The sequence below is a fragment of the Nuphar pumila genome, chromosome 1 (assembly GCF_984573655.1).
Source record: "Nuphar pumila chromosome 1, dmNupPumi1.hap1.1, whole genome shotgun sequence".
Lineage (NCBI taxonomy): Eukaryota > Viridiplantae > Streptophyta > Magnoliopsida > Nymphaeales > Nymphaeaceae > Nuphar > Nuphar pumila.
The window spans coordinates 119,401,578-119,533,002 of NC_143249.1; the positions used below are offsets into that span (position 1 = coordinate 119,401,578).

General features: G+C 36.7%; 1 pseudogene across 1 annotated transcript; it reads left to right on the forward strand.

Annotated features, from left to right (window-relative positions):
- The first annotated feature begins 54,986 nt into the window (after positions 1 to 54,986).
- LOC149849125 (villin-4-like) lies at positions 54,987 to 117,606 on the forward strand (annotated as a pseudogene). Its single transcript, XR_016430715.1, has 23 exons — positions 54,987 to 55,065; positions 70,444 to 70,786; positions 72,174 to 72,295; positions 74,536 to 74,635; positions 75,918 to 75,986; positions 76,085 to 76,321; positions 76,421 to 76,598; positions 76,691 to 76,826; positions 77,008 to 77,170; positions 77,256 to 77,403; positions 77,511 to 77,611; positions 77,761 to 77,916; positions 79,904 to 79,972; positions 80,076 to 80,144; positions 80,267 to 80,404; positions 105,600 to 105,728; positions 115,253 to 115,447; positions 115,703 to 115,843; positions 115,983 to 116,108; positions 116,261 to 116,326; positions 116,595 to 116,919; positions 117,022 to 117,188; positions 117,263 to 117,606. The product of XR_016430715.1 is annotated as a villin-4-like (transcript).
- Positions 117,607 to 131,425: the final 13,819 nt, after the last annotated feature.

A 131,425-nucleotide genomic window follows, 5' to 3' on the forward strand; every position in this document is an offset into this window, starting at 1 on the left:
TTCAAGAACAATGACAAGCCTCTTTCGAATGGTTCCCAACAAAAAGGGGTTCTTCAGAAAAAAAACCCAAGCACATCAATTGGAGTAGGGATCGTAAATTTACTCCTTTGGATCAACCTCTGGAGAAAGTCCCAGAATACCTATTGTCCCAAAGAATAGTTAAGCTTCCCAAAATCGCAGATCCTCCAGTGATCATGGAAAGGTTCAAAAAACAATTCTGCAAATTCCACAGGACAACAAGGCATGATACAGAGTATTGCTTCGTCCTCAATCATTTGATACAAAACTGCATGGATAAGAATATGCTCATAGAAGATGAGGAGAAAGGAAAAATGGAAATCCTGTCAGCTCCATTTCTGAATCATTCTGCAACAACCATCTCATAATGCTCCTTTTTACCACAAAACCATATATGCCCATGCTCCAGTGAGGACATCAGTCTCCAGCATCATGTCATGATTCTGCATCGAGACCAGCCTACACCCAGAAAAATGAACATCATCTCCATCCTAAGTCAGATGAACTCGTCAGCTGAGAACAAAAGGGTTCCTGGTTTCCCCAAGAAGTTTATTAAAAAGCAAATCCCTACAGAAGAAGCGGAAACCTCTAAAGCAGCTGAAGAGCGATCCAATCTGTTGCAGAAGCCGGTCACAGCGCTCTCCAATGTTTCAATCTTAGAGATGACTCATGATTCCCCAAAGCATCAAGAGATGCTAGATGATTTGTTGAGAAAAATCAAAGTAAAGCCAGGCACCACCCCGGAGGATATGGCATAGATTGTAAATCAGGCGATGACCAATGCGCCTATCATCTTTTCTGATAAGGACTTGCCAAAACCTTATTCTTTTTATAACAATGCATTGTATATTGTGGTGAGGACCAGGGGCATGACTATCCTGCATGTGCTCGTTGATGAAGGCACCAGCCTCAATATCTGCCCAGAAATGACAGCAAAAGCCTTGGGATTGAAAGAAGAAAAATACGTGCGTGATCTGATCACAATCTACGGCTTCGATAACCACGGGCAGACTGCCAAAGGGAAAATCTTTTTAGAAATCTTCATCAACTACTTGGTCCACACGGTCCTGTTTTATGTTGTTAATGTGCCGCCAACCTACAATCTTCTGTTGGGACGAACATGGATCCATAATGCCAATGTTGTTCCATCGACCCTCCACCAATGCATTAAATGGTCCAAGGGAGGGATGATCACCATAATTCTAGGAGAAGATCCTGAAGAGAGGTTGCTGCAGCCTATGATCCCCCATCCGACATTTACAGCGGACATCCCCAGCATTCGAGAAAGTGATGAAATCAACCTCAACGAAAGTTTAGAGTGTTGAGAAACTCTGTTTTGATGTCACATAATATGATACACTGTCTTATTTGATTTCATATGATATGATAATATGTCTTCTTGAAATATGTTATATTATGACTGGATATGTTTTGCCATATATCTAACGAGTATTTGATGCAAGGATATCTCACTCAAAAAGGATGGAGACCTCCTGTTCAGGTACAACTATGGTGCAATCATACTCCTTGAAGAAAAAGCTTGATGAGCCATGCATTTCTAAAGACCATCTAAAGAGATCGGCTACCTCAAGTTGAAGATTTGTTTCTTCTTTAGAGTCATATGTAACAAAACCTTCAGAAGCATGCATATTGCATATTACATACTCATTCATAAAAGCTATTTCATAAAAGTATACGATAGTTTCAAAAAGCTCCTTTTTTTGAAAACCAATAATTGTACCTTCTTACAAACCTTTATGGAAAAGGTATTTTGACATGATATAATTCATGATTTCAAAAAGCAATAATTGTACCTTCTATCATATACAAGACAACTTGAAAAGTAATAATTTCAAAAGTAGGAAAAAGACAAAACATGGAAATCGGCTACACAAAGAAAAACAAATATAATACTTGTTGAAAAGACTTTAGTTACCTTTTTAAAGAAATGATTTCAAATGTGTAGGAAAAAGATAAAACATGGAAATCGACTACACAAAGAAAAACAAATATAATACTTGGTGAAAAGACTCTAGTTACCTTTTTACAAACCCATAGAATGTCGACTTACTTAAAGTCATCATTCTCTTTGTATAGCATTAAATACCTCCTGTAAGAAATCCTTGTTAATATCCTTCTCAAGAATGTCGACTTGTTTAAAGTCTCCATTCTCTCTGTAGACATTGAAAAACACATCATAAAGAAAACTCTTGATATGACTATCTACAAATAAATATCTCAACGCATTTATTGTACTTACACTCATTTAAAGTAAAGAAGTACTTATGTACCACAAATCATTAATTAGGATAAAGACAAAACTACATGACAGCCTACAATCCAACGTTCAATGTACTATTGTAAGAAATAGACTTTTTACATAAAATATATATTACCTAAAATATTACAACGACTATTGTACCCTATATTTTACTTTTATGGAAAGAAGACTTTTTCGAAAACCCATAAAATTGGTTTTTGAAATGACATGACATTTCACATCTCAAAAAGAATACGATTTCAAATAAGTAACGACTACTTTTTTAAAGCTATATAAACACACTCAATTAAACTATTCCAATAAGAAATGGATATGTGAGCTTACAACGAAAAAAATTCCTATTCAATATTTGAAAGAGAGCCTAGAAAAAGAAAGAGAAAAGAAAGAGAAAAGTCAAGAATAGCTCTTTGACAAAGAGTATCTTCTGAGTAAAAAGAACAGAACATTCTGAGAATCCTTTATTCGTGCATTCATATCATTCTGAAGGTTCTATAGGAAGTATTGTAACTTTCTGTTATTCACTGTATTCCTTCTTTGTTGAAAGAAGTAGACCTCTGAGAAAGCGGGTGTTGCCCTTCTCTGTTGAGAGAAGAAGACCTCTGTGAAAGAGGGTGTTGTCCTTCTCTGTTGAGAGAAGAAGACCTCTGTGGAAGAGGGTGTGCCCATTCTCTGTTGAGAGAAGAAGACCTCTGAGGAAGAGGGTGTTGTACTATTTATCTGGTGACTCGGATGTTATAGTGGAAAGCTCAAGTGGTTTGCTTGGGAACTGGATGTAAGTCAGGGTCTTGACCGAACCAGTATAAATTCTGTGTTTATGTGTTGTGCCTTTATTGCATTATATTTTTAATATATCGATCTATATACTATTTCACTATTCACCCCTCCTCTAGTGGAATTTGATAGAGATGTTGAAGCTGAAGGATGTTCAGGAAGAAGAAAATGTTGCAGACATGGTCCAATGGCGAGGACCTCATTTCTTTAAGCTAGGAGGACGTATCAATTGTGCTTCCTTCAAAGATCATCCCTTGTACCCTCAATTTTTCAAAGCCAAAAAGGGATTTGATCTTCTGATGAAGCATGGGTACCAGCCATTCCGAGGCATGGGAAAAAATAAAGACGGCATAGTAGAGCCGATAAATCCTGCTCGACATTCAGCAAGTTCAGGGTTGGGGTTTACCAGCAAAGCCTCCAGCGAGGAAGCCGTACTTGTCAAAGGAACCAAATGAGGAGGATAATGCCTTAGTTTTCCTGCTTTTTGTTCTTGTTTTTTCAGTCAGTCTTGTAGGGACAACACAGTCCCAGTCTCTTGTGTCCTTTGTCAAGTCTTGTAAATATTTGGTTGTTGTTCTCGACTTTATTTCAATGAAAGCTTGATCTTCTCTTCACATTTGAGTGTTTATCATTCTTGCTTATATTTCGTCTATGCCATTATTCCTTACTTTTGTACAAAAGTTTGTTTTGGGCTTGTACTTTCCCTTAAAAAAAACCTTCTTGGCATTTTCAGAACCATCAAAACATGGCTCCTGAATCAATAAAAAGGTTTATTATCAATCCCAAATTCTCCCAAAATAATTCAAAGCTGGCAAAAATTCATAAGATAAAGGCAAGAGCAGGGGTCAGCAAGGCAACAGAACAGACCAAAGAGCTAGCAGAGTTTGATTCAACTATTCAAGAATTGCCAGAATTTACAAATATCCAAAAGCAAGATGAACCATCGTCCTTGGTTCAAGATCCAACTGAAGATATCAACATTGGCTTGGAAGATGATCTGAAAATCCTCAAAATCGGTTCGGGTCTAAATGCATATGAGAAAGCAAGACTCACCCAATTTCTTAAACAGCATCAAGAAGTATTTGCCTGGACTTATGAAGATATGCCTGGATTGGATCCCTAGCTGGTTGAGCATCGACTCAAGTTGAAACCATATTTCAGACCAATCAAGCAGAAACTGAGGAAGTTAGACCCTCGGATTGAGCAACAAGTTAAGGAAGGACTTGAAGATTTGTTAAAAGTAGGCTTCATCCGAGCTATTGATTATCCAGATTGGTTGGCAAATATCATGCTAGTTCCTAAAAAGAACGGCAAAGTTCATATTTGTATTGACTTCAGAGATCTCAATAAGGCTACCCCGAAGGATGATTATCCACTCAACAATATTGATCGTCTGATCGATAGCACGGCGGGCCATGCCACGCTTTCCTTTATGGATGGATATTCAGGCTACAATCAAATCAAGCTGGTCGCTTGTGATCAGTCAAAAACTTCCTTTACCACACCATAGGGGACCTTCTGCTATACAGTCATGTCGTTTGGGCTTAAAAATATCGGGGCAACCTATCAGAGGGCAATGTCTGTTATATTTCATGACCAAATGCACAAGAATATGGATGCATATGTGGATGACATCCTGGTCAAGTCTAAAGAAGAGGAAGATCACTTCGATGCTCTCGGTCAAGTCTTTGAGAGACTCATCCTCTACAAGTTGAGACTTAATCCTCAGAAATGTGCTTTCGAAGTAGAGTCCGGCAAATTGCTCGATTTCATAATCAGCAAAAGAGGAATAGAGGTGGATCCTGCCAAAGCAAAAGCAATCATTGATATGCCACCCCCAACCAATCTCAAAGAGCTGCGAAGCCTCCAAGGGTGTATTCAGTCTATTCGCAGGTTCATCTCTAATTTGGCCATGAGATGTGAATCTTTCAATCATTTCCTAAGAAAATGAGTAAAATTTGAATGGGGATCGAAGTGTCAACTCTCGTTTGAGCGCATCAAGCAGTATCTCCTTAACCCACCAGTTCTAAAGCCACCAAAATTGAGGAAGCCTCTCTTATTATATATCTCCATCAATCAGAATGCATGTGGTGGATTCCTTGCACAGTATGAACAGGGCAGTTTGATAGAGCACGCCATCTACTATGTGAGCAAAACTTTCATTGATTATGAAAAGAAGTATTCTCAAATGGAAAAGACTTGTCTAGCTCTGGTTTGGATGTGCCAGAAATTAAGACATTACTTGTTGGCATCTGAAGTCAAGTTCTTATCAAAGCTTAATCATCTCAAATACATTCTTGAGCAACCATTTCTTAACGGACGGACTGCGAAATGGCAGGTCCTTCTAATGCAATTTGACTTAGAATATGTTTCTCAAAAGTCGATTAAAAGCCAAGCCATCGTAGATCAGTTGGCAGACTTTCCTCTGACAGGATGATTTTTCTGATGAGCACGTCTACAATGTCCAAAAACCTCTAGTTTAGAACCTATTCTTTGATGACTCTAAAAACATGTCTGGCATAGGGATTGGAATCTTGTTGATTACTCCAGAAAAAGAAATGATCCCTTATTCTCTCAAGCTTGGTTTCTAGTGTACTCATAACATGGCCGAGTATGAAGCCCTAATACAAGGCCTTAAAGCTCTGCAAAGTTTCAATGTCAAGAGAGTGCATGCCTTTGACGATTCATTACTTGTCGTCAGTCAAGTTAACATTGAGTGGCAAGTGAAATATTCAAAATTAATCCCCTATCAGAAGATCGTCCTAGCTCTGGTGGACAGCTTCGAAGAATTTTAACTCAATCATATCAGGAGAGAGCATAATCAAATAGCTTATGGTTTAGCCAGCCTGGGCTCCATTTTATCCTTTAAAGGCAGTGAATCATGTCGTTCTTTTGAAGTTGGTAGGCATGAGCAACCTGCCTTCATTTCAACCATGCAAGTAAACCAGGTCAATCAGAAAGAGAAGCCTTGGTATCAAGATATCAAAAATTTCATTGAAACTAGTGAATTTTCACCAGAAATGCCAAAAAGGGAGCAACGTGCGATCCAACGCATGTCAGCCCGCTATTTCATTCTTGCCAATACTCTCTACCGTTGTGGGTTCAGTTCTGAGTACGCCAGATGCTTAGATAAGGATGAAGCTACGGAAATTATCCAAGAGGCACATAAAGGGATTTGTGGTGGCCATGTTGGCTATCAAACTCTCGTCAAACAGATCATCCAGGCAGGGTATTACTGAAAAACCATGCAACAGGACTGCCATTGATTCATGAAGAAGTGTGTCAAGTGCCAAATACACGCACTTTCCATTCATGCGTCGGTCAGATACCTACAATCAGTTGTTTCTCCTTGGACATTTTCTATGTGGGCTTTCGACGTCGTAGGCCCAATTACTCCTTCCGCTTCCAATGGCCACAAGTATTTTCTGACTGCTACAGAGTATTTCACCAAATGGGTTTTCTTTCATTCACAAGAACATTCTTTGCCGCTTCGGCATACCGCATGACATTGTTTCAGACAATGGAAGCCATTTCAAAAATGAGAGGATGAAAACCTTTTATTCCAAATTCAAAATTTGTCATCATTTCTCAGCTCCCTACTATCCTCAAGGGAATGGTCAGGCAGAGGCCACCAATAAGATTTTGAACCGCATTTTGGAAAGGACTGTGAAAACAGGTTGTGATTGGCATGAGAAAATTCATGATGCACTTTGGGCATACCGAACTACCATTCAGACTCCAACCAATGCCACTCCTTCAAAACTTGTTTACGAAACCGAGGTAGTTTTACCTCTCCATGTCCAGAAGTCTGCTCTCAAATTTGCCTCACTTATAGAATTGTCACTTGATCAATATCAGCAGCAGAGATTGGTGCAGCTTGATCTACTAGATGAAAGGAGGCTCAAGGCAGCCGAGCATGCCCAATCCTATCAACAGAGAATCGTCCGGCAATATGCTAAGTCAGTCATTGAGAGAAGATTTCGAGTTAATGATTTGGTACTCAGATCAACAGCTCACATCAAGCATCGCCCGCAGGGCAAGTGGACACCTAATTGGGAAGGTCCCTACATAGTCAAGGAAGTGCTTCCTCGCAATGCATATCGTTTGATCAATGCAGATAAGGTGGAATTGTCAGATCCTATCAATGCTCTACACTTGAAGAAATTCTACACCTAAAAAGTGTCCATGTTACCATTTGTATTCTTCCATAAACTCTTTCAATAAAAATGCTCTTCTATTATCCTGACATTCTTCGCCATCATACTAGGACATTTTTTTTTTATAATTTCATCTTACTTTCATATGCAGGCAAAACCAAATCATTTTCTCTATAATCAATTCTCTTTAAATTTCTTTTTTTACCCATTCAGGATAAGGGAATAATCCTGAAAGTGACCCACATACAGTAAACTATGAGGGTCTAATGAATCCAGAATTTTTCATCAAAAATCTTTATTTTCTAAATTCAGTTTAAAAATCAAGCTCATTTGCAAAACCCAGTCCTCGCATTGGGTATTCTGTAGAATTTTCAATCATATACCAAGCTCATTTGCAAAACCCAGTCCTCACACTGAGAAGTTTCAAAAAATTCAATCTTCTGATTAAAGTTTGTTTCTTCTAAAAAATTCTAGTTCTGACTTGAACTCCCAAATTTGACTTATTTCAAAAGATCCAAACACTCTTTGGTCATATATTCCAAAAGATTCAGCCCTCGCTGGTCATGCATTTCAAAGGTTTCAGCTCTCGCTAGTCATGTATTTTAAAAGGATCCAGCTCTCGCTGGTCATGTATTTCAAAGGTTCCAGCTCTCGTTGGTCGAACTTCTAAATCAATTTACTTCATAATCAATCCTTTAAATTTCAATTTCTCAATTCTATCATTTTTTTAACCTTCGGGTTGCAATATTCTCAAAATTTTATCTTCTCAACCTTCGGGTCGCAATTTTTTGTTTCAAATCATTTTCTTGACCATCGGGTTGTATTCTTGTCAAATCATGATCTTTTCAACATTCTGCCTTAAAACCATTTTCAACTCTGTCCAATTCTTGCATTAGTCAGGATTTCAAAATCTAGTTTCTTATAACTGGTCGGGATTTCAAAATCCAGCGTTTTCACTGGTCGGGATTATCAAAATCTAGTGTTTTCACTGGTCGGGATTTCAAAATCCAGTTTCTTATAACTGGTCGGGATTTCAAAATCCAGTTTCTTATAACTAGTTGGGATTTCAAGATCCAGTGTTTTCACTGGTCGGGATTTCAAAATCTTGTTTCTTATAACTGGTCAGGATTTCAAAATTCAGTATTTTTCACTGGTCGAGATTTCAAATCTAGTTTCTTATAACAGGTCGGGATTTCAAATCCAGTGTTTTCACTGGTCGGGATTTCAAAATCAAATTTCTTATAACTGATCGACATTTCAAAATATAGTTTCTTATAACTGGTCAGGATTTCAAAATCCAGTGTTTTCACTGGTCGGGATTATCAAAATTCAATTTTTTATAACTGGTCGGGATTTCAAAATCCAGTATTTTTCACTCGTCGAGATTTTAAATCCAGTTTCTCATAAATGGTCGGGATTTCCAATGATTTCCACTGGTCGGGATGTCAAAAATCCAATTTCTAATAACTGGTCGGGATTTCCAAAATCTAATTTTCCCCTAAAGCTAAATCAAAGATTCCAGCCCCGCTAGTCGGTCTATCAAAATCCAGTTTCTTATAACTGGTCGGGATTTCAAATCCAGTGATTTCCACTGGTCGGGATAACAAAAATTCAGTTTCTTATAACTGGTCTGGATTTCCAAATCTAGTGTCTTTCACCAGTCAAGATTTTCAAAGTCTGATTTTTATACCATTCCTCTAAATTTCAGCTAAAGGTCTCATCAAAATCTATATTGAGTAGTTGTTTCACAAAGGATTCTCGAACATTGTGCCAATTTGCTAAAAACATCTGTTAATTCTAATATTTTACCGCACAGAAGAATCATCTCATATTACCTCTAGTATTCTTTCCAAAAAGGTGAAGCTTTTTGCGAAAAAGGGTAAAATTCATATCTTTTCTCTGTTAATCAACCAAAAGGATGTAAGAAATATCCTTGGTATGATTAGCGAAAGAAATATTCAATGATGTTGAAAGGCTAGAAGAGAATCGACATTGATCATAGCTATGGCGCATATTTAAAGATGATTTTTTGGCAATCAGGCAGTGGAAATATCCTGAGCGATAAAAAGAATTCACTCAGTCCATATCTCCTCATTCATTTAAGTTGTAATCAAATATCCGCAAAAGGGATCTCTCAATTGTCGTCAAGTTGAAGATGAATATGCGAGGTAGACCCCCGAGGCCAAAGAAGATTCGGATCATCTCCGAGATGAAGAAGTTTTTGACGAATCCTTCCAGGGAATGTTTAGATCACCGTCAAGATGAAGGCGATTGCGCTGACCCTTCCAACAAACCCTAAAAGATATTTGATTTATGCTATCATCAAGAGATTTTTTACCAATGATCCAATATCACTAGTATAATTCCTGAGAGAAAGAAGGATCGGAGCATCTCCAAGATGAAAGAGTTTGTGACGTACCCTTCCCCGAAAAAAAGAAAAGTCAGGACATCTCCAAAATGAAGGATGATGTAATAAACCTCTTCCCAAAAACCCAAAAAAGCTCAATGTCTCAAAAAGATTGCCAGAAAGATCATTATGGGAAAAGCCTCAGGATATCAAACCGCAAAAATTGCCAGAAATCATCTTTTCTTAATGCAAAATTCTTTCATTAATACCTTTTCACTGCTTGTTTTTATGAAATTAAGAATATTCTTCTTTATTCATATCAAGGAAATGGATAACTTCCTTGAAGAAACTCAACAGCATAAAAATTTGAATTCGACTCTGAAAATCGGGGAGTTAACTTCATTTGGAAGGAATACTCTAGGTAAAAAGAGGTAATATCTTTTGCACACATGTGTATGTTCTCAAGCATTTGAATCAACTACGAGTTATCTTATTGGCAAAACTTTCTAGTTATCCAAGAATAAAATAAATATTCAATATCTATTTTTGATGCAACCTAGCGTTGTTTACATTTTTTCAAAAGAGTTGTCTCATTCAAACGAGGTATCTCTTCTAGTCCCATCACGGTTTCTTCATTCGAGGATTCCGTACGATCCCACCCGCTCCGGCTAAGGGTTAAAACCTGAACTTTCTGTGAAAGGTCATCCATTTCAAAAGCTATTTCGGTCTCAACAATGAGACGCTCAAGATCATCCCTTTTCTAAGCTTTAGGGAATCCCATTTTTCATCCTTTCGCAAACCCCTTTCGGATTTGTTTGTCCAAACTCCGAAGGTTCCATCATGGTTTCTTCGTTTGAGGATTCCATATGGTCGTCCCTTTTCAGGCTAAAGGTTAAGTCTGAACCTCGCTCCACGGGGTATTCTCCGTTCAGGTTGGGGTTAAAACCTGAATCTCATTTCAACGAGGTGTTATCCCAGTCCCATCATGGTTTTCCTCATCAAGAAATTAATGCTTTGTATATTCATTCTGTAAAGGATCGTACTTGAGCTTCATATCACAGGGCATCTTTCTCAAAAATGTCCCATCAGGTCCTCATGTATTCCTTTCCCATTCAGGTAAGGGTAGAACATGAAATTCATCTTGCTCTATCTTCGTCCCATCCAAGTTAAGGGCTAAACCTGAATCATTCCAAAAAGCCTATCTTGTCTCACTCATGCAACATGATCAAAATTCCTATTTTCCACCATTTTGGGACCTTCACCCAAAATTCCATCACGATTTTTTCATTTTTGTTATTTAGTCATATCATTTTCGAGGATATCATCTCTCCAGAACCATTCAGGATAAGGTGTTAAGTTTGAGAAATCATGTCTTTCCAAATAAATTCTTCCACATCCAGTTCAGATTTGCTGACTGTGGCATTTTTCAAAATTTGGAGTGTATTCTTTTCCACTAAGCTCGGCTTTCAACCGGCTTAATAGCAAACAGGGGCATCTGTGAATACCCCAAATTTTTTAAAATTTTATAAAAATTCTCTTTTTGCCCCTGGCCCCCATTTTCTGAGTAGATTGAGTCATATTCAATCTAAATTCCAGTTATTTCTTGAATTTTACTGGAATCAAATCCATTTTATATATCTGACTCAATTTTGGATCTGGATCCAGTGTCAAAACCCAAATCTGAGCCTCGTTGTCAAAATTTCAAATTAAATTTACAAAAATACCAAAATAATTTTTGAAAAGCTTAGACAGTCCATCCGATATTCAATTGGATCCATGGCTTTGTATTTCTCGATTCGAGGTTAAAAACTTGGATATTTCCTCAAAACCAGGATCCAAACCTGTTTTCTGAAGAAATTTCCAAAATTCAAACCCAAATTCTCAGAACACCCTCCTTTTGTAAATATTTTCAAAATCTTGCAAAAATAGTTTAAAATCCTTCATTTTCTCATAGTTTTAGAAGTTTTATTTCAAAAACAAAAAAAATAGAAAATATAAAGAAAAAAAGAATAAAAAATTCAAAATACAAAAAGAAAATACAAAAAAACGGTTTTAGAAACCCCTTTTTAAAAGTTTCTTTTTTAAAACCATCTTTTCAGAAAATCCTTAAAAAGGAACCACTTTTTAAAAAGTTTATAAAATACTTTTGCATCTCCCTTGTAAAAAGCATAACGGCCTCCTGTTATAAAACAGGAGGTGTAGGGGGTCTTCCATCCATCCACACCTGCCCTCTCCTCTTGCATCGCGTTTCCTCCAGCACCCATTTTTCTCTCGATCAAGTCTCCTCCCCTCTTCTTCTCCTTCTTCATTGGAAAAGGAATTTTAAGAAGAAGGCAGAAGGGAAGCTCCCTCGTCCCCTCCAAAAGCGAAGTAATCCGTATCAGTTGTGATCCATCTGTTCTGATCTCTACTCCTGATATCCTCCCGCTTCCTCTTCAATTGGCCGAGGGAAGTGGAGCAGTTTAGAAACCAGCAATAACGCGTTTGATTCACGGTTAGTAATCACCCTTTTGTTTTCTTCTTTATCTCATTTTCTCTGGCTTTTTCCTGATTCTTTCTTCTTCTTACCTTCTCAGTTATTCCCATTAACGCACCCTTGAGGTAGTTGGTTTGCTTTTAGCAACAACAACCCCTCTCCTGTGCAATATTAAACGGAATTTTTTAATTCCAACACCTCTTCTGTATTGTTGCCATTATTTCCTTTGTTTGCTTTACAATTTATTTTTGCTCACATTATCAGATTCGATGAATCTCTATGGTTCATCTGAACCCCCAATCTGACCCCCTTACTAATTCCCAGTTTTACTCCTTGTTTATATCATGATCTATGTTCTCAATTTTCCTTTTATTGATCATTTTAATTCGATTCTTGTTGGCATTACGGTTCATGGCACTTGGATATCTGCTTTTATTTGAATCAACATCATCGTTAAAAGGCGGATCTGCAAGCTTTATAGCTTCAGATCTGCGCTAATGTTATGTTCCAAGGCACTGGTATCCTTGAATTCCCTGCACCTTCATTTTGATGATGATTCTGCATATTAATCATAGGTGTCTGAGTGTTGTATTACATTTTCTGCATTTCATCCACCCGATTGTTCTCGATTTCAGCATTTGCGGAATCTGCTCCTTCTGTTAAGATATGTTGAAGGTCGGATTCACCGTGAATCAGACTTGAGATTGATCTCACGGTGAAACGTTGGCTCACTATGAAGCCCTTCACATCAGTCCACCTTAGTATATATTGTTTATATTCCAGTATTCCCTCTTGTGTATATTATCATTCATATAGATTTTAACATTTCTCTTTGTCTTCCCTGGTTGTATTTAATCAATCTGATTTTCTGCATCGGATGGTAAGAGGTCATGGATCATCCATCGCATTTGCTTGGATTTCAGTATCAGCACCATCCCTTGCATTTGATTTGTTTCTTGTATTATTATAACATTTCCTCTGCACAACTTGCCACAGCCAAGGGATCTGAGGATGGTGGCGATGTAATATCAAGATTATGTCAGAACTCCCTTAACCACTCAGAGTCTGCCTGAGTGATGATGTCGTTAAATACAGGAAATCCGTATGTCTTGGAGAGATGCCCAAAAGATTACCTAGCTGATACTATCAGAATCTAACCCATCCAAGCAGCCTCCATCTTTTGCAGAGCATAGGGTTGAGATCCTTTTTCTGGCAACACGATCCTTTTGGGTCAGATGATTGTGTATATCGTGAAGCCTAAATATCTGTATATTTCCACTCTCGTGATGATACCTAACATGGAGATGTTTTGGTTTTCAGATGCAACAGAAGTTGAGATGAACAGGGTTAGAAAATTGAATATAACATCAACATAGCATAATGAATGTTAACAAAAAAAAAATTGTTGTCAGTCCGGGTGATGAAAATGCAGATCATCTTTTCATGGGCAGCAGGCCATCCTCTTGAACTCTCTGATTTCCGATTTCTGTCATAGCATGCTTTCATGATGTCTAAACAGTTGCATATCATTGTTACTTAGGTACATACTTTGTTGTGTAAAAACTCAGATTTTTATATATGTGCTTCATCAATTGATATATGTCATAAATTCAACACGTGGCAATTGTGTGTGATCAACCAGTAGGTATCACAAAGTTTGATCTATAATCTCAACAGCTTTGCATTGTAATCACTTCCGTTCATCCCAGCATAGCAGCGCACCATTCCATATGTTCACTTGCATCTCTTTCATCACCGAACACACTTCTAGTTCACTGTAAGCACCATATCACTCATCTATCACACACCTACGTCATAGTTGGTTCACTCTTTCTATGTTCAGCATTTTGCATGCGCGTGTTCACCATTGATCTTACACATTTGCCTTTACCTGAAATGGAAATATTGGATGTCTCTATTGATCTTGTCAACCAAGGTCAAGATCTGGATATTTGGTTGAGTTTTCCAGATGATGGCATATAAGACCATGAGCAGGATTACGTGGGCTTTCCAGTGCCTGTAGCTGATTTATCGACGATTCTTTTGACTCTTGGATATACATTATCTTACAGTGCTTTTAGGTTCAAAAAAAAAAGAGATATATTTAATGTTGATATTGTGATTTAACCATCTGGTCAGCCCTCACCTTCACTACACTTTTATAGCACTAGTCCCTCACATCTTGTACACAGTTGAAACACATCATCTACACCTCCACCTCTTTATTCTAGGCAATCCTCCATCTGTCATCACGAAATCCTTGCTACAACCTCCATCTAGACATTCTTTTGCACCTACTGCAAAAGGCACTATTCACACTCCATACACCTTCCTACTAACAACACGCAGCATCTTGTACTTTATAGGATATTTTGTTCTTCAACACAACAGTTGCACCTCATCTTCACTTGAACCCCATAGTGATTCAAATGTTCCTTGTTGTAACTTACAGCACACCAATATCATTTTTCACAGTCATTACAAGACCTTACCTGCTACAACATATGCCACAGTATATCTGCCCACTACCTCTAGGCACCACAGCACAGCATATCATATGGCACTTGTAAATTATGCTTCATCCTCTCTACACTATTCATTGCATTGAGTATTTGCCATTGTCTCCTTTTTTCTCTCTCTGTGTGTATATCATTCATAGGATCTGCATTCCATTAATCTCCCTTAGAAACCTGGAAATTCTTATTTGAGGAAAAGGATAGTGAGTGGTGTTTTCTTGAGGGCTCTAGCTCGATCATTCCATTTTGGGCAAGGTAAATATTATTGAGTCTAAGTTGGCTAGTGGTAGTTCAGCAATATCTACTTGCTGTGACATGTTGCATCATCTTAGCATCCTTTGTTGAAATCCCCACTCACCTATGCCCATTCTCTCACCTTGCTTCACCTACACACTTTCATTCACCACCCACAGTCACCTTATGCAGCAGCCACCTGCACTTCCCAGCACTATTCTCCCTACTCCTTCACTCAAATACATTATACACAACACCCTCTTCCCTGTCCACCCTCCCACTTGGTGTGTTCATTACACCCCAAGAGGAGCCTCACTGCATCTTGCCCATACTTATCACATATCACTTTGACATACCTACATTATGACAGTTGATATGTTTCCAGCGACCCATTTGTTGCTTCTTACTTGTACATGTTTTGCCACATTACTGTTATGCTTCCAGCATGTCATCCGTCATGTATATCTTCACAAAACCCTTAAAAGTATGGAATGTGCCTTCTCATATGTATATTTCCATTAGCTCAAGATGATATGTATATATAGATTGTCCTATTAACATAAGACATGAATATGTGCACTTCATTATCAATACAAGTATGTCAATTTTATACAGGTATTCATCATTAGAATAAAATGATCATATCCGTTCCCATTTCCACTTCCAAGATAATATTTTCATCTCTCCCTAGATATGGCATCTGGCTAACTCTGTTTTGCAGGAAAATTTAAGGAATGTTAATTTCCTTCTTAGAATTAGAAAGTTTGACATTTTAATTTAATTCAAAGTTGTAATAATTAGGTATTAATGAGAATTTTACATTTCCTATATTAGATTAGAATGTATGAGCATGTAAATATCATGAATTGCCTGTTTCATATTATTTTCTTTCATTTTCAAAAATTCACAAATGGTGAGACACGAATGGCACGTGCACCATTCTAATAAGAAGTAATCAATCCTAAGTAAATGATCCACATTTATGGCGATAGTCAAAATGTGGACAATACTTAGGTTTTTTATCTTTTATGGGATAACATTGGATCCACACTGGATCTCCTTCCAAAATCATCATTTTTTTTCTTTTATCAGAGTTTAATTTAAAATTTAACTCAAGATATATATCAATGGCCATAGTCAGGATACATTGAGGGATAATTTCATCATGAACTCTATAAAGGCACCAGAATGTGTTTTATTCTTCACTTGAATTTAGATATGATTATTATATAATACATTTTATGACCATAGTCAGAAATGTATTATATCTTCAATCATATTTTAATTCACTTAAAGAGTGAAATATGCTTTTCAAATCCAATTTCAAATTCTTTGATTCATTTCATCATTTAGGATAGAATTACATCATATCTTCAAAATTCTTTTTTTTCAAAATCCACGTGATTTTTGAAATATGTTTTCAAATATCTTCTTCACTTCTCAAATCAACCTTCAAATTCAAAATTCATCCTTCTATTCTCAAAATTCTATCTCATTTCAAAATTCAAAGATTCAATTTAAAAGTCCAATTTGATTTTGAAATTTCGTACTCACCTCTATATTCCAAATTCAATTTCCAATTCAAAATCCAAATTCAATTCAACTTTGAGATTCCAGATTCATCTTCTAAAATCAAGTTTATTCTTTATTCCTCAAAATCTTCAAAGTTCTATCTAAAGATTGAGTCTTGATTCTCAATTCGAAATTAAGGTTTTAAGATTGATTCTGAATCTCAAAATTCGATTTTCTCTAAGTTTAAAGCCTGCTTTTAAAATCAAAATCTGGATTTCCAAAATCCAGATCCATCTTCAAAGCCCCATTCACATTTTCAAAAAACCAATCTCATCTTAGATTTCAGATTGCAAAATCCAATCCATATCGAATTTTAGATTTAAATCCAATTCTGTTTAGGATTCTAGATTTCAGATTCAGACCCATCTTGGACTCCAGATTTCAGATCAAATTCTATTTCGGATTTAAAATCCAGTTCCATTTTAAATTCTCATTTCTAAAGCCAATTTCAAAATTCATTTCTCAAGTCTAAATTCAAATTCAATTCCTGTTTTAGATTCTGAATTCGAAATTTCCTTTTTCAAAAATCGATTCTTGAAAATCGATCATGATTCAAAATCCATTCTGACTTTGAAAATTCATTCTTGTTTCGAAATTCCAACTCTAAAATTCATTTTCTCTTCATTTAAAGGTTTATTTTTCCAAAATTTGATCACTCCAAGACTTGAAATTTCTAGTCTCTTCTTCTAGATCTATTTCAAATTTTGAGATAGATTCAAAATCTAACTTTTTCAAACCAATTTCAAACCTTAAGATCATTTCTTCACTCCCTTATCAAATTCATTTCAGAATCACTTGGAAAATCCCAAAAATTTTAAATTATCTTCTCAAAAGCATACATCTTTGCATTCGCACAAGCATAATTCTTTGTGAATTTTAGACTTAGAATAAATTCTTAGACAATATTTTAGCAAAGCAAAATGCATAAATTTGATCATTGGTTTGATTACCCCAGGTAAAGGCACCAGGAACGGTCAAACCTCGTACCAATGTGTGAATCTCGTCTCTTCCTTTTTCCCGCAAATATTTCAAAATGGAGGCGAATAATTTTCAAAATCTTTTTTAAATTAAGTTCAAGTGAGACCTTCGCAAAAGCGTTCATCTCTCCTTTTTCTTTCTTTTCTCTTCTCTCTTCCTTTTCTATCTTTATTTTCCCCTTCAAAAAAGGAAAATAGAGGCTAGAAAAGGAAAAGAGAAAGGAAAAGAAAGAAGGATACAAAGAGAAAAAAAATTGCGATGATCACACTGACTAAGGATCCCGAAGACCCACCCATAGAGCAGTCGACTTTCTTTTTTATCAAGCCCAAGGAAAGTGGCCAAGGCCCATGGCCTGATCCCCTTATATACATACCAACAGCCTCATTTCTTGAGGCCTTGAACAAACCAAGGGTTTTCAATAAGCAGGAAGCCCAAATGCAGAGAATGCTTGAGACTTTCGAGCATACTCATTCTCACTTTCCCCTGCTTGATGCCATTCAGCTTGGTCATCATCCATAATTAGAAGATGGCATCACAAAATCCTTTGTTTGTAGCTCTAGCATTCATTCACTGGATTTTTAAAAAAATAAGCAATGTTAGCAAAGAAAGAAAAGAAAGAGCATACAAATAGTATTTTCACATCTAACTGTAGTGCATTTAAAAGCAAAGTTCAAGCACAAGTTGAAGTGCTTGCACTAATGTGATTGAATTCCTAATCATTGGGGCTAGACACGAGTTGAAGTATTTGTACTCAAGTGAATGGGGCGGCTAGAATATCAAAACTCGGTTCAATTATCATATGAGGCCTTTTGGATTTGAGTAAGTAAGCCTGAGGGGTGTTCTACACTTGGTGCCCTAAAACCATCTGGTTTGAGAGTCATCGGCCCAAAGCTCGCTACAAGTATCCATTAGAAAGCCTAGCTAGTAGAGAGGTTGCTTAAGCAGAGAGAAAAACTATATATAACTATGAAAATCCAAAATGTAGTGACTCGAGTGACTAAGTCTAAGGGACACTCTGTGTCTAGTGCCCTAAGGTTGTCTGACCTGGGAGTCACTGACTTAAAGCTTGTTACATGGGTTATGAAATCTGAAAATTGACACAGTGCTCAATGAAAGAAAAATAAAATAAAAAGATCTTAAAAAAGAAAAATATTGCTTGAGAATTTTTTTACAAAATAGTGCAAAAGTATTTATGTAATGATAAATAGAAGATAACAAGAGTAAGCAAGTTTTTCTAAAAATAAAACATAGCTAATCTAGAAATCTAGAGAGATAAAAAGAAAATTTTCTATTGTGGAGGCATGGATGATTCAATAAATGAAAAAGAATGTGAATATCTAAAATGTAATTGTTAAAAGGAGATTTTTACTTGCTTAATATTTGAGCAAATTGTAAAGTTATGCATGATGCATATGCTTGTGAGTATCATCACTAGAAACCCTCACAAGACCTTACTCGTACGTTGGGGTAACCCAAGGGTTTAAAGGGCTTGTTGCATATGCTAAATGCAACCGTGATTCCTACAAAAGTGAGTTTGGCAATTTTTTTAGTTTTTGTATTTTCAGGATAGAGTTTTCACCTTAGTTTGAGATTAGTGTTTGCTCGAGGACTAGCAAATAATAAGCATGGGAGAATTTGATAATGCATGAATATGCATTCATTTTATTACATAAATCATGTATTTAAGTGTATTTTATTGGTTTACATTTCATGCTTATGATGTTTCAGGGTTAAAGAAGTTACAGTTCGAATCTTGCAAAATTCAGAGTTAAAATGAGGAAGTTATGACCATTTTAAGGTTCTGCACCGAATCCCAAGGTAGTTCAGACCATGATCCAATTCAAAACACCTTAATTAGATCTTGGATCCAATTCTAAAGTATTCAGCAAACATTTTAAACAAAATCCATTTCAAAGTTTTAGAAAAACTCTTTTTAAAAATGGTGCCTAGCACTTATTATTATTTTAATCCTCATTTTGAAATTTTATAAAATATAAGACCTCAATATATTTTTTATAAAATTTCTTATAAATACTCACTTAGGGCTGGAGTAAAAGGGGCCAGCCCCTTTTACTCCAGCCCTCATCTCTCTCTCTCTTTTCCCTTCTTTGATTTCCAAGCTTTTCCGCTTTTGTTTCTCTCTTCTTTCGCTTTTCTTTCTTCTTCTTCTTGTTCTTCCTATTTTCCCTTTCTTCTTTCTAATTCAGCAATGGAGGAATGTTTGAAGCCCAATCTGGAGTGAAGTTGCATATCTTTTTTGTTGAAGATCAATCGAATTCTCAAGAAATTGGAGAATCTTCTTTTACCTCTCTCTTTTTTATCCATGTAAGGAATTGCATGGATTTGTAGTTGTAGTTTCTTTTGATCTTTTAATTTCTTTTAGTAAATCTTATGATTCTGCAATTTTAATTGTTTTAGATCTTTTAGATTTAGATTATTTAAGTGAATAAATTATTAGATCTCATTTCAATGAATTTCTAATTTCATCCTTTGATCTAATGTAATAGATCAAAGTGTAAAATTTCGAAATTCTGGAATTTCATTTTTCTTGATTTTTATAGTTTTTGTTTTTGTTATATCCGGAGATTTCTTAATCTAAATCATAATCTGTAAATTGGATCTGATTTGTACTTGAGTCTAGTTTCTCTCTGCAAAAATGTAGCACGATTGGAGTATGATTGATAGGCTGTTTTGAGCTTTTTTTGGCTATATATTCTGACATTTCTATTTTTTGTAACTTTCATTTCCTGCATTTTTTTCTAGTTTTTTATTTTGTTATATTTGGAGTTTCCAAAATCCAAATCTGAATCCATAAAATGGATTGTATTCATGAATAAATCTAATTTCTGTTGTGAAATTTTTATTCATTTTCAATCTGTTTTGCTAGACTAAATCTGTTAAATTCTGGAAGCTATCAAAAGTTTTGACAGCAACTTCCACAGTTTTGAAGTTGTTGTTCATCTGTTAATAAATCAAGTTCTACTTTGAATTTGTCAATTCTGTAAATTGAATTCTCTTCATTAATGTTTTGAAAACATATCAGAAAAATTTGAGAAGGATTGGAATCCAATTACTATTTGATTCTGTCAAATTACAGAAACCTGTTCTGATAAGAATTTCTGTAATAGCTAGTAGCAAAATTGTAATTTCAGGTAGAAGTTCAAATTAGTGTATATTTTGCATTTCGTATGTTTTTGTATTGTTTTTGCAAAAGGTGTCACCATTTGTTGATTCCACGTGATAGAAATGAAGTGGATTTGAAGTTAAAGTGAAGAAGCAAAGGCGAAGAAGCTTCATTTTTAGTTTTTTTTAGCATTTTCAATTCCTAGTTAATTAAGGTCTTTTTGGCCACATTTGAGTTTTGTAATTATTTTCAATTTCAGCATCATTTGGGGTTTGTAATAATCTTTTAATTTTAATTTTGTAAGTACTCTTAATTAGTTTAATTTTTCTTTTTAAGGCAATAAATAATTCACTTTGAGTGGAATACGAAGTTGTATCAACCCATTCTTCATGTTCGATCCCGGTTCTCACTACTTGTGAGAGTTGAATTTTTAAATTTGGTGACCAACTTTCATAAACTCTTTTCATAAAAAACAACCTTTCAAAATACACATTCAAAAAGGAAACACCACCTAATAAAATTTTTCCAACCAGTTTTGGAAAAAAATTGGTAACTCTATGAATATCAGTCTAAAAAATCTAAATAAAATCACTACAATTATCTAAATATCTTGATCTTAAATTTAGAAACTTTTTTTTGTTGTTTTAGATCTGTATTGATGCAAATATGCATGTTTTAACATATCCCCAATTTATGGCTTTGTTTACAGGATGATTTTGACCCATCTTTGATAAACATTATAAATGCCTATGAAAAATGATTCTAAATATTTTATAAAAAAAAAATGGGTAAATCTTAATACCTAATATCAGACTGTGTAAAAAGGTTTTTGTCAAAAATATTCTAAAAAAAAATAAAAATACCTTATTCTGATTAAAATCATGTAGATTACAGATTTTGGACCGAAACTCTGTCAGAATAGGGTTTTGTAAAAGATTTTTAATTATTTACGTATTTATTTGTTTTGTGCATGGTTTGTGGGGTTGTGTTCTTGAGAGGTACAGGTAACCATGATAAAAATACCATGAATTTATATAAGCTCAGTTATTCTTGACATAATTTATACAAATGAGTCAAAAGTTATCCAAATTTTTCTTGAAAACCTATGCTTGTAACATGTCAGGAATTTAGGGGTTTAATATGTTTCTGACTTGTATTGCATATTGTTATTGTTTATTAATTATATTATATCATAAATAATATATTTGATATGTTAAAAGATCTGAATAAGGTGTATGTAAATTATATGCGTAAAATATGACTCGATTCGCATTGTCTTGTAAATAAATTATCTTAATTGATTCTAAAGGCATACTTAAATGAGATAGAAATTATTTGGACTTGTATGTCTTGTTTGCTTGAGAACCATATGCGTATAATGTACGTTGATATGGTCAATAAAATTTTGTACCTTTCTTATGCAATTATATCTAAGGTGATATATTGATTTATGTGATGAAATATTGTATATATGACTTTCATCTCGTGTGCACAACTTGAACTACGTAGGAGTTACGTATGTTAAAGTTTAGTTGCTTTGTATTATAAAATGTGCATGTTCACATATGCATGCATAGAACTTATATTTTATTGATGCATGCTTTTAAGTTTAATTTATGAAAATATAATATTTTTTATGGCGATGATTGATGTGTAGGATAATATTCTTCTGTATGATATGATTTAAATGTCACATGATGTAAAATTATGAATGGATGAGATAAGTGTTTAAGTTTAATAGTGAACTATGGTTTATGGAACCTTATTTGGTTAAATGTGTGATTTTATGATTTTAATATCATATGAAGTAATATATGATGTGATGCTTATTGATTGTATACATACTTGTGCCCATGTTTGTGGCTATAAACCCTGAGAGTGGTCAATTATATTTATACATGTACGACCATAGTTTTCATTGAATATGGTACCCATTGAGGAACTGTTCCCAAAGGATTCTCTGTAAGGGTGTGTATGACCAGATCAGGTAATCCGGCTAGAGTGGTAAGTCATTGTGAGGAAGTGCAATGTCCAAGAGCGAGTAGCCCGTGAAGACGGTATATTCCTATGAGGAAGTGCATTATCCAAGACCATACAGGCCATCTATCTAGAGCGGTAACTCCTTATGAGGTTATACATTTTCCAAACCAGGTGATCCGACATGGATCTTGTAAATCTTTATTATGAATAAATAAAATATTGTGATAAATGGTACTGATCTTCTAAGTTGATTGAGATAGCTAGTTATGAATCTATAGATTTGACTTTTCTATTGTAGCATGATTATATGTTGAACTTAGATGTGATAATTAGATCCTTATTGATTTTAGATCTTGATATGAGGTTTTGAATGTGACGTTTATGTTAGCGTATAGGTGAATGATACATCACGCATACAAATGATTAGGTTGACTTATTAGGTAAATGACACATCACGCTTATATAGTTTTGTTGCAAATGATTCCATTATGATTGACTGATTCGAATATATCACACTTATGTATCATGATTAATGTGTATTATGAATATCTAATCAATTTACTTAGAAAGTATATGCATGTCTTTCACGCTTGAATGACCAAATATGATTTGACCTATTGTTTATAAGAATTATGAATGCATATAAAAATAATGCAATGATTTGAATGTATGAGAAAAGAAGTGAGTGATCATGATCATCGTTGTGGTGCAAGCGTCACGCCCCCAAGTAGAGTTCTCTCAGAGCGGTTGTTTCCTTTCACGGTTTTGGGCTCTGTCTTTAGAGGATACGACTCAGGGGGCTACTCGGTTATAATAAATTACCTAGAATAATAAACACTCTAGCTAATCATCCTATTTCGGGTTGGTCTACGTTATACCCAGGTAGACCGAGAAATCAAGATGAAACATAAATTTCTTGCTTACATTACTTTATTGCACGTTGCTTTACTTTACTTTACTTTATATTACTACAAATTATTCTTGTTCCTGAAAGTTGGTGAATTCATGCTCATTAATATATACCTCATTTTCATTTGGAGTTTGATGTTAGCATATTTAAGATTGTTATTCCATACTTGCCTATGAATTTGGAATTCATAAATAACTAGTAGAAACTTTATATTTGCCTTGTTGATAGTTGATACAAATTCTGAGATACTTATATCATGTAAGCTTTATGTGTTGTACATTGCATTAGCTGTGTGAATTTTACTCAGACTTTTCAAAGTCTCATTCTTTCAAAATAAAATGTTTTTTAGGAGACATGTGATGATCAGAGCGATTGTAAGAATCTAGATAGGGTTGTGCACACTCATGTTTTTAATGATCCCAAGGGCTTCTTATTCTATTTAAATTTTAATACTTTCTGAATTACTAAAGTATTATTTAATTAGATATTTGATTATTAGTTAAATTATGAATTTCAGTTACTTTATGCATAGTCAATGTCTATTCGGATATGTGATAGTAGTAGTCTATTAATGTAATGTGTCCGGAGATTTAACCAAGAAACCTGTTTATAAAATTGATTTTTAAAACATCAATATTTTTCCGATGTATTTACTCACCTAATAATAACATAAAAATTTTATTATTTAGATGTTTTAACTTCGAACCTTGTTTTACGGAGCTATTAAACACTGGTGCATGCACAAGCTAACTCCCTAGAGTTTGATTTGATTAAGGCAAAGCCAATGATTAAAAACTTGATATATTAATAATTTATTTTATGTAATGGTTTAATCAGATTCGTTAATGGATGGTTCCATACTAGATCTGGTACTAGGAGGCTAAGACATGCTCGCGCTTGCGCTCAAGCGGGTCGTCTAGTACTTGGTACAGTTGGAACGATTTCATTGATGAGACTATTACATTATTACATTTTAGAAGAAAAAAAACAAAGAAAAGAAATGAATAGATTCAACCTTATAAAAAAATCTGGTATTTTTTGTTTGAAATCGTTTGGGCCGTTACAATCCCTGTGGGGCCCACCTAATTAATTTCATGGGATATTTATGTGAGACCCACAATATGTTTTTGTAGGACTCGTCGGATATTTTTGTGGGTCCTGCAGATTTTTGGGGTTTCATCAATATTTTTTATGAAAAAATTTAAGCACGTCATTTTCTTCGTATCGATAAAACTAAAAAAGTTGGCTCATTGAAATCTTCTAATTTTACTTAAGAAGAAAGTTATGGATTTCTGATTGATTGAGCATATATTTGCGATGATACGAATGGCATAAGTATAATTGGTTTGTTGAAATTTATTCATTTCAGATTTTGGATTCATATACTATTTTTAAATAAAATACCCTTATGAATTCATTCAGGATTTTTAATGAAAAATTATGGATCTTACAATATAAGTTATCTCATAATTGATATATACCACACCTCGTACTTCATCCTTGATTAGGGTACCAAACCATTTTCTTTTCTGAAAAAAAAAACCATTAAAGTCTGAAGTATAATACTTTTATTGGTAAATCAATTGCGAACAAAATAACTTGCTTGCCCATTTACTTACATTCTTTATTTTGTAGTGCATGCACATCCATGTTGGTGAACACGTATTTTCTTTTTTTTTTAGATAAAATGGGGTTAGGTCGACGCCCACCAGTTAGTATTCAATAGTACAGCTGGGGTTTTGAACCTGCAATGTCCCACCATAGGTAGACATGCATGGACAACCCCTACCAACCACACTGGGACAGGTAGAGCCTGCCCAACCACAATCTGGTCAAATGGGAACCGCATCATCCCAGCACCAGTGGTGGTACACTAGCTAGCTGACAGGCTGAGAAAATAAAATAACACCAGCCTGATACTCAACGTGCTAGGCAAAAATTAAAATGAAATCAGATGAATGGTAGGAAGAATACATTTATTTTTTTGAACAACAAGACCCCCAATTAAAGCCTCATGTCCTTACGTATCTGATTATACATTTGTAAATCAAATTCACATAAAGGTTTTAATTCAGCAAACCATGAGCATAAAAGCTTATGCCCAGCCAACTACCCTGTATGAAATCATTTTATTTCATTTATTTATTTATTTTTTCAACCACACTACTATAATCCATTAGTGTATGCTTAGGTACATGATCCACGCTATATTTCATAACTGTGCATCTCACATTAGGGTGCAAGTGTACAGAACGATAATGTTCAGACGGTTGTCAACAGACTTATACAATTCTGAAATGAACAGATTCTTTCACTAACGTTGCCCCCACCATATTTGTGTATGCTAGTTTCAAAATTATTCAGGGGGTCTAGTATGACACTCTCATACCCCTTAATTCCCAAACCTGGATTCATCTAACCCTCAAGTTCGGATCCTTATATTTGAATAGGGTCTGATGGTCAGACCTTTATGATTGGTTCATGACATGATTCAAGCCTTTCACTTGGAATCCGATCGGTGTATGGATGTGGTCTCAACCCACTACCATCTCTAAGTTTAATTAGGGTACTATATGTGGGTAACACAAACAACTGATGACAGTGCAAGAATTCACACAAGTTAAATCAATTCCATAAACAAAAATCACAAAATGCTATTTCAAGAATTCATTGTTTTTTTTTAGATGCATACAATCATGAATAATACAGGGAATCAGACTCGGTTTGCTTTAATCAAATTTTTTGATGCATGGAATGAAATATATGTATTGCCAAATTACCCAAACCTTAATGTGTTCCAGATTAAAATCAATGCTAATGAAACAACTTCTAAACTAATTTACCATATATGTTCTTACACAAAGCAAAGCTATACAAACGAGTGCACCATTCTAAATAAAATCTATTTCAGAACTACTTTCAATAATAAAAATTTGATGCTTACTCGATGGTTTATGATTCTAATCTATTTGATTCAAAAATCACACTATGAACAAATCAAAAACTATAAATGATCTGACTGATTATAAATCTAATCCAACTAATTCATAAATCACTATATGAACAAATCAAAAATCATAAGTGACATGACTGCCTCAATGTTCATCCATAACTGTTGAGATTAAAAATCATAAGTGACATGACTGCCTCAACATTCATTCATAACTGTAGAGATCGACCACTCATCATTACCCCAGATCTCAGAATATAGCACTAGTGGACAGATCCAAAAGTTTTAAAAAAAAAATCCTTCATATCAATATGACCCGATTCTTACCCATTGTGTCATCGCTCTCATTGATCAAGGTGGATTGAGGCACAAAGGTATGCACGTCCAGCATGGTTTTACATGTTGGTCCAACGTTTATGAGTGCTGGTACTATATTTTGGATAGTCTTCCAAATCAATACATGATCTCAACAAAAGAATATATATATATATATATATATATATATATATATATATATATATATATATATATATATATATTCTTTTGTTGAGGTTGGACAGACTCGCAACCCGTCATGATTTGCATCAATTAATGCATATATGTATCGTGATACATATCCTAGAATTGAAATGATAATCATGTATATGTTAATGTGAAATTTGCCATGAATATGCTATATGTATGCACGTAGATTATTTGGGCATGATGGCATATGAGACTGCATATTAAACATAAAAATTAAGCATGATCATTAGACTAAATGGTATGCATGATCATGCATGTGTTATTCTTTGAAATTCATGGTTCATGCTAAATTAAAATGAGTCTCATGCATCATGGAGTGTGGTATGTGGCATGTGATATATTGTAAGTCATGTGAGACATGCATACATGAAGCTTGAATGCAAGTCAGGTTCGATGGAACCAATGAGGTACTTGTGAGTACCTGGTTTGGCTTTGTTAAACATGATTATATATACACACACTTTAACTCGACTCTTGGGTGCTCCTTACTAAAGGGCACATACCTTAAGTTGGGTTCAAATGAGTTATGTTAGGATACCTCAGTGATAGTAGGGGGTGTAGGTTCTTGCCTTGTGAGGCCATAGTTTGAGTTGCCCGTAGTGGAGCTTAGGGTTGTTGAGCCTAGTGTTGAGTGCACCCAATGTTATAGTTGAAATCAATATAAATAACACCTAATAGCTCATTTATTTTAGAGGCCTACATTGGAGAAGGTAGGAGGTACACTCACCGACTGACACGTTTTGAAGGCATTGACATCTCTTGGGCCCCCAGCCATCGGTGTAGAGAGCTAGGGCTGTCAATTTATCTTAGGTAGACAATCAGACTCTGTAGAGTAGGAATTGATTTCCTTGACTACTGTTAAGTTTCTCTCTCAGTTAAAAACTGCTTCAGTGGATGTTTGGTCTGGCTCTTTGAATCGATGGGTTAATTAAAATATATAGCATAATAAATCTTCATCTTATTGTTGAGTCAGGATTAGATCCTGAGTGTTTACCCTTTAAGAAAGAAAAGAAAAATAATGCATTAAATTAGGTTCACCAATGGTTAAATGATTTATTGAGTATTGACATAAATTTCTAAGAATGTCATGTATAATTTATAGTTCCTGCATATGTTGGAATACATGAATCTTTTTTATTATTGTTTTGATTACTAATAATTATGCAGGTACATCACTTGAGGGTAAGAATAAAATATTGTGTAATCCTCCATGGTTAAATTATTATTATTGTGATCTTTAACTATACTAAGTTTATATGTTGTGACTTGCTATGATTTATTTGCATTAGGAAAGATGTATGTTTTATGTACTTGTGTTCTTTTTATGCCTATGTGTAGGGTGTTTTTCTACTGGAGCTTTGGCTAATGCCTATATATTTAACGAATAAGGTAGAGGGCGATGACAGGAAGCTCGGGTTGTCGTCAAGAGGGTCATAGTCCTTTAGGCTGATGGATGGACTAAATTATTTTATTTACTTTATTTTTCTTTCTTTAGTCTTTTGAACTCTGATATTTGAAAAACTAGTATTTGATTTATTATAATTTAATTGATGGTTTGATTCTATTATTCTAGTCTTTCAAGTGTGTGTTGGTAACTGTAACCCGCCTAAGGTTTGAATTAAATAAAAAAAAAGAGTTTTTGTTATGTTCTTAAAAATCGTGTAAAGGAATTTAAAAAAAAATTACTAAAATGTTCGGTTTCAAAAATTAAGGTGTTACAAGGCCTGGGATAGAGTCTTTGTCCAATCAACATATCCTAAATTATAAAAACTCCTATTAAAAAATAAATATTAAGTAAGGACTCTAGAGTCCTTTCTCTGACATTACTCTTTCTCTAAAAAGGACTCCTCAAAAGAGCAAATCAACTAAGGTTTCTTTCATAACTAATTAACTACCTAATTAACTCTAATCGGCTTCTAGGCTGAGAGACATCCCTTAGGACTCTCCAACATGGCATGCCCCCTAGGTGGACAATGCTCCTTAATTTGCTTGCCTCCTCTACTTGAGATGTATTTTGTTTCTCCTTCTCTTGCCCTAGACTATGGATCTCTGACATGTCACCCATTGGAGAATCCATGTCATCAACCTTAGCCCTACTTAGGCCTGGACAACCCTCAATGTCTGCAGAAAAAGGCATGTTGATCTTGGATCTTGAATCCATACCATCTTCTGAAATTCGAGTTGTAACAATTTTGGAAGCAATTATGAAAGTGTGTGAGAAATGAAAAAGCTAACGTAAAGGAAATGAGTGAAAAGAGAAAAAATAAATATTAACATGAAAAAATACAAAAAATAAAGGAAATTTGAGGGGAAATAAGGGTGAAGCGAGTGAGAAACAAATGAGAAGCAAGTGGGTAGCGATTTGAGAAGCGGGTGGGAAGCAAATTTCTCTCAAATGGGGAATACTCTTCTCGTAAATGAGAAGCGAATTTCCCCCACGCTTCCCGCTTAAGAAGGGTGCTTCCCCCACCCCACCCTACCCACCCTATAGGGCACTTCTAGTAAATATGGTCTATAACATATAATTTTATATTTATAAAAATAACACTAAAAAACACAATTATGATGCAATTTTATCAAAATCTTGGGTTTGGACCACATTGATTTCCTATGTTTAAATCCCATACCCATAACCTAGTTTCATATTCAAATAAGAATATCATAATTTGAATCTATTTTATAAAAATTAAAACTAAATTAAGCCCATCCAATTTTTTCTTTTATCAATTTTATGCTTTTCTCTATCAGTAAAATATTGGCTACCCGTGATCATACCATACTTTCTAGTAGAAACACTTGTCTCCATCACATTTTTTCATTCTTTTGTTGATCAAGCTCTGTGAATATGATCTATATGGCTTGTTTAGTTAAAAACATGTTTTAAATTGTTTGATGAAGTACAAAACTTTTTAAGAGCTTCAAAATTTGAACACATTTTAGAGTCAAATTGGTCCAACAAAACTTACAACCACGAGGACAAATGAAAAAGTAGAAGCTTAGAACATAACCTGGATGGACAAAGCAGGTTATATGTCCCCCCCCCCCCCCCCCCCCGATGATTCACTGAATCCCACGTCTGTGTTCGGGGCTTTGAATGAGCACCACGTATACAAGCACATGGGGCTCGTATTCCCGTGTATGTTGACATAACTTTGCATCGGACTCTGGTGTTGTTGCAAAGACTTAAGTACCCTTTATTGCTACTCTTCTCATAAAGTGATGGTTTGAGAAAATGACAAAAATGCCTTTCATTCAAAAAAGAAAAAACAAATAGTTCAAAAAAAGGACAAACATGTCCTCCATCCAGAAAGTTGAGGATGATGTTGACTCTTCAAAGTCTTCTTCTTTTTCTGTTTAAAAAAAGGACAAACATGTTTTCTTCTTCTTTCTCCGTAAAACACTGTAAAACCCTTTCTCTCTCTAGAGAAGAAATCAAGGGAAACAAAGAGTTCTTCCTGGAGAAGGCCATGAACATCAACCCTCTCACTCTCTCTCCCTTCTCTCTCTACTTCTGTGCACATCCAACAGACGATCCTACATTGCTGCATCGTCATCTTCTTCTTCTTCCTTCTTCGTAAAACACTATAAAACCCTCTCTCTCTGTAGAGAAGAAATCAAGAGAGGTAAAGGGTTCCTCCTGGAGAAGGCCATGAACACCAACCCTCTCACTCTCTCTCCCTTCTCTCTCTACTTGTGTGCCTGATTTAGAGTTTTTGCCCTTACAGGAGGGGGGTCCAGGGGCTCCCCCCCGGCGCGGATCCCGCTGCGCGGTCAGCGGGCGGGGGTCCAGGGGGGGCCGCCCCTGGCGGGGGGGGGCTCGGGGGGCAGCGTCCTCCGGACCAAAATTTTTTTGGGCCTTCCAACAATGATTTGTAGTATTATCGGGCTTTCCTACAGCAATTTGTAGCATTTGTAGTGTCTTCCGTAAATCGCGAAATGTTATAGCGATTTGTAGTGTCTTCCGCAAATCGCTATAGCGATTCGCAAATCGCTATAGCGATTTGTAGTGTCTTCCGCAAATCGCTATAGCGATTTGTAGTGTCTTCCGTAAATTAGGACCAACTTGTCAGAGTCATATCTCCTTAACCGGAGGTCATATTCCAAATCCGCGATTTGTAGTGTCTTCCGCAAATCGCTATAGCGATTTGTAGTGTCTTCCGCAAATTAGGAAAGCCCGATAATACTACAAATGCTACAAATTGCTGTAGGAAAGCCCGATAATACTACAAATCATTGTTGGAAGGCCCAAAAAAAATTTGGTCCGGAGGACGCTGCCCCCCGAGCCCCCCGCCAGGGGCGGCCCCCCCTGGACCCCCGCCCGCTGACCGCGCAGCGAGATCCGCGCCGGGGGGGAGCCCCCGGATCCCCCTCCTGTAAGGGTAAAAACTCTAAATCAGGCACACAAGTAGAGAGAGAAGGGAGAGAGAGTGAGAGGGTTGGTGTTCATGGCCTTCTCCAGGAGGAACCCTTTACCTCTCTTGATTTCTTCTCTACAGAGAGAGAGGGTTTTACAGTGTTTTACGAAGAAGGAAGAAGAAGAAGATGACGATGCAGCAATGTAGGATCGTCTGTTTGATGTGCACAGAAGTAGAGAGAGAAGGGAGAGAGAGTGAGAGGGTTGATGTTCATGGCCTTCTCCAAGAAGAACTCTTTGTTTCCCTTGATTTCTTCTTTAGAGAGAGAAAGGGTTTTACAGTGTTTTACGGAGAAAGAAGAAGAAAACATGTTTGTCCTTTTTTTGAACAGAAAAAGAAGAAGACTTTGAAGAGTCAACATCAACCTCGACTTTCTGGATAGAGGACATGTTTGTCCTTTTTTTGAACTATTTGTTTTTTCTTTTTTGAATGAAAGGCATTTTTGTCATTTTCTCAAACCATCACTTTATGAGAAGAATAGCAATAAAGGGTACTTAAGTCTTTGCAACAACATCAGAGTCTGATGCAAAGTTATGTCAACATACACGGGAATACGAGCCCCATGTGCTTGTATACGTGGTGCTCATTCAAAGCCCCGAACACAGACGTGGGATTCAGTGAATCATCGGGGGCGAACATACACAACCCGAAGCGAAGATAGGAGGGTATCATGGAGGGGGAAGAGGCGAACAGATGGAAGTGGAAGAAACAGAAGAAGATCATAGAGGAGGAGACCTTGGAGAATCCGCCTGGCCTCCACTGACCGATCAAGGAGCTTTTTCAAGGATCCAAGCATTGGCTCCGGTGCCCACCCCTGGTGCTAAGTCCTGGGCCAACATAGTCGAGGGTCGCATAGGTAAGGAGTTATCGCCCATAAAGGCTTCAAGGATCTTGATTCCTGAGGAACTCCTAGAGCCACTGCTTCAAGGATCTCGATTCCTGAGGAACTCCTAGAGCCACTTAGATGGTCTGTCATAGGGGTTTTCCATGAGGTAATGGGGATGGGTTTCTTCCTTACAAGATAATGTTCAAAGGCCTTATCAGACAATGGCCACACAAGCCAGTAGTATCCTTCTCTACACAGAGGGACGACTTATTCCTCATCTCTGCAAGGAATGAGGAACAATTCCATATAGTCATGCACAAAAGAGCATGGAGGGTCACTGGCCGAACGCTGGTTACAAACCATTGGAAGCTTGGATCCTCAATCAAATTAGATGTAGACACAACATTACCGATTTAGATTCAGTTGTCCCAACTCTCACCAGAGCTATGGTCTGAAGATATCTTCATAGGCATCACGGGAGCGCGGTGGAGAATTTGTTGGAGTTGATGAATACACTAGGACCATTGAGCTTCCACCCTTAGTCGATTGTTGAAATCGAAATTTAAAGTGGTTTGTTAAATAAGCAGAAAGTCATCTATAAGAGTAGTATTAGATTCTGCTCTACCTACAACTCAATCTCATATTTGGCGAGTCGATGTGAGGCCTCACTACTGGCACCAGAGAAGACAGAGACGGACAAGCAGCAGGGCTGGACCCAGGTTAAAATTTCCTGATGAAATTAGAGGGGAACCAAGGCAATTCCCTCAGAGAAAAACAGGAACCCTTCTGGCATCCTTCATTTTGAAGGAAAGAAAAATTGTGACCCATCGGTTGAGCACCGATCGAATGATTCCCAAGGACCTCCCTCCTTAACCGAAGCTCGAAAGAGAGAATGGTTGTTCTTCATCAACTGCAGGAACCGCTCACACCAGTGGGGTCGCCCCATCCACAACAACGATGACAGAAAACATTTTGATGGCAGATTCCTCAAACAGGATCCTGAAGCACCGGGAGACGGCATCGGATGAGAAGGAAGAAGAACATTGTGACATTGTTAGAGATGACATGGAGAAACGGAACAGGGGAGGCTTCCTGACTCGATCGGTGGAACAAGAGAATCTAGGTGCAAATCTTGAGAATTCTACTGCATGGTCAACAACTAGCACTACAAAGGTCTTAGTTGGATTCACTCTGCTCGAAAATCCAACAAAGGTGCGAATCTCTCATGACCCCCCCCATTCTGGGGCTCCCTAAATCTGGGTCTTAAGGTATGGAAGGAGGGTCACCCCACTTTGGGAGGGGAGGATGGTCATTTACCCCTCCCAACTAAAAACCCTCAGGAGGTTCGGGGGTATGGAAGAAGATGAAACATGGCTGATTGCTCATGAGCACCCCCCGCTTGTTTTAACCACTTATCGGCTGGTGAAAACCTAGTCGAGGAAGGAGTGGTTGTCGAAGGTAATTATGCTGGTCTGACGGGGGAGGATGAAATCCAAAGTCCTCCGGTGACTAGCCCTTCCCCACCTAATATCCCAAATGTGGATAATAACATGGAATGTTAGGGGCCTCGGACGCAAATGGGCCCGTCGTCAGATTTTGGACAACTTAAAGGCGCAAAAAGTAGATTTAACCTCCTTGATTGAGACTAAAATCACTATAAGATAAGATGGATCAAATCCTTAAGGAGTTCATAGGATTCAGTTTTCAGGGGAATTTTGATTTTATGGTACATTGCAGAGGCTTTGAAGAAAATAAAATCAAGAAGGGCAGTTGGCCCAGATGGTATACCTATCGAGGTTTGGAAATGCTTGGGAGAGAAAGGTTTAGAATGGTTGACAAATCTTTTTAACAAGATTTGGCGGACAAATAAGATGCCTAATAAGTGGAGGAAGAGTACTTTGGTGCCTCTATATAAGAATAAGGGTGATATACAAGATTGCACAAACTATCGTGGTATAAAACTCATGAATCATACTATGAAACTTTGGGAGAGGGTGATTGAGTCTAGGTTGAGGAAGGTTGTCATGATATCGGAGAATCAATTTGGTTTTATGCCTGAAAGATCTACTATAGAAGCTATACGTCTTCTTAGACAACTTATTGAGAGAAATAGAGAAAAGAACAAAGATTTGCATATGGTTTTTATTGATTTGGAGAAGGCTTACGATAGAGTACCTAGGGACGTTCTCTGGTGGGCAATGATGAAGAAAGGTGTTTCTCTCAAGTACATTAGTATAATTAAAGATATGTATGAAGGAGTAGTAACCAATGTCCGCACTTGTGGAGGGGTGACAACCAATTTTCCTATAACGGTTGGGTTACATCAAGGATCTGCTTTAAGCCCTTTCCTATTTGCTATAGTGATGGATGAGCTTACGAGATCAATTCAAGAAAATGTGCCGTGGTGTATGTTGTTTGCTGATGATATTGTTTTGATTGATGAGTCTAGAGCTGAGGTTAATGCTAAGTTAGAATTATGGAGACAGACATTGGAAGCAAGAGGTTTTAAGTTGAGTAAGAGTAAGACAGAATACATGGAATGTCGATTTAGTAAGCAACGAAATAGAGATGGGAGTGTAGTGAAGCTTGGTGAGAAAGAAATACCGGTGGATGATTCTTTCAAATATTTGGGATCTATCATTCAAAAGTATGGAGAAATTGATGGAGATGTAAATCATAGGATAAAGGTTGGGTGGATGAAATGGAAGAGTGCAACTGGAGTGTTGTGCGATCGTAGAATGCCATTGCGGTTGAAGGGAAAGTTTTATAGGACGACTATTAGGCCCGCTTTACTATATGGTACGGAATGTTGGGCTGCCAAGAGACATCATATTCAAAAAATGAGTGTAGCTAAGATGCGTATGCTGAGATGGATGTGTGGAAATACAATGAAAGATAAGATTCAGAACGAGGAGATACGTAAGAAGGTAGGCGTTGCACCCATTGAAAATAAGATGAGAGAGAATCATTTACGGTGGTTTGGACATATTCGACGAAGGCCTAATGATGCTCCAGTTAGAAGAATGGAGAAATGAGAAAATATATTAGTTAAAAGAGGTCGGGGTAGGCCTAGGAAGACATGGATGGAGGTGATAGGAAAGGATATGAATGCTTTGAACCTCACCGAGGATATGGCATTGGATAGAAATGAATGGAGGAAAAAGATTCATGTGGAAGACCCAGAATGATTTTCTTTGTTGGTTCATATCGCCGACCCCAATTGTTTTGGGATGAAGGCGTAGTTGTTGTTGTTGTTGTTGGAACCAGAGCTCAAACAAGGTGGGTGTAGTCTTTAGCTCTGGACAGCTTGTGCTAGCAGAGCATCACAACGACATTGTTGTCGCAACTGGAGTTTGTGGCAGTAATGAAGTAGGGAAAGGCATAGATTTATAGCTTCTAATAGAGCAACACCCAAAAGATAATTTGTGGCTGGTGATGGGGGACTGGAACATGACCCATAGTTCGAAGGAGATGATCGGTTCCAGATTAGGATAGTGACAGATTCAATGATATAATGGTGTGTGTAGTTTAATGGAGATTTAGATTCCCACTGCCTCATTTACTTGGCACAACCAACAATTAGGGAAAGGTTTTCATGCAGATCGATTGGATAGATGCTTGGTAACCGAGTCATGGGTCCAAAATCCTCCTCCAAATTCTTTAGGTGTTGGGCCAGTAGAGAGGATTGCTAAAAGGCGATAAAAGAGAACTGGACCAAGGAGGTGTGAGGGTGCCCTATTGTTTGTGTTGTACTCGAGGTTGGATCACACCAAATTACAATTAAAGAACCGGTCCAAAGTTCACATTTCATCCATTCAAGATAGAACCAGAAGCATCTAGAAAGACCTTGAGTTATGTCATCGCCAAATGGAAGAAAAAAATCTTGAAGAAACAACCCCTGATGAGCTTGAGACCCTCCATTTCATGGAGGAATCCATGTGGAAACAAAAATCCTATTGTAGATGGATTGAAGGAGACCACAACACAACCTTTTTCACTCGTTATACAACAAAAACATCAATAGAAATCAGATACCTCTATGCTTTTAGAAAATTATATCAATATCTATGATCCAGATGAGATCAAAGTAGAGGCGACGCGATTTTTCTCCTCTTCCAAAAAGTTATAATCAACCCATCTGATTTTGAAAGAGATAAGGAGGACCTTGGGGTTGATGAGGAAGAGAAGAGGCTTATGCAAAAGGAATTAACTGAGGCAAAGATCAAAGTGACGATTTTTAATATGGATGCGAGAGGTTCCCTTACCAGAAATACTGGTAGCCAGTTGAGAGTGATATTATAAAGGCTGTAAAAAAAAAAAAATCATCACTGGAAAGATGTTGAGGAGAGTCAATTGTACCCATATAGCCTTGATTCCTAAAGTGGAAGGTGCAAATAGTCTCCATCAATTTCGACCCATAGGCCTCTGTGACTTCAAGGGGGACCCATTGTCTCCTTACCTATTCCTCTTAGTCATGGAGAGATTATCCCGACATTTGAACTAGTCGGTGGCCAAAGGCAGCATACACATAGTTACTGTTGGGGACTTTCCACTAGCATCATTGGTTGTATGTAAAATAACACTCTTTTTCATCTGGCATCATAAACAGTCGATCTATCACTTTCTTAGGAGCATGACGCTTTTTGAATTGGTCTGACAGATAAGTAAACAAAAATCTTTCTTTGTTGTCTGCAATATGAACCATAACCAATCTGCTGTGATTTCATGTAGTAGTGGTTGGCAATCAAAGAATCTTCCTTTCACATATTTGGGCCTTGTTGTTTTCAAAGGACGACTGAAGAAGGTAATGTGTGAACCACTTCTCAATAAGTTTATATCTAAGCTGAAAAACTGGAACACATATTTCTGTGGCCGCTAGGTTAACGCTCATCAGGTCAATTCTCCAATCATTTCCTATTTTCTGGATGGGTTTGTTCTTACTTTGAAGGCAGACTACAAAGGCTTTAGAAGGCCTAACTTGCAACATTCTATGGCAAGGTTCAACGGAGGCAAGGCATAGCCACTTACTAAGCTGGGAGAAAATCTGCAAACTGCATGAAGGTGGCTCGGAATCCGTAGTATCAAAGACATGAATATATAGAATTCTTGTTTGACCCATGGTGTACACAGGGTCCTCTGATTAATCTCCTTCCCACTAACACCAAAGTTGTCATGTACCATGCGTTGAGGCATATCAAGGTTTGTGATAAAATAGATAGGAAACTGGATCTATGTTATGGGTCCATTGAATCTATACTCAGAGTTCTTGAATCAATTATAACTACTGTGAATAATCAATTTTGGCACCCAAGAGTTCTTGATTGCGTTACATGGTTATTAGAGGAGAAATTTTCTGTAAGATCTGCCTGAAATGTGATCTGAGTACCAGGTCCCAAGGATTCCATATTCAGCAGTATGTGTGTTAAAAGGCACACCCAATGGCAGCCTTAACACTGAGGTGGGCTATAGAAGATCGTCTCTTGACGTAGGAACAATTGTGAAGCAGGGGATTCCAACTTCTGAGCTGACGTGAGTTATATTTGTGACATCTATCAAAATAGGTGAAATTTTGGTTATATTGTCCACACATATACAAGGTTTTCCCCTTTTTGCTGGTTGTTTCTGCAAAATAGTTTGTGTAGAAGACAAAGAATGGCAGGGGTGGAGTGAAATCTTAATACCAGGTAACCCTTTAGCAAAGGTTATTATCGAGATGGGAAAGGTGAACCTAAAAGTGAAAGTCTTAACATTTTTTTGAAGGCAAAAACCATGGTCAGGACATCCCTTCCGAATTGAAAGAAATTTTGTTAAATTTTGATAAGATTGATAATACAGTCTCTCAAATGTAATTCCAATTATATGGCTAGTTTTTTGGTCAAATTGGAAAAAGGGGAAATCGAAAGTCATGGAAGGATCACCCAGATTGATTCCCTACAGTTGAAAATTAATGATACATGGTAGAGGTATGTCTAACCCGAGCTTGCCTTTAAAAAAAAAAAAACTTGTACCCATGAGTTTTTATCTGGACAGTACAATACTTTCCCTTTTCAATGTCTTTTATTATTATTATAAAACCTTTTTAAATCATGAATTTATTATCTAACTTCACATCTGCTAACTAAAGCTGGAAAAACAAGTCATGAAACAATACATCAACTAGAAATCATCTACATAAGTGAACCATTCGGACGGTATGAGACAACTCATTTAGGTATACATGCTGAGTACGAACAAGGGAAGCTCGGCTCAGCTCGACTCGTATACACTTGTTTTATATATTATATATAAAGAGTAATGCTACGGTGCTTGCTCGGAGAGCACCTACTCTCACATATTAGAAATCATAGTTTTAGGTTGCATCTTCTCAATCAGACCTTATAGATGTAATTAACATATGTTTTTTCAGCATAAAAATATGTTTTTTAAGTTATGAAATTTTGGTACATTGTGAGCAGTTGATTTTTTGAAGATTTTAAAACTTACATATATGCCATAATCACATGTTCCAAAAAAAATAATTTACATTGTAGATCATATCTATATGGTTTGATCAACAAAAAAACAAGCTCAAAATTTTTGAAAATTTGAAGCTTCTATAAGGTGGGAGTAAGTACTCTGGGAGCACCCTATCATTACTAATATATAAATATAATATATATTATATATAAAATGATATATTATACATATTATGTAGGTTTTATACATGTAAAAAACTCTTAAAAAATAACTCTTTTTAGAAAATGTGCCAACTAAGCTCGACTCTTTTACCAGCCTAACTATGGTCCCATGGGCCTATCCTGACTCAATACTATCAACCCAAAGTTCGGATCCGGTTGGTCGCTCGTCCTCGCTTCTCTCGTACGGCCATTTCGCTACAGTAAGTAAAAAAAGAAAAATGGGGGTTCCGTTTGTCTCGTAGGATTAGTTAATGTATGTCAACTTGTGTTGGGGCGTTGCAAGTTCGAATCCCAATGGTATATGGTTGTATAACTGATAGGGGTCCAAAGCAGGTTATATGTCCCCCCCCCCTAAGATGGTTGTTAGCCACAGTGCGTGTTCGGGGGTCCCAATGAGTGCCACATATATAAGCTCTTGGGGCTCGTATCCCTATGTGTGTCGGCATCACTTAGCATCATAATCTGGTGCGATTGCAAAGACTTAAATACCCTTTCTCGTCATTCTTTCCATGAAACGACGGTTCGAAAAGATGACAAAAATGTCCTCCATTCAAAAAAAGGTAAACGACAGATCAAGATCCTTCATCTAGAAAAGTGAAACTCCGGTTCGAGAATGATGTTAAGTCTTTAAAGTCCAAACATTTCATTTTTGCCCTAAGCAGTAAACTTTTACAACATCTGTTGTAACAGGAGCTCCCTTTGACGATGCAAACTTTGTTGTCGTCTTCTACCATCGGACCCTCTTTTGCCATCGCCTGCTGCCGCTGGAGCATCCTTTGTTGTCGTCTACGCAGTTGCACCCTTTGTCATTGTCTGTTGTCGTCGGAGTACCCTTTGTCCACGTCTGCTGTCGTTGAAGCACCTTTTGCCGTCATCTGTTGTCGCCGAAGCACCCTTTGTTGTCATCTGGTGTCGTCGAAGCACCATTTTCTATCGTCTATTGTCGTCGAAGCACCCTTTTTCGTCATCTGCTGCCGCCAGAGTACCATTTGCCATCGTTTGCGTAGTGGCAGCATCGTTGCCACCATCAGCTGCATCTACCTTCTGGGTGTTTCTCCTCCACTGTCGAATTACCAAGGTTTCGTTATGCGAACAAATCGTTTTATAAATATGAATGCTAAATCTTATAATTGGTTTTACTATTTATGCTAAATAACACATATTGTCATGCTGAAACAAATCGATTTGTACCTATCCACCTTCTGAGCGTCGAAAAATAGTCTGCACGATTTGTTCTTACGAAGGCCAAATATTTCAATGATATGTATTTATGAAGGCTATACTTCTACAACAATTTGTACGTTTAATGCAGCAACGATTTATACGTTTGAAATAATAATGATTTAATAAAACTACCACGATTTGTACTTAAGTTTGATAAATCGTACAACAATGTATATGTATGAAGGCAAACGTTACAACGATATGTACTTATGAAGGTTGTGATTTATACAACGATTTGTAAGTTTGAAGCAGCAACGATTTATACATTTAAAGCACTAACGATGTATATTTATGAAATTACCTCGATTTGTACTTAAGTTTGCTAAATCTTACAACGATGTTTACTTATGAAGCCAAATATTACAATGATTTATAATATTGGAGATTGTTTAACGAATGGGATAATTTGTATTATTATATACTTGGGAGGCAGTTGTAACGTATAATGATGCAGTTAAATTTATGTGTTGTGCAGGTTAGCAATGTCTGAAGTTCGTCAAACAAGAAATCCTTCACTGTTCTATGGGATGAATATTAGAGAAGTTATCTGCCAGTCCTATTTATATGAGTGTTATGAAAGGTACTAAAATATAATGAAGATTGAGAATGATAAAGATAGGGATAAAGCGTTGGAATTATATTATGCGGAGGATTATCTATTAGATATTGAGGCTGAAGACCAAAGGAATAACGAGGAAGAACTAAAGATGAAAAAGAAGAAGAAGGATGACAAAGAGAAGAAAAAGCAAAGGAAGAAGGAGGAGGAGAATGAAAAGCAAATAAAGCAAAGGCAAATGAAGAAAGAGGAGGAGAGGGAAAGAAAAAAAAGAATAAGGAGGAGGAGGAGAGGGAAAGGCAATTAAAGAAGAAGAAGGAAAGGCAACTGATAAAGCAGGAATATTTTGAAAAGAAAAGGAGGATAAGGCAAATGAAGAAAGAGGCAAAGGAGAGGGAAAGGCAAAAAAAGAATAAGGAGAAGGAGGAGGAGATAGAAAGGCAATTGAAGAAGAAGGAGGAGGAAGGAGAGAAGGAAAGGCAAATGATGAAGATGGAAGATGAAAGGCAAAGGAAGAAGCATCAGGATGAGAAAGAGAAGGAAAGGCAAAGGAAGGAGGATGAGGAACAGAAGGAAAGGCAAAGGAAGGAGAAGGAGGACGAGAAAGATAAGGAAAGAGAAAGGAAGAAGCAGGAGAAGGAAAGAGAAAGGAAAAAGCAGGAGGAGGAAGAGAAGGAAAGGGAAAGGAAGGAAGAAATTAAAAAGCAGAAGAGGGAGGCGATGGAGCGAAGGACGGAAGAAGTCGAAAAGCAGTGGGAGGTGGCAGAGCAACAAGAAAGGCAGAGGATGGAGGGAGGGGATGAAGAGGAGAAAAGTGTGACCAAGGTATATAAATCGATCTCACGATTTACTGTGATAGGTATTACTATGTGTAGTGATTATTGTGATAGTGATTAATGTATAGCGATTACTATGTATAGCGATTACCGTGATAGTGTGTATGCAACGATTATTATTTATAGCGATTACTGTCTATAGCGAGGTGTAGAAGTCAAATTATTGTAATTTATAATTGATACGAATAATATTCTATTTTGTGTTACACGGAGGTCAGAAGAGAAGTAGAGCACTAGGTGAAAAGCTCGGAGGGCGGTGTCAGTTGTCTGTAGTTCTATTATAGTATGGACAGCTGAGTGAATATCACAAGGATTGATTATGAAATATGCACTTCGGCGGCCTTCTGGACCAGCATTATTTTGAAACGTGTTGGAACACCATGACCCACCTGGTAAATAAGTGGACTCATCAGACGAACACATTCCAATTTGATTCTTTTGAGATCACCATGATCCTAGAAAATGTAGCGCGGATTACTGGCCTTAAGTGTCATGGCAGTGGTTTCCTATTACGGGATTCAAACTATAACGCATAGGAAAAGTGCACGGCCCTTCTAGGAATGTCGATGGACGACTGGAGTCAATGTATTTCTGGTGGAAGCAATTCCACATCGATAAAAGTTTCTTCTTTTCGTAATAAATGGGATAGTCGGTCCGCTACATGTGCATCTGAAATAGCTGACCAAGAGTTGCGCAGCTTCCTTCTATATTTTTTTTGTCTTACTTTATTTTTTGATTGTTTTGGTTCGAGAATAAGTTACTTGTAGTTACAGTTTTTGGAAGACTTAGATGAAGTCGATAACTATGCATGGGGTGCTGCTATGCTCGCACACTTGTACAGTCAACTTTACTGTGCTAGTAAGGGTACAAAAACCGTCAGGGGGTTTTAGCCATTTATTCAGATATTTATTTATTACATATTTAGTACTTATAAACTAAGCTCGTTGAAAGTTGTAGTGTTACTAATATATTGTTTTTGTAGGCCTGGGTGTGGAAGTATATTGTTGCGTTGCGTCCTGAGTGTGGCCCTGAGATTTGTGGTTTTCCAAAGATCAGTCGGTGGCCTAGAATAAATATCAAGAAGGATAATTCTATGTTCATTTTAGATGGTCTGCAACTAAATGAGGTAAATGGTTTAAAAACATTTACAATCGGTTCAGCATTTATCATTCAGTAGTCTAAATCGTTGAAATGTTTAGCATTCTTAAGTAATCATCGTTGCAGAATTTTGTCTTCGTTAGTACAAATCGTTATCGCATTAGCATTTATCTTTTAGTATTGTAAATCATAATAATCGTTTGCATTCTTAGTAACAGTTGTTGTAATATATTTAGCAGTCGTTATTATAAATAATTTTAATATTTAGCATTCATTAGCATGAATAATTGTCTATACCTAAACCATAATCTTCAATGTACAGGTTGTGTGGAGACCATATGGAGATGAGGAGGACGAGGAACAAGAGCTTGTTGCTGAGGGTGCGAGACTGTCTGACCGCGATATTTGGCTGTTTAGCAATTATGAAGCTGAGTTGCAGCATAGTAGTCGAGTTCTTCTACAATCTGGCTTGGGACAGTCTATCCCAAAGAAGCCTGTGGAAGTCAGAAGGAAGATGAATAGTGGTGGAGCCAAGAACGTGAATTGGCACGAACGTTATAGGAAACAATTATATAGTTGGAACAAAGGAGGTGTTTGTGCCATAGCGTATGATTATAAAGAACGACAATATAATCCCAACTATTTCTAAAAATATTGGGAACCCATGTGTTGAAATCTGAAGATTGAGAATATTGGGAACCCATGCCTCCCTCCTGTCCCCCATCATGTCGCATCCCAACATAGAAAATATGTTCATCATCTCCCTCTGGATACAACAATGATTACCTCAGTAATAGTATACGATGAAGAGCGAACACAACTCACAAAAGAGAATATAGTCTCCAGCACAAGGTTCAAGATATTGGAGAGAGAGAATAAGGACTTACAAAAGAAGGTGAGCAATTTGGGGAGACAAATGCAGTCACTAGTAGAAATGATGACCAATGTTTATAATAAGATCGAGGAAACCAAGAGGCCACCGAGGATAGAGAGTCCACCAAGAAAAAGAAAAAGACGATTTATATGTCATAGTCCATCTGAGTCATCAAGTGTCACTGAATAAATGATAGTGATTCTTTTTATCCTGATAATTATTTATTGTAATTCTATAATTCCTTGTTATAATTCTATAATTATTTTTTGTAACATCACATTTTTTAATTTTTTGTTTCTTTTTTTAATAAGTGTAACACACAAGTGTCACTGAACAGATCATTGTAATGTTCGGCCTTCATAAATAAAAGTGATCGCATTTGTTTTTTATAAGAGATCATAATTGGCTTGTAATCAATTGTATATAAGAGATCGCGGTTTGTTTTCTATAGAAGGTGCTCTATCACGATATATACATCCATCCCACCTAAACCCATCAAATAATTAAGCCAATTTTTTTTGAATATCCAATTATGGTTTTTCTTTATGAGCTTTGTCCTAGGGAGTGATACGTTCCATCGTGATTTACACAATGACATTCAAAAATGGTGAAAAAGAAAAACTAAATACATTGACACGATGTTTAGACTTAGTAAATAACAAATCAAGTTAACTTCACTGATACAGACGTCATTGTGTATAACGCTCTAGGGCAATATATGGTATAATGATTCAGATACAATACATGTACAACGATTTGTGTTATCGCGAATTACACAATGAGAGATAAAAGGCGAAAAGTAAAAGAAAAAATTGTTGAAGGTTATAGTATTACTAATATATTGTTTTTTTAGGCCTGGGTGTGGCAGCATATTGTTGTGTTGCGGTCTTATTGTGGCCCTGCGATTTGTGGTTTTCCAAAGATCGAACGGTGGACTAGAATTAATGTAAAGCAAGATAATGCTAAGTTCATTTTAGATGGTCTATAATTAAATAAGGTAAATGGTTTAAAATCATTTAAAATTGTTTACAATTGTTTCAGCATTTATCATTCAGTAGTATAAATCGTTGAAAGGTTTAACATTCTTAAATACTCGTCATTGTAAGATTTTGTCTTCGTTAGTACAAATCGTTATCGCTTTAGCATTTATCTTTCAGTACTGTAAATCGTTGTAATCGTTTGCATTCTTAAGTAATGATCATTGCAGGATTTTGTATTCCTTAGTACAAATCGTTATCACTTAAGCATTTAACTTTCAGTATTGTAAATCGATGTAATCGTTTGCATTCTTAAGTAATAATCATTGCAGGATTTTGTATTCCTTAGTACATATCGTTATGGCTTTAGCATTTAACTTTCAGTATTGTAAACCGTTATAATCATTTGCATTCATTAGTAATGATTGTTGCAGGATTTTGCATTCCTTAATACAAATCATTATCGCTTTAGCATTTAACTTTCATTATTGCAAGTCGTTATAATCGTTAGCATGCTTAGTAACAGTCGTAAGATATTTAGCACTCGTTATTATAAAAAAAAATTATGATACATTACAACTACATTCATTTACATGAGTATTTAGTTACAATACATCATGACCAATGGTTTGGCTTAGATACAATACATGATCATTATCATCATCGAAGAAAACATACATCATCATCAGCATCAACCAACGTCCAAATAGTGATGTACTTTGAAACAGACATCATCAACATCAGCATCAGCACCTTCAGTTTACTGAGTGACCTTCGCTAGTCACTAGGAACGATTGAAGGCAAATCTATCTACCAATGGAGGTCCTTATCGATGTCGAGGAAGGAGATGACGACAACTACACGGCTAGCAATGGCGACGAAGGAGAGGACCACAGCTACACGACGAGCGATGGCGATTCAAGCTTATATTGTATAAACCTCAACACTAGTTTCTGCAATATTTGCCTCTTTTATGACATATATTCAATTTGTGTTGTGTACTATAGAAAGCAATTTCAATGTCGTTTACTGAATATTTTACTCATGTCAGTGGAACATCCACAAAAAAAGGTGGGCAAAAACGCTGCAAAGAGCTCCAAGATAACATCAATCGACTGTAAGATAAATTTTCAGAAGGGAAAACAATCAATAATTTTGTACGTATAAAACCACTGTCACTTATATATTTACGTATGTCATGGGTATGTATGTTAACAAGTTCATATTTGTTGCAAACAGACTATATCTGATTTCCTCATATATATTAAAAGCAACACAATAAGCAATACTATATGCATCGTCACCCCTTATAACATGGTATATCGGTACTCTTATTTGTTTATTTTCTTTTTTAATTTACTCTTGTTGCTTCATATTTTAACCTTACTATTATCACTCTTTCATTCAACAGACTTACGTCCGTCGAAAGCCATATACCATTGGATTTCAAGATGCACTACCATGTTGGGGTAACGATGATCACTGCAGAGACTTTTGGTCAAGTGAAAAGGTAAGTGAACAAACCTATTGTCCAAGGTTTAGGCCTAACATTCTTAACACGATTTTTCTATGGATTTCTAAGATATTGTATCGATCCGCAGATATTGATTCCTACAACCTGACAAACTGTTGAGCATTGGATCTTATACGTGATGGATTTACGGGAAAAACAACTATGGTGCTACAACTTATTGGACTTTCACACTGGTGTACAACGTGACATTATGCATTTGGTAAGTTTTTGTCTATAAGTGTATCGTATCTTTTACGGTGGCCTGGATTTTACTATATTTTGCATTAACCACAGGAGGGATTCCTAAAGACGTTTTGGGTGTCGACATTGGCGAGTGGAGCTTGCTCTGTGCAGTCCATGCTTCTTTATAAAGTAATGGCATCGATTACGGCGTATTTGTAATGAAGTATATTGAAGCAATATACAGTGGATGAGAACCTGATTTCGACATTGTATGCTCTTTATTATCCTCTGTTATTGGGGACTGAATGTATATATTGATTTCACATTACATTTTTGTTGTAGGTTGATCTGCTTGATTCTACACATAACTATGCCAAAAATTGACTGAGTTTCTAATTACGAAAGAGAAAAAACTCAACCGACAAGAGTACTTACAAGGCAACGAACGATGCGACCCCCCCTCCTTCCCTCTCCCAGGATTAATATGATGTACAGAGATTTCTAACAAGTTATGTAGACTGTGTATACCAAATTTTGTATATAAATTTTATAAGATTGTATACAAATTATGTAAATCTCTCTGGGTTGAAATAAAATTTCAATTTTACTAAACACACGAATAAGTTAGACTCTTATTTGTCACCTTTATAGACGACTACTCTCTGTACATGTATCTCTACTTACAATTCGAGAAATCTGAAGTCTTTCAGGCCATTAGTGTAGTTTCTAAAAGAAGAAGGCATTATGCCTCAGTATACCATGCGTAGGTTGGCTCTGACATAGACATCATTTTGCAAATAGTATTTGTACTATCGTGATTTTCTTTTTGCAAAGTTTGTCTATGTGAACAAATCGTTATAATGTTCTCCTTTTGTAAATAAAAATCGCAAAAGGGATTAACAATGTATACGGTGAACAAATCGATGTAATGTTAGCCATTCGTTAATAAAAATTGTAAAAGTGATTAGCGTTGTGTATTGTTAATAAATCGTTGTAATGCTCACCTTCCGTAAATAAAAATCGTAAAGTGATTACCGTTGTATATAGTGAACAAAGCCTTGTAATGTTCGCCCTTCGTAAATGAAAATCCTATAAGTGATTAGCATTGTGTATAGTAGAAATGAGTTATTTTCTGTAGCATGACATTCTATAATTGTAGCACACAAATGCGACTGAACAAATTGTTGTAATGATCGACCTTCGTAAATTTAAATCGAACAAGCATTTATATAAGTCTGAAAAGATTTGCACAAGCATTCATAAACGGCTGAAACGATTTGCACAAACATTGATTGTGCACTTTTACAGCGTTTTGTACTTATGCAAAAACTTTCATAAGTGGTTTAGGGTTTAAGGTTTAGGGTTAGGGTTTAGGTTTTAGGTCATATCGCAATTTAGGGTTTAGGTAGTAGGGTTTAGGATTTTGGTAGCAGGGTTTATGGTTTAGGTAGTAGGGTTTAGGGTTTAGGGTTTAGTATGTAGGGTTTAGGGTGTAAGGTTTAGGGTTTAGGGTTTAGGGTTTAGATAGTAAGGTTTAGGGTTTAGGGTTTAGGTTGTAGGGTTTAGGGTTTAGGGTGTAGGGTCTAGGGTTTAGGGTTTAGGGTCTAGGGTTTAGGGTTTAGATAGTAGGGTTTAGGGTTTAGGGTTTAGGGTTTAGAGTTTAGGGTTTAGAGTTTAGGGTTTAGGGTTTTAAAAAGTTATCGCGGCAACGATATTTCTTTGTTTGTCTTTATGAACAATAGCGATATATAATATCACGATTTGACGAGCTTTGTGTTTTTGGTTTATGGGTTTTTAGTTTAGGGATTTAGGTTTAGGGTTTAGGGTTTAGGTAGTTGGGTTTAGGGTTTAGGATTTAGGTAGCAGGGTTTAGGGTTTAGGTAGTAAGGTTTATAGTTTAGGGTTTAGGTAGTAGGGTGTAGGGTTTAGTGTTTAGGGTTTAGGGTTTGGGGTTTATGATATAGGATTTAGGGTTTAGGGTTAAGGTGTAGGGTTTAGGGTTTAAGGTATAGGGTTTTAGGTTTTAAGAAGCTATTGTGACAACGATATATCTTTGTTTGTCTTTGTGAACGATAGCGATATATAATATCGCGATTTAACGAGCTTTGTGTTTTAGGTTTATGGGTTTTTGGTTTAGCGATTTGGGTTTAGTGTTTAGGGTGATGAGCTTTGTCTATGTGAATGATATATCCTATCACAATTTACAACTTCATGCCGATTTAAGTCATAGTTGCACTGATCATGCATTTATTTTAGCATTTTATCATATTAATTCATGCATGATCCGATGAATAACTGCATTAAATTCCCATAATTATCGTTAGTTTCGAGAAAATGCGTGAAAAAGGTAAAAATTAAAAAAAACATAAATTGCAAGTTAAAATTGGCGATAGTGATATTTTCTTTAAGATCTAGATTTTAAGTAGTTTAGGTTCGAAAAAAAATAAATAAACATGCACAATATTTTTTTAGAAAGTTTAAATAGCTTGGCAAATAGTGTAGCCTTTGAGTTTTTTAGGAAAATGTTTTTTTACTAAGACCCCTTTTTGGAATTTCAAAATATTAATGCAGGCATTTTGGAAAATTGTAACTCGCTTCTCTTCTTTAAATATTCAACGTAGGAGAAGGAAGAGTTGTCCTCTCTTGAAGCAACCAAGTCCCTCTTCCTCTCAACCCCTCTTCTCTATGGTTCCTCTTTCTCCTCTTCTCTTTTCCTCCCTTCTTTCCTTCTTTCTTCCTCTTTTCTTCTTCCTCTAATCCGCCAGAGATTCTTGGATCCTCTCAACAGAAATGGCGATGTCAAGGGAAGGGACACTTCTCTCCTCAACCCAGTCCAATTCATGGTAAGCTCTCATCTCCTCCTTCCCTCTTCTTCTATTCTCTTCTCTCATAATTTCTTGATTTTCTACTGAAGAGTTTATAGAAAATGAAAAAAAAAACATTTGATACGGATTAGTTGATTTTTTGTTTATGAATTTTAGTTTTGCAAAAACTACTTCCCTCTGTTTTGAATTAGAATTTCAAGCATCATAGTGTCTTCATTGCTTTTCATCTTACAACATATACATCACCTCCATTGCATCTTAGCAACACATCTGATCATTTTTTTTGCATCATCAATTGCTTGAGCATCTGAGCATCAAAAGCAATTCTTCATTCAACATCTCAGCTGGAGCCGCTGTGAAGAAATCTTGAGAGCTATTGTGAAATCCAGATTTGATCTGAAATTAACATGAAATCCATAATTGGCACCTTATTCCAATCATTCCAACACATCTGATCTGCCAAAATTTTTGTTCATCTGCCGTGAAAATGAGGAAGCAGATCTAATATGTCGATTTTCCTAATTTGCAATTGCCGTGAAATATGTTCTGAATCCACCTGAAATTCTTCAATTGGTTCACCGTATAATCCACTAATCTAAATTCCCATGCAAATATGTCGAAAACTGTTCAGATCAGCTAAAGGTGTCTGATATGTCGTAAAGTTACAGAAATCTATCGTGACATTCAAGCTTTTCACCATGAAATCCTCTGATTTCACGGTGAACACCTCAGCCAGGCCACGTGGAAGCCACTTTCGATATGCTACAATCATCAATGTCGTCGTGAAACCATCTGATCTGCCAATAGATCTATGTTTTTTTAATCCGACCGAAATCCCTTGTCATCCTGCCGGAATCCCATTTTGTTTGCCAGAATCGCTTTCTACCTACAAGAACCACCGGATGCCCTTCAGTCGGCTAGAGGACCGACTAAAATCACCCTTCATTGGCCATAGCCATTTTTAAACTGATTCACTCCTTTGCCTCGCCGGATTTAGTCTTTGTTGCCGAAATCCCGACATTTCTTCGGTAGCTCTTCACTTAAGTAACAGTGAAGCCACTCTTTCATGGTTTAAAAAAAAAACAATTTTCATGGGCATGTGTGATTTTAAAACCAATTTTCACGGGTGTGTGTGATTTTTAAAGCTCATTTTCATGGACTATGTGTGTTTTAAAACTCATTTTTACAGGTGATGTTCATTTCGCATTGTAAATGTTGCATTTTAGTTTTGTTTGAGTCATCACATTTTATAAATTTTAGGCATTTTAGTTTTGATTTTTACGTATTGCATTTGGTTTTAAGCATAACATTTTATACATTTTAGGCATTTTTAGGTAATTGAGTCATTTTAGTTTTTTTCGTATTGCATTCTTTTATTTTGCACATTTTTACAGTATTTTACATATTTTTTTAGTATAAAATATTTGTTTCATCTTTTTGCTCTGTGTGTTCGTGTTTCACAGGAAAGCGTGGAGCGAAGGCAAGCGAGTGAGATACGTGGTGGCGCACATCCGACATGTGACACGAGGCACAAGGGCAGAAGACACTTTTTGCTTTTCTTTTAGAATTTAGGAATTCAATTCAATTTTTGGGTTGTAATAAAACTATTTTAAACCCTTTGCGTAGGGTATTCATTTGATGTAATAGTTAAGTAGTTTTATTTTCTCATACTTTTTTATTTTGGCAATAAAATGTAGTTTAGTTGCATATTTTGAATACAAGTATCCCTCGTTCCCTGAGATCGACCCGGACTCCACCGCTCGTGCGAGCCAATTTTATTTTTGGTGTCTCGCTTTCACATTATTTTTCATAAAAAAATATCTTTTCAAAAATCATTTTTACAAAAATAGACATCAAATTTTTTGGCATCGTTGCCAGGGAACGGTGAAATACAAGTATTCACTTTATTGCCTTGTGTTTGTTCTCATATTTTAGGTTATTAGTTTAATTAAGTTCTTTAATTAGGATTGTTTAGTTGATTAATTAGGATTGTTTAGTTTGCTTTTTGTACTTAGGATTAGAACCACGTGTTTGCACAACATAGAGAACAATTTACTTTTCTTGCACAACCCACCTATAGGACTCCCTTAGAAGTGACTGTGCACAATTGATATTGCGCTCATAGTTTGCTTTTCGTAAATTTTCTGCTGAGATCAACTGTGTGGTGCTTGTTTATTTCTCATTTTTAGTATTTATTTTTGCTTACTCGCTTGTGGTTTGCGTGGTTTGGCCGCTAACGCGTTAGTGAGGTAGAAAACCCCAAATTAGGATGTGTGTTACATCGGTCTACCTCATGGTGTATGCAAGAGCGACGCTCACTTGACCCTGAGCTTGTTGAGCCAATCGAGGACCCTGAGTCCCTTATCAGGAGAGCCCATAGAGCTGCAACCATGGCTGAGGAACAGTAGATGATTCGTCCCCTTAGAGAGTACTTCATGCCCAATACAAATACTCATGTCTCCTTCATTTTACGATCTTAGCAACGAAGACCCATATCGTCATCTCGACGAATTCCTTGAGATTTGCTCGATTGTGCGGATTAACAAATTTGGAGATGACGCATTAAGGTTGACATTGTTTATGTTCTTCCTCAAAGATAAAGACAAGCACTGGCTAAAGGCTCTTGAGACGGTTCAAATTACCACTTGGGAAGGAATGCAACACGAATTTCTTAAAAAGTACTTCCCAATTGGTAAGACGAATCTGTTTCGTAAAGCTATAACCAGTTTTTCTCAGATTGAGGGAGAATAATTTCACGAAACTTGAGAGAGGATGAAAGATCTTCTTTGCAATTGTCCCCACCACCAGGTGCTTCGTTGGCAACTGGTGGAGTATTTTTATGATGGCATGACCGATAAAGACAGGAAAATGATTGATTCGTCGTGTGGGGGTACTTTCATGCTCAAGAGTGAGGATGAGGCGTGGTCGTTATTTGAAACTTTGAGTAAGAACGCGATGCATCATGCCTTGTCTTCATGGCTCGATAGGACCACATATGTGCCTAGTGGTCCTAGGAAAGTTGGGATTTCCGAAGTAGGATCTGAGCAAGATTTGCAAACCAAGGTCAACCTGTTGATTAGGAAATTAGATCAATTCCTAGCCAATTCTTCGTAAAGTCCAGTATGAAGAGTGTGTGACCTATGCGCTAGCCCTACACACCGTGTTTTTAAGTGTCCGACAGCACCGTTATATCCTGAATTCGTTCAGGAGCAGGTGAATGCTGCCCAAGGTTTCGCTAGACCTGTGCATGGTTCATTTGCACCCACTTATAACCCGGGATGGCGAAACCACCCCAATTTTGACCCACCCCATCAGCCCTCCCAGACACAACATAGACAAAGTAACCCTTCACAAGGTTACTTGTGTCCCATAGTTCCACAGGTCCACCTCCAGTATAGCATGCCTTCTCCTCAGAAGCCCGCATCGAGCACATCATTTCAGACGAAGATGTTAGATGTCTTTTCTAACATCAAGGCCACTTTTTGTTCTCATACGCAGTCGATAGTCAAGCTAGAGACTCAAATGAGACAGTTGGTTGAGGCCTTCAGCAGACAAAGCAAGAGAAACCTATCTAGTCAGCATATTGTCATCCCCAAGGGAGAGGATTTCATGTCATTTGACCTGTACCCCACAGATTCACACCCTGCGCATGTCAAATCTGTTACATCCCTTCAGAATGGGAAGGCGTGTCACCCCATTCTGGAATCAACTCATGAGCCCAATGTCATACCCACTGACAAGTTGATCTCCTCCATTAGGCCTCAAGAGAAGGGGAAAGGCCCATAGTGTGCATTATCATCATATATTCACCGAGCCCTAGTCTCTTAAGCATTCGAACCGTCGATTGCTTTTAGCAAGAAAGAAGTGCAGATGCAAAAGATGCTTAACCTAGTCAAGCAGGATCATAGCCACCCCTTGTTTGATGTTTCATATATCGATAATCGATCGGTCCTAGACTCTACTTTTGAGAGTAGTCTCTCAGAGGAGACTAACCTCCATTCTTCCTGTAGTGAGAGTCATGATACTTCTTTTAGGGGTCGAGTGGGCAGGAACACAGTGCGCAGTATCACAAATGACACTCTTTTTCTCAGAGAGCCCGATTGAACGTGACTTCGTGTCCATTGATCTCATGAACGATGAAGGTTTTTCCAGGGATCCGTCTGGCTGGAGACGTGAAACTTAGCGCTTTATGGGAAGCAACCCATATGTTGTATATTATTAGATTTTTCCTTAGCGTTTATAGATTCTCTTAGTTTTTTTTTCATTTATAAGTTTTCATGTCATATATATCATGTATACATTGCATTCATTACAGTTGTAGAACGTGCATTCATATTTCATATCAGGTTCATTCTACTCTTTTCCCTCATTTATTGTGTCTCATGTGCATTCACATAGTTTCATATAAACATGGGGGAGTGCCACTGGAACAGTGTCATTCAAGCATGGGGGAGGGTGTAGTTTGCTCACCTTGATATTTTTGTTTAAGTTCTTGCACATGTTTACACATTTTTTCATAAAAAAGTAGGTTTTTAAAGAAAGAGTTTGAACTTATATGAATGTTATTCAAAATCTAATGCTTTTAGAGGATTTTTAAGCCCCATGAATTTTTTTCTAACATGGATCTAGAAATTATGGTTGTTTATGTGAATTTCAAAAAAATGATGATAGATACATGTTAGAGTTTATTTTGAATCACAAATATGAATATGCACAGTTTTATTTTTGAAAAACTAAGCAAATGAATAAAAGCGCAAAAATGAGCTTAAAAGTAAAGAGCATGTGTTAGGTTGTTTGGATAGCTTCATAATCTCTAGTAAATGAGACTTAGACGTAAGTTGAAGCATTTGAGTTCGATTTCAAAAAGGAGAGTGGAAAGTTTCATTGACCTTAGTAGTTGAGAACAGACACAAGTTAAAGTGTTTAAGTCTCATGTCGAAAAGGTAAATGAAAGAAGTCACTTTTGTGTCTTAGTCATTATCTTTTGGTATACATTGAAAAAATATAAAAGATATTGGCATTGCACAGGGCATAAAAGCATACCATACGCAAGCCATAAAATAAGAAAAAGTGCGCAAAAAGAAAAAGTGTGAAAAATTAAAAATCAAGAAAAGAAAAGAGCTTAAAAAGAAAAAGTTCACTGCTTAGAAGTGTGATTGAAGAAAACCTGTGCAGAAAACATATGAGTGAGGATAAGTAAATAATAATCTGTTTTTATTTGATTTTCTAAGAATAAAACGTAAATAATTATGATATTTAGAAAAGTGAAAGAAATTCTTTTTCTGTGGTGGTATATAAAAGACTAATTATATTGTGATGTTGCAAATAATGGAAAATATTTGTAAAAACAAACTCTTTAAGTACCTACTACTTGTGAAAATGTGTGATATTATACATACATGACAGAGATGTTTGTGGGTAGCATCACTGCAAACCCTCATAAGACTTTACTCGTCCACTGGGGTAACCCAGGGGTTAAAAGGGCTTGTTGCATATGCTAAATGCAACCATGATTCCTACGAAAGTGAGTTAGTTTGAATAGTTTTGATTCTTACAGTTTTGCTTCAGTTTGCTCGAGGACTAGCAAATGATAAGCATGGGGGTATTTAATCATACATTTATTTTAGCATTTTATCATATTAATTCATGCATGATCCGATGAATAACTGTATCAAATTTTCATAATTATCGTTAGTTTCGAGAAAATGCGCAAAAAAGGTAAAAACCAGAAAAAGCATAAATTTTTAGTTAAAATTGGCGATTTAGGTCATTTAGGAATTAGTTAGTGATATTTTCTTTAAGATCTAGATTTTAAGTAGTTTAGGTTCAAAAAAAATAAATAAATATGCGCAATATTTTTTTAGAAAGTTTAAATAACTTAGGCAAATAGTGTAGATTTTGAGTTTTTTAGAAAATATTTTTTTACTAAGACCCCTTTTTGAAATTTTGAAATATTAATAGAGACATTTTGGAAAATCGTAACTCACTTCTCTTCTCTAAATATTCAACGTAGGGGAAGGAAGAGTTGTCCTCTCTTGAAGCAACCAAGTCCCTCTTCTTCCCTCTGGTTCCTCTTTCTCCTCTTCTCTTCTCCTTTCTCCTTTCTTTCTTTCTTCCTCTTTTCTTCTTCCTCTAATCCATCGGAGATTCTTGGATCCTCTCAAAGGAAATGGCGATGTCAAGGGAAGGGCCACTTCTCTCCTCAACCCAGTCTAATTCATGGTAAGCTCTCGTCTCCTCCTTCCCTCTTCTTCTATTCTCTTCTTTCATAATTTCTTGATTTTCTACTAAACAATTTATAGAAAATGAAAAAAAAAACATTTTATACATATTAGTTGATTTTGTGTTTACGAATTTTAGTTTTGCAAAAACTACTTCCCTTTGTTTTGAATTAGAGTTTCAAGCATCATAGTGTCTTCATTGCTTTTCATCTTATATCATATGCATCACCTCCATTGCATCTTAGCAACATATTTGATCATTTTTTCTGCATCAATCTTCTGTTGCATCATCAATTGCTTGAGCATCTGAGCATCAAAAGCAATTCTTCATTCAGCATCTCAGCTGGAGCTGCCGTGAAGAAATCTCCAAAGCTATTATGAAATCCAGATTTGATCTGAAATTAACATGAAATCCAGAATTGGCACCTTATTCCAGTCATTCCAACAGATCTGATTTGCTAGAATTTATGTTCATCTGTCGTGAAAATGAGAAAGCAGATCTAATCTGCCAATTTTCCTAATTTGCAATTGCTGTGAAATATGTTCTGAATCCACCTGAAATTCTTCAATTGGTTCACCGTATAATCCACTGATCTAAATTCTCGTGCAAATATGCCAAAAACCATTCAGATCAGCTGAAGGTGTCTGGTCTGCCGTGAAGTTACAGAAATCTGTCATGATATTCAAGCTTTTCATCGTGAAATCCTCTGATTTCATGGTGAACACCTCAACCAGGCCGCGCGGAAGCCACTTCCGATATGATGCAATCATCAATGTCGTTATGAAACCATCTGATCTGTCAACAGATCTATATTTTTTTCATCCGGCCAGAATCCCTTGTCATCCTGCCGGAATCCCATTATGTTTGCCATAATCACTTTCTACCTACAAGAACCACCGGATCCCCTTCAGTCAGCTAGAGGACCGGCCGAAATCACCCTTTATCGGCCATAGCCCTTTGCAAACTGTTTCACTCCTCTGCCTCGCCGGAATCCCGATATTTCTCTGGCAGCTCTTCACCTGAGTAACAGTGAAGCCACTCTTTCATGGTTTGAAGAAAAAAAAAACAATTTTCACGGGCCTGTGTGATTTTAAAACCAATTTTCACGTGTGTGTGTGTGATTTTTAAAGCTCATTTTCACGGACTATGTGTGTTTTTAAAACTCATTTTCATTTCACATTGTAAGTGTTGCATTTTAGTTTTATTTTAGTCATCTCATTTTATAAATTTTAGGCATTTTAGTTTTGATTTTTATGTATTGCATTTGGTTTTAAGCATAGCATTTTATATATTTTAGGCATTATTAGGTAATTAAGTCATTTTAGATTTTTTCGTATTGCATTCTTTTATTTTGCAAAAATGAGAGATAGGAAATCGAGGGATCTGGGTATGGTTAGATGTATCAAAGATGAAACACAAAGGGTTTTAGTCAAAGATGAGGAGATTAAGGAGAGATGGAAAAATTATTTTGATAAGCTATTTAATGAAAGTCATGCTCAGGATCTTGGAGACTTTTCCAATCCTTTTCATGACATGAATCGTGACTTCATGCGTAAGATTCAAAAGAAAGAAATTGCAGAGGCTTTGAGGAAAATGAAATCAAGAAGGGCAGTTGGCCCAGATGGTATACCTATCGAGGCTTGGAAATGCATGAGAAAGAAATGTTTAGAATGATTGACAAATCTTTTTAACAAGATTTGGCGGACAAATAAGATGCCTAATGAGTGGAGGAAGAGTACTTTGGTGCCTCTATATAAGAATAAGGGTGATATACAAGATTGCATAAACTATCGTGGTATAAAACTCATGAGTCATACTATGAAACTTTGGGAGAGGGTGATTGAGTCTAGGTTGAGGAAGGTTGTCATGATATCGGAGAATCAATTTGGTTTTATGCCTGGAAGATCTACTATGGAAGCTATACATCTTCTTAGACAACTTATTGAGAGAAATAGAGAAAAGAACAAAGATTTGCATATGGTTTTTATTGATTTGGAGAAGGCTTACGATAGAGTACCTAGGGACGTTCTCTGGTGGACAATGATGAAGAAAGGTGTTTCTCTCAAGTACATTAGTATAATTAAAGATATGTATGAAGGAGTAGTAACCAATGTCCGCACTTGTGGAGGGGTGACAACCAATTTTCCTATAACGGTTGGGTTACATCAAGGATCTGCTTTAAGCCCTTTCCTATTTGCTATAGTGATGGATGAGCTTACGAGATCAATTCAAGAAAATGTGCCGTGGTGTATGTTGTTTGCTGATGATATTGTTTTGATTGATGAGTCTAGAGCTGGGGTTAATGCTAAGTTAGAATTATGGAGACAGACATTGGAAGCAAGAGGTTTTAAGTTGAGTAAGAGTAAGACAGAATACATGGAATGTCGATTTAGTAAGCAACGAAATAGAGATGGGAGTGTAGTGAAGCTTGGTGAGAAAGAAATACCGGTGGATGATTCTTTCAAATATTTGGGATCTATCATTCAAAAGTATGGAGAAATTGATGGAGATGTAAATCATAGGATAAAGGTTGGGTGGATGAAATGGAAGAGTGCAACTGGAGTGTTGTGCGATCGTAGAATGCCATTGCGGTTGAAGGGAAAGTTTTATAGGACGACTATTAGGCCCGCTTTACTATATGGTACAGAATGTTGGGCTGCCAAGAGACATCATATTCAAAAAATGAGTGTAGCTAAGATGCGTATGCTGAGATGGATGTGTGGAAATACAATGAAAGATAAGATTCAGAACGAGGAGATACGTAAGAAGGTAGGCGTTGCACCCATTGAAAATAAGATGAGAGAGAATCATTTACGGTGGTTTGGACATATTCGACGAAGGCCTAATGATGCTCCAGTTAGAAGAATGGAGAAATGAGAAAATATATTAGTTAAAAGAGGTCGGGGTAGGCCTAGGAAGACATGGATGGAGGTGATAGGAAAGGATATGAATGCTTTGAACCTCACCGAGGACATGGCATTGGATAGAAATGAATGGAGGAAAAAGATTCATGTGGAAGACCCAGAATGATTTTCTTTGTTGGTTCATATCGCCGACCCCAATTGTTTTGGGATGAAGGCGTAGTTGTTGTTGTTGTTGTATTCTTTTATTTTGCACATTTTTACAGTATTTTACATATATTTTTTACTATAGCACTATTTTTTCGTATTTCTGCTTTGTGTGTTCGTGTTTCGCAGAAAAGCACAAAGCGAAGGCAAGCGAGTGAGATACATGGTGGTGCATGTCCGACACGTGACACGAGGCATGAGCGTAGAAGACACATTTTGCTTTTCTTTTAGAATTTAGGAATTCAATTCAATTTTTGGGTTGTAATAAAACCATTTTAAACTCTCTGCATAGGGTATTCATTTGATGTAATAGTTAAGTAGTTTTATTTTCTCGTACTTTTTTATTTTAGCAATAAAGTGTAGTTTAGTTGTGTATTTTGAATACAAGTTTCCCCCATTCCCTAAGATCGACCCAAACTCCACCACTCGTGCGGGCCAGTTTTATTTTTGGTGTCTGGCTTTCACGTTATTTTTCATATAAAAATATATTTTTAAAAATCATTTTCACAAAAATAGACATCATGCACATTGATTTCGCTATAACGATTTGTTCTATCGCGATTTGTTTTGATGAGCTTTGTCTAAGTTAACGATTTTTCTATCGTGATTTACACAATGACATATAAAAGACGAAAAAGAGGTTGAAAAACAAATCCACACGAGACGTGCTCCCATGATTTGATTGATATGCCCTATTGCATTGATTAGTTTTTTTAAAGGTAGATAAAACGACATTTTTTAATTTCATTAGTGCCAATGCAATTTATTTGCTCGCGCTCTTTGAAAATTGGCGGAATTTTTTGTAAAACTGGTGGTCTGTGAAACAATGTTTGATTTATATATGAATGACATGGCGTACAAGTTCTGGATGGTGTGGCTTCGCTTTGCTTAGTGAATAAGGAACATACAAACCGATGATTTCTTTATAAACGATGTGTTCGTGAAACAAACATATAATCTGCTTTGTCGCAAATGGGGTATCGATATCGTTGAAGGAGACGAGGAAGGAGAAGACGACAACTACACGACCATCGATGGTGAATCAGGCATATATTATCTCAACATCGTGTTGATTTTCTTCAAAATTTGTCTCTTTTATGTCATTTATGTTGTGTACTGTATAACATAATTTCAATATTGTTTTTTGAATATTCTGCTAATGTCAGTGAAACATCCATAAAAGGCAGTGCCTGAAAACTCAATAAAGAGCTGCAAGATAACATCAAACAGATGCAAAATGAATATGCAGAAGGGAACACTATCAGTAATTTTGTATGTATGAAACCGCTATTAGTTATATATTTACGTATGTTAACAAGTTCATATTTATTGCAAACAGACCATATCCGGTTTCATCAAGTATATTTAAAGCAACACAACAACCAATACTAGACACACCGTCAGCCCTTATTTCATGGTATATCGGTTCTCTTTTTATGTTTATTTTGTTTTTTGATTTACTCATGTTGCTTCGTGTTTTAACAATACTATTATCACTGTTTTGTTTAACAGAGTATCATCCGTCGATTGCTATACTCCATTGAATTTCAAGATGGACTACCATATTGGGGTAACGATGATCATTGTGGAGACTTTTGGTCAAGTGAAAAAACCTCTTGTGCAAGGTTTAGGCATAACAGTCTTAACATAATTTGTACTATTGATTTGCGGATATTGATTTCAACACTCTGGCAAACTAAAGTGCATTGGGTTACGTGATGGATTTACATGAAAAACAACTGTGATGCTACAATTCATTGGACTTACACAGTGGTGTACGTTGTGACATTTTGCATTTCGTAAGTTTCCATCTATAAGGGTGTCGTATCATGTACGGTGGCCAAGAATTTACTTTCTTCAGCATTAACCACAGGTGGAATTCGTCAAAGACGCTTTGGGTGTCGACATTGGGGAGTGGATCTTTCGCTCAACACACGATGCTCCTTTACAAAATAATGACGTCGATTGCGGCATATTTGTAACGAAGTATATTAAAGCAATATACAATGGTTGAGAACCTGATTTCGACGTTGTATGCTCTTTATTACCCTCTATTATTGAGGACTCAATGTATATATATTGATGTCACATTATATTTTTGTTGTAGGTTGATATGCCTGGATTCCACACAGAACTATGCAGAAACTTGACAGAGTTTCTAATTGCGAAAGAGAAAAAAACTCAGCCAGCAAGAATACCTAAAAGGCAACGAACGATGTGATCCCCCCTGGAGTAATATGATGTACATCAACTTCTAACAGATTTTATAGACAGTACAACCAAATTTTGTATAAAATTTTTGTAAGACTATGTATATAAATTATGTAAATATCTATAGGTTAAAATAAATAAAATTTTAATTTCACTAAACACGATAAATAAGTTGGATTGTTATATAGTAAAAGCAAATTGTTATTATGTTCAACCTTCGTAATTGAAAATCGTAAAAGCGATTAGCATTGTGTAAAGTGGAAATGAGTTATTTTGGAACATGGAACAAGCGATTAGCCTTCAACGATTTGCATAAACATTCATAAACGATGATCACAATTTGCACAAGCCTTGACAATGCACTTTTACCATGATTTGTACTCGTTATACCATCACGATTTACACAATGACTTATGTCTTTTAGACAATGAGCTTTGTCTAAGTGAACGATACGTACCATCGCGATTTACACAATGACGTATGAAGGCTACGTGCTGTCACGATTTGCTTTTACAAGCAATGTCTATGTCAACGATATTTTCTAATTGCTTTTACGGGCGATTGGGGTTGAGGGTTTAAGGATTTTGGGTTTTACTTCAACGATACAAAATGACTTAAATTCTTAAATACAAATTGATTTTGTTCGCAAATACAAACAAAGACATATCGTTCTCACTGTAACTTCATAACTACAAATCTACATTATTTACAACCACATTCATATAGAAAAAATATTATTATTTAGTTACAATATCTATGGGAGGATATTTTCGTCGAACACATATCTATCTTTTAAAGATTTCCATTTTTATAGAAGAGATCACCAAAACATCTGTATCGTTCATAGTCGCGTCCTTCTATGCTGCAAAGCGATTCTATGTCCAGTTGAGGATACATCCTCTCCAAGAAAATGAGCTCATTAGTAATGGCAACCCACTGCACCATTTTCCTCAAACTGAGGTCGATTCTTAGAGACTCTTACATTGGTGTGCTCTTGATAATAAGATTCACAACTTAAGGTCAGACACCGTACCCTTGAATGCACCATCCCCTTGAAGGAGCCAAAGGGCTACATGATAAATCGCTTTTACATATTTGTCATGAAGTATATCGAAGATTAGACAAATATTTTTTCAACTGTAAAGTATGGTATACGAACAATGAAGGGTCCGACAGTAGGAATAGATCAAATAGATAGACATTTGCATCACCCCATGTCTATCATGCAGATAACCACCATAATCATCATCAAAGATTATACAAATCTTTTCTCACGACGTGAAACAACTACGTTATCAGCATCAAACCCTATCTACACAGGTAGAAGAAACACAAAAGAATAAAGAAGAAAGAAAAATATAAGAAAGAAGAAGAAAGAGAAAAAGAAGAAGAAGTTGCGTTGCCGCAGAAAAGAAAGAGGAAAAGAGGTTAAATAGATTAGGGTTTTAGACCTGAACAACGGGTAGGGTCCGGTCGGGTCAGGTTTTATATATAGATCTATATTAGGGTTTTACACTTTGCAGGGTTTTACGCACATGTACAGGCATCGACACGATGTTTAGACTTTGTAAAGTACAAATCCAATTAAGTAACAATAGCAAAACATTATGAGTAAATCGCTATATTACATATCGATATGGTTCACATAGACAAACAAAGACGTATCTGCTTTTTTTATACAATTAGACGTCCCGTTAATTACGTATTGGTGATGATATCTGTTTTTTTTTTATGATGATGGTCATGTATTTTATCTAAGTCAAACCATTGTGGTCAAGTAAAAAGGATTAGTTTTTTTTGTAAATGATTATGGTTGTAAATCACGTTGATTTATACTTTTAAAGTTACCGCTACAACGATATATCTTTTGCTAGTCTTTGTGAACGAAAGCGATTTATATTTATGAAGTTACTCTGTTGTTTACTAAGTCTGTACATCGTGTGGCTTTGTTTGTGAACGAATTATTCTTGGATAATACTGGATGTTGTAGAGGCCCTCCCATACAATATGTATGATACAATATATATATATATATATAATGATTTGTATATGTGAAGGCTAGATGAGACAACGATTTTCACTAATTGTATAAGCACTGGTTCACATACAATACCCGATTTTCATACCTGATTTTCATGATTTTCACTAACTATGATTTATACATGTGAATGATACATATTACAAGGATTTATACATGTGAAAGATACATTATTAAACAGAGTTCACACGTGATTCTTTTGTTCCATAGCTTTTTAGATGAAGCCATTTTCATGCACGGTGATCCACAAAAATATAAAAAATATATTTTTGTGGCTCACGGTTCATGAAAATGGTTTTATCCAAAAACTCTTTCTTAATAAGACCATCCATTGTATAAGCATATTCACCTTCTGTTTTGTTAAACTCTTAACAATTTTGACAATGTGAAAATTAGGTCATGCAAAGAGGCATGGCAACTAACTTTATGGTAAAATTTAAACAGAATTCACACACGATTCCTGTGTTCCATAGCTCACTTTCGAATTGATCTGAGCTTATCATGAAACAAAACAATATATGTCATTATATTAAGTTTCACAGGAAATGCAAACATCTTACCAACATTGATTACATAAAAAAAGACTTGTAAAACTGAAGCTATCGTTTCGAAAAAACTGGTCGGGAGGATTGAATGTTACAATATTGGAAATTACGTCTATAAGATATTGTTGCATGTTGAAAATTACACAAGTTACATATTGATAAGCCGCAAATAATGCAATTTACATGGGAAGCAATATAATATATTACTTGTTCATGCAAAGGGCTTGGTTGCTTTTGCTTAGAAGTTGGTTGTTTCTTAGACCTTTTCTTACAAACTAATTATAGTGCACCCTTTGTTCTCTGATGACTGCGATCAGAGTCAGGTTTTCTTTTGATACCCTTCGCTAGATAAATTTTTTCATCACAATCTACAACATTCACTCTTGACTTATTGAAGATGATGTTTACGCTTCGGCGCAACTTCTCATGAGTGTCAAGGGAAGCATGATTTTCACCTTCGCAGTTCGCTGCCATTTTCTTGGACTGGTCTTCATGAACTGCAACAGACTGATGGTGAATTAACTGCACATTTTCAAGTAACTCCCTTAACGTTTTTCTCATGCATACATAGGCTTCTTCACTTTTCGATGCCAAATCTGCAACATGCATAAATAAACTACACAACTGTTGGTAACGGGAGGGTGTGCGACATTTCTCATCAACACCAGAATTATTGACATTATCTGTATCCAGAAGTTCAATCTTTGCTTGTCTCGTCCATCTTCACATTAAATATGATTCAAGTATTTTTTATATCTTCTCTTGATTAAGTGTCTTTAATGCATGACGACATAAAATACCTTTGAATTCATACTTTTTGCACGTACATTCAACTGCTCTGTTGTCAACATTGTACATGACATGTGCTTCTTTCCTTTTCTGTTGTTTTTCGCCCTCCTATACAATATGACATTTGTGCATATTCTCGATTTGCACGTGTCATTCTATGTTGCAATTCATGACATGTATAACCTCCTTCTTAATCCATTCAAATACAGTTAGTATATACAGATCTGCAGATCGCATCAAATTTTTCATGCCTAAAGTTACAGGGCGTGTATTGAAGCATTTCACATCTTGTTCAAGCTCATTCTATTTAAGACCGTCTATAAATAATTTATATTGTTCCATGAAGCAAAACATTGTTAAACATGAATACAAGGTTTTTTTTAGTGCGACATGCATAGATTCTGCTCTTTGTGTGCTTATCATACATGCACAAAAGTATTCTTCCATATGCCAATGCCCACTTCACTTTTTCTGTATATAAATTTTGTAATTACAGACAGTCTTCAAGGTCGTATATCTGAATCATTTTCTCCCAATCAGACATAAAGGTGACCTCATCTATGCTCTTAAGTACACACCTTGTAAACTTTTTGTCAAACCCTATCTTCTGATTAAATATGTATCCTATGTTCTTTGTTGCATTTTAAAAGATATGCCACAAACATAGGCGATGATGTGCATCTGGCCACACATGAGACACTGCAGCCACAATTGCATGATCACCATCTATAAGTACAACTTCAGGTTGCTCCCCATTCATTGAATGTGTAAATACTCTGAACAACCACTTGAAGCTTTCCTCGGTCTTGTCATAAAAAAAAATGTCGCCTAATATACAACTTTGTGAGTGATGGTTTACTCTGACAAACTGCGCAAATAACCATTGTTCAATATTAATCTTCACTGTTGTATAAAAAATAAACACATCATTGAAACATTCATAATCTACTCTTGACTTTGAATCTGCCCAAAACATATTCACAACATATCTATCTTCATCTAGTTGCATTGCACTAAAGAAACCAGGGTCAATGCTTGATTTCTTCTGTAAGTAATCAACCAAAGAACATATTTCTCCATTCTTCATGTTATATGTCATCTTTCTTCTCAAGTAGTTCCTTAGATCCATAGGTGTGAATGACACATTCTCGCGACCACCATCTATGTGCATGAACAAATTGTATGTCTTCCTTGGTACAATGCCGATGCTATCAGCTATTTCAGCAATTGCAACATGCACCTCAGTTACTTTACGATGTCACCTTAATATAGGAGTCATAAATGAAACAGATAAATTATGGTTATGATCACTGATTAAAGTACGAACTACATATTTTCCATTCAGAAGTCTTCTTAACACCATTCTCGTTGGACATCCACATCTTGATTCTGGCATGCTCCTTGTTGGATTTTCACTTGACTTCTTCCAATCTTCCTTAGAACAAACATATGTCTTCGTCACCACGACACCCTGTGCATTTTTTGACCAAGACTATATTCTAATACTGAAGCCAAATTTTAAGGCATAATCATTGTAACATTTATGTGCATCATCCTTATTATAAAACTGCATTCCTTCTACGAGAACCCAATCTGCACCAGAATGGGCTACAATAGTAAAAAAATCTTCTTCCTTTGGCCTTTTCTTATAAAAAATCTACTGCTCGTATTTTTGAGTGAAACCTTTAGCAACTAACCTGACCTTGCATCTTTCAATGCTCTAATCTGATTTATACTTTATTTTATAAAGTCATTTTGACCCCACAACATTCTTATCAGATGGTTGCTTAACTATTTCCCAAGTTTGACATTCATGAAAAGCCTCCATCTCTTCGTTCATAGCCTCAATCCATTTGTTAGACTTCATGGTCTGGTGGAACATTTTGGGCTCTTCTTGCTTCCCAATTTGAATCAAGAACAACTGAAAATCAACACTAAATTTCTCATAGCTCACCCATCTTTCAATTGGGTATTAGTGGATCTTCTTATCTGCGGTAACAGATACTGATTTTCTTCCCTGATTTCTGGCTGTTCATTGTTGTTGTGAGCATCTCTACCCTTTCTAAACACATCCTTCCTTAAATCTCCCTGGCATGTCCCTTGTACCACTTGCTTCGTTCTGCCTATGATTCTCTTCATGTTGCTGATCTTGAAATATTTCTTCTGTAGTAGGCAAGGGAACATCCTGACTTAAGTTTTCATGACTTATGGATGCAAAAGGATCAATGCTCAACCATGGTTGGTAAGTTTCAACATCTTTGCTGCCTTGCAACAATTAATCATTGGAAACACCCAAAAAATTATTTTCAGATCTAACATTTCTTGATATTTTGATTTTCCCTGTCTTGGGATTATAACATCTAAAACCTTTATTGTATGTAGGGGTGGCAATCGGGTCGGGTTGGCGGGTCAGCATACCTCAACACGAACCCGACCCGTTTATTAAACGGGTCGGCTGTGGCAAACACAACCCCGACCCATTTATTAAACGGGTAACCCGACACGACACAGTTAACCCGTTTAATAAACGGGTCGGGTAAACGGGTTGGCGGGTCAGGTAAACGGGTTGGCGGGGCGGGTTTGAGTAAACGGGTTGGCGGGCGGGTTGGGGTCGGGTAAACGGATTGGCGGGTCCGGTTCGGGTAAACGGGTTGACCCGCCCGCCTAATCCGTTTATTAAATGGGTCAGCCGGTTTGGCGGGTTGGCATACCCCTAATACGAACCCGACCCATTTAATAAACGGGTTAGGCGGGTCGACCCGTTTACGACAGGAACCCGTTTAAGCCAAACCCGAACCCGGCTAAGAAGCGGGTTGGCGAGTCGGGTTGGCGGGTTGTGTCAGATTTTGCCACCCCTAATTGTATGCATATCCAACAAATAGAAGATGGGATAAAGAGAGCTGTATGTAAATTATGTAACAAACCCTACCAAACAGATAGCAAGAATGGGACCGGAAATTTAAAGCGTCATATGCTTGCATGTCCAAAATTGAAAACTAAAGACATAAGTCAATTATTCCTTGCAAAGTCAGAGGGAACTATGTCTTTACAAGTTTCTAAGTTTGATCAACAAAAGTATCGAGAATTGGTAACAACGATGATTCTTAAGCATGAATTGCCTTTCCAATTTGTTGATTATGATGGATTTCGTTCATTGATTACCTATGTATGTGATGAGGCCAAACATATTAGCAGAAACACAGCTAAGGCAGATGTTTTAAAGATGTATAAAAAAGAGAAAGACAAACTCAAAGATTTGTTGCAGTCTATTCCAGGAAGGATATGTTTAACATCTGATTTGTGGACATCTATAACTACTGATGGGTATATATGTCTCACTGCACACTTTGTTGATGAAAATTCAATATTGCAAAAGAAAATTTCAAATTTTTCTGCAATGCCAACTCCACACACTGGAATAGCTATATCTGAGAAAATTTATACATTGTTGACTGAATGGGGTATAGAGAAAAAAAAAATTTCGATTACACTAGACAATGCTTCTGCAAATGATGTATCTGTTGAGTTGTTGAAGAGTCAGCTTACATTGAAGGATGTATTATTATGTGATAGTGAATTCTTCCATATTCGTTGTTGTGCTCATATCCTGAATTTGATAGTTCAAGACATTCCCAGTGTCTGCACCTTTATCAAGTGTGTTGTCACGATTGTCTACCTTATTATCGAATTGTATTTCTTCTCCTTGAACATTCAAGTTAAGAGTGAATCTAATGTCTGCACCCTTGCTATCATGTGCATCATTAGTGCTCTAACTTTGAAAATTCATTCTTATTTCAAAAATTCCAATTCTAAATTCCTTTTCTCTTTATCTGAAAACTTATCTTTTCAAAGACTCTGATTATTCCAAGACTTGGAATTTCAAGTCTCTTCTTCTAGATCTATTTCAAATTCAGAGTTAGATTCAAAATCTAACTTTTTCAAATCAATTTCAATCCTTTGAATCATTTCTTCACTACATTATCAAATCTATTTCAGAATCACTTAGAAAATCTCCAGATTTCTAAAATATTTTTCTCAAAAGCATACATTTCTGCATTTGCATTACACAAGCATGATTCTTTGTATATTTTGATTTAGAATAATTTCTTAGATAATATTAAGGCAAAGCAAAAGGCATAAATTTGATCCTTGGTTCGATTACCCCTGGTAAAGACGCCAGGAACGGTCGAACCTCGTACCGACAAGCGAATCTCGTCTCTCTATTTTCCCATAAATTTTCAAAATGGAGGCAAGTAATTTCAAAACATTTTCAAGATTTTGGTCAGATGAGACCTTTGCAAAAGAGTTTCTCTCTCTTTTCTTCCTTTTTTTTTCTCTCTTCTTTTCTATCTTTTATTTTCCCCTTTGAAAAAGGAAATAAGAGGTTAGAAAGGAAAAGAGAAGGAATAGGAAGAGGCCAAGAGGAAAAATTTTGCGATGATCACAGAAGTTTGCACTTCTTCAGATGCGTCATTAGTATAGATGTTCACTTCTCCATATCTTTCAAATGATTGAGATAAATCATCTTCATTACAAACAGATGATAAGCTCACCACTGTTATAAGCAAGATATCAATTTGTGTTAGCAAGCACATATGTTTACTACGATTTATTCAAGATGCATATAACAACGAATACCGATAAGGTTAAGCAAGTCAAAGAAATGATTGAATGAATCACAGTATAAAAGCAACAACGATTTATTATTTGCTTATACTATGCATCAAGTTGTTACTTACTGCCTATAAAAAAATGATTTGTCATATATGTGTGTTGACGATAACGATTTAATTATATCTATGATGATGTGAAGCGATTTTAATATAAATCGCTAAATGAGTAGCGATTTGAATACGAAAATTGCCACCACAAGTAAGTAATAATGTATTTCTGCACGCACACGTTTTAAAAGTCTTTCTACAAATATCTTACAAATCGATACTAGAAAACACATAATATCTTACAAATCGATATACATATCGTATAATATATTACAAATCGATACGACAATTCAACATAATAGCTTACAAATCAACACTACAAAACACATAATATCTTACAAATCGATATACATATCGTAAAATATATTACAAATCGATACAGATATTCAACACAATAGTTTACAAATCAATATTAACAAACAAAACAATATCTCACAAATCGGTAGTATGTTACTAATACCGCGATTTGCGATACATTGCATATACTGAGTGAATGGAGGATACCAGATGGGGTAGAGGCCATTTCTCGCATCTGTAAACAAACATTCTTGTCAACAGGTCCTAGCGTCTTACAAATATTGTTAAGTTTTCAACCATCGAAAGGACAAGATCTACCCGTAATAACAAAACAACACTTTAATGTCACTCATGATGCCATACGTTCTTCAACGATAGCATAATGACATGAAAAGGTACTCACGACGCCTTAATGGCACTTGTTGGAATGTTTGTGCGTCATTGCTTTCTTCCATAATGCCTAACAACAACAAAAAAGAAAAGAAGACTGTAAAAAGAGATAGCCGACAAATGCCCCTATAACGCCCACCAATGATCGAACCAGTCGATTGTGAACCCGAGGATGTTTTGTAACATAAGGCAGGAACGAGAATGCGGCAATGTGTTGTAACACAAGCTAAAAACCAAGGCGGGATCCTTGACTCGAGACAATGACAAAGGCTGCTACTCCGCTGGCAACAGACGACAACAAAGTTTGCGTCGTCAAAGGGAGCTCCTGTTACAGCAGATGATGCAAAGGTTTATTGCTTAGGGCAAAAACAAAACATTTGGACTTTGAAGAGTTAACATCATCCTTGACTTTCTGGATGAACATTTTTGTCCTTTTCTCGAACCATCATTTTTTTTTTTGAATAAAGGACATTTTTGTTATTTTCTCGAACCATCATTTCATGGCGAGAATAGCAAGAAAAGGTACTTAAGCCTTTGCAACCGCACCGGACTTGGATGCTAACTGATGCCGACACACGGGGATACAAGCCCCCTAAGCTTATATACATGGCGCTGATTGTGACCCCCTAACACTCAATTTGGCAAACTGTCGAACTTCCGGGGTGAACACACAACACCCTCCCGAAGGGGTCTGCCTTAACCCCAGCTTTCTCTGTCTAAAAAAAAATACAAAAAAGGAGAAGGAAAGAAATCCCCCGGGAAAATTGAAAAGGCGCAGATTCCTTCATGATTCGCCAAATTTAGGGGCGGGTGGAAAATATGGAAATTCCTTCCCCTACGGGATGAGTTGGTTCCCCGCCTTTCGGGGCGTGGCTGGCCGACTCCGTCTTCTTATTCTCTCTTCTCTTTTCCTCACTCCCACGAATGCCACGAGAAATCAGGAAAATCGATTCCCCGGAATTCCGAGAAAATCCCCTTTCCCGTCCTTCTCTTTTTCATCCCCTTTTTTGTTTCATTCCGATTTTTTTACCTTCGACTTTGGATTCTTTCGGTTTTCAACGGGGGTGGCCGTAGCTAATTCCCTCTGGTTTTTTCCTAACCCTAATTTTTGTTCCCTAACTGTAAATTCCAAATTCCCCCCCTTTTACCTCTTCTGGTGCTTTGCCCTAACACTAATTTTTACGTTTTTTCTGGCCTGAATCTGATTATTTCCCTTTTTTTTTATCTCTTTTGGTGATTTTCTTAAACCTAATTATTTTTTACTGTGATTTTTTTGTCCTAACCCTAGTAAATTTTTTCTTTCTTTTTTTGGGGTTTAGGTAATTTAATTTGAGGGTGGAGGATGGCGGGAAGCATTATTTTAATGAGTTTTTACAGTCCGTTACAGTTCATCCTCTGGCCCCTCTGCCTTTGCTTCGCCTAGTGAGAAGCCCGTCTGGCACCCATCAATTCTCTCTCTCTAGCAGATTGGGTTTCGTTTCGTTCTTTTTTGGGATCGGCTTCAACTTTTCCCCCAGTTTTTTGTTTTTCCGCCTTTTTTTAAAGTTTTTTTTTAGTTGGTTGCGCGGGTTTGGCACAAGGGGGGTTGGAATTTTCTCGAGGGTTTGCTTCGTCGGATTTGGGCGGTGGCGGTTGGTTGGTGATTGAGACAAGCAGCGTCAGGTACGATTTTCCCACCCTTTCTTTCTGCAGAAACTTTTGTTGTTTTTTCTTATCTTGGCGGCAAAGGATGGTTGTTTTGTTATTTTGGTGATGTTGGTGATTCTGTTGAAAATAAATGATCTGATAGGGAGAGGGTTTGGTTTGGTTTTTGAATTCGTTATTGATTTTGGAGGGAAATAGTTGGATTTTATTTGATCAAGATCTGTATTGATTACTTCGAGTTATTTTGACCGAATTCTGAGATGAAGCAACCTCTTTTGGCCCCAAAGGTTGGGGGCCTGCCACGACTTTCGTCTTCTTCTTTTCTTTTTAAAGTTAGAATTGCTTTATTTTTCTCGGATGCATGGCTACCTTTGCTTGATTCGGAAACGTATGCATTTCCCAAGCTTCAATAGTAAAGATTTTGGGTGTTTTGGTGTTGAATTTCATCCAGAATCCTCCAAACTGCCTCTAGGATTGGAGGCTTTCTTGTTTCTTTTTTCCCTTGAATTTTGATATTCAATTGCCTCTAGGATGGCAAGCTATTGAATGTGTTTTTGCTTTTTTTTTTCATTCGCCTTGAATCTGATCCCGTAACGTGGGCAGGATCATGTTAGTTCTGCTTATCACACAGATTGTCTAGTTGGAATCTGTCTAGCAAATGAGGGTTCTAAATTAAATAACATATTCTTCTTTGGTGTATGATATGATCTTCTTTCGAACTTGGTCTATAATATGAATTATGAATTATATTGTTCTGATACGTGGTTTAATCAACTGGATGGGTTGTCAATTGTACTTATAATTTCATTTAGATAGTAATTGGATTATATGTTGGTTCTGTCTCTCATTTTGCCTTGAGAAAGCAAAGCCACAGCAGTTTGGGCATGTAGACTTTTCGGTGAATGCCTCTGCGCCTTTGAATGTGAGACATCATGCCTGCTGACTTTCTTTTGTTCCTCAAATCTATTGACATCTGTTTCACTGCCTGCATTTTTTAGAGGCAATAAATTTTATTCTCACCATCTTTCTCTGTGGGTAGGAGAGACAACTTGGCGCTCATGTACAATTGATTCTGTGAAATTGGTGAGAGGATCATCATGTTTCAAAGTAGTTAGTTTGGATCATGGTTTCCAGCATTAAGGCCTGGTTTTTATCCTTGTTTCTGCTCTCCCAGTAAACATTATTATTAATTTTATTTTTTAACCAGTTTTATGGGCTGCCTTTGGTCTGGTAGGTTGCTATATTCAAATTATATCTTGGTAGTGGGTAACCTTGGGAGTATGCCATGTGGAGGCTTATAGTAGCCTCTTATTTTCATTGTTGGTATAAATTAGTGCTTTTCCAAATTCAATTATGAAAACAAGTTATATTGTGAAGCTCACTCTTGGGACAAATTATATTGCAGGGCACTTCAGCTTCTATTTTTTAGAATAATTTGAGCAATAGTACCTCATACAAACCAAACGTGACCATGTCGGTTTCGATGAGGGACTTGGATTCTGCTTTTCAAGCAGCTGGACAAAAGGCGTATCCTTATTGGAGTTTCCTTCACAAAGTTTCTGTTGGGTTTTCTGCATGATTTTTATGACTTTTACTTTTTAGCTTGCAGGATCTCACACTTGACCTTTGTTGTCAAATAGGAGCAATTTGTTATCTAATTTTGCCATATGTTATATAATTCTAGTCTCTGTTCTGGAGGTGGTAGTTGGGGCAAGAGTTGTAAATTTGGGAAGAGTTGGGGCAATCTCCTCAAACTGTGAATGGTGCCTGGGAGTAGGGGTGGCAATTTCTGACCCGACCCGCCAACCCGCTTCTTAGCCGGGTTTGGGTTTGGCTTAAACGGGTTCGTGTCGTAAACGGGTCGACCCGCCTAACCCGTTTATTAAACGGGTTGGGTTCGTGTTAGGGGTATGCCAACCCGCCAACCCGTTTAATAAACGGGTTAGGTGGGTCGGGTCAACCCGTTTACCCGAACCCGCCCACCAACCCGCCAACCCACCAACCCGTAAACTTTTCAATGTAAAACCCTAAACCCAACCCGCCCGCTAACCCGCTAACCCGTTTATTAAACGGGTTAACCGTGTCGTGTCGGGTTACCCGTTTAATAAATGGGTCGGGTTCGTGTTTGCCACAGCCGACCCGTTTAATAAACGGGTCGAGTTCGTGTTGAGGTATGCTGACCCGCCAACCCGCCGACACGACCCGCCAACCCGACCCGATTGCCACCCCTACCTGGGAGGCATTTGAGGGTCTGAAAAAGTAGCTTAATTTGTTTGTTCCTTTTATGCACACAAAATATTGTTGGCAAATATCTCCTTCTCCACGAGATCTTTGCAAATACCAGGAATTGGATGCTTTCCATGTTTTCAAATCTTCAATTCTTTCCAATGCCTAACTTCCCAATAGAGCTTAAGAATTTGGGATTTGGGGGGACTCTGTATTGAAGAAAAAGGGTAGAAAAGAAAGGGCTGCATTTGCCTACACTTCCACCAAACTTTTGAAGCCATATTTTCTGGAAAAAACTATTCTGTTTGGTACTTTACTGAGTGTGCTTTAGAGAAGTGAGATTGCCTTTCTTTGACTTCTGACAAAATTTTAATTGGGCTGCTTATATTCGCATGGTCCTTACCCACTTTTTTTTACCTCTTGATAAGCACAGTCACATTGCGTTGATGCCCAGGAATTGTATGCTTTCCATGTTTTCAAATCTCCAATTCTTTCCAATGCCTAACTTCCCAATAGAGCCTTAAGAATTTGGGATTTTGGGCCTTTATATTGAAAAATAAAAGAAAGAAGAGAAAAGGCTGCATTTGCCAACACTTTCATCAAACTTTTGAAGCCAGATTTTCTGGAAAAAACTATTCTGGTTACTTTACCGAGTGTGCCTTAGAGAAGTGATATTGCCTTTCTTTGACTTTTGACAAATTTTTGATTGGGTTGCTTATATTCAAATTGTCCTTACCCACTTTCCCCCTTTGATGTCCAGGAATTGGATGCTTTCCATGTTTTAAAATCTCCAATTCTTTCCAATGCCTAACTTCTCGATAGAGCCTTAAGAATTTGGGATTTGGGGGCTCTGTATTGAAAAACAAAAAAAAGGTAGAAGAGAAAGGGCTGCATTTTCCAACACTTTCACCAAACTTTTGAAGCCAGAGATTCTGGAAAAAACTATTCTGGTTGGTACTTTACTGAGTTTGCCTTAGAGAAGCGAGCTTGCCTTTCTTTGACTTTTGACAAAGTCACATTGCTTTGATGTTGTTCTTTGCAGGAAAATTTCCAACTGATTGTCATCTTCATGTATTGTTGCATGTCCTATAATCGTCATTCACTACCATCAATTAACCATCTTTTTTGTGTGTAGTTATAAACTTCTCAAACTGGAATCATTTTTTTCCTAACAATGAATCTACCTATTTTTAGCCCATGTTTTGAATAATTGTTTAGCTGCCTGGCATTTCTGTTAATTGTTTTCTTAGTTTTTTAGATCATTTTCTATATCATCAATATCTGTTGCATTGATGCTCAGCAATGCAGGTTTTGGATTTCTTTCCATGTTGCTCAGCTGCTTGGAAATGGGCTGTGCAATGAGCTAGTATATACTTCTCATGCTGTTGATCCGTCCGACTATGTCTCTTTGGAGATATCCGATAAAATTGGAACGATATTAATGTGTCTATATTATTGGAGAGATGGCATCTCCTTTTCTATGCATCTTGTTATTATCTTATATCTTCCTTCTTGAACTTTCTGCCCTTGACATTTCCTAGGGGAATTGAGATTTGGTGCATTGAGAATTTCCGACCTGTTCCTGTTCCACAGTCTTCACATGGAAAGTTTTTTACTGGAGATTCTTATGTCATCTTGAAGGTAAAAAGCTGTGTTTGATCCCTAGATTGCATGAGCTTAATGTCTTCCAAACATCTACTGTAACACACAGATTCACCCCCCCCCCCCCCCCCCCCCCCCACACACACACACACACACACACACACACACACACACAGGTGGAGTAGCACATGCTTCAACATTCAACTTGTTTGAGTTTCTTTTTTTTTCACATAGCTTTAGCTGGAGATTGTTATGTCATTTTGAAGGTGAACAAATTATCCTTTTCCTCAGATTAGGTGAGCTTGGTGTGCGCTGCCATGTATGTTCAATTGTATTGTAGGTTTTAGCTTGCCAAAGCTCCTTCTTTGTGCATGTGTGTGTAATGTGTTTGCATTTGTGAGCTTGAGTTGCTATGTTGCCTGCTATTTGGCAGGGGGTTGCCTCTAATGTAGGAGTAATGCTAACTACTTTTTTTTTTTGTTTTAAGTGCACAACTTCACATGTACTGTGTTTGCATCTGTGAGCTTGGGTAAAGCTTTGTAGCCTGCTACTTGTGTGGGGGTTGCCTCTAACATAGGGGTAATGCTAACTGTTAAGATTTGAGATTTTAACCTCATCAGGATGTAAGCTATTTGTTGATTCAAATATACAGCATAGTGTTTTTCTATTATTAGATTTTGATACCTTGCCAATGTTAGCATTGTAGCCAGCATGTTCAACATAACTGCTAGAGTTTAATTTTCTTGCTGCAAATGCATAAATTCAAAAGCTTACATTTGACTGTGGTAGCAATTGCTGATCTTTATCTGCCATTATATCATTTAACACTGTGCTCCTTAAGGATAAGTGTTCAGTCAATCAACTATAATCACTATACATTTGTGTGATGTTCTTGTTAATTGTAAGTGCTTAAATTTCTGGACTATCTTACAGTCTCTCATGGGCCTTGTCCTCTTTCTAAATGCTTTCCTGTTTCCCATTCCCTATGTTGCTGAAACTTTAGCGATTTCTTCTATGTTCACTTCATCTCACAACCAATTTCTTATTCCAATTGCATTCTATCAGCTTCTCAGCTTCTGTGTTTGTTTCACTTGTGATGTCATCCAAACCTTAATTTTGTTTTGCTGCAATCCCACCAAGCCAGCTTTTCCACCTAGGTATTTCATTGCCTGAAGGGGAACAACATCCACATATGTTACTGTTTTAGGAATATTTGGTTGTTTTATATAGTCCATTTTTGGTGAGCAACAAAAAAGATCCTCATAACAATTTTCATAATTTGAGATTGTTGCATGTGCTAAGTCATTTCTCTTGTATGCAGACAACAGCTTCAAAGTCTGGTGCTCTTCGGCATGATATTCATTACTGGATTGGCAAAGATACAAGTCGGGTAAGTTGCTAGATCTTATTCCTGCAGCTTTTAGTGACAAAAGTTTCCAATTACTGAGGCATAAGTTTTCTTTGCTTTATCATGTATTGTCTAAGTAGGACGAAGCTGCCACGGCAGCAATAAAGACTGTAGAGCTCGATGCAGCATTGGGAGGTCGTGCAGTCCAATACAGGGAGGTGCAAGGCCATGAATCAGAGAAGTTTCTGTCCTATTTTAAACCATGCATTATACCGCTAGAAGGTGGTGTGGTTTCTGGTTTCAAGCATGTTGAAGAGAAAGAATATCAAACTCGTCTATTTGTTTGCAAAGGAAAACATGTTGTCCATGTAAAAAAGGCAAGTCAACATGTTTGGCTAGTCATATTGAGCATCTATTGGTTTCTTGTGTTTTTCTCTATTTAGGAAAGTATATCCCTGAAACTTTAAGTTGTTCAGGTCCCTTTTGCTCGATCATCACTAAATCATGATAACATATTCATTCTGGATACCAAGTCAAAAATCTTCCAATTTAATGGTTCCAATTCCTCTATTCAAGAGAGGGCCAAGGCACTCGAAGTTGTTCAGTACATCAAAGATACTTATCATGATGGAAAATGTGAGGTGGCGTCTGTTGGTAAGTTGGATGGATTTACTTCTACTTCCAAAGAGATGAATATGAGATAGTTTAATAGATTTATTTCATTTTTACACTAATTTATCATATAGAGGATGGGAAATTGGTGGCTGATCCTGAATCTGGAGAATTTTGGGGTTTATTTGGTGGTTTTGCTCCACTTCCGAGAAAGGCAGCCATAGAAGAAGAGGACATCAATACTGAACCACTACCCACGAAGTTGTCATGGTAAGCATTATTTAGACATGATTATTAGAATGTTGTGCAACAATTTCCTTTACCATATGAAGCTTTTACTGTTTAATCTCAATCATATATTCAAGTTCATGCACTTCATGATGATTAACTCCTTTAGAACTAGAATGCAAAAATTTATTCTGTTATCCTGAAACTTCGTTTGGCCATTTAGCATAGAGAAAGGGAGTGCAGTGCCTGTTCAGACCGATTCCTTGACAAGAGAACTATTGAAGACGGAGAAGTGCTACTTACTGGACTGTGGGATGGAAATTTTTGTCTGGATGGGCAGGAATACTTCTCTCGATGAGTGGAAAACTGCTTGTTCAGTGGCAGAAGTAAAATTCTAATTCCTGGCTCTCAAAATGTTTCTTCGTTTGCCATTCTGCTAATACATCCAGTGCTTTTATTTTTGTTGTGCAGGAGCTCATAGTTGGCCCGGGATGCCCAAAAGCTCAAATCATTCGGGTCATTGAGGGGTTCGAGACCGTTATGTTCCAACTGAGATTTGACAGTTGGCCAACAATCACTGAGGTGACTGTATCTGCAGATGGTAGAGGAAAAGTTGCTGGTAGGTGATTTTTTTGGGTGCATTTGATTCTCCACAGCCTGGCTCTCTTTTGTATGGTTGTTTAATGTCTATGACTTTTTATATAGTAACATTGTTCAATCATGCAGCTCTTTTGAAACGACAAGGATTTAATGTCAAGGGTCTAATGAAAGCTGATCCTGTCAAAGAAGAACAAGAAGCAATCATTGATTGTACAGGAAACCTACAGGTACAGTTCCTATCCATTATCTTTGTCCTCTTAATAGTGTTGATATGTTCTGTTGACCCTCTCAGCGCTCATATCTGATGATTATCTTATTATATTGCACTTTGAATGCCTATTCTATAACTAATAGTTTTTCTTATTTAATTACAAAGGTTTGGCGAGTAAATGGTCAAAACAAGACTCTTATTCCACCAAATGAACAGTCAAAGTTTTATTCTGGAGATTGCTATGTTTTTCAATATACATATCCTGGGGATGATAAGGACGAATACCTTATTGGCACGTGGTTGGGGAAGCAAAGTGTTCAGGTAATGAAACTTTTACAAATTCATAGATGTCTTTCTATTTCTTTTGGAAGTCTTATGTTGGTCATGGTGCTTTTGTGCTGTGGTTATTTGGGGCATATTTGCAGTGCCATGTGATTGTCGAATTTTCTCAAGATCCTGTGATTGTAAATCACAATCGCAACACTTTCTCAAGGTTAGTGAAACATGAGAAAAGTACAAGTTGTGATTGTGATTGTCAGTTATGATTATTTATGCCTTGAATCTTGTGAAAGTTGGTCACAAGATTGACCTTGTGACCAACAATCACAGCTTCTACATTCTCAGCTGTGACCAAAGCAAACAGGCCTTTTTTATTGTTTCATCTGAAATCATGGTGTGGTCATGGAACAGTGGTCTACAATCCATATGTGAAAACACCTAAAGGCTCATTTTTTAGTCCAAACAAATGAACTGAATTACCAAAGAGATTTCATGCTACAATTGTTTGTTAGTTGTTACTATGTTGGTTGAAGCTGCAACCCCTGACCAGCATATGGATACATGAGTCTCTAGCAAACCAACGGGATGTTTGAGAGCCTTGGATCTGCCATCCGAGGATCTGAGGTGGCATGAGGGCATGCTGATGTGGCACAGGCCCCATGCCAAGATTTGAGGTTTCTCAAACGCTATCTTAGATCCCCTCATATAAAGAGGAGCTAGAGGGAAATCCTGAATCTGAGAATGGATGGGGAAGGTCCGTTCTTATATCCTTGAATCTCAAATCCAAAGATCGTCTTCAGATTTGAGATCCTTGGGACTCAAAATGCACCCTGATTTCTTTATATCTACCTAAAATGCTTGATCTGTGATAGACATGCATTGCACATATATTATGTAGCATGTAAATGTTCTTTTTGTATACATTTCTAACAGATCATGTTCTTAAGAGACTGTCAAGAAGCAGAGGAAATTTCTTGGGCAATGACAAAAAAAGTTTATGTAAAATCTTTTAAAAGAAAGAAAGAAGAGGATAGTTCAATAACTATGTCACATAGGTGGGGATGCGGCACTTTAAAAAAACTTGGGTGCAGGGAGTGTGTGTGTGTGTGTGTGTGTGTGTGTATATATATATATATATATATATATATATATATATATATATATATATATATATATATATATAAAACCGAACCCAGCAGGCCTGGGTTCGGTTCTGCTGAACCCAAGCCTGGGTTCATGTATATATATTATGTATATGTATATATATAATATTAGATAAAACTGGACTTGGTTAGGGTTAACCGAATCTACTTTTGGACAGAAATGAACCTCGGTGTGGTCGACTTTACCTGACACAAAGAAACTGTGTCCAAGTGTCGCGGCTGTGTTGACCTGTTAGAAGAGTCCGTGTTACATAGTTCAATAATTTTCAAAAATATTGAAATAGTGCCACAATATCCACATACTAGTTCAAGATCTAAAATCCTACTTTAACTTTTGTCTCTTCTTTTGCTGGGGATTTTGGCACAGATGCTTCTGCAACATCCTTATCAGTTACCGTAGTTTTCATAAACCAATCAAAACTAACCAGTGGGTGTGTCTTATGTATATTTTGTCTTGGTTCGAGTGCACTGCCAGTTTGAATGCTTAGTGATGGTTTTGGACCCTATACTGTCAAAGCATGGCGTAATTCATTAATCATTAAATATTGAGCTGGGGACTGGGGTTAATTTTTAGTAATCTTGTTTTATTTGTGAAAGTTGGAGATGATTCTCTTAATGCAAGACTACTGATATAACTGTCATCAGATTCTACGAGTTTTAATATACAACCAAGTTGGTATAGTTGTCTGTAATTTATGTGGTTACCAAAGATTGGCTAGTTTAAGTTGCTTTGCAATAAATGGTTCAGTGGTTAGTCTCACTTCAGTAGGAATATTTCCAAAAATAGCACCATCAATAATTATAAGTTGCATAAAATTTTTTGTTATGCTTGTCTATGGAAACCATTGAACATTCATTGATTTCAGGAGGAGAAGACAACTGCAATCTCAATCATGAATAAAATGACAGAAGCATTGAAAGGACAAGCTGTTCAGGTGGTCTATTTTTAGCCTACCTTTTTCTTGTAAACATGTTATGTTGACTTCCATGGACTGCGTCTCTGCACCTTTTTATTCATATTTGATTCTTTTCTTGCAGGCTCGAATTTTTGAAGGAAATGAACCCATCCTGTTCTTCTCAATTCTTCAAAGCTTTATTGTACTTAAGGTATGTTGAACTAGTAATCTCCTATGCACTAAATTGATATAGGAATTTCTATTTTTATTGATCACAAATCTTCTAGCTTAATGTTATAAGCTGATTAAATTTGTCAATTTGAACCTCCACAGGGTGGGATTAGCTCAGGATACAAGAACTATGTATCTGAAAAGGACATTGCTGATGAGACGTACTCAGAAGATGGGAGTGCACTTTTTAGAGTTCAGGGCTCTGGACCAGATAATATGCAAGCAATTCAAGTTGAACAGGTACTTTCTACAATCCTTAGTTGCCTTGCATCTCCCATTGTTCATTTTATATAAACTGCATGCTCTTATTCTTTTCCAAATATAGTAGAGGTTCATAGTTTAGCGTTCAATGCAAGATGTATAGGGTATTCATTAAGCATTATCTGAGTCCAACAATGTTATGAGACATATTCTTCAAGAGAAAGAACTATGAGATTCAAAAATTGGTGAACTTACTAAGATCTACTATGAACCTTGGACATTTAGTCTTTCATTAGAAAGGCAGAGACCTTTTCATGTGCCTTTGATGCCTGGTGCCATAAACCTTTTTAATCTTCAAGGTATGCCTCCTTAAACAGTTCATGTGTTAAGCCTATGTCTGGACAAAGATGGTTTGGTCTATCTGGTTAGTCATGAGTGAACCTACATTTTGTTTGGCATACTTTACATGTACCATATTCCTGCCTTGGCAACCAGTATTCAACAATTCCTGCGACTGCTGGCAATATAAACCTTTACTTAATTTCATTTATGCTAGTAATAATGTCACCCTATGTAACATGGGTGCTTATGCACCCCCAAAGCACCCACGATGCACCTGCACTTATGTGACATAGGTCCAAAAATCATCCAAGTAAAAAAAGAAAATGAAAATGAAAATTTAAAACTTTTAATTGTACAATTGTAAATTTATTTTGTGGAATACACGCACACAAGCTCAGTATGCTGAAATAATTTTTTTTTGCTATTCTACCTACGACAAAACTGTAGAAATAACCTATGCTATATGCAATACTAAACATGATTTTATGCATTTGATAAAAAAATCAAATTAAACTAGATGCAACTAATATGCAAAGATCCGGCTATACTATATGCAATGATGATGTAGTATTTATGTATTCTAAGAAATAAACATAAACTAATCTAAATGCCAAGCTATAGAGAGACGGGGGAGAAGAAACACACCTCATGGTCGTTTTCGATAAAGGGATTGAGAAGAAGAGCGGTCTTCCAATGAAATCACATGCGTACCACCACCCTCCGATGACGGGGAGAAGAAGCAGCCGGTGAAAGACAGGGAAAGAAGAGAAGAAGAATAAGAAGAATGAGAAGAAAGAGGGATAGGGATTGGTTGGAGAAGAGTGAGAGGAGAGGGAGAGGATATGAGGGGCATGAATCCCAAGAGGAAGACACCCCTCTCAACCTCTAACAAGACTATTTATAAAAAAAAAAACTAAGGTTCAAGCTTGTTTTAAGAAAATTTTCTAAAAGACTCCACAATTTTTTAAGAAATTCAAAAGACATCCTTTTTCAAAAACTATTTTAAAAAATGCTGTTATAAAAAATTATATTTTCAAAAAAACTCAAATGGGTTCACTTTGCACATTTTTTTTTCTCTTTTTGAAATATACGAAGTGTCATGCCAAAACTCGATTAAACATGGGTATTTAGCCTTGTTTCACATATAATCATATACTTGAAATATATATAATATGAACAATAATTATGCATGATCAAATTCACCCATGCTTATCGTATTCTAGTCCTCGAGTAAACTAGCCCTTAACAAAACAAAACATACAAATCAAACCTAACTCACTTTCGTAAGAATCACAGTTGCATTTAGCATATGCAACAAACCCTTTAAACCCTTGGGTTGCCCTAGTGGACGAGTAAGGTCTCGTGAGGGTTTGCAGTCATGCTACCCACAAACATCTCTGTCATGTATACATAAAGATTCAAATTCAAGAAGCATTAGGTAGTTAAGAAATTTGTCCAAACAAATATTTCATGCCATTACACTTTCACAACGTGTTTAGAGTCTTTACATGCCACCACAGGAGAATTTTTTCCTTTACTTTTCTAAAAATTGTGACCATTTATGCTTTATTCTCTGAAAATTAAGTACACACGCTATTGCATATTTATCCTCAATTTTTTCATAAATTATTCTTAAACAATGAACTTTGTCTTTATGCTCTTGATTTTCTTTTTTTTTTCTTTTTCTATTTTTCAAAATTTTCACACTTTTTCTTCTTTTCTCTTTTTTTGAGCACTATATCAAATTTTTAGTTTTCGTGACCCGTGTAACGAGCTTTGGGTCAGTGACTCCTTGGCCAGACGACCTTAGGGCACCATATACAAAGTATCTCTCAGACTTAATTGCTCGAGTCACTAGACCTTTTATTTTTATAGTTTTATGAATGACTTTCTTCTTGTCATGTGCAATGTCAACATCTCTTATGCTCTCTATAAAGTTCATGTAACGAGCTTTCGCGTTGATGACTTCCTAACTAGATGGCTTTAGGGCACTAGGTGTAAACACTCTTCAGGCTCTACTTGTTCGAACCAAATAGGCCACAGATATTGACTTAGACAAAAAAATGATTTCTTTCATTGTCCTTTTCGACACAGGAATCAAACACTTCAACTTGTATTTGAGCCCAACTACTAGGGAATAACGAAGACGTCAAACAACTAAACATATGCTCTTTTTCATTTTTAAGCTCTTATTTTTAATATTGTTCATTTGCTTAGTTTTTCAAAAATAAAGCTGTGCATATTCATACTTGTGATTCAAAATAAAACTCTAACATGCATTTAATATCATTTCTTTGAAATCCACATAAATTACCACGTTTTTTCTAGATTAGTGTCAGAAAAAAAATTCGTGGGGCTTAAAAATTCTCTAAAATGTTGGATTATGTAAAGTATTCATATAAGTTCAAACTTATTTCTTAAAAACCTAATTTGTATGAGTTTTCATCAGTGCAGATACATGGCCAGAAAAAAAATTTGAGTGTGCAAACTGCACCCTCCTTCATGCTTAATGACGCTGTCCTCAGTGGCACTCCTTCATGCCTACATGCAACTAAATGAATGCGTACTAAGAAACAAAAGACACACAAGGGACGGGATAGATGTCACACTGGAAGCTGTCTTGTTACCTGTAACTCATAAATCATATAAAAAAATGAAATGTGTACATGATCTATCATACATGCTCATAAAACAAAAAGAAGCAAAAACTACTGGATTACTAAAATTACAACTACACTATGGGCTGCCTCTCAAAAAGCGCTAAATTTTATGTCTTCAGCCTGACGAATCTCTGGTTACCCTTCATTGTCCATAAGATCAATGGACTCAAGGTCATGCTCAATCGGGAGGTTGGAGGTATATGGTTTCATCTTTTGCACTGTCCACTATATTTCTTTCAACTCTACCCCTTTAGACCCTGAAATTGCTCTTTTTTTTGCTATGCACGAGATTTGCCTCCATGCATGTTTGAAAATCTTTGTGAAGCTCGTGAAGACGATTCTCAGATGATGATGAGCCATAAACCGAATATTTATTCATACACAATTCCAACTGTGATGGATCAGATTGCTTCCATTGAGGATTAGTGTTCTCCACATGGAAGCATTCGTCATTTTCTGTCGCTCTCATGGCAGTATCAAATATGTTTATTTGCAACCGCTTATTGTTAAAAGAAACATCTATCTCTCCAGTACGACAATTAATACAAGCGTTGGCAGTGACAAAGAATGGTCTGTCGAGAATGATAGGGGTCTGATGAGCGACATCAGAGCCTTCCATATCCAAAACGAAAAAATCAACAGGAAAATAAGTCTTCGACCTTGAATATGTTAGGAAACGACTTTGAATACATTAGGTTCAATAATGAACCAATATACATGCACATGAAGTGCAGATACACCCACTAAAGGGCAAAACACAGGCACATAATGTGCTAACACATAAACCCACGAAAGGGGCAAAAATGCCTATAAGGCATAAGTTGATATTATTGAAGAGAAGAAGGGTGTAAGCTCCTACAAGAATAATAAAATACAAGGGGGAGACCCCTATTTATAACCCTTTTGAGGAGCCACATAGGGGGCTCCCCAACGACTCTTTTGGGGAGCCTCCCTAGGTGGCGCAAACCACAAAAAAGAATAAAAAAAGAAAAAGAAAAATAAAAAATAAAAATAAATTACAATCATATTCCAAATGGAATATGTGTAAAATACATGAAATGACTAAACTACCCCTATGGCTAATAATAGAGAAATATATTATATATATATAATTAGGTAGATACATATACATATATACCATATATGTATATGTATCAACCTTTATATATATATATATATGATTACACTGGTTAAGGAATATATTTTAACACCCCCCTCAAACTTTGCGTGGGGAATGAAAAGATTGAAAAATACAAGAGGAAGAATCTCAAGGCTTCAAGAGTCTTCAGTAAGAATGCCATGGAAATAGCAAATGTCTTCCTCCAAAAGTCTTTCTTGGTGAGCGCCTTCCATGATCTATCCAAAGTACTCCTTTCTATCTCATCTTCAAGATCCTGTGGAACAAACCAAGAAAAGGTTCAAGTAAAAGATATCTTTGCACTTTAATCAAGTGAAATATTTCAAACAAGATGAATTAACCAAAAATCATATCATATGATTCATCCAAAAGTAATGGTGCAAAAAAATATTCTATGCATAGTAAAACACAATTATTTTATTTGAAGCACAGGATTTGATAGAACAAGATAATTACTTATGTATGCAAACTGATTTTAGAAAACCAATTTTCATAATCATATACTATGTTAAAGAGTGAGCGGAAACAAATTACAAGAATGCATAATGCATTCATAAGGTCCAACATTGGACAAACATAACCTCATAATGAGGAATAACATAATGGTCCACTAAGGGACACCACAAGAAGCTTACGAAGAGGCATAAGTTGCACATAATTTATTGAATGAGGGCCTAAAGGCTATAATGAGCATATGCATATAATATCAAGTAATATTACTTGAGCTTACAAGATAAAAAGACAAGTGTTATTGATTTTAGCAATTCTTTTGAAAGCGATTTCAAGAAGGAAATGCTCAAGAGCATAAAAGGAGTGTATAAAGCACAAGAGTTCAAAAGGTTTTAAGTCCACTTAAGAGGCAAAATAATGAGTGTTATTTGAGTAGAAAACCTTACACATTTAAGAACATCTCACTCAAATGATTGCAATTACAAAAACTCATTTTGCATATCAAATGTTAAAGGTGACAAAAAAATCAATTTGATTTTAAAATATGCATGTTAATGATATGATTCACTTGTATCTTTAAAAGACAATATGAATGAAATTTCACAAATTTCAACAATAATTCATCCACTACAAGCCACTACCTCATTAGTCCTCCAAAACCCATAAATCAAGTGTATAAGCTACTAGATCAAGAACATAAATATAATGCCCATTAAAGACCAAAGACACATACAAAGGTGTGCAAAAGAACCTCTTGTCTGCATGTAATAATACTTGAAATGAGTGCATCAACGACAAAAACAAGAGAATACACGCCAACATGGACCAAAAACATCTATTGTCTACGTAAAAATACACTCAAGATCAAGTATGTTCAGCTACTAGAACAAGAGTATCAAGCCAACCATGGGCTAAAACACAATACATCTCTTGTCTACATAAAATGACACTTGAATTGAGTGAAAGAAGCCAACCATGGGCATACATCTCAGCGACTAGAACAAGGGCACAAATGCCAACATAGACTAAAATCACACACCATGATGAGAATCAACGTGCCTTGTCTACATATAATAACACTCAAGACAAGTGTGTTCAACTACTAGACCAAGAGAACAAAGCCAACAAAGGGCTACCAACACACAAAGGTGTAATAAAATTCTTGTCTACATATGATGACACTTAGATAAGAATTATAAAAGGAGAAGACTTTTGAGACAATAAAACTTGTAATGACAAACATATAAATAAAATCTTGAATCAATAAAACAATATTCTTCAAAAAGAATACCCATAACAATAACATTTTGGAATACTTGTGCACAAAAACACAAGACACAACCTTACAAGTGTGCAAATGCACTCATAAGTTACATAAACAATAAAAGAGGATGAGCTACAATCCCAAAACCTTGATTTTAATATACCTTAAAACATTTAAGGTTTCGAACACCATATATCCATCACATTTATATGTAAATAAGAACATCCATAAGATCAATGGCCAAAAAAGGAAAAACGATTGACACACTCATAATTAGAGATCATATAACAAATCATTTTAGAGTCCCAAGGTGCCCATAACTCACCTCAACAACCATCTTTAATACGGCAATTGAACAATCTAAAATGACATAACACAAGATGCCTATAACTCACCTCAACAACCATCTCTAATATAACAATAAGGCCATAAAAAAAGATTGATGCATCATATAACTTGTGATGGATAAAAATAAATGGCATAAAAAGGCAATGAACACTTAGGGAAATCATTTTCCAAATATGTGATTTTACAAAGAGGGCCGATTCAAAGGTCCAACATAATTAATCACAACAATATGCCTTATAACAATAATTTTGCATAAACATGAAATTATGTTCAATCATGATTAATTCCCTTTTTTAAAAGGAAGTCATTATTAAAAGACTTAATAAACACAACATGAAATATTTGAGCAATGTCATGTGTGAGAGCGGATTTGAAATAATCCAAGAATCAAATCAAGCCTTTATAAATTGCAAATATATGCATACCAAGACGTAGAATAACAATAATCTTAAATGAGCAAATTTAGGACATGTAACAAGATATTGCGGAAGCACTTAGAACGATAAAAGAAACAATCTCACAAGTCCACTAAGGGTCTAAACAAACACAAGCCTTAAAGAAGGCAATATAAACAACTCTTATTGAAAATGGAGAGAGAGAGAGAGCTCTCAAACGTTCAAAAAGATGGTAATATTTAAAAAGTCTCATAAAAACCAATATTGTTATTTAAAAGAAAGCTTATAACAATCATGAAATCTTCTCAAAGAGTATATACTCATAAGAAGATTCACAAGGATCGAAAGGCCTCTTAAAGAGAGATCCAACACAAAAAACAATCCCCAAATGAGGGTACATACGAAAGAAAGAGGGAAAACTTCATTAAAGTGGAGAAAATCCCAACAAAAAAGAATACTAGGATTGCGTTATGGCATAAATCTAAAAACATATGACTTAATAGATTATAACCAACTCTTAATGCAATAAGTATGCAACAAACATTAATGAAGACCATAAATTTTATAATAAAATACATTCTTGAAGTTGAATTTGAAAAATGTAAAGAGAATAACCATATTTCATGAGATCATTTTTAAAACTTAATTCAACCGGTATTAGAAAAATGCCTTCTTAATCAAATATCGCTCATATGAAAAAAAACTCATTAGGTAGGAAAATCAAAATTAATAAGGAATTTTTCATAGTTAAAATATGTCAATCATTTTTCAAAGACACATGATATTATGAAAAGCCTCGTATAGGACATTTTAGTGGATAAACACATACCTTTAATACGAACGAACAATTATGATGAGAGTATGTGAGCAATGCTATATATCTCACAAACATTTTACTTTTAACATAACTTTCTTAGAAGACTTATTTTTCATACAAACGGTATTCTTATAAACAAAATTAGGTATAAATTCAAAAATTCCAATGGACCATGTTTTGAGCAATCACATATTTAATTATTCGAGAAAAACAAGTTCACCGGTTTTAGAATTTACCAATAAAAGACTTTTAAGAAAAGACATACGAAAAAGAATAACATACGAAAAAGGTTCAAAGGAATGTTAAGAACCCAAACTCATAATGACAAGGAGAACACATATGCAAAACATATCTAATTCTTCATAATGCACAATACTTAAAAAATATAATGCATACTGAATAATTTTAAGAAACAAAAGAGAGAAATGAGAACTTCACCATTTTTCTTTAAAATTTCTTGAATAGCACGCTTCCCAATGCAACATAGAACAACTCGATCCCAACCTTGCTCTGATACCATGTTAGGAAACGACTTTGAATACATTAGGTTCAATAATGAACCAATATGTAATGAAATGGTGGTCTTCAACAAATGCACAAATAACTCACCAACAAGTGTCTATTGGAGACACTACAAGCATGACCCTTGAAAGGGTATAAAAGGAAGAACACTTGAAAAATAAATAATACTTTATTCATGAACAAAATGCTTAAGAAGCATTGTAATTTACATTGAAGGGGTTCACCCCTATATATACAAAAAAGTGGAAGAGAGAGGAGAGCTCATTTTGAGCTCTCCAAAAAGAGACGTTGGATTCCAACGTCTCTTAATATAGCTGTTGGACTACAGTCCAACAACATTTATTATTATAGCTGTTGGACTATAGGGCAACAACATTTATTATAGCTGTTGGACTACAGTCCAACAGCTATTTGCACAGTCAAATTCCAACAGGAACTTGACTGGATCAAATATCTAGTTTCTATTGAACTAGATGCTAAAAAAGAAAATAAAGAAAATTAGAAAAAGAAAATATAATAATATTAAATAATATATATATATATATATATATTACAGTTTATATTTTAACACTCCCCCTCAAACTTATGGTACAATGAGCGAAAGTTTGTCTAAGAGGAAGTGAAATCTGGGAGCAGCGATAGGCTTGGTGAAGAAGTCTGCTAATTGATATTCTGATGTAACATATGGTAGATCAATGGTTCCATGTAAGTATTCCTCTCTGACATAGTGACAGTCCATCTCAATGTGTTTAGTGCGCTCATGGAATGTCCGGTTGCTTGCAATGTAGATCGCACTTTTGTTGTCAAAGCACATCTTTGAAGCTTGCGTTGCTTTAGCTCCCATATCCGCTAGCAATCGTCTGAGCCAAACAACCTCCATAGTGGTGGTTGCCATGGCTCTGTATTCAGCTTTGGTAGAGGAAAGCGAGACTTTCTGCTGCTTCTTGCACCTCCACGAAATTAAGGTTTCACCTAGGAACACACAAAAACCAGTAGTTTTGTGTCTATTGTTGGGATCACCTCCCCAGTCAGCATCAGTATATGCAATTAAATTTAATGAAGATGAAGCAGATAAGAAGAGTCCTCGTGAAAGTGAGGATTTTAAGTATCTAAAAATACGCAAAATCACTCCCATGTGCACGGAAGTGGGAACATGCTGAAACTGACTGACTGTATGAACCGCATGAGTTATATCTGGCTTAGTAATGGAAAGATAAAAAAGAGCTCCAACAAGCTGTCTATAAGGAGTAGGATCATCAAGAAGTTCTCCATCATCAATTTTCATTTTAACATTGACAACTTCTGGAGTGTCTACTTTCTTATCATCTGTAATTCCAGACCTGGAAACGATATCAAGAGCAAATTTAGATTGAGATATCAAATACCCCCGAGGGGAATAAGCAACTTCAATGCCTAAAAAATATCTTAATAAACCTAAGTCAGTCATTTCAAAGTGAGTTTTAAGAAGAGATTTGATATTTTCAACTCCCTGATTGTCGCCTCCGGTGATGATCATATCGTCCACATAGAGAAGAAGAATAATGATGCCTGCATCAGATTTCTTAACAAACAAAGCAGTGTCAGTTAAACAAGGTTGAAAACCAATATCAAGCATAACATGACTAAATCGGTCATACCAGGCTTTTGGAGCCTGTTTAAGACCATAAAGAGCTTTTTCTAGACGAAGAGCTTTACCCTTAGGGATACTAATACCAGGTGGGGCTTCCATGTATACTTCTTCAACGAGATTCCCATTCAGGAAAGCATTTTTGACATCTAATTGAAAGATAAGCCATGTTCTAATGGAGGCCAAGGCTATTAAAGTTCTAACAGTGGTCATACGGGCCACATGAGCAAATGTTTCTTCATAATCGATGCCATACTCTTGGGCATATCCTTTTGTTACTAAACGAGCCTTATATCTTTCCAGGATCCCATCACTTCTGGTTTTGACTTTGTATACCCACCTACAACCTATAGGTTTCTTACCCAGAGGGATATCTTGTATCGTCCAAGTATTGGCCTTTTCTAGTGCATCCAATTCTATTTTCATGGCTTCTATCCATTCTATATGATTTTTTGCTTGAGAATAGGACGATGGTTCAACATGTGATTGTATTAATGTAATGGCGGCCCTATACGTGGGTGAAAAAGATTCATAAGACACAAATTTTTGTGGAGGTTTAGAGATTCTAGACGTTTTTCTAGGTGAGACTTCAGAGTATTTTTGTAATGCACATGGAAGATTTTGCTCTCTACGTCTTGAATATTGTAGACTAACATCCCTGTGGATTTGCTCTTCATTATCATCATTTTCAACAACAATAGGACTTTGATCATTTTCAAGGTCACATCCAACATCACATTCATTGGATTTTGAAGTTGGATAAATTAAAAACGAGTATTCAGTGACATCCTTGGATTTTTCAAATTCAAAGAAGCTTTCTTTTTCCAAAAAAGATACATTTCTTGACACATATAATTTGTCATTTTGAAAATCGAAACACCTGTAGCCTTTTTGATTATCAGCATATCCTAAAAAGGCACATGGGATTGCACGAGGAGAGAGTTTGTCATTTCTGTTGGTGAAAACAAAACATTTGCATCCAAAGACTCTTAATCTAGAATAATCTGGAGTTAAATTAACAAGCTTTTCTATCGGAGTTGTATTCTTTAATGAGGAAGATGGCATCCTATTAATGAGGTAGGTGGCAGTTAGGACCGCTTCAGCCCAAAAACTTTTTGGAACTTATTTGCAATTAGCAATGTCCTAGTAGTTTCCATAATGTGCCGATGTTTGCGTTCGGCTAGGCCATTCTGTTGTGGAGTGTGTGGACATGATCTTTGATGTGTAATACCATGTAAATTGAGATAGTCTTTGAATTCGTTGGACATAAATTCTCCCCCTGAATTAGTGCGAAAAACAGAAATATCATTTTGAAACTTATTTTTAACCATTTTATGAAATATTTGGAAGTTAGCAAAGACATCAGATTTATGTTTAAGAAAATAAATCCAAGTATGTCTAGAAAAGTCATCAACAAAAATGACATAATATGTATAACTACCTTTGGAAATAACTGGTGCGGGGCCCCAAACATCCGAATGTATTAACTCAAGTGGTCGTGAGGAAACAAAAGTTCTACTAAGAAATGGTAACCTTTTCATTTTGCCAAGAATGCAGTCTTTACAAGAAAAATTTTCAGAATTACAAAATTTTTCCAAACTTGGAAAATATTGAATTTTAGACATATGAGGATGGCCAAGCCTTTTGTGCCATAAATCCAATTCTAATTTCTGAATATTATAACAAAATGCATTCTTGGGTAATTCCAAAAAGTCCATGTAATAAAGTCCTCCTTCTCTATGGCCTTCCCCAATCAGCTTCCCTGACTGGCGATCCTGTACCCAACAACCATGAGAAGAGAAGGAGATATTACATACATAATCAGATATTTGCGAGACAGATAAGAGATTCAAATTAAGTTTAGGGATATATCTAACTTCTGGGATAAAAAATCTTTTGGATTTTTGAAGATTTTCAAAACATCCTATTCCTTTTACTTCAAGAGATGTGCCATCGACTGTAAAAACCTTTGACACACTTGAGTTATTTTTAAGACATTCGGATAGACTATTAACATTTGGGGTCATATGAAAAGAAGCACCAGAATCTAAAAGCCAAGGAAAGTTACCTGGACCGGAGAAAGATGCAACTGCCGCTCCAGTTGAGGCTTCGGTTGAGGAGGATACCCCTTTGAGAAGAGGTTGAAGGATTTCCATCAGTTGAGCCATAGACACAGGTGCATCTTGATCTTTTGATTCAGATTCAGCAGATGCAACTCTTTTTTCTTCTCTTCTTTTTAACTTTGGACATTGAGGCCTATAGTGCCCCGGTTCATGACAATGATGACAAATAACCTTTCTTTTATCAAAGTCGCCGTTTTGCCTTCCAAAATGAGGTGGCTTGTAAGTACGAGTATGATTCCTCGGTCTCGATACAGCTAAAACGGAGTCATTATCAACTTTTGGAGTACTTTTTCTAAGTCTATTTTCCTCCATAGTGAGTTCTTCTATAGTATCAACAATAGAAGGAATTTTTCCACGATGTAAAAGGGCCGATTTGGTGGATTCAAACTCCGGCCTTAGACCATTCACAAATTGATAGAAATGTTCCATATTGAGTTGCTTTTGGCGAAGCTCGATATCTTCGACACAATGCCATTTGGGCTCAAGAAGAGCCAACTCTTCCCAAAGTTCGGACAACTCATTATAATATTCTCGAATAGTTTTATCTTTTTGAGTCATTGTCCGAACTTTATCTTGTAAATTGCATACATGTGCAATATCTTTAAGGGAATACATGTTTTTGAGGTATTCCCAAGCCTTATCGGCATGCTCAAACTTAGCTAGACTAGAGCATTTTTTAATGTCTATGCTATTGATGAGTCATGACATAATTTTTGCATGCCCTATCCTCCATTCTTTCCATTTCTTTTCATAAGTGGCTAACGCCTTACTCTTCTCTTCTTCCGTTAGAGGAACCTCTTTATCACCCTCTTTCTTGGTAAGAGATAATTTAGGTTCCAAATCGGAACCATCCACTATACCCCATAAACCTTTTCCCCAAATGTGGTGCTTCATAATTGAAGCCCACATTACATAGTTAGTATCATTTAGCTTCATTGGAATGATGGTGATCTTATCATTGTCATCCATCTTTTACAAGGGTAAGAGAGGAATAAATAGGAGGAGAGAGAGAGAAAAATAAAAAGAAAAGAAAAAGAGTAGATAAAGGAATAAGAGAGGATACAAAACCAAATTTTTTTGTAGCACAAGTTTGCCTTTCTTCAAACAAATCTTCTTGAGCCAAGAACAAGGTGATGAAACACCTTTTGTAAATGTGGCACGGAAATCGAGGCGGAAGCACTTCAAGATCTAAGGATTTCGTAGCTCTGATACCATGTAATGAAATGGTGGTCTTCAACAAATGCACAAATAACTCACCAACAAGTGTCTATTGGAGACACTACAAGCATGACCCTTGAAAGGGTATAAAAGGAAGAACACTTAAAAATAAATAATACTTTATTCATGAACAAAATGCTTAAGAAGCATTGTAATTTACATTGAAGGGGTTCACCCCTATATATACAAAAAAGTGGAAGAGAGAGGAGAGCTCATTTTGAGCTCTCCAAAAAGAGACGTTGGATTCCAACGTCTTTTAATATAGCTGTTGGACTACAGTCCAACAACATTTATTATTATAGCTGTTGGACTATAGGGCAACAACATTTATTATAGCTGTTGGACTACAGTCCAACAGCTATTTGCACAGTCAAGTTCCAACAGGAACTTGACTGGATCAAATATCTAGTTTCTATTGAACTAGATGCTAAAAAAGAAAATAAAGAAAATTAGAAAAAGAAAATAATAAAAGAAAATATAATAATATTAAATAATATATATATATATATTACAATTTACATTTTAACACAATATACATGCACATGAAGTGCGGATACAACCACTAAAGGGCAAAACACAAGCACATAATGTGCTAACACATAAACCCACGAAAGGGGCAAATATGCCTATAAGGCATAAGTTGATATTATTGAAGAGAAGAAGGGTGTAACACCCATTGCCATGGAGCAAAAGCTCCTACAAGAATAATAAAATACAAGGGGGAGACCCCTATTTATAACCCTTTTGAGGAGCCACGTAGGGAGCTCCCAAAGGAGTCGTTGGGAGCCCCCAACGACTCTTTTGGGGAGCCTCCCTAGGTGGTGCAAACCACAAAAAAGAATAAGAAAAGAAAAAGAAAAAAGAAAAAAGAAAAAATAAAAAATAAAAAATAAAAAATAAAAAATAAAAAGAAATTACAATCATATTCCAAATGGAATATGCGTAAAATACATGAAATGACTAAACTGCCCCTACGGCTAATAGTAGAGATATATATTATATATATAATTAGGTAGATACATGTACATATATACCATATATGTATATGTATCAACCTTTATATATATATAATATATATGATTACACTGGTTAAGGAATATATTTTAACATAATAACACATTTTTCAAAATTCCCTAGGAAAGCTTGGTAGACCTGTCTACCAACCAGTGTTATTAAAAGCGCGCCTTAAGGCGCAAAAGTGTGCCTCGCCTCATGGTGAGGGGCTTTGTGCCTTGAGGCGCAGTTATAAGGCGCAAAAACCCTGAGGCGCACGCCTCATATGCCTTGAGACGTATGCCTCAGGGCGAGGCACGCCTCAAGGTGAGGCGTACGCGCCTCACCTTGTTTTGGTCAAATGGGGTCGCTATCCAAATCTACTGCATCGGCGAGCTCCGAAACGTCGACACCATAGGAAACATCGGCAATGGCCTCATCATTTCGAGTGTAGGGAATGATATACGGATCTAGGCGATAGCTTCACCTCAAAATTAGAAGAAAAAATAAGAAAAAACAGAAAAAGAGAGGGAGCGAAACACTTACCTTCATCGTCAGGAAGTTTCTAGGCCTCGAACCCGAAATTTTCCGGCAAATTCGCCGCGAAGAGGAAGAGGAGGAGAATGAAGGAAGCAAAGAAGAGTCTGGAGAAAGAGCGATCGCCGATTCCCTCCATTTCCTTCACAGACTCCCGACCTTCTTCATGCGAATCGAGCAACAAAGAGAAGGAAAAAACTTTCTTCCTTTTTTATCTTGCTTTGGAGATCAGAAGGGACAACAACGAACTTGGTATGGGTGAAGAGACTACAAAAGGATAGGGATTCGGGATTTGGGATTTGGGATTGTTATAAAGAATGAAGAAAATAAGATTAAATAATGGAAATTAGGGATTGGAAGCCTTCGGATTGCAGACAAAATCTGTTTATAAAATTTTCAGTCAGAGGAAGAAAGCATACGTAACCATGAGTTATGGTGATGGAGACATTGCGGTCCAGAGGAAAGGGGGATAGATCAGGTCATGCTGAACATGAGTGTTTTTGCTCATGCGGACATCGTGGCCGTTTGTTTGCATTTTGGATGAATGCCACGTGGTTTTGTTGACTTTTGAGCTTTTTAAAATGCAAATCGGATGGCCACGATGTCAGCATGAGCAAAAACGCTCATGTTCAGCATGACCCGATCTGCTCCCCTTATTAGACTATCCAGTTAAGCGGGTCTGGTTTATAATGGATCCAAGGTCCAACTAGATATAAGTTAATCGGGTCCATGTCCAAGTCCAGGCACAAATGAAATATATACATGAGGGAAAATGTTTGCTATTCTTTGTTGGTTCCAAACCCCTTAGTTGAAGCTCATGCGGCGAAGGGCGTGTTGGCCAAATATGATTCCATGGATGTGTTCAACATAGTCAAAATAATAAGAATAGACTCTTATATATTATATTTTAATGTAAAAATTATGATTTAAAAAAAAATTAAGGCTTACGCCTTATGCCTTGAGGCTTACGTCTCGCCTCAGATTTTGGTGGAGCGCCTCGCTACGCCTCAACGCTTTTCACAACACTGCTACCAACCGTAGGATGGTCATGGTGGGTTTTAAATCCCCAATATCAAAAATGTCATAAAGGGAACTCGACAATATGTTTACATTGGCCCCAAGGTCGAGCAATACACTATTAATAGTCATGTTCTCGATGACACAAGAGATGATTGGTGCCCTCAGATCCTTAAGTTTATGTGGAGTTTGGTGCCGAAACACGAAGCTCACCTGCTCAGTCAAGAAGAGTGTTGTGAAAATCGTTGAGGCGTAGCGATGCGTAAAGCGGTAAGCCTCAAATTTTATAAGATTAACCAACAAAAGTTAAAATATACTAAGAAACTGATTACATAACTGAAATAACTGAAAAATATATGAGATTAACCTACAAAAGTTAAAATATATGAGATTATCTATGTCACATGGGTGCAGGTGCGGGTGCGGCGCAATTTCAAAAATTTTGGACACGGGGACTCGGCTATATATATATGTATATATATTTTTAACAATAATAAGTCGGCTATAGCTCATTAGGGGACACGACTATAGCCTTGTGCAATGTAGTCGCACAGGCTGTTCAATGCAGACTGTGCACAGTTGGCTATATATATTTAAAAAAAAACATATAAAAAATATTTTTTTAGTTTTTTGTCCTAAAAATGGACCAAAATAGACTCGGTCAAAGTTGACCGAGTCTATAAAGTGGACGAACTCGGTCCAAGTGCGTTGACCGAGTCCGACACCTGTTGATCGAGTCCGCCTCGTGTCCGAAGCTGCACTCGTGTCCGCACCCGTGTCGGGGCGTGTCGACGGGGGTGCGTCGCATCCCCAGCCGAGTCCGTGTGACATAGGAGATTATTCTAAAAAATATGAGATTAACATATAAAATTAACTAAAAAACTGATTACATAGCTGAAAAATATATGAGATTAACCAACAAAAGTTAAAATATATTAAGAAACTAATTACATGACTGAAATAACGAGATTAACCAACAAAAGTTAAAATATATGAGATTATTCTAAAAAATGTGAGATTAATATATAAAAGCAACTAAAAACTGATTACATAACTGGAAAATATATGAGATTAACCAACAAAAGTTAAAATATACTAAGAAACTGATTACTTAACTGAAATAACTGAAAAATATATGAGATTAACCTACAAAAGTTAAAATATATGAGATTATTCTAAAAAATATGAGATTAACATATAAAATTAACTAAAAAACTGATTACATAGCTGAAAAATATATGAGATTAACCAACAAAAGTTAAAATATATTAAGAAACTAATTACATGAATGAAATAACTGAAAATTAACCAACAAAAGTTAAAATATAATAATATACTAATAAACTTATTACATAACTGAAATAATTGGAAAATATATGAGATTAACCTACAAAAACTTTGTTGATTATGTCTTAGAAATCTTGTTGTAAAAAATTTTTTTTTTGTGCCTCAGGCTTGTGCCTTGAGGCACAAAGGGACGCGCCTCAAGGCATGTTTTTGATGACACTGGTGAGGAAGATCTTCTTGGGGAGAGATCTTGATTTTCTCTTCTATGTGCAAAGTTCTTTAATAAACTTTGCATGAGCGGACACTTGTTGGATGACATCGAGCATGAGGAGGTTTATGTGAACATGCTTTAATATCTCTAGCATCTCTTGCATTCTGGCTCCTTGCTTGCCAAAAAAATTCGGTTTCTCAAGAGCTTAAGGAAAGGAGGTCCAGGTATATATTATCTGGAAGGCTCAGTCGGTGGAACCCTCCCACTTTTCTGGCTAAATCTACGGGGACTGACTAATCACTCATATGCCTCTGAAACTCTTTAGTCGTCTCCATGGTGCTACGGAATTCCTTCCCACTCCTAAAGGTAGTAATAGCCTGAACTTGCTCGTGATGAGACTGTGATGTGCATGCCATGGTGCATAGGTTCCTTACCCTTCGGGTTGACAATAGGCTGACTCAGAAGACTCCCTTCGCTGCGCCTGCTCAAGGCCTCAGCTAACTGTCCCATTTGGGTCTCTAGCTTAGCTATCGACTGCGTGTAGGAGTTGAGGTTGACCTTTATGTCAGAAAAGGCTTCGAGGAGCTTCTCCTGAAAGGATTGACTCGATGTGGGTTCTTGAGGAAGAGGTTGGTTAAATTGGGAAGGGGCATGTGGGAATGTAGGTCTTGTATAACTTTGTAGAAAGTTACCCGGTCTGACCTGTGTCTGGGAAGAAATAGAGGATGGGTTGTGTGGATTTCTCTACACAAAGTTGGGGTGGTTTCGCCATCCCGAGTTATAGGTATGTGCATATGGATCATGCACCGGTCTAGCGAAACTTTGGGCAACATTCACCTACTCCTGAACAAACTCAGGATAGAGTGGTGCTGTCGGACGGTCAGATACATAGTGCACAGGGCTAGTGCATAGCTCACACACTTTACTCACTTGATTTATTGAAGTTGGGTTGGCTAGCAGTTGATCCACTTTTTTAGTCAACTGGTCCATTTTGATTTGCAATTCTTGGTTGGTCCCAACTTAAAAAATCCCTTCCTTTTTAGGTCCATTAGGAGCATATGTGATCCTATCAAATCTCAAAGACAAGGCATGGTCCATTGCGTTTTCACTCAATATTTCGAATAGAGCCCATGCCTCGTCCTCGCTCTTGAGCATGAACGTGCCCCCACACGAAAAATTAATCATTTGCTTGTCTTTCTCAGTTAGGTCATCATAAAAGTATTGCACCAACTACCATTTAGGCACTTGGTGGTTGGGGCACTTCCTGAGTAGGTCCTTCAACCTATCCAGGTCTCGTGAAACTGTTCTCCCTCAACCTGAAGGAAACTGGTTATAGCCTTTCGATATTGGTTTGTCTTACTAATGAAAAAATAAATTTTCAGAAATTCTTTTTGCATTTGTTCCCAATTGGCAATTCATACCGTATCTAAGGGCTTAAGCCAATGTTTTGTTTTGTCATTTAGGGAGAATGAGAAAAGAATCAACCTCAACTTGTCATCTCTAAAATTATTAATCTGCACTGTAGAGCAGGTATCTAAAAACTCGTCGAGATGACGGTAGGGATCCTCATTGCTAAGGCTATAGAAAGAGGGTAACATCTGTATGACACTGACTTTGATTTCAAATTGGTTCGCTCTTATATCAGGTTCGTGATGCAGGAGACAAGAGTATATTCATTGGGAATGAAATACTCCCTCAGGGAACGGGTAATCTGCTGATCCTCAGCCATGGGGCCGAAGCTGCAGGCTCTCATAATGATGGACTGGGGGTCCTCTACAGGTAAAATAAGCTCGGGGTCAAGCGAGCGTTGCCCTTGCATATACCTTGGGTAGATACTGGTGTAGCAACCGTCCTAAGGATTGGTTTCTACCTAACTTAGCACACAATCACGATCAAACCACACCACAAAAGCAGGCAAAAAGAAAATAACTAAAAGCAGAAAATAAACAACCACCACTCAATTTAGATATAGAGCAAAAGCTAACTACATGCAAAGTCACCTAAGAGGGTATCCCAATAGGTGGGCTGTGCAATAAAAATAAATTTGCTCTATAGTTTGCAGTCAACGTGGTTCTAACAATCCTAATTAATTAACAAAAGCAAACTAACAGTCCTAAATATCAATAGAAAATTAAACTAGCACTCATAAATAAAGCGCGAAAGCAAACTAACAATCCTAGATAAATACAAAAAAGGCAATAAAGTGGATACTCAATTTTTAAATTGCCGTTCTTCGGCAACGATGACAAAAATTTGATGCAACTTTTCGTGAAAGTATTTTTAAAAGAGTTTTTCAATGAAAATTGCTTGTATAAACCGTGCACCAAATTTTAATTTTTGGCTCACCGGCGAAGTCCGTGTCAAACACAGGGTTCATTTTTAAATACTTTCATACCCCATACATACAATCTTTATGGTCTTGAATAAAAATAATTAAATAAATGAAATGTACCACCCTCTGCATAGGGCTAAAAAATAAACATGCCTTGTTACAAACTCAACTTAAAATAAATGACTCTTTGGTCCTAAAAAAATAAAAGAAAAGTAAACATTTGCACATCTTCTTTTTCTCACAATCTAGCCTTTTTCTCGTAAAATGTGCACGGCCCTTCGCTATCGCGCTCTTATCCTTCAAAGTGAACCCACCTGCAAAACACAAAAGAGCAAAAGCCCGAAACACAAGAAAAAGAAAACGCAGCACACGACTTTCTAAAACACGAGGGTTAGTTATAAAAAATCAAAATCAGTGACAACTTAAATATAGCTAACTAACTACTTTCAAGAAAGATTAAAACAGTCTAACTAATTAACTATGAATTATTGAACTTCAAGTTAACTACTAATAACGTCGAAGCAAACTAATTAACTAATTACAAGACACAAAAGTAAACCAAATCTAACCTAACCGATTATAAGAAAAACTAAAACTAGTCTAACTAATTAATATAAAAATCTTGAACTAACCAACCACGAATTAACTACTGAAATTAAAACAAAATTAACCTAATGCATGCTGCAGCCACTACACGGATCTGGGAACAACTTGGCCAGAGTTAATCACGCTAGCCCACGTGATTCATGCTACTGGTGATGCGCCAGCTGATCAGATTAACCAAGATAGTTAATCTGAAAAAAAAATCTGTGTGATCAGCAATTCACACTGGTTCACGTAATTTCTGAATCCTGCAAATCAGAATTATCGACAGAACCTGATCAAGCCAATTTAACGCTGGATCTGTCAAATCAGAATACAGTCGGTTCCTTCAGATTTGCGAATCGACTTGATCTAGTCTGATCTTTCTTGTGTGCAAACACTGCAAATCACGCAAGTATGCTTGATTTGCAGTTCACAGCATTCGGAAAACAAAATACAGAAAAACGTGATCTGAGAATCACACTATTCTGCGTTTCTCAAAGGCTCTGTCAAGTCGGTTTTGGCGTTGGATCTGGCTAAAGAATACAGGTTCTTGAATGTGCAGATCAACAACACTCGCCTAATCCGAAAAGCACTGCTGTGCTTGTTCAGGTGTGATCAAGAGCCGATCAGACCCGATTTAGCGTCACTATCAAAGAAAGATCAGCAAAAAAAAAAATAAACAGCCTAACTGCGAGAAGAAAAGAAAATCGACTATATGATGCTGAAATAAATATTTTTTTTGCTATTCTACCTATGACAAAACTGCAGAAACTAACCTACGCTGTATGAAATACTAAACATGATTTTATGCATTCGATAAAAAAAAACAATCTAAACTAGATGCAACTAATATGCAAAGATCAGGCTATACTATATGCAATGATGATGTAGTATTTATGTATTATAAAAAATAAACATAAACTAATCTAAATGTGAAGCTATAGAAAGACGGGGGAGAAGAAATGCACCTCGCGGTCGTTTTCGACAGAGGGATTGAGAAGAAGAGCGGTCCTCCAATGAAATCACACGTGTACCACCACCCTCCAATGACAGGGAGAAGAAGAAGCCGACAAAAGATAGGGAAAGAAGAGAAGAAGACGAAGAAAAAGAAGAAAAAGGAGAAGAAAGAGGGATAGGGACCGGTTGGAGAAGAGTGAGAAGCGAGAGAGAGAGGATATGAAGGGCGTGAATCCCAAGAGGAAGACGCCCCTCTCAACCTCTAATGAGACTATTTCTAAAAAAAAAAACTAGGGATCAAGCTTGTTTTAAGAAAATTTTCTAAAAGACTCCACACATTTTTAAGAAATTCAAAAGACATCCTTTTTCAAAAACTATTTTCAAAAAAAGCTGTTACAAATAATTCAACAACAACAACAACAACTACGCCTTCATCCCAAAACAATTGGGGTCAGCGATATGAACCAAAAAAGAAATTCATTTTGGGTCTTCCACATGAATCCTTTTCCTCCAATCATTTCTATCCAATGCCATGTCCTCGGTGAGGTTCAAAGCATTCATATCCTTTCCTATCATCTCCATCCAAGTCTTCCTAGGCCTACCCCGACCTCTTTTAACTAATATATTTTCCCATTTCTCCAACCTTCTAACTGGAGCATCATTAGGCCTTCGCCGAATATGTCCAAACCACCGTAAACGATTCTCTCGCATCTTATTTTCAATGGGTGCAACACCTACCTTCTTACGTATCTCCTCGTTCTGAATCTTATCTTTTATTGTATTTCCACACATCCATCTAAGCATCCGCATCTCAGCTACACTCATTTTTTGAATATGATGTCTCTTGGCAGCCCAACATTCCGTACTATATAGTAAAGCGGGTCTAATAGTCGTCCTATAAAACTTTCCCTTCAACCGCAATGGCATTCTACGATCGCACAACACTCCAGTTGCACTTTTCCATTTCATCCACCCAACCTTTATCCTATGATTTACATCTCCATCAATTTCTCCATACTTTTGAATGATGGATCCCAAATATTTGAAATAATCATTCACCGGTATTTCTTGCTCACCAAGCTTCACTACACTCCCATCACTACTTCGTTGCTTACTAAACTGACATTCCATATATTCATTCTTACTCTTACTCAACTTAAAACCTCTAGCTTCCAATGTCTGTCTTCATAATTCTAACTTAGCATTAACCCCATCTCTAGACTCATCAATCAAAACAATATCATCAGCAAACAACATACACCACGGTACATTTTCTTGAATTGATCTCGTAAGCTCATCCATCACTATCGCAAATAGGAAAGGGCTTAAAGCAGATCCTTGATGTAACCCAACCGTTATCGGAAAATTGGTTGTCACCCCTCCACAAGTGCAGACATTGGTTACTACTCCTTCATACATATCTTTAATTATACTAATGTACTTGAGAGAAACACCTTTCTTCATCATTGCCCACCAGAGAACGTCCCTAGGTACTCTATCGTATGTATTCTCTAAATCAATAAAAACCATATGCAAATCTTTGTTCCTCTCTCTATATCTTTCAATAAGTTGTCTAAGAAGATGTATAGCTTCCATAGTTGATCTTCCAGGCATAAAACCAAATTGATTCTCCGATATCATGACAACCTTCCTCAACCTAGACTCAATCACCCTCTCCCAAAGTTTCATAGTATGACTCATGAGTTTTATACCACGATAGTTTGTGCAATCTTGTATATCACCCTTATTCTTATATAAAGGCACCAAAGTACTCTTCCTCCACTCATTAGGCATCTTATTTGTTCGCCAAATCAAGTTAAAAAGATTTGTCAACCATTCTAAACCTTACTCTCCCAAGCATTTCCAAGCCTCAATAGGTATACCATCTGGGCCAACTGCCCTTCTTGATTTCATTTTCTTCAAAGCCTCTGCAATTTCTTTCTTTTGAATCTTGCGCATGAAGTCACGATTAATCTCATGAAAAGGAATGGAGAAGTCTCCAAGATCTTGAGCATGACTATCATTAAATAGCTTATCATAATAATCTTTCCATCTCTCCTTAATCTCCTCATCTTTGACTAAAACCCTTTGCGTTTCATCTTTGATACATCTAACCATACCCAAATCCTTCGATTTCCTTTCTCTCATCTTTGCAAGCCTATAAATATCCTTCTCGCCTTCTTTGGTATCCAACTTGTCATAAACCTCCTTATATACCTTAGCCCTCGCGTTTCGAACAACTTTTTTAGCTTCCTTCTTTGCTATCATATACTTCTCCAAATTCTCATTATCACGACTCTTACTTAGATTTCTATAACACTCTCTTTTAACCTTAATAGCTAATTTGACATCCTCGTTCCACCATGATGTATCCTTACCTAGTGGTGCACCGCCTTTAGACTCACCCAATACCTCCTTAGCCACTTTTCTCATGCCACCCGCTAACTCGAAAATCAATGAGAGAATAAAAAAAACAGCCTATGATCCAAAGGAAACCAAATGCAACATATATGAGAATTACAATACTCAAAATGATCTAATCACGAACATGTACGAGCCTACGAAAGAAAATCATGAATGAGATCACATTGATATTTACTGAAAGGAAAAAAAAGGAACAGAAGGGGATGAGGCGTGAATGCTAATGCTGGGAATGAATCACAGCATCAATGATGCTATACATAAAATGAAAACAAATAATTGGAGATATCCCTTGTACTACTCCATAAGATATCCCTTGTACTACTCCATCTAAATCTTCCCAAAATTGTTGCTTAATGGAATCATCTAAACCTACTTGAGGTGCATAAACACTAATAATATTAATAATATCCGTACCTAATACTGTTACAAATAATTATTTTCAAAAAACTCAAATGGGTTTACTTTGCACAATTTTTTTTCTCTTTTTGAAATATACAAAGTATCATGCCAAAACTCGATTAAACATGGGTATTTAGCCTTGTTTCACATATAATCATGCACATGAAATAAATATAATATGCATAAGAATTATGCATTGATCACTGGGCATCTCCAGGAGTGCAAGAATATTAATTGAACTATAACACAGATCTACTTTTGAGATTTTTTAACTTAATTTTCATCTCACTTGTCTTCAACAAAACCATTGGCAAAAAAGTCACCACTTAGAGTAAGATATAACATGTTTGATGGCATGTGTAAAGGTGTCGTAGCCTTTCTCAAAAAAGAAAAAGAAAAAGAAGAAACTTCCAATGTTTGTAATTCCAAGACACCCTCATTTGGTGTATGTTTGGCGAGAACTTGCTTGATTTTTTGCTTTCAATATCTAACCCACCTAGTTCTAAGGTAATCAAGTTATGGTCAGTAAAAACAAACCGGACTCATGAAACCAGTTGGTTGACGCATTCTGACCAACCTAAGTTGGTATATGGTCTGGTACAGTTTTAAAATGCAGACCCATTGAGCTTTTGGTCCGGTTCACAACATGGTAACAAATATCGTCAGTATTTTGAAAGACCAACATCATTTTAATATTTATGTTTACATTCACTGTATCTCATAGAGGGGGGTATTTTAGTTTTACATATTTTATTCTTTTGTTATTTTGCAATATTTTTTTCTTGATTTTTAATTTATTTATTTCTGCTAATGTTTTGCCAAAAAAATGCACGAAAAAACAATTCTGACATGATTTAATCAATAGAACCAAATCTTCCCAATAAAACCATTTTCTATTGACATTACACAATGTAAATTTGAAGTGCTGCATGTGTATATGGATAAGATGCTAAAATTATAAAACAGCTTGCAAATTGGAAACATGGCAGAGAAACCAGCCATTGATCTGATATGTGCACATTAGCTAGTGCCAAGGCAAGCGTTTTTACACTTCAGTGTCACAATCAACACCAAAAGAGTGTAACAGGAGAGGCTGTCTATGTGCATGGCATTTCCACACTAAGCTATGCATACTGCTCATAATCGTAACGATTCACCGCAAAATTCTTCTCACGACCAATAAGAAATGGCTGTAACCTTAGTATTTGTTGATGTTGGGAGTGATGACCACTATATATATATATATATATATATATACACACACACACACACACCTTGCCCCCACATCCAAGTTTTTTGAAATTTTCATCTTGCACCTTTGGCACTTATGCAACATAGATGGCATCCATATTAATAATGTGCAGCACTTCTTTTTCTTGTGAACATGCTTTTTAATGCTGTTGTGAAATAACCAGAGATCTTATGTTTGTTTTAAGTCTATTTTATTTTCATATGATATCATACACAATTCCTTAATTTCAGCTCAGGGGCCAGCAAAGGGAATTTTTTGCCTTCAATAATGCAGTAAATGAAATTGTTTATAGACCGATAAAATTAATCTGTTGTATATACGGATGTTTAAAACCAGGTCGCTGCATCTCTGAATTCCTCCTATTGTTACATACTGCATTCTGGTTCCACAGTCTTTACCTGGTCTGGAAGCCTTACCACAACAGAGAACCAGGAGCTTGTAGAGAGGCAATTGGATGTAATCAAGGTTAGTTACATCTCCCTTTCTACTCTTTCATTGCACAAGGTATATCTTAGTGAATTTGTTGCAAGGTGACCTTCAAAAACAGAAAGGCAAAGATCATTGATACATATTTCTTTTCTTAATATTAGCATCAATCCACTCTAAAGTTATAGATGCTACCTGATGCAACTTTTCTTAAAAGTATTTTTAAAAGGGATTTTTCGATATCAGTGCAAACTGTGCATCAAATCTTAAATTAATCGGTTCATACTAGTGGTGAAGTTCGGGTCGAACTCCGGGAATGAGTTTAGAACTTTGAACTCTACGCAGAATAATTTTTATTGTCTTGAATAAACTGTAAATAAAATAAACTGCCTTATTACAAAGGTTCGAGCAAAAATAAAACTATTACAATCCAATAAATTAAATGGCCAGAGGCCCCCAAAAATAAAAATAAAGAAAAGTAAAAACTGCAGGGTTTTGTTCGCTCGCGATCTTGCTTCTGTTGTCCGCACGTGCACGGCCTTCGCTGTCGCGTTCCAATCAACAAGCTTGTACCCACCTGCAAAATGCAAGACCACAGAAAAAACAACTAGACTATGTAATCTAGTTAAAGTTAGTTGCAAGAGAATAATAACTAAATCTAAAAACTAAAAATCTAAATGTATTTAAATCTAACGAAGAGAACAAAATCTAAAAATAAATATACTATCCTAAGACCTAGCACCTATGTCACACGGGCTCTTCTAACAGGGCACCGCACCTGCATCGCACCCGCACCTAGGCGGGTGCGACACTTGGGCACAACTTCCTTTGTGTTAGGTGAAGTCAACCACATTGAGGTCCATTTCTATCCAAAAGTAGATTCAGTTAACCCTAATCAAGTCTATTTTTATCTCTCTCTCTCTCTCTCTATATATATATATATATATATATATATATATATATATATATATATATATATATATATCCTCCCCGCACCCACATCCGCACCTATGTGACATAGCCTAGCACTAGACTAATAAACTAAAGAAAATACACAACCTAATGCAGCCGCACCCTGCTAGGATCTGATCAGAAAATCGGATGTTCAATAAAAATTATTCTGACAAGACTTTAAATGGCAGCAAACTGATTGGCCACAAATTGATCGGCTGATTTGAACAGGCCAGGTATGTTGATCTGGTCGGATTCAAGGCTAACTCGATTTTCACTCAGTTCAACAGATCAAATATATCTATATAAAAAAATGTGTAGATTAGAGTGTTGTTCGGTTGGCAGATCTGTTGACCGAACAGATTGGTCTGGTCTGACTTGGCTGCAGTTGAGTCAATAGGGTTTGATATGGTAGACCAGATCAGTGGGCTGGGTTTGATTTATCCAGATCAGGGTCTGAGCAATGATAGTGGATCAGATTTGTCGCTGATGGCAGATCTGATAAAAATAAATCAGACTTAGCCAACTTGATCTGGCTTGGCAGAACTGTTGGTCAGATCAGGGCTGGCTCGATCCCAGGTTGAGCCTGATGCAGCTCGGCTAACAGATCAAGCGTAAAAAAAAATCGTAGATCAAGTTTGCGCTGGCAGATTTGATCAACGTTCTTGCTGAATTTGGTCTGCTGGCTGGGCTTGCAGAATAATCAGATCTGATCGGAAGATCAGATCGACCGATCTAAGAAAAAGAGTAGCCTGATTTTTTTGTGTTTTCTATTTAAGCAGACTAAAAAAAACTAACCTATGTTAGGAAAATAAATTAATCAGAAATCTAAACTATGCAGCAAATTAATATAAAAAAAACTAATACATGCATCGATGAATAAAACTACCTATATGCAACAATATGTAAAGAGAAGGGGGGAGAAGAAGCACACCTGGGGTTCGCCTCCGATGGATTGAGGAGAACAAAGCAAACTTCCCTTCTTGATTGCATACATCACTCTCTTTCGATGCAAAAGAAAACTCCAAGCCGTTGAGGAAAAGGAAGAGAAAGGAAGAAGAAGAGGGGAAGAGAAAGAAGAAAGCGAGGGATGGGAGGCCGGTTGAGAGAGAGAGGCGTGTTTTTCTATGAGGGAAAGGCGCCCCTCTCTCTAGATCATCATATTTATAAAGTTAATTAAGGTTAGGGGGTGTTTTAAGAAATTTTTCTAAAAGAGTGTCTTAATTTTATAAAACCTTCTCTTTTAAAAAGTTATTTTTAAAAACCTATTAATGAAAACTAAATTTTTCTAAAAAAACTCATGTGGGTCCAAACTTTTTTTATTTTTTTATGTAATTGAAATCAAATGCTACCCTACACGACAATGCACAAATACTAGTTAAACATGTAGTTTTAATGCTAATTTCGCAATATATCAAGCATACAAAATGTATAAAATTATGAATAAATTATGCATGATCAAATTCTCCCATGCTTATCGTTTGATAGTCCTCGAACAAACTTGCCCTTAAGCAAAGCAAAGCAAAGCAAAGCAAAGCAAAGCAAAACATGCAAATCAATAACTTAACTCACTTTCGTAGGAATCACGGTTGCATTTAGTATATGCAACAAGTCCTTTAAATCCTTAGGTTATCTCGGTAGACGAGTAAGGTCTCGTGAGGGTTTACAGTGATGTCACTCACAAACTTCTCTGTCACGTATACATAAGAATTCCTTTAAAAAAATATTAGGCAGTTAAGAAATTTGTCTTAACAAATATTTCATGGAATTACATTTTCACAACATATTTAGAGTTCTAACATGCCGCCACAGAAGGAAAACTTTTTCTTTCACTTTTCTAAAATTTGCAATTATCTATGCTTTTTTCTCAGAAAATAAAGTACAATCATACTATTGCCCATTCATCATCACTTGTATCTGCACAGTTTTTCATAACTATTTTTAAGCAATGAATTTTCATTAAGCTCTTGTTCTTTTTGCTTTCTTTTTCTTTTTCATTTTTTCACGCATTTTTACTTTTTTTTTTCAGTTGAGCACTATATCAATTTTCAGGTTTTCGTGACCCATGTAGCAAGCTTTGGGTCAGTGACTTCCAGGCCAGACGACCTTAAGGCACCAGATACAAAGTATCCCTCAGATTTAATTGCTCGAGTCACTAGACCTTGGATTTTTCATAGTTACGTATAGTTTTCTTCCTATCATGTGCAATGTCAACGTCTCTTAGGCTTTCTATAAAGTCCATGTAACAAGCTTCCGGGCTGGTGGCTCCTAAACCAGGTGTAAACACCCCCTAGGCCCTACTTGCTCGAACCAAATAGGCCACAAATATTGACTAGACAAAGAAGTGATCTCCTTCATTGTCTTTTTCAACATGGGAAGCAAACACTTCAACTTGTGTTTGAGCCCAGCTACTAGGGAACAACCATGACATCAAACAACTAAACACATGCTTTTTTTTTTTGAAGATCTTATTTTTGATATTTTTCATTTGCTTAGTTTTTAAAAAATAAAGCTGTGCATATTCATATTTGTGATTCAAAACAAATTCTAACATTCATATACAATCTTTTCTTTAAAATCCACATAAATTACTACTCTTTCTCAATTAGTTTCAGAAAAAAAATTTCACATGGAGCTTAAAAATTCTCTAACATGTCAGATTATGTAAAACATTCACATGTGCTTAAAAACTTATTTCTCAACCCCTAATCTTATGGGTTTTTATTAGAACAGATACATGGACAGAAAAAAGGTATGCATACTATACCCTCCCCCATGTGTAAATGACACTGTCCTCAGTGACACCCCCCATACTTATATGCAACCGAATGAATGCACACTAGGGAACAAAAGAAACATGAGAGAAATGATAAATACCACCTGATGTATGCGATGAAATCCCGTATGCACTGATTTATGCCTTATCAGTACACCACCATCACGCACACACAAATACATGATTTCCTGTTGAAGTGGCTTTGTAATTGCTCCTTGAAAGGCTCCAAGCTGCCCTATCACCTATAACTCATAAATATTATAAAAAAAGTGGAATGTATAGATGATCTATCATTCATGCTCATAGAACAAAAAGAAAGAAATAAGTAGCAAAAACTATTGGGTTACAAAAAAATGCACCCTATTTTACAATATCACAGGTTTTTGAGTTTCTCAAAAATCATATGGGTTGTTTCTGAAAAAGTGCTAAGTTTTACGTCTTCAGCCAGATGGATTTCTATTTACCTTTCATCGTCTATGAGATCAATGGACTCAAGGTCATGCTCAATCGGGAGGTCTGAGATATATGGTTTCATCCTTTGCCCTGTCCATTATGTGTTCTAAAACTATACCCTGCTGGATCATTAAATGACTCTTTTCCCAACTATGAACAAAATTAGTCTCTATGCATTTTTAAAGAACTTTTTGAAACTTATGGAGGCAATTCTCAATTAATGAGCCACAAACCGAAAAGCCATTCATGCAAATTTCCAACTGTGGTGGATCAAATTGCTCCCATTAAGGATTAGTGTCATCCACATGAAAACATTCGTTATTTTTCGTCGGTCTCATGGCAGTATCAAAGATGTTTAATCGCATTTGCTTGTTGCTAAATGAGACATCCATCGCCCCAGTACGACAATTAATACAAGCATTGGCAGTAGCCAAGAATGGTCTGCCCAGAATGATGAGGGTCTGGCGAACGCTATCAGTGCCTTCTATATCCCAAACAATAAAATCAAAAGGGAAATAAAAATGATCGACCTTGACTAACATATCCTCCAATATTCCACGAGGAATCTTGTAGACCTGTCGGCCAATTATAGGGTGATCGATGTGGGTTTTATGACCCCAATCTCGAAAGTATCATACAGAGAACTCGACAATATATTTACACTAGCTCCAAGATCGAGTAAAGCACGCTCGATTGTTATGTTTCCTATAACATAAGAGATAATCGGTGCCCCAGGATCTTTGAGTTTATGTGGAGCTTGGTGCCGAAGCACTGAGCTCACTTGCCCAGTGAAGAAGATCTTCTTGGGCAGAGATCTTGATTTTCTTTTCTGTGTATAAAGTTCTTTAAGAAACTTTGCATATGCAGGCACTTGCTGGATGACATCTAGCAGGGGGAGGTTTATTTGTACATGCTTGAATATTTTAAGCATTTCTTACATTTTTACCCCTTGCTTGCCAAAGGACTTCGACTTCTCCAGTGCTTCAGGTAAGGGGGCTTTGGGTATATACGATCTAGAAGGCTTTGGTTGTAAGGCCTTCCCACTTTTCTGGGGTAAATCTAAGGGGACCGACTGATCACTCTTCTGTCTCTGAAACTCTTCAGTCGTCTCCTTGGTACCATGAAATTTCTTTCCACTCCTAAGGGTAGTGATAGCCTTAGCCTGCTCTTGGTGTGAGTCAGTCATATGCAGGCCATTGATAGGTTCATTTCCCTTAGAATTGACCATTGGTTGGCTAGGTAGCTTCTCCTCGCTATACCTGCTTAACGCCTCAACAAATTGTCTCAACTGTATCTCTAGTTTCGCTATTGACTGGGTGTGGGAGTTCAAATTTGACTTTATGTCAGCAAAAGCCTAAAACATTTTTTCTTCAAAGGTTTGACTTGAGTCAGGCTCTTGAGACGGATGCTGGCTAAACATAACCTGAGCCTGAGGGAAATTGGGTCTTTGGTAGCTTGATGGATAGCTGCCTGACCTAACTTGGGCCTGAGAAGGAGCAAGAGTTTGCTGTTGTGGATTTCGCCAACCCGGATTATAAGTAGGTGCATATGGATCATGCACCGGTCTGGCGAAACCTTGAGCGACATTCACCTGCTTCTGAACAAACTCAAGATAGTGAGGTGCTGCCGGACAATCTCTTATATAGTGTGCAGGGCTAGCACATAACTCGCACAGTTGGCTCACTTGATTTATTGTAGTTGGACCGGCTAATAGTTGATCCACTTTGATTTGCAGCTCTTGGATGAACCCAACTTGTAAAATTCTTCCATTTTTAGGACCACTTGGATTGGAAGTGGTCCTATCAAACCTTGAAGATGAGACATAGTGCATAGAGTTATCACTTAATGTTTCAAAAAGCGATCATGCTTCGTCTTCGTTTTTTAGCATGAATGTGGCCCCACAAGCAGTATCCACCATTTGACAGTTCTTCTCAGTAATACTGTCATAAAAATATTGCACCAATTGTCATTTAAGTACTTGGTAGTGATGGCTTTTTCTCAAGAGGTCTTTGAGCCTTTCTCATGTTTCATGAAATTGCTCTCCTTCCAAATGTAAGAAGCTAGTGATTGCTTTCTTGTACTGATTTGTTTTAACAATGGAAAATTATTTCTTTAAAATTCTTTTTCAAGTTGTTCTCATGTGGTAATTCGAATCAAGTCGATGGACTTCAAACAATGCTTCACCTTATCTTTCAAAGAGAAAGGAAAGAGCGTAAGCCTTAAGGCATCATCGCCAAGGTTGTGAATTTGCACAATTGAGCAAATTTGTAGGAATTCATCAAGGTGGCGATAAGGATCCTCATTACTAAGGTCATAGAAATATGAAAGCATTTGAATAATGCGGACCTTGATTTCAAAGGTGTTTGCCCCTACATCCGGTCTTGTGATGCAAGAGGCTGAGGTGTACTCATTAGGGATGAAGTGGGTGTGTTGGGACCTCCTCACCCATTGCTCTCGCTTGTGGCGAGCGGCTCCTAAACAATTGTTTCGGATTGGGAAGCGCGGTTTGGAGGTAGGGGTCTTGGGAGCGTTGCCCTTGCATATACCGCAGTTAGACCCGGTTTAGCAAACATTCAAAAAATTAGTTTTGTACCTACACTAACGTGCAATCACGATCAAACCACATCACGAAGCAAGCAAAAAATATAGAAAATAAACAATCACCACTCAAATGCAAGTATAGAGCTTGAAAGTAAATTGCATGATCAGTCACCTAAAATGGTACCCTAGTAGGTAGGCCGTGCAGAAAAAGTAAGTTGGCTTTATGGTTTACACTTAACGTGGTTCTAATAGTCTTAGATAATAAACAAAAGCAACCTAAACCGTCCTAAATATCAGCATAAAAGTAAACTAGGTAATCCTAATAAATACAAAAGCAAACTAGCAATCCTAAATATACGTGAAAGAAAGTCAATACTTAATCTTAAATCGTTGTTCTTCGGCAATGGTGCAAAAAAATTGATGCAACTTTTCTTAAAGGTATTTTTAAAAGAGATTTTTTGATAAAAACTACCAGTGCAAACCGTGCATCAAATCTTAAATTAACCGGTTCATACTAGTGGTGAAGTTTGGGTCAAACTCAGTGAACATGTTTAGAACTTTGTACTCTACGATAACAATAATCTTTATTGCCTTAAATAAAATGTAAATAAAACAAACTACCTTATTACAGAGGTTCGAGCAGAAATAAAATTATTACAACCCAATAAATTAAATGGCCAGAGGCCCCAAAAAAATAAAAATAAAGAAAATTAAAAACTGCAGGGTTCTGTTCGCTCGCGATCTAGCTTCCGTTGTCTGCATGTGCACGGCCCTCGCTGTCGCGTTCTAATCAACAAGCTTGTACCCACCTGCAAAATGCAAGACCACAAAAAAAACTAAGACTATTTAATCTAGTTAAAGTCAGTTGCAAAAGAATAATAACTATATCTAAAAACCAAAAATCTAAATGTATCGAAGAGAACAAAATCTAAAAATAAATATACTACCCTAGCATTAGACTAATAAACTAAAGAAAACACACAACCTAATGCAGCTGCGCCCTGCTAGGATCTGATTAGAAAATCGGATGTGCAATAAAAATTAATCAGACAAGACTTTAAATGGCAGCAGACTGATTGGCCACAAATTGATCTGCTGATTTGAACAGGCTAGGTATGTTGATCTGGTCGAATTCAAGGCTAAGTCGATTTTCACTCAGTTCAACAGACCGAATATATCTATATAAAAAAAATATGTGCAGATTAGAGTGTTGTTTGGTTGGCAGATCTGTTGACCGAACAGATTGGTCTGGTCTGGCTTGGCTACGGTTGAGTCAATAGGGTTTGATATGGCAGACCGGATCAGTGTGGGCTGGATCTGATTTATCCAGATCAGGGTCTGAGCAATGATAGTGGATCAGATCTGCCGCTTATGGCAGATCTAATAAAAATAAATCAGACTTAGCCAACTTGGTCTGGCTTGGCAGAACTGTTGGTCAGATCAGGGCTGGCTCGATCCCAGGTTGAGCCCGATGCAGCTCGGCTAACAGATCAAGCGTAAAAAAAAATTGGGAGATCAAGTTTGCGCTGGCAGATTTGATCAATGTGCTTGCTGAATTTGGTCTGTTGGCTGCCTTGCAGAATAATCAGATCTGGTCAGCTCAGATCGACCGATCTAAGAAAAAAGGTAGCCTGATTTTTTTCTATTTTTTATTTAAGCATACTAAAAAAACTAACCTATGCTAGGAAAATAAATTAATCAGAAATCTAAAATATGCTGCAAACTAATATAAAAAAACTAATACATGTATCAATGAATAAAACTATCTATATGCAGCAATATGTAAAGAGAAGGGGGGAGAAGAAGCACACCTGCGGTTCGCCTCCGATGGATTGTGGGGAGAACAAAGCGGCCTTCCCTTCTTGATTGCACACGTCATGCACTTTCGATGCAAAAGAAGAAAACTCCAAGCCGACGAGGAAAAGGAAGAAGAAAAGGAGAGGAGAAAGAAGAAAGAGATGGTAGGGAGGCCGGTTGAGAGAGAGAGGCATGTTTTTTCTACGAGGGAAAGACCCTCCCTCTCTCTAAATCATCATATTTATAAAGTTAATTAAGGTTAGGGGGTGTTTTCAGAATTTTTTCTAAAAGAGTGTCTTAATTTTCCAGAATTTTACAAAACCATCTCTTTTAAAAAGTAATTTCTAAAAACCTGTTAATGAAAACTGATTTTTTCTAAAAACTTACGTGGGTCCAAACTTGTTTATTTTTTTCTGTAATTGAGATCAAATGCTACCCTGCAGGACAATGCAAACATGAATTTTTAATGTTAATTTCACAGTATATTAAGCATACAAAATATATAAAATTATGAATAAATTATGCATGATCACTGCCAAATATGGAAAAGTTCAATTCTGTCTTTGAAATACGTGTAAAAGCTTTGAGATTAACCTATATTAATCATGGTAAAGATAGGGTTCCTAAATATTTTGAAAAATAGGTCAATGATATTGCATGTTAACTTTACTAGTAAACAAATGAAAGTAGGAGTTTGCACTGGAACTTGGAGTTTTATGCTTATACAAAGATTGAGATAAAAGGAAATATAAAGGGGCCGAAAAGTGAGCTAGAAAATGTATTAAAATGCAGGTTACTTTTTAGGTCTACATTATGGTTGTTATTCTTTTTCAATATCATCAGTGTTTGGTACAAGTTAATTATTTGAACGAATATACCATCATTGTGGAGAATTGTGCCTTGCTTTGTGAGGTGCATGCCTCAACGGTCTGTGCTTATTACTCAACGTTAAGCAGAGAGCCACTGCATACAATTGGTTCATGAATATATTCATTCTAGTTGCTTTGTGCCCAAAAAGGGGTAACTATTTTGAACTTGTTTACAGCCAAATATTCAATCCAAACCACAAAAGGAAGGTTCAGAATCTGAACAGTTCTGGGAATTACTTGGAGGAAAAGGTGAATACCCTAATCAAAAGATATCACCTGTGCCTGAAGGTGATCCTCATTTATTCTGTTGCCATTTTTCAAAAGGTAAGATTAAGACATTAATTCATAGATAGTTTTTTTGTAGTTTTGTTGTCCTATTAATTGTTTTCACTTGTATTGAGACTGATACACTGTATCTGTCATTGGACCATGGATGTTGTTTCGTGCACTGGTATGCAGGAAATTTAAAGGTGTGTGAACAATACCTCGGTATTTTCTATTCGAGTTGACCCATGTAAACTTTAATTCTTATAGAAACTTGAACATTCTTTTTCTTATTCCGTCAGAAATTCTAGTGTAGGTGAGCTATTCACTTCTGCTGGTTAAAAGGATCATTGCTGATGCAGGTTACAGAGATATTTAATTTCAGCCAAGATGATTTGATGACAGAAGACATCTTCATTTTGGACTGTCACTCCGAAGTCTTTGTTTGGGTTGGGAAGCAAGTGGATTCCAAGAGCAAAATGCAAGCACTAGATATAGGAGAGGTATCTATGCACACTTCAAGCTCTTCTTTTATGTAAAATGTCCAGCTTTTAAGATATCTCCTTGTTAAGCTTATCCTTTCTGAACTCCAATTTTTGGAATGAGATTTTTTTACTGGAAGTGTTCATGCTTTCTCAACAGAAATTTTTGGAGCATGACTTTCTCCTGGAAAAATTATCTCATCAGACTCTGATATATATTATTATGGAAGGTATTGAGCCATCCTTCTTCAGACGCTTCTTCACATGGGACACTGCAAAGTCAGCGGTAGGTCAAATGAGCTTATTAGCATTAGTTGTTTTGCTACTTGATGTTATCTATAATTTTGAGTATCTCTTTTAACTTGATAATAAACCTCTCTTGATCAGTGACAAATTAATAAGTTTTTTGTTCTTGAACGACATTCTCTTCTGTTGCAGATGCATGGTAATTCGTTCCAAAGAAAGCTTGCTATTTTGAAGAATGGAGTTACACCAGCTCTGGTTGTACGTGTCTGTCTCTTCTCCCCCCCCCCCCCCCCCCCCCCCCCCCCCCACACACACACACACACACACACACACACACACACCAATGAATTGCTTTTTGGTTTGGCCAGTTGCCCATAGCTCATGTGCAACACGCTTGGTTTTTCATTGATTCTGTTAAAAATACTGTAACTTAGAGAAGTTTCTTTTGTTCATCTTTTCATCATTCCTATATGTGACTGAATGATGTAGCAATTTTGATACATAATTAACATCATACCATAACCAGAAGCCCAAGAGGCGGTCACCTGCATCATATGGAGGAAGGTCTATCATTCCAGACAAATCTCAGCGCACGAGAAGCGTGTCTTTCAGCCCAGACCGAGCCCGTGTAAGAGGCAGATCTCCTGCCTTCAACGCACTTGCGGCTACTTTTGAAAATCCAAATACCAGGAATCTTTCAACTCCACCACCTGTTATGAGGAAAATTTATCCTAAATCTGCAACACCAGACTCTGTGAAGTTGGTCCCTGCCACCAGGTCAACAGTGATTGCTGCTCTTTCTTCTTCATTTGAGACGGCCAAGGAAAATGTCATTTCTCAATCTTTTAAAGGTATATTTGTTTTACAAAATAATTATGTAATGGTAATTTATAAGAGTTTACAAAATAAATATTTGTTTCTTGAATTTAATACTTCCTATCTTTGATGAATAGCTGCAAGCCCTGTAACACCACTAAAAAGTCCACCAGATGTTACTCCCACTATACAGGAAGATGTGAAGGAAGAAGTAGATGAGGAAGGACTCCCTGTTTACCCATATGAGCGCCTAAAAGTGCCATCATCGGAACCAGTTACTGAGATTGATGTAACCAAAAGAGAGGTAAAAGTTTCTATTTTGCACAGGTGATTGCCAGTGTATTTCACTCTGTTGCTTATCATGTATAATTTTTGCAGACTTATTTGTCCAATGAAGAATTCAAGGAGAAGTTTGGCATGACAAAAGGAGAATTTTATAAGTTGCCTAAGTGGAAGCAGAATAAGCTTAAAATGGCTCTTCATCTGTTCTGATTTCTGACCTTAATTGATGCTTTTTGCCGCTAGTCCCCTTCAAACTGCTAGAGGGGATTGAAGAAGCATCATATTGATGAAGAATTGGCATATAACCGTTCAATATCATTTTCTCACCTGTTTCAGTTTGAGTAAATTGTTCTCCCTGTGCAGACGAGTATTCGTGCAACGAGGGCAGATGCAGTGCTTTTTTAGCTGTTTCTCCTCCAGAAGAGCATTTTCTTCAAAAACTTGCCAGGTTTTCGCCCTTTCGTAGTTAATGTTCAAATATCCAGTTTTTTTTTCCAGCTGCTTGGTGTTTTTTTTTGTGAGCATAGGTTTTTTTTCGTGGGGTTGCTTTTCTCATTTTATTTGTTTGCTAATTCTTTTACTCGAAAAAAAAAAAGAAGGGATGTGCAACAGAGTTGTTGTAGGTCGTTTGTGCTGCATTTCGGGGGAATTGTGTGTACAAGAAAGTGTAATATTCGGTGCAACAAGCCATTCCTTTTTTGTAGTATTGGCTAACAATAAAGTCTTAAATGTTTTTTTCTTCCCTTTCAATCTCCCTTTTTTGTACTATTGGCCCTTCTTATTTTCTCTTGACCTGCACCAAGTCTTTTACTGGGCGATCAAGTGGAGGTTGTTGCTGCAGTACTCTGTGTTGGGAGGTCGCATGGAGAGATTCTGCAGTTTGGTGGTTGTCTTCCGAGCTTGCGCAACAGTGTTTCATTCCATTAAAGGAAAAGCTCTTTCATAAGAATGGGCAGAGGTTTCTAGAAACTCCTTCCAGAGCTTTACCATGAAAGCCCCTTTCATGTGGAAGGTATGAAAAGATTTTTACATGAAAAGAGAAATGTGGTGGAACTCTCTTCCCCCTTGTGGAAACAAACAGGTCCTAACATCTAGCACATAACACCAGCACAAAGTTCAGGTATTTTACCATGTCATCATGCATATTAGGAGGATTCTTGTGAGCTCTTTTTGTTGCTGACGTGTTGGTCATGTTGGTTGATTCAGTGTCCATGTGTTCATGTGATATTAGTTAGGACAGCCATAGTTTTTTTATCAGCAGATCGTACCATTCTCTTTTTTTTTTTAGAACATAACGAGGGAGCTCTCTGGTCCCTTCTGCTGTGTGTGTGAACATGTTCATTTGAAGTCGATGAGCATACATTTCCACGAGGGTCTGCTTGTTAAGGAAGTTTCTTTCACAATCCATGAAGTGATTTGTGTTATGGGGTCTCAAGTTTATTAAGAAGGAAGCTTGATCCTTTAAACCTATCATCATTTTGTATTTAGATTTAGATTACGGGAAAACATTGCCTACACTTCTAGAGTACCATATTCTAGTTACAACCCAGTCTTTGATCAATTTGATCTCACGTATGTGTTCAACATGGTCCAGTTACTAGGGAATGCCCTTTTGATTGAATGGTTTTAATTTAAAAACATGATTTTCTCAATCATAAAATTTTGACACATTGCGGGCCGTTGAATTTTTAAGCCCTTAAAAAATCTGCTTGTACTGCGGTGGACAAACTAAAACGTTTTTTTATTAGATAGATCCGCATAGATCATATTCATAGACTTTGATCTGCCAAAGAAAAGCAAGAAATTGTGATGGAAATGTACAGTCAAGGATAGCCAATAGTTTTCCGTAGGTTGCCGTCGTCCAAACAAATGACTCGAAGATACACAGATATTGGCTAATGCCAGAGCTGGGTCCAGTTCCTTGACATTTCTATCCATGCCAGTCTGGCTCAGTTTTGCAAAGAATCAAAATCCTGCCCTTCCCCATACCTCGGTCCAAATCATGTTCGAGACCACACTGGACTAGAAATACACAAGGCCATTCATGATTTAATCAAGTTAATCTTCACCTAAGATCTGATAGGTGAAACTTCACTGCCTAACACCAGCTTTCTCTGTCAAAAAAAAAAAACTTGTATTCAGTCTGTGCCATGTTTGATCTGGATTTGAATCTGACATTCACATCAATGATTCAAATGCGACTTAAGAAAAGAAATATGGATAAAAGCTTTGATGCAACTACGGTCATGAAGTAAATGAGCTGAGCTTGTACTAGCTTGGTAGGCTCGGTTAAGTGTTTTTTGGATATTTCAGACCTGACCAGTAGTGTTTCGCTCCACTTATCTACTCTCTCTCTCTCTCTCTCTCTATATATATATATATATATATATATATATATATATATATATATATATATATATATATATATATATATATATATATATATATATCGGGGAGGAGGATGAGGAAGAACACGGAGTGACCGGTGGGTATGTTCTCTCTCTCCCTGTGTGTCTGCTGAGCCCAGGCCAGCTCGGTCTTATACTTTGTGAAACACTAACCTGGCATGTATAAGCTCAGCTTGACCTGGTTAAGATCGGTTTGGTTCAGGATTGGGACGAGCATGTACATCTTTTGTTTTGGGCGAGACGAGCTTGTACATGCCAAGCCCAATCCATGTGCATCCTGCAAAACATAAACCTGGGATGAGCTCGGCATGAGTCGAGTCTAAACACTAGTGGTTCAGTCTCGGACCAATCTCGAGTTGAGGCTGTACACATGCTTGAGCGAGCTGAGCTTATACATGCCAAGCTCTGCTAGTGTGCATCCCTAGATGCAACTCTCATATCATAAGTTCCTAACACCCGGACTAGCAAGTTTAAAAGCACGTTTTCTGCACAGGCTAAATGGGTTGGATCCAACTTAAATGATTGGTTTGACTCCACCCCAAGTCCAATCCGACCACATCGTTTCAAATCTAACATCTAGTCAGGGATGGCCAAAGTTAAATTAAGTTACCATAGTCATGAATCACAGTGACACTGAATCCAAGTTAGTGTTTCCAACTAAATACAAGGCCCATATCTAGAAAGGACGAAGAATCAGGGCCCACCAGTTGGTCACAAAAATTACCAAATTACGCACACACTCTCGAAATTTTATTGCCACTTTCTAAGGTTACAATTTACAAATCGTCGCTTGTACTTTACCAAACTAAAACTACTACAATGTTACTGTTCAAATGCAGTTTTGTTTTCAGTTTTTCCTCCAACAGAAGACCAAGAGTACTTCTAAATGTGACAATGTAAGTTTGAAAATGCTTAATCTGATAACTTTTATATAAAAAGTTTAAACTTAACCCAAATGTAAAAATTTATTATAAGCGAAAAAAAATCCAACACCTCCTAAAAGCAGTTGATCACAAGAAATAATATAGCATTTGTATCAGTGTCAAAAGCCTAGAGTAGATGTTTTTGGAGCCCAGGCTGGCCAATACCAGGGATATAACTGGGCTGGTTATGGCAAGTCAGTCAAGGGCCGGGCCCACTGGCTGCCAGGGATGGCCAAGTCCTGCCAATTTCCCGCAATGGGTCAGGTACTTGACCCCGTAGGGTGTATCTGAACCCGACCAAATAACAAATCGCGGGGTTCAGCTTCAGGCTTTATCGGGTCATTAAAATGAAATCCCAGACTGCATAATTTAAGAAAACTTTTTTAATAAAAATACTCAGCCCTAAATGCTATATAACAGCAGATAAATATATCGGGATATGACCAATGTAAGATCCAATTAGAGCGGTCAATGGCTGGGTTCCTGAGAGATCCAGGTTTGCTTGAACCCGCACTGCTAAAGAATAAACACCACATAGAAATCAAGAACACATGTTTAACTTGGTGTGGTCTACGTCCATGAATTTTATTCTCTCTTTAAACTCTCTCTCTTGATGTGTTGTTTGAGAGAGCTGAGAGGGTCTCTTTATATAGAAAAGATTACATGTTTTTTTTTTTGGAGTGTTTACATCTTGATTATCAGAAAATGGATGGTCAGGATTGATTCTATAAAAGTCGTGACTCCCTACTGCACCATAAGGCTTCATTAACCATAGAGTCTATTTTATTTTGACTGGGACTCTCTTAAAGATATCAACTCTCACCAGGCTTCTCTTGAGGATGTCGACTCCCACTGAGCTTCATATTCTCTTGGGTCTTGGTCACATCTTGATCATGATCTTTTTTTAAATTAAGCCATCTATATCCTGACGTCTTTGGATATGAACAACTGTTCTAACTAATAGCCCCTCAAGCTCGGCAGCTTAGGTAGGGTGTTAAGCTTGAACCGTAATAGAGTGAATCGAGCACCAAAAATAGGCTTGGTTATAATATCATCAATTTGATCTGTTAGAACAAATATTCAATCCCTTTAGATCAACATGTTGAATCATATAGAAACTTTGATAGAATTCTGTAAACGGAAGCGTACCTGAATCCATAGCAACAATCTCTGAAGGTATGATCTTCTAGATCAATATACTTCATGTTCTGTGCTCTTGTTTTCTATAGCTTCTTCTCTCTCTTAATGGAATGTAGAGGAATGTTCAAGTATATGATCCAGGGACCATGACCCCTTTATCAAAGATGATAATCACCTTTTGGGTAATTACACTTTAGCCCATCATTAAAGTGTAATTACACCTTAGTCTCTACACATTAGAGCACCACACCCTATGGATACATTAAAGCTTAAATAACTTAAACAGAAATTAATCACTTTTAAGAAAGCTTACAAATTGACAGTTTATAACACATAATTATTATACATATAAGTCCAATATTGGATAAATAATCCAATGTAATTGTAAATGTTCCAACAATCTCCCACTTGGACTATATGTGTAACCTTATAATTATGTATTATTAAAATTCCATATGAGCTCAACTTTACTGCATACCTGAATGTATCCAAAAAATCAATCATGCCCATCTATTATATTAACACAGAATCAAGGCGGCCTTTGTTACATTTGTCGTAAATCGACCTTCAATGGTCACTTGTGCCAACACAATCGAATGACAAAGATCATGATGTGGATGTGTAGCATGGAAATTTCATGCAATGTGATTACAACATGTCTATTTCCAACTGGTCCACCTTGAACCTTATTGAGATCAATCATATACCATATTCAAAGTGTGAATAAACTGAATGACTTTAATTTCTGCAGAAAATTAACCTTAAAACATTTTTACAACATAACAAAATTGTGTCTATAATAAAACATTTCAAATGCAAACTCCCACTAAAACTGAATATCTTCAAGAGACTTGACACCCATACGAGCAACATGCTCAATAAACAGTTTGGGTGGCAATCCCTTAGTAAGCGGATCCACAATCATGGAGTTTGTCCCAATATGTTCAATAGACACTTGTCCACTTTGAATTCTTTCTTTAACAACCAGAAATTTGATGTCTATATGCTTTGACTTCATAGAACTTCTGTTGTTATTGGAATACATAACTGCTGATTTATTGTCACAAAATAACTTTAGTGGTTTTGTAATATTATCCACTATACGCAGTCCCGTGACAAAATTACGCAGCCAGATTCCTTGGTTGGATGCTTCAAAACATGCTACAAACTCAGCTGCCATGGTAGAGGATGCTATGAGAGTCTGTTTAGCACTCCTCCATGAAATGGCACCTTCTGCAAGAAAAAAAATGTAGCCCGATGTAGACTTCTTGCTATCTTGGCATCCAGCAAAATCAGAATCGGTATACCCAATGATCTCTAGCTGATCCGATCTCTGATATGTGAGCACGTAATCCTTCGTCCTCTGTAAGTATCGTAATACTCGTTTGACTGCTCTCCAATGGTCCATTCCTGGGTTACTTAAATATCTGCCCAACATTCCCACAATGAACGCGATATCTGGACGCGTACATACTTGAGCATACATGAGACTCCCTACTGCCGAAGCATAAGGGATGTTCTGCATTTCCTTTTGCTCATAATCATTTTTAGGGCACTGATTGAGACTGAACTTGTCTCCTTTAGCTACAGGGGTATCTCCTGGTTTACAATTTTGCATGCCAAATCTTTTCAGAATCCTTTCGATATATCGCTTTTGTGATAGTCCCAGAGTACCTCGAGAGCGATCTCGATGTATTTGTATTCCTAACACAAAAGATGTATCACCAAGATCTTTCATCTCAAAATGCTTAGCTAGAAATTTCTTGGTGTCATGCAATAAGCTCATATCGTTACTAGCAAGCAAAATATCATCAACATATAAAACCAGAAATATATGTGTGCTCCCACAAAACTTATGGTATACACAGTCATCAACCAAGTTCACCTCAAAACCGAACGAGATGATCACTTGATGAAACTTGAAATACCATTGTCTAGATGCTTGTTTGAGTCCATAGATGGATTTCTTAAGTTTGCAAACCATATTCTTTGAGTTATCTGACACAAAGTTTTCTGGCTGCACCATATAAATTGTTTCATCAATGTCACCATTGAGAAATGTTGTCTTTACATCCATCTGATGTAACTCAAGATCAAAATGTGCCACTAATGCCATTATAATCTTGAAAGAGTCTTTCGAAGAAACTGGAGCGAAAGTTTCTTTATAGTCGATGCCTTCTTTATGTGTAAAGCCCTTTGCAACAAGACGAGCCTTATACTTCTCCACATTGCCTTTTGAATCCCTCTTGGTCTTAAAAATCCATTTGCAACCAACAAGTTTCACACCTTCAGGCAATGGGACAAGTTCCCATACGTCATTGTCACTCATGGACTTAATTTCCTCATTCATGGCATCTATCCACTTTTGAGAATTGGAACTTTCCATGGCCTGATGGAAGTTGATAGGATCATCTTCCACCATTCCAATGTCAACATCATTTTCTTGGAGAAATACAATATAATCATCTGGTATTGCACTTCTTCTTTCTCTAGTGGATCTTCTTAATGGTATAGGTTCTTGAGGTTGTAGAGTTTGTTCATCTGGAATAGTTTCTGGAATGAGAGATTCTCCAACATTGTCTTGAGTTGTGTTTTGGACAGGGTCAGAGTAATTCTGATCAATACCAACAACACCTAATGGAATATCAACATATTCTTCTTCAAAGACAAAGTCCTTTACTTTATCACCCCCCGCAAACTCGACATCCTCAAAGAATCAGGCATTTCCAGATTCAAAAATTGCCTTGGTTGTGGGATCATAAAACTTGTATCCTCTAGATCTTTCAGAGTATCCAATAAAATAGCAACTAATTGTTCTTGTGTCCAGTTTCTTTTCATTAGGCTTATATGGCCTTGCCTCAGCTGGACATCCCCAAATGTGCAAATGCTTTAGACTAGGCTTCCTGCCTGTCCAAAGTTCATAAGGGGTTTTAGTAGTTGCTTTAGTTGGAACTCTGTTGAGGATATATGCTGCAGTCTTAAGTGCATCTCCCCAGAGTGAATCTGGTAAGATAGAATGACTAATCATACTTCTTACCATATCCTTAAGCGTTCTATTTCGTCTTTCAGCAACACCATTCATCGTGGGTGAACCGGGCATGGTGTACTGTGGGACGATACCGCATTCCTCTAGGTATCTAGCAAAAGGTCCTGGACGTTGTTCACCTGAACCGTCATATCTACCGTAGTATTCACCACCACGATCAGATCTGACGCTTTTAATCCTTTTGTTGAGTTGATTCTCAACTTCTGCCTTAAAGGATTTGAACACATCCAAGGATTGTGACTTTTCATTAATAAGAAAAATGTAGCCATATCTAGAATAATCGTCAATGAACGTTATAAAGTATTGTTGACCATTCCAAGCAGCCGTAGGGAATGACCCACAAATGTCTGTATGAATAAGTTCAAGGACGCCTAATGTTCTATTGGCTACAAATTTCCTTTTATTGGTTTGTTTTCCCTTAATGCAATGAACACAAATATCATAATCTGTAAAATCTAAGGGATCTAGAATTTCATTAGACACAAGTCTTTCAATTCTTCGTTTTGAAATATGTCCTAATCTCTTGTGCCATAATGCAGCTAAATTCTCATTGGCTAATCTTCTTTTGATGTTATGATTTAAATGCAGGGATTCATTAAATGAAGCAATAATATCAATAGAATAAAGATTATCATGCAAAGACAAAAAACCAGATCCAACTGATTTTGAATCATGAAACAAACTGAATTTTCTATTTCCAAATGAACAAGTAAAGCCTAATTTGTCCAAAGCAGAAATAGAAATAAGGTTACGTCTAAAAAATGGAATAATAAATGTTTCATCAAGATTCAAATAAAATCCAGTTTTCAACAATAATCTAAATTTTCCTATTGCTTCAACTTCAACTTTCTTGCCATCGCCCAAATAGATGTATCTTTCAGCATCACTTGGCTTTCGGCAATGGAGGCAACCCTGCATAGACACACTGATATGAGTGGTTGCACCAGAATCTATCCACCAAGTGTGTCTAGACACCGAAGTTAAATTAACCTCAGAACAAACCAAATTAAGTAATGTACCTTTCTTAGCACGCCAAGAATGATAGTTGGTACACTGCTTCTTTACATTCCTTCAGCACCACAAAAGAAACATCCAGTACCTCCCGGGTTACCCGGTTTCTTTTCTTGTTTCTTGTTGGGTGTTGTATCTGCAGCTTCCTTTTTCCTTTTAATTCCCTTGCCTTTACCCTTTGAGTACTTAGATGTAGAGGCAAAGTGAGCACTTTCAGTCTTATCTTGCTTCAGTCTTTCCTCTTCCTGAACACAATGGGAGATGAGCTCATTCAAAGACCAAGTCTCTTTCTGGCAATTGTAGCTCACCTTAAACTGACTGAATTGTGTTGGAAGAGAAATAAGAACCAAATGCACTAGCAATTCCTTGGAGAGTTCAAGCTTAAGTGCCCTTAATTTTAAAGCGAGATGAAACATCTCCATAATGTACTCCCTGATATTGCCTCTACCCTTATACCTCATTGAGATTAGAGTTGTCAAGAGCGTACCAATTTCAGACTTTTCGTTCTTGGCAAATCTTTTCTCAATGTCAGCAAGGAAATCTTTGGCTGTAGTAATATTTTCAGACGTAGTGCCCCTGAATGATTCTGGAATGGCCTTCTTCATGATCATCATACACATGCGATTTGATCTATCCCACCTGTCCATTTCCCTCTTTTCATCAGAGGTACTATTGTCTGCAATAGGTGAGGGAGAATCGGTCCTTATTGCAAGGTCTAGATCCATGACTTCGAGAACTATCAAGAGATTCTCTTGCCATGACTTGAAGTTTGTGCCATTAAGCATGGGAATAGAATTTATACTGGCAGTAATATTAGCAGGAGCGGAAATAGCTGAATTCAAAATAAAATAAACTAGTCATGCTCACATAATTTAACATAGTAATAATAATGAATTCAAATAACGGTAAATGGCATTTCAAGATATCGACACTCCATTAATATCCCATCTTTGGATAGGATATTAACTTGTAATTGACATCTTGGTGTAGTAATCAAACATTAACAGTAAGAACATGTCGAACAATGACCTTCTTTTGGGCTGATCTATTGCCTACATGTAATCTGAATAACTATCACATGTTTATTACCACAGGTGCTCGTGTAATTTTGTTAAATATTGATCTTCCTTTGGGTCGATCATTATTTACATTATTACACTTGCATAAAATCCTTTTATATTTTGAAATTAATCGATTTCCACAAGAGAGGTCACTTTGGTGACATGATGTTTCAATCAATTAATCTCAAAATACATATGACTTTTCCAATATTTGAATTCAAAATTATTTGGCATAATAAAATTTAACAGATCCAAAAAAAAAAATAGCCTTAAGATTGCAATAAAATTGACTTAAAAAATCAATATATATATACTGTTTATAATTGTTCCCAAAAATTAACCCCTGTTCTGGAAATAAAAAAAATAATAGGGCAATTTTGTAAAATGTAATTCCACAAGAATGCAGAAAGGGGGTTAAACTGATTCCCGATTTTTTTTGCTGTGCACGTCTCCTTTCCAGCGGAAAATCAGCAGGAAACTGAAAAAGAGAAATCCGGTCATCGGTCGCCGATCACCGGTCACCGTGAGGCAGAAACGGCAGGACACAACTCGCCTGTGAGGCGACGCCGCCGGTCGCCGGTCACTACTCGCAGAAGAGCTCGAGGCCGACGGTCTATGAGCCACCGGAGAACCGATGGAGCCCATGGAGTTCCTGGCGAGGTCGTGGAGCGTGTCGGCCTTGGAGGTGTCGAAGGCCATCACCTCCCCCGCCGCCGCCCTCTGCAAGTCCAAGAAGGGCTCTGCCATCCCTGAGGAGGCCACCGGGTAATAATAGGACCCCTCGCAGTTTGTCGCCGGAATCCCTTTCTCCATCTGAATCGAATGAATAGGATTTCAATAGAAAGGGTTTCAGGAAATCAAAAAAAATTTCCGTCTGTCATCGACTTCTTCGCCAAAAAAAAAATTAGAGTTTAATGGCGACAGAAAGGGCATAGAAAACAAAACAAAAAAATTTGAATGCCCAAATAAAAAAAAATATACAATGTTGTTGTTCTTTGTCGATTTCAATATGAATCCTTCTACTATTGCAGTTTCCCAAAAAACAAAATATTATGTATGAAGTTGCAGAATCTAAAAAATATGCTTAATCTCAAAATGTATAACATTTTAATGTTTCTAAATGATTCGTTCATGTATGGCTTTGATACCATTTGTTAGAACAAATATTCAATCCCTTTAGATCAACATGTTGAATCATATAGAAACTTTGATAGAATTCTGTAAACAGAAGCGTACCTGAATCCATAGCAACAATCTATGAAGGTATGATCTTCTAGATCAATATACTTGATGTTCTTTGCTCTTGTGTTCTATAGCTTCTTCTCTCTCTTAATGGGATGTAGAGGAATGTTCAAGTATATGATCCAGGGACCATGACCCCTTTATCAAAGATGATAATCACCTTTTGGGTAATTACACTTTAGCCCATCATTAAAGTGTAATTACACCTTAGTCTCTACACATTAGAGCACCACACCCTATGGATACATTAAAGCTTAAATAACTTAAACAGAAATTAATCACTTTTAAGAAAGCTTACAAATTGACAGTTTATAACACATAATTATTATACATATAAGTCCAATATTGGATAAATAATCCAATGTAATTGTAAATGTTCCAACATGATCAACAAAGGAGACATGCTTTATGTGACTGTGCATAATAGGATCTGCAGCCAGATATGTGGCACCAATATTTGGTGGGGAGAGAACAGGAACATGCAAATCACGAAGAAAGTGATGCAGGCAGAGGACATCAACAACCGGGTTGGATAGAGAACGATATTATGCCCCAGTACTGAAGTGGAGAACAATGCACTATTTTTTAGCTAACCAAGAGATAAGAGACTTGCCCAGAAACACCACAAAGACACCAATAGACTTTCTATCATCAACATTTTCCTGCTCAATCAGCATCAGAGAAAGCAGGAATATGAAGATATGTGCACTTTGAAATATGCAGGCCAAATTGCAGAGTATTTTTGACACATCTGAGAATTCTTTTGGCAGCTACTCAATGGGTGGTAGACTATTTATGCATAGACTGCGATACTTTATTCACAGCAAAAGCAAGATCTGGCCCGATTAACGCACCAACAACCTTCCTGTACTATATGAGATCCTAAAATGGTTCTCCATCATCGATTGATAATTTATTGGAAGACGTCATAGGTGTGGTAACTGGTTTTGCATCTTTCATAAGTGTCTTGTCTAGTAAATCCAACATATATTTTTGTTGGGCCAAGCATAGACTAGAAGGTGTGAAATTAGCTGCAATTCCAAGAAAATAGTGTAAAGGACCCAAATCCTTAATCGCAAACTTAGTACCCAGTCCTGAAATAATATTCAGGACATAAGAAAGAGAATTGTTAGTAATAACAATACCATCCACATAGATAAGAATAAACACTGTTAGCCGGTCTTGCAGACAAACAAATAAAGATGTATCCAGATAAGAAGCAATGAATCCAATGCTCTCGTGGCGCCTATTTGAGGCCATACAAGGCCTTAGTTAATTTGTAGACATAATCATGATAACGAAAAATTATAAAGCCTTGTGGTTGAGACATGTAAATATCTTCAGATAAAAGACCATGAAGGAAAGCATTATGAATGTTCAATTATTGAATTGGCCAACGCCAAGTCACAATTAAAGTAAGAACATTACGAATAGTAGGAGGTTTTACAACGAGATTAAAGGTCTCAAAATAGTCTATGCCTTTTTCTTGACTGTAACATTTAGCAATCAGTACCTTACTAAGGAACCATCCGCTCATCTTTTGATTTTATAAATCCACTTGTTGCCAATGACATTAATATTAAGCATAAGAGGAACAAGGGTCCAAGCTGCATTTTTAAGCAAAGGCATTAAATTCATCCTCCATGGCTCTACGCCAACGAGGTTTTTTATTGGCCTGTGAAAAGCAACTGTGTTCATTGTCTCTTGAAAATTCAGCAAGAAAAGCCGAAGGAATGGGATATCAGAAAACATTAAAGGTGTTTGGTTTAAGGGACCCAGTTTGAAAATGAGTAACCATAGGATGGAAACAAGAAGGTACAGAGAGGAGAATAGAGGAAGGATGAAGAGGGTCCAGTACAACCGTGAGGAGAGTCCAGTACAACCGGGTCCTCAACAGACAGATCTGATGTAAGTGGAGGGTCAGGAGGTGTGGGAGGTATATTTGGAGGTGTGTTAGGTGGTTCCAGTAAAGGAGCAGGGAGAGGTATAGGCAAAAGAGACATAGGCGGAGGAGGGGGGTGAGGCACCTAAAAGGGCTCTTTTTAAAAGAAAAGTCATGTTCAGCAAATTGAACATTATGACTAATAATTATTTTCTAGGTCACATAATCAAAGCAAAAATACCCTTTGTGTTGAGAGACATATCTTAAAAATACACATTTGGTATTGCCGAAGTGAAGTTTATGATCATTAAAAGGACATGTGCAAGGATAAGAAGCACACTCAAATACTTTTAAAAACATATAATCAGGCACGGTCTTAAAGAAAAGTAGGAAAAGAGATTTGTTATGGGTGACAGAAGAAGACAATCTATTAGTGACAAAGGCATAATCCCAATATTTATAGGCTAAACCAACCTGAGTCACATGAATAAGGCATGTTTCCACAATATGTCTATGCTTTCTTTCAACACAACCATTATACTTGTGAGTGCGTGAACATGTAACACAATGTTCAATACCACATGCCTTTAAATACACTGAAATATATCAATATTCACCACCCTAATCAGACTGAAGAGATTTGATCTTCTTATCATACTTATTTTCTACCCATTTTTGAAATGATCAAAAAATAAGTAGAACTTGAGATTTTTGCTTAATGAGAAAAATCCATGTAAATCTAGAAAACACATCAATAAAGTTCACATAATAAGTGCATCCTCTAACACTGAAAACATAAGAAAAAATTAGATCAAATGGTCCATCAACTGTATGTGTCAACGGCTCAAAAGGTAAATTATGACTTTTACTCATTTGACACGCCTCACAGACACTATTGAATTGTGTGTTAATAAATGGCAAACAATGTTTATTTAAAAGAGACTATTATATGAAAAGAAGAGTGTCACATTCGTTTGTGATACTGATCAATAGTAGTTCGCTCTCCAACATACACAGTCGCATTAGTCTATCATTAAACATCTTTTCACATGTCCAAATTATAAAGGCCATGATCACTAGTACCTTGCATTACTACTTTTCCCGTTTGCAATATTTAACACAACAATGGTCATGGTGAAATTAAAAAAAGACATCATTGTCTTTAGTAAACTTTTAAATAAATAAAAGATTTTATGTAATCTCAGGAACATGCCGAATTTCTTTCATAAAAGAATTTAGAATTTGAATTCTTAAAAATTGAATCACAAATATGCTTTATTTATAAAGAATAGCTTACCAATTTTCATGTGGTTACTGCCTTGGTATTCAGTTTGGAGTGAAAGGTTATTCAGATCAGCTGTGACATGATGCGTTGTTCCAGAATCTAGAAACCAAGAGCCCTCTTCCATCATGGCCTAATGAACTTTAGGTATAGTAGTTCTTTTGGAACTTGAATGTCTTGCACTATAGTGCACCGTGCCACCCTTGTTTTCTGCATGCCTGACAAGTGGTACGGCATTGTGTGACCATATGTCCATGATTACCA